This window comes from Sceloporus occidentalis, unplaced genomic scaffold, assembly GCF_023333645.1.
Source record: "Sceloporus occidentalis isolate IW3139 unplaced genomic scaffold, rSceOcc1.0.p SCAF_1, whole genome shotgun sequence".
In the NCBI taxonomy this organism is placed as follows: domain Eukaryota; kingdom Metazoa; phylum Chordata; class Lepidosauria; order Squamata; family Phrynosomatidae; genus Sceloporus; species Sceloporus occidentalis.
The window spans coordinates 250,300,069-250,421,964 of record NW_028316981.1 but is presented as its reverse complement, the minus strand read 5'-3'; the positions used below and the strand labels follow the sequence as shown (position 1 = coordinate 250,421,964).

Sequence of the window (121,896 nt, the reverse complement as noted above, 5' to 3'; positions counted from 1 at the left end):
TTTCGATCCAGGTTCGGCCACAGAAACTGGAGCAAGGCACACTCTCTCAGCCCTTCTGGAGGACCTTGCCAAGAAAACCTCCCCCTAAGCGCTGGGTCCCTTCCCAGCTTTTGTGTCTTAGAGGACCCAGAAACCCCCCTCAGGAGAGCTAAGAGAGCCTCTTCGTCCAGGGAGCAGAGAAGGAAGGGAGGCAGGCAGGGCAGCCTTCCCCTCCCGCAGCCTCTCCGTCTGAGCTTCGCCTCTGGACAGGGATCGGGGAGGGAGGGAGGGAGGGGGCCCAAAGAGGCGGGGGTCCAGCCATCCCAGAGGCGCCCCTTCTCCTCCTCCTCCTCCCTCCCTCCCTCCTCTTCTGCTCGGCTTCCTTGCTGCTGTCGTAAAACCCACGTGTCTCGCCCAAAGGCTGCCAGGACGCCGACCGCGGCGGAGCCCAGCCGCTCTCCTGCCTCCCTCCCTCCCTCCCTCCGGCCGCCTTGCCCCGGCCGCCCTCTCCCCTGCCCGGAGCCCCTCTTTCCCTTCCAGAGCCGGAGAAGCCCGTCCTTCTCCCCCTCCTCCGCCCCCCGGGGCCCCGCAGAGACCCAGGTAAAGACTCGGGGGGGGCTGCAGGCCAGATTGAGGAGGGGAGCGGAGGGGAGCGGGGGGCGTCCGGGGAGAGGGAGCCCTCCGCCGAAGCTCAGCCCGCGCGCCAACTTCTCCCGCTGTTTCTTGGCAGGCTGAAGGGAGCAAGGGGCGCCCTTTTCCAGGGGAGGAAGGAACTGGGAAGGCGGGAGAGTCCCGGCTGAGCGGGGCGTCCTCCTCCATCCGCACCTTCCCTCCAGAGGAATCCCAAGGGCCTTAGAAAGAGCCTGGCCATCTCCGCCCGGGGCCTTGGGCGCTTTCCTTCTTCCCCTCCGCTGCCCCTTCTCCCCCTTGGCCTCCTTCTTTGGGGCCTGGAGCGGAGGCAGGCAGGCAAGGAGGAGAGGGGCCCTGGGGTGATCTTGGGGCGAGGCAAGAGGGCCACCCTTGAAGGCCCCTTCCTCCCTTCTCCTCCTCCGGGGACCGGAGCCATGCTGAAGCCCGGGGAGCCCGGGGGCTCGGCCTTCCTGAAGGTGGACCCGGCTTACCTGCAGCACTGGCAGCAGCTCTTCCCGCACAGCAGCAGCAGCGGCCAGCAGCAGCTGAAGGGCGCCGCGGGGCTCCTGGGCCACCACCCCCTCCAGGCCCCCGACAGAGCCCCCCTCGAGGCCCCGGCAGACCCCCTCCGCCACCTCCCGGCCCCCCTCTCCTCTTCCTCCTCCTCTTCCTCCTCCTCCTCCTCCTCCTCCTCGTCCTCCACTCCGTCCTCCTGCGCCGCAGCCGTCGCCGCCGCCGCCGCCGCCGCTTCCTTGGCCACTTTGACCTCGCTGCCGGTGGCGGCTCAGATCCCGGTCTTTGGAGCCCTCCAGAGCTCCGACTCCCCGCCGGGAGCCCCGGCCTCCTTGCTGCCCACCAAGGAGCCCGGAGGAGTCGGAGGCGGGGGCTCCGTCGGGGCGGCCAAAGGCACCGAGCGGGGAGCCTCCCGCTTCCGCTGCACCGCCGAGGAGCTGGACTACTACCTCTACGGGCAGCAGCGCATGGAGATCATCCCCCTCAACCAGCACACCGGGGACCCCAACAACCGTATGTACACCCGCTCTCTTTGCTACGGGGCCCCTAGTCCAGTCCGGGAGGCGTTTTGAGCAGGATGGCCGCACGTCGGGGGCGCCTGGGTCTGTGGTGCTTCCAGGGCGCAGGGCTGGACGGAGAGGGGACTCGGAGCCCTATAGAGCCGCGTCGCTCTGGCTCTTCTAGAACCTGTCAGACTAACTGAAGGAAAGAAGAAGTTGGCAGCGGGAGCTTTCCTAGTAGACCTAAGACAACATGCCTCTGAGACTCACTTGGGAGGGAAAAGAAAGACAGAAGTTGGCAGCAGGAGCAGTCAGGCTTAAGTCTGCTTCCTCAGATGCATTAAGTGGAGTGGAAAGTAAATGCACCTGAGGAACTTGACTGAAGTCTAGGAAAGCTCCTGCTGCCAACTTCTTTCTTTCAAAGATACAGCCCTGTTAGTCTGGAAAATCAGTCTGCAGAGAGATCTTGTAGCAAACACCTTTGAGACGAACCCAAAGGGGCTACAAGATCTCTCTACAAACTGATTCTTTTGTTTTCCCCAGTTAGTGCTGCAACATCCCTTTGCGGACTTAATGGAGAAAGTGAGCCTGATGGAGATTGCGAGCCGCCTCTTCAGGAGAGGAAACACTGCTCTGTGGAGGAGCCCAGGAGTAGGTTATTCTTAAGCAACGGCGCCTAGGACTGTACCTTAGCCGCACCTACATCCTCACATTCCCACTCTCCTCTTCAAACAGAGTAGATGGGATGGATGATCCCCCATGCTAGAAAGTGAGACTCTCTTAGAGCTTGCTTTTGTCTAGGAGACCCTTAGGTTTCAGCCCTTCATTTAGTAGCAGGCCCCGTTGAATGCGGCTGAACTCGTTCCCCGGAAGTTTCAAGAACACACGCATAGGAAGCAGGTTTAACCCAAGTCCGAAAAAGTGATCAGCAAGAGCTGGAATGTCCCAAAGGTTCTTCTCCGGGAAAGTGTTTGGTATGAAACTTGTTACTGTTCAGTCTTCCTATACTGTGGCATAGTAAGACTGAACAGTGACAAGTTTCATACCAAACAAGGCGTAGTTTTCAAGAACTTTATGTTAAAACTGGGGGGGGGGGGGGAATCAGTCTGTAGAGAGATTTTGTAGCAGCTTTGAGACTAACTGAAAGAAAGAAGTTGGCAGCACAAGCTTTCCATAGACGACAGTCTGCTTCCTCAGATGCATTTAGTGGAGTGGAAAGCATCTAAATGCATCTGAGGAAGTTGACTGAAGTCTGCGAAAGCTCATGCTGCCAACTTCTTTTCTTCCCTCTTTCCTAGCTAGCTGCTTTCGTGGAAAGACCGAGTGTGGAGGCTGTAACTTCATGTTGGGAATACACTTGGGAGTAAACACACACAAAGACACCCTTGGAAATACCATTCACCTTTCAGCCCTTGTTCCCATCAATAAGGCAATGCCACTGGGTTTGGCCTTTCTAGAGTCAAAGCGAGGCATGGCCATTCCTTGGGAAGTTTGTTTTCCAAAGTCTGAATGTCAGAAGCCTAATTGCGTGTCAAAACTAATCTACCACGGGACTATTCCTTCCAAAGAACCACAATGGCGATTATTGTTTTTAATGGCCCTCTTTTCAAAGTCCCTTTTAGAAATGGATGATAGGTTTTGACAGAATCGCCTCTTTTTCATATGTATTTGTTCCGTATGTATTACAACCAGTTTGCATTTCGTTTTTCATTGCCGTTGTCGTCTTCCAAACGTCTCAGATATCAAAGTAATACAAGTCTGACTTACTACTTACTGCTGACAACATTGCAAAAGTTTTGGCATTGCTACGCTTTCTAAGAACACGGCTCGCCCCTGAACCCAAAGAAACACTGATATTTGCCATGGACATTTTTACTTGAAACTGATCTGGGCAGTGTATTTATTTGAAGAGGGAAATATAGTTTGGATTCAGGTGGGCGACAGCATAGTCCTGTGGGAGGGATAACTGGTTTAAATACTTATTTAAAAGCACAGCCACTTGGTAGGAAAAACAGCAACAGTCCAGATAGAGACCTGAAAAGACTGTTTTCCTCTCAGGCGAAAGAGTTTCGGAAACTTCTCCGTTGTAAAAGTGATGCCAATGGCTTGCTATTAATGGCGCTTCCGTGCCTTATTAGAGATAAGCTCCATAGGTTGCATCTTATCTGCAGAAATAACCCGTCTTGACACCGCTTTAACCGCCATGGCCCGATGCTGTGGAATTCTGGGAGGTGTCGTTTGTTGCGGCGCCAGAAGGAACCCAGAATTCCATAGCACTGAGCCATGGCAGTTAAAGTGGTGTCAAGGCGGATTATTTCCCCAGTGCGGATGCAGTTTATGGGACTTAACGTCGCCTCCGACCTGAGGCCACTTGCGTTTCTGCCTCTGTGTTTAGGATCGCAGCCTCCGCCTTGGAGACTTTTTGATCGTCCTCTGAGTCGGCCTTGGCTTCTCCAGGGGACTTTCCATCTCTCAGAAAGTGCACACTGCCCCCGATTCGGATCCTGGCTTCGCAGCGTTTGACCTGACACTGAGAGCACCGTTTTTATTTCATTGTATTACTTCCAGAGGCAAAGCAGTTCTTGGGCCGACCGGGGACGGGGGGGGGAAGAGGGGGCATGAAGCTGATCCCATAAATGATTGCCTCCTACATTCATGGCCCCGAGACGCCTCCTAGCCCTGCCTGGCTGACTTCTGTAAATCGAGCAGATAAGGCTTCCAGGGAAGGGGGAAATGCAGAATTTGGGGGGCACCGTCCAGCAGGTTTCTGCCTCTCGCTTCCCTGCGCTGGACTTGAGCTTTCTTTACTTCTGCAATTCCTCTCTCTCTCTCTCTCTCTCTCTCTCTCTCTCTCTCACACACACACACACACACACACAAGGTTTGTGCGACGCAGTCCAAAACCCCCAAGAAGGACCCATATCCACGAAAAAGAATAAAGATCGCGACTGAATCTGTCCGGCAGGAATAGCCCCAGTCTATGGGTTTCAATGTATTCCATGTGGGACAAGCCCACAACCCGTAGTACTCTACCTTGACTTCAGAACTAGTTACAGTGCAATCCTCTACCTGCATAGTGGCCTTCAGTGACACACCTCTGTGTGTGTGTGTGTGTGTGTGTGTGTGTGTGAATTCAAGTCTTCTGTCGACTTATCGGAGCGCCATTAATTTTTTCATAAGGTTTTCTTAGGCAAGGAACACGCTTTGTCAGTTCCTTCCTCTGAAATAGAGCCGACAGCACTTGGCATGTGTTGGTGGTGGTGGTCTCCCATCCGAGTACTAACCACGGACGAGCCTGCTTAGTTTCCAAGCTCAGACGTGTGGGGGGGGGGGGGATCGAGTGTCTTTGGGACAGTTAGGTCTTCCTCCAGGGTCAAATGAGTAATAGGGTAGCAGTCTTAATCCCTTTCGAATCCCGCTCCTGTTTTCTCCAAAGGAAAGAAGGAAGGTCGATTTTAATTGGAGTTTCTCCTCCGAAATTGGAGGGCTGAGTGTGGATCGAGCCGATTGTCAAGGGAGAGCTTTTGAGAATCCGGTTTGAGGCCGCTCCATGCTCTGGAATTCTGGGAACGACCATTCCCAGAATTCCAAAGCATGGAGCCATGGCAGTCAAAGCAGCCTCAGACTGGATTATTTCCCCAGTGCGGATGCAGCCTTGGTCTTTTCCTTGGTCGGATGCTGGCGTCTCCACAGTGAAGTCTTAGGAGCACTTCGCATCATTCCCTTTTCCTCGAGCGGCGCGTGGCGCTTCAGTGTCCGTTCTGGCTCCCCATGCTTGTTCAGTTGTGTTTGTTTCCCCTTGCGATGTTGTGTGACCCTTCTTTGACTGCGCCCTAAGGATGGCTGTCCGCGAGACTTTGCCCAAATGAACAACTTGCACACTGAACCGAGTTCACTTACTTTTTCATGTCACCTCGAAGGGACCTTTTTGATTATCTTCTGAACAAACAAACAAAAAAAGAAACACACACCACAACACGTGTGGAAATTCTGGGACTGCCGATGTTGGCAGTGGCTAGTTTGCCTGCCTTCTCACCATTTATCTCACCTTGTTAATCCTAAAATATTTTTTAAAAATGGATCGGAACCACCCCAGGTTATTTATTTATTTTTAAATCGACGACTTTCCCTTGCAATCCAGTAAAGATGACTTTGCTTTCGATTCTCACAAAGAGTATTTCCATCCTGATTTCCCCATCTCTGGGTCCGAGTGAGAGCAGAGTCTCAGCCCTTTCCAGCCCAGTTGTTTCGAGCTGAAAGGACACAATTCAAAATGCCTGAAAACATGGTCAGCCCGGGTCGGCTGCAGTCAAGATGTGTGCCATAAACTGTTGGGTTTAATTGGGTTTCTGGCATAGATATACACTTTGGTGTAGCTAATCCTTGATAAGAACATTCGGTCATCCTTTTCTCATCATCTCCATCATCATCATCATCATCATCATCATCATCATCATCATCATCATCATGGTTTTATTTTCATGTTCATGTGTTTCTTTTCTTTAAGGACTAGAAACTCCGGGCGATGCCACTGTAAGGAAAACTAGAGGCATCTTAATTCGTGACATAGTGGTTTTTGCAAATATTTATTATGCATTTTAATTATTTTTAAAACAAAACAGGGAATACTGCACACTGTGTACTCTCTTGCATTTGTATATGTGGGGTTTACAGAGCAATTCTAGAAGTACCTGAATAGTAATTCCTATTCAGTTCAACTGGGTTTACTTCCATGTCAATGGGCAGAGCATTGTAGCATCCAGTCATCTGGGAAAGCCCCCCCCCCCCCAAAAAAAAGGGTCGATTTTTCATAGGGATTGTGCACATCTTTCTCTTTTAACCCCTCAAAGTGATATAAGCTGTTCCCTCGATTGGTAGAGAGGAAAAAAATACATGACTATTATATGACTCATTAGTATTGGAATTCCAATCGAAAGAAATGGTAACTGTGCAGGGTCCTCCTCAACTGGTCCAGGCCTAAGATGTTGGCCCCGTAGCCAGGCTTTCAGAGGACAGGTTTGTACCCGCTTTTAAAGCAAGTGTCGAAATTGCAACTGGACCATCACCAACCTTCGTTCAGGTTTGGTGTAAATTGCTCAAAAGAGAATCTTTAGAGGATCATGTGTGAAAGAGAGTGCTTCTGATCCTAAGGGGATTTGGGGAGAGTGACCGGGAATGAAATGTCAGGTCCAGATGAAGTCCTTTTAAAGCCTTGAATTTCTTTTTCGTGAGTCGAACCAAGCCCTTTAACGACCCGGCTTTAAGGTGGCAAGGGGACCTATTTTTTAACTCGTAAACCTCGGGCAAAAGAATGGTTTTGGTGACACTTGGAGAAGAAGCGGCTTGTGGTCTTCCTTGAGCAAGAAGGCGCAAGAAGTCGCAGATCTGAAATGGCAGCCTAGGTCCTTCTGGTCCATTTTCCTGAGAGGAGGCGAAACAACTCTCTTTCTTTTCTCATTCCCAAGGCGTTTAAAACCTCTTTAAAGCGGTGTAAAAGCTAAACCTGGGTGCAAGAGAGAGAAGGAAAGGTGTGTGTGTAATGGCAAGGACTTTTCCTCTTAGAGAAAACGTGGGAGGCGGCGCGATCCTTTCCCTTTCGGTTTTAAACCTGTGTCCTCCTCCTCCCACCAAACAATATCTGGGATCTGAGCCATCCCTGGCCCCTTCTTTCCTTCCTTTCCCTGGGACCCGTCTCCGCTGCCGCTGCGTCCGCCTTCCAGAGAGCCAAGCCATATATTAGATGGAGGTTAGCAAAGGTGGTGACTGTTTATTTAAGGTGATAAAATGGTCCATCAGCAGTAATCTCCATCGATATGTGCCACCGGGAGATGAAGGATGAGGGGACAAGGCGCAATTAATGGCCCTCGGGTTTTGTGGCAGCCGGCGGAGGAGGCCGGGCGGCCGGGGCTTCGATCTCCCTTCTTCTCCCCGAGCCCATTCATCATCGCCGGCGTTGTGGGTGTGTGGCTATGGGCCTCCCCGGGGGGCAAGGTTTATCGCCACACAATATTCCCCTCACCTTCTGGATACCTGACACCGAAAGTTAATTCATTCATACGCGCCATCGAAGGGGACGAAATTTCCCACCTCCAAGCCCTGGGTCTCTCTCCCTCGCCGGCAGCAGGGCTTCCAGCAAACGCCGGAGGAGAGCTAAGGCTGAAGGGTCAGAGCCCCTTCCCATGGAAAAAGAGGGGGGAAACTTCACTGTGGAAAGAACAGTGCTGTTATTTGGTCCAATAAAGTGGTCAGAGGAGGGCTCTTCTTCTTCTTCTTCTTCTTCTTCTTCTTCTTCTTCTTCTTCTTCTTCTAACACTCTCTGGAAAGTGGGGGGGGGGGCAGGGGAGCGGAAGGAAAGAAGGAAGGAAGGAAGAGTGCCACTGAAACCCCTCCCTTTGGGGTAGAAGAGGAGGCTAATCCTAATCTCATCCTAAACTTCTCTCTCTGTGTTGTGCGCCTTCACGTCGTTTCCGATGTATGGCGACCCTAAGGCCCCCACCCTACATCCTGGGGTTTTTTTGGCCAGAGGGGGGTCGGCCTTGGCTTTCTGCCCTGAGGCCGAGAGAGTGTGACTCGCCCAAGGCCGCCCGGAGGGTTCCGTGCCCGGGTTTGATGGACCCTGCAGCCCAGTCTGCAGCCCGACTTTAGCGTTTGGGATTCTTCAGACCTATTCTGAGGGAGTTCTTGCAAGAAGGCCAGAGAGAAGAGCCCCCCCCCCCCCAAAGGCCCCTCATCTCTGCATCCAGGTCCCCCCTTCCTCCTTCCCGGGGAGTTTGGCACTTCAGCTCTCCCCTGGATCCAGGGCTGGGAGGCGGCACGGAGGGCGACGGTGCTCCCCACATTTCGGGGAGGCGCTGGGATTCAAGAGCTTCCATAGACTGCTTCAGAAACAATCAGGTTTGACACCGCTTTAACCATTGGCGTGGTAACCCAGAATTCCACAGCAGGGAGCCGTGCTGCCCGTTAAAGCGGTACCCAACCGGCTTGTTTCTGCTGTGCGGACCATGCAGCCACAGACAGCGACACGTGTTTGCACCATTGCCCTTCACCTGGGGTTGAGGCTGGATGCGGGGTTTGGCTTCGAGATCCGCGCCTCCCTTCCTTAACTGAGCTCCAAAACACACTGCGCAAATAATCCAGTTTGAGAGCGCTTTAACTGCCCTGGCTCAGTGCTAGGGAAGCCTGGGAAGTGTCGTCTCTGTGAGATACTGAGCCTTCTGTGGTGTGTCACAATAAAGTACAATTCCCAGGATCCCCTAGCACTGAGCCGGGGCAGTTAAGGCTGGATTATTGTTTCTGCAGCGTGTGTTTTGGACCAGAGTCTTCCAGCGCAGACCGACCGAGTCCCTTTGATCAAGACTCAGGAGGAGGAGAGGGGTTCTTCCCTTCTCTGAGGATGGGGCTGGCACTCAAAGGCACTGCTTTGTCCGGAGAAAGGCGGGATACAACTACATACAACAGATACAGTCGGAGAGAACTCGTCTGGGAAAGGGATTTTGCAGCCCCTTTCAGACTGACTTGCCCCACTGCCATCCCCTTTCTTTAGATTAATGCACCTGAGGAAGTAGACTGAAGTCTGTGAAAGCTCAATGCTGCCAACTTCTTTCTTTCAGTCAGTCCCAAAGGTGCTACAAGGTCTCTCTGCTACTCATTCTACAGACTAACACAGGGAAGTGGCTAACCACTCAGCTGTAAACCTCTTCTGGGAGCATTTCTGAAGAGCAGGGAATAAAGGCAATAAGTAAACAAGTAACAGTTAATTGGCTACAAGATCCTTTTGCGTTTTCCTTATGTTAATTTCCGCCTTTCTTTACGGAGGGAGTTCCTGGGGAAAGAAGGGAAGGGAAGGGAAGGACCAGAGTCCCTTGGTTGGCAGATAAGGCCTCCCTCCATTTCCCTCGTTTTTCTGGAGGGGAGGGAACTGAGGGCTCAAGAAGAGGCTGAGACTTGAACCCAGGGATGGTTTATGTCCTTCCTTTACTGTACTGTTGTGGAGTGGGTTTCTCCTTCCCAAGTTCCTCTGTGGAAATTGAACCATGGGCCAGACTGGGCACCTTGAGGGTCTGGTTGATTTGTAGAAGGGTTTTAAGAGACTAGTGAGGCACACCTTTTTTTTTAAAGCATAGTAGTGTGTGTGGATGCTGTCCCTTGACTTATGGCGACCCCATGGGTTTCATAGGGTTTCCTTAGGCAAGAAAGAGTCAGAGGTATCTCTCTCTAAAGATGCCAGCCACAGATGCTGGCAAAACGTCAGGAAGAAACTCTTCTAGAACATGGCCACAGAGACCCCCAAAACCCCACAAAGGACTATTCAGAGGTACTTTTGCCAGTTCCTTCCTCTGAAATAGAGCCCGATGGTAATTTTTCCCCCCATTTAATTTCTTCTAGTATCTTTGGTATCTTATCTCCTGGTTATAAAACATGCTTCATATTGCAAAATTAGAGCTAGTTGGGTTCATGGGAGTATTAGTTTATTTGCCAGTCAGAGCTTGGAAAAGTTACTTTTAGAATTGCAACTCCCTTCACCCAGAGCTTGGAAAAGTTACTTTTTGAATTGCAACTCCCTTCACCCAGAGCTTGGAAAAGTTACTTTTAGAATTGCAACTCCCTTCACCCAGAGCTTGGAAAAGTTACTTTTTGAATTGCAACTCCCTGCATCCTGCTTCTGCTGGCTAGGAAATTTTGAGAAATAATAATAATAATAATAATAATAATAATAATAATCATCATCATCATCATCATCATCAGCATCATCTTCCAACCGTAGTTTCTAGCATGTATTATATTGTAGCCCTGATCATATCCAAGTACTCAGAGTGATTTATCACTGATAAAAAGAATACTGACCGTTACTTTATTACCACACAGAAGTAATATATGGTAAACTCTCATGCTGTACCACACGCTTCTTCAGTTTGAGAGCTAGGTTGTCAATATGTAGAGTTCAGAAATAATTAGGAAGATTTAACTAGATACCACTTTCCCCGTCACAAGGCTTAATGAGTTAATCTGTCCATTAATGATACTTGTGACCAGAGGTTGCAAACAATTAGTTTAATTTACTAGTTGAAACTAGTTGGATTCAATTGTGTGTTAATGTGATCCTCTCTTCCCCCAAGAATACTTAGTTTAACCAAGAACACTTTATCAGACAAGGGAAATTGGAAGTATAATCCAATGGCAATCTGAACGCAATCATGGGGTTTAACGTTATTGCGTGATAGACTACCACACACAATTTCGGGCAATGGCATGCTATTTTTGGGCAATGGGAAGTCAGTTCGAATGCAGTTCACATTCACTAGCCCCACTTTCTTTTTATTTGCATTTAAGAGAAATTCCTCACGTGTGATTAAGTCCTAACTATTCCTACGTTGCAAGGAATAAGAGATTTCCCCCTATAAATGGTAGGGGAATGGTCCCAAAACGTGTTTTAGTGCTGGTTTGTTGTGTATATAAAAAAGAAAGCTGTGCTTTCTAGTTTGCCTCCTGGGAAGAAGAGCACAAACAGTAAATAAATAAATACAGTAAATAAACAGCTGGAGACAGAAACTCCTGAGGACTGGAGTGTATTTATGAGAGACTGAAGAAGAGACAAGCTTCTTCAAATTTGCCTGCCTGCACTTGCCCTGATTCTTCTCATCTACATGGGCCTTTCCTTTTTCATACCTAAAGTTACTTAATTTATACATTTGAGAGACCTGCAACTCCTGCTCCTTGCAGTTACTTTTACACTGGGGAGAAAAACTGAAACATTGATTTTAAAACTATTCATTAAGGATTGATGGGACAAACCAAAATGTAAAAATAAACTACAGATATTCCAAGGATGTGAATAGACATATTATTTCCATATAATTGTCTCACCTGTTTGAGTAAACTGCAAATATATTCCTGGAAATCTTATGGAAATAAAGAAATGAGCACACAGCATGGATAATTTGCTAGCAAGGCAAAAAGTGGACTTCATTCAGCGTATGCGTCTTACAGATGTTTTTCAAAGTAGAGAAGGGAGTTTGGTTTAAGTTTTGGAAAGTTGTGGGGAGCTATTGCTAAACTAGTTGTTGCACATATGAAAGAGAGAGCATGAGTGGATGCCTTGCATTAAAGCTTGTGTAACATATATGATACCTCTTGACATTACACAGTTTCATAAGATGTCTGCTTTTTAAAATGTTTTGATCTCACCTTCATGCGCAAATACATCTCTTTTATAAAGAGGTAATCTATTAAAAGAATGGACATCTTATCATTTTATCAGTAAAGGAAATTTGGCAAAATAGATGTAAGCAAGTAGGTAGGTGGAAGGCTTGTGATATCTAGAACCAAAGTGACCTTCTGAATTTTTTCCCCCTTAAAATGTCATCACCCACTACATACATACATACATACCTACATAGATTTTATTCAGTCAATGACCAGCAAGATTTAAAAAGTACAAAGCATAATACATAAGTGCAACAAGAAATCTGAAGTGACACACAATAGAATAATATATATATATATATATATATAGATAGATAGATAGATAGATAGATAGATAGATATATCACTCTCCTGTGCTTTTGTAAATTTCATGATTACATGAAAATAAAATATACTAACATCCTTTGTACAATTAGCAGTGAAGCAACGACAGTATTTTAGGGATGCCAGCTTTGCTATGTCCATTCTAAAGTGTCATCTCCACATCCCTTGTGATGTCTTTTACAGTGATTTACACGCTGACTAAGGGGCAGTCATCACCCACTCAGGTTTTATCAGATCCTTCTGAATAACAGAACACATGAAATAATGGAGTGGAAATAATAGCTATGGAGTATTACAATTAGCAGTTCGAAGGAGTGCACCCCCTTTCTCCCTATACTAAATACTGTACTCTGAAGGTACCAGATCCTGTTTGATCCTGGAAGCTAAGCAGGGTCAGCCCTATCTAGTACCTGGATGGGAGACTTCCAATGAATGCTGGGTACTGTAGGCTATATTTCAGAGGAAGGAACTGGCAAAACTACCTCTGAGTGTTCCTTGCCTAAGCAAATCCTATGAAATTCATGGAGTTGCTGTAGGTCAACAGGTGACTGGAAGGTACACATATTGACACAGTCCTGACGAATATTCCCCACCCTCCCAGACAGTGCTGCTGTTTGCCACTGGCGATTGCTGTTATGCTAAGAATTAAAATTGTTCTGCTGATGAGCTGCTAAGCTGTATTTGTCTGGTGCTGCTCAAGGTACAGATAGTAGACCTTTCTAAGACAGTCCTGTATCTGAACCCAGGCCTCTTTAAATTTTGGCATCCTTTCTCATGGCCTCATTTGCCTTTGTAGTTCTGCTTGCACTGCTTGGACTTCTTCATGTGTTTACAGTTTAGAATGCAATCCATTTTACAGACCAAATAGGTTCCATAATTCTTGGTAGGAAAGGATAGGTAGGTCACGCGTCAAAACAAATAGCTAATCTAAAATGTACATTTTATTTAAAATGTTCTCTTATGTGGACGTTCATTTATTCAAAACTGAACATTGGCACATAGCTCTGATAGCTCCAAAGAACTTTAAAGATTTTTTTCTATCTGGAAATGGTCTGTGCTATTTATCACTACAGAATTTGTGGACAATATAAATTCAGACACCAGACTCTTTCAGGTTTGAATTTTAGGCATTTGCTTTAGCAATATTTGAGGCACTTTTCCTTACATAATTTTGTTGGATGGTGGTTGTTATGTAATTGTTAAAAGATGTTAATTATTACCAAATATTGACTGGTAGATTGAGCGTATTACATTTGCTTTCCACTTTTAAACTTTCTCCAGCAATCAGCTGTCTTTGAGTGTGAGTATGGCTGAACAGTTAAATGATGGCGAACGCAGGGCCACCGTTGCTTGAATGATGACATATAACTATGTATTTTTGGATCAGATGGATTAAACTATTAATAGCAAATGTAATATGTTGTGTGTGATACAACACACGCCTGGCCTCTGACTGTTCATTCTTATTGCATGCTCTTACTGATGTGGGGCCCATTCCACCTGTAACTCTTTCATCTGGGAAAGTACTTTGGGAGCATTAACCTATAAATTATACGCACAAAACTGTGCAAGTTTCCTGAGAGTAATTTCCACTGATTTTGATGAGACAGCCAGATGAATGTGCACAGGTTTTCCTTCCTAAACTAAATCTGAAGTTAGTAGGATTTTCTTCTGGCTAAGATATTTAGGATGACTGTAAACATCAAGAAAAACCTATTGCTGTTGCTGTTAACTGCAATCATTTTATTGAGACTGCATCTAGTTAATTAATTGATTTAATTGGTAAAGACACAAACTTAATCAGCTAAAAATCTCTAATTCATTCACAAGTCTAACATATTTTGGGGAGGTTTTTTTAAAACAACAACAACAACAACAACAACAACAACAAAGTCTTCCTAAGTAGATCATGCAAGAAACCCTTGTTAACATTCCTCTGGGAAATACCATTTCTACTTTTTTCATTCTCAGATTCACGGAATGTGGAAATTTAAGAAAGAGTAATATGAATTCCTTTTTAAAATTTGATGTCCCCAAACCCGTCTTAAACCTAAACCAACATTTATTTATAAGAGAATACTAATTCCCACTAGTAAGATTCCCCTTCAATTAAATATATGGCTGTTCAAGGCTTTGATTCTTAAATATTCTGAATAGTTGCCTGTGCTACAGTCGGTACTCCAATGCATTTGCTGTCTTTTATTTCTTTCTTTGCAGCATTTACCAAAATAGAAATGTCATTATTTTGTTAACATATCTGATAGGCAGTGACAATTTCCCCTCCAAGTTTTCTCTTGCTGATTAGAGGCCTGATCAAAAAGTCCTTCTGAAGTAAACAGATTGACTCCCTCTCATTTTAGAATTAATCCTGTGGTCAGGATGTCAGGAGAAAACCGTGTCGTATGTCACTGATTATTTTGTTGCCTTTCTGAAAAGATTTGCTCTATGTATTTATATAAAAATCACAGTACTTCCAAATGTACCATAAGGAACTTCAACACAAGTAATTTGTTTTCAAGATTGAAGTCTGCATCGAACTGCAAATGAGGACAGCTTTGGGATTGGGGAAGAGAAGTGTGATTATGTGCATTATGGCCTTTGATACAATTTTTTCCTACTGCGCTATCCTTCATTCTAGATAACTCATTTGTATCACTGCTTTACTATTGTTAATATGACTGATTATTTGATGCTTTTAAAAACTTCTTTATTAATAGATTACTTGTACTATGTTTTAATCTAGATTGCAAACTGCCTTGGTTCCTCCACCAGAAGAAAGGTGGGGTATAAATTAAACTAACAGACTAATTAATTAATTAATTAATTAAAACTCTCTGCTCTAAAATTTGATTCCATCTTTTTTATGCACAGACTACCATGCATTTTGTAATGTGTATAGTTTCAGATAAATGGACCAGGAACTTGATACCTGTCACAATTTCCTGATCTGTGTATCTGTAGAGGAGAAAACAAAGTGAACAAAACAAAAAATCTGCACTCATCCACACACTGCCAAATGTTTTTCTTGATATCTTACAGTCCCCCATATCTATGGGAACATGTTCCTGGACTTACTATGGAAATACGAAACTACAGATAATAGCAAGATCTATAGAAATGAATGATTTCTGGAGAAAGCTGACTGTAGAGGTGTGCTGGAGGACCTAGTGATTCCTAGAGAGAACATCTCTCTGGGCAATTCTAGGTCTTCCCATGTGACTCTGTGGAGTTTATCACAGGAAGTTGGAAAAACCCACATTTTTGGGATGTTTTTCAGATGGCGTTTGCATGAAATCCGGGTGTGGTTCATCAGATGCGTTGGGGTAAAAAGAAATAACGCAAAAATAACCGGAATGCAAAGTCCTCAAAACCGGCTTCTTTTTACTTTCACTAAATTCTGAAAGTACAAAGCGGCTTTCCATTTGGATTATTTTCGCATTATTTCTTTTTCACACCAACGCATCTGACAAACCATATCCGGATTTTACCAATTCGCCTCCGTGTGATAAACTCCTATTTTTTTTTCTTGATACAGTATAACCTTCCATATCTGCAGGGGATATGTTTCCAGACTTACTGGGGACATGTAAAACTCTATGGTCAACTTCTTCCAGAAACATACCATAGAATTGTGCTGGAGGATCTAGAAAATGCCTAGAGATGACATTTTATTCAGACCTGGGTAAGTGAAACTGCCGGTCCCAGTCCCATGGCTATGGGGTTCATACTGTATAGAGATACATATATGGAAAAGGGAAACTGTAATGTTCTATATTACAACCAGGGACCAAACCATAGATAATAGCAAACCTTATTGAAATGAATGACTTCTGAAGGAAGTCTTCTGGTTTACTTTTTACTTTTCTTATTTTATCTGGTTTCTCCCAGAGCTTGGAATATGGCAAAATCCAAAAAAAAAAAAAAAAAAAAAAAAAGACTTGGTAGAGACACCGACGGAAAGGCATAAAATACCTTATGCAAATTAACAAAGCTCACAAACTTCTTCATTAGGCATGGATGTTAAAAGTAATTTTAAGCTTATATAAGGTATTTTTATGCCATTTGGATGGTGTCACTGCAGAGTCCTTTTTGGATTTTGCTATATTCCAAGCTCTGAGAGAAACCAGAAAGTGAGGAAGGGTTTTACTTCCTAGGACTAAATATCTGATGTGGAAGTTTGTTCCACTGAAACATTAGTCATTATATGGATGAGTGCATATTTTTTGTCTTGATCGTTTTGTTTTCTCCTCTACAGAGGCACAGATCAGGAAACTGTGACAGGTATCAAGTTCCTGATCCTTTTACTAGAAACTATATACATTACAAAATGCATGCTGTTCTATGTATAAAAAAGAGGGAGTCAGATTTTAAGGCAGAGCGTTTATTTTTTCTCCATTGTTAGAAAAAAGGCTATCTCTTTGCAAACAGTGTCTTGTAGGCTAGGAATTTTTTTTAGATCTCAGAATGTTACTATAAAAGAGGAGCTAGTTACTTTACTGATTACTTTGATCACACAACATGTTATTTTTACTGAAATTTAAAATGATATTTTACTGAGTTACTTGTCATTACTATTACAGTGGGCCCTAGGCATCCACTGGGGTTTGGTTCCAGGACCTGCATGGATACCAAAATAAGTGGATGCTCAAGTCCAGTTATATATAATGATGTAGTAAATTGGCATCACTTATATAAAATGACAAAATTAAGGTTTTGAAATCTAGTCTTTAAAAATATTTTCAAGCCATGGATGGTTGAATCAGTGGGAAAAGAACAGGGGGATACGCAGGACCAACTGTACTGGCAAATGCTGTCTGGTTCTCTCAAGATTAGATACTTCACCTTGGAAATTCTCAGCAAAATGCAAAGGCCATCACAGTAACTCCTTCCCAGCTGCAGCACCAGGCAGTCTCCCTACACTACTTGCTCTGTTTGGCTCAGTATATAGACCAGTAATGAAAAACTGGCAGACAACCAGTTTCTTTTCTACTGAAAAGTAATGTATTGCAGCCATGGCCTTTACAAGCAAGAAAGTAAACCTATTCCAGCTTGTTATTAAAAAAAAGTAACTAGTTAACAAAATAACTCATTGGAAAAACAAAAAAACCTCCTAGTTATGGTCTTGGTTTAACTGATAGTATAGGATGCTATTTGTGGTATTTAACATGGAGTTTGGCTTTTTCAAAAATTTCATGCTGCCCTGTTTTTAGGTATGGGGAGGGGCTAACAAAATAACACACATATCCACACGCTGTTCCTAAACATTTTTATTTATTTATTTGTTGTATTTACACCTTGCCCTTCAGCCACAAAGGCTCGCAGAGTGGCTTACAGTCAGATATATGACGCAAAAGGAGAAGGGAATGATGGTGGGAAAGGGCAATAAGTCCAGCAATTCCTCTGTTCCTGTGAGGCCTGGACCATGGCAGATGAACTGGATCGAGGGGCCAGGCCCTTCTTCTATTTGGATTTATTGTTCCAAAACAAAAGGTGTCTGTTCACAAACAGACTTCACTAAACTGGCAGATTTGCATCCACACATTGAATTATATGTCCCGGATTCAAGTAACTCCAAAGGAACTGATTTCTTGAAACTGAATGAGACTAGGTCTTTTCATTTTAAGGTAAAATTGGCTTGAGTGCAAGGCATGTGTTGATTTGTAAATGCTTTGGTGGAATCGTGGTACCCTTAATTAAGCAGATTTTACTTCTAAATAAGGAAGTTGCCAGACTTAATCATAGGTAGTTCGACCCATTGAAGTCAAAGGATTTCTTATTAACTTCATTACTATTGGATTCAATAGGTCTCCCCAATATATGTGCAAAGCTGGCTCTAAACAAATTAATTGGACTGGAATACAGATTAAAAATATCAACTAATTTGTGTATCATAATTATTATACCTTAAACACAAGGTATGCTATTATTATTATTATTATTATTATTATTATTATTTCTGTATGATTTTCAAAAATTAGTGCAAAAATATATTCAAAAGATATATATTAATAATCTTGGAAAGCTTCATGGACTCTTGTAGAAATATTAAACAAATTATAAATTAAATTTTTATGTAGATGGGTATTAAATTATATAAATTAGATATAATGCTTCTAATAAAGTTTTAATAATAATGCTTGTAAATTGCCAAGGCATTTATGCAGTGAGTAGTCTTGGCCATAGAAATAAAGTGTTGGTCCTCCTTTACATATTCTTACTATAACTAAGGAGAAATGCATGAAGGAAATATATCTTTTTTTAAGATTAATCACAAACAGATTGTGGATACTACTCTTTCCTATTAGTAATATAAAAAGTGTGTCAACACAGTTTCCCAAGTGTTCAGGTGGCATTTATTTCTAGGCAATATTCATTTACATGTATGCTGTAATTTATGATTAACAATGATCTTTATTTGCTGGGCAGGAGAGGAGGAAAGAATTCCAAAAAGTAAGTTCAGCGCTAGTATGTATAACCATCTCCAATCTGCATGGTTATCAGGTGTTCCAAAAACCATGGCCATTTGTTGAAATGAATGTTGTTGATGTTGCATATCTAGTGGTAGAATACAGGAGTTTGATCCTAAAGCTGCTTGGCTGGAGTAAAAAAGATGCTTTGGCTTCATTTAATTGAAGCTGTTCAGTAGACTTGGTGTCTCCAAGGGAGCCATTAATAATCAGGATGTTGGGAGGAGGTTACACATCTAAAAGATTGTCAGCAGGGAACAAATTATTCTAGAATCAAGGGTATGCCCAGAGAAGTAACTAATTCTTGATCAGTCATTTCCTAAATCTTGAGACTTTCATAAAAATTTTTGCTTAGTTTTATAAACTAGAATATGAGAAATCTGATGTTAAAAAGAGAATGTATACTTAGGGTGAACGATTTTTGCTTTTGAGGTTATTTGTAGCCTAGGGACTACAATTTTACCTCGTGGGACTAGCCAGTATGACTTTATGATATATAAGAAAGAAAAGGATTGGGCCTGTTACAGATCTGACTTAAGAAGATTGGTATAAATCAAATGAGAGTGCTAGGTCATATGGGACATATGGTGGTATTTTATTGTGCTATGGCAAACATTTATTTCTTTAAAAACAAATCTTTTCCAGGGATATCCTGCTTCCCCATCAGAGTTCTTGGGAGAAAGTAGTAGCAAATAGTTTGTTGAGATATTTTCTTATCTAAACTGTCTTTCTGTCCAGGCTGCGTCTTTCACACCTCTCTGCAATTACACACAAGTCAGTCCACAAACCACTTAAAATCTTGCATGTGCAACTGAGCCTTACACATATTCACTTAAAAGCAACTCTCTCTGAGTTCAAGGTAGGATTACATCCTTTACATCCTTAAACTTTTAATATCCCAGAAGAAGCTAACAGAACTAAAACAGACTGAGTTCAAGGGACTTGGTTTAACTGTGTTATGGATTGGGGCCTGGCACCTACTAAAGATGTTGGAAGCTTTGAAGCAATTCACCAAACATTTCCTGCATGTTTGGGATTTTAAAAGCTACCTCCACAAACTAGCTTTCTTTCCTCCCCCTCCCTGTCACATTTATATGAGCAGTCGCAACATTTTAAAGATCACATCTCTTGTAATATGGTTCCAAAATAAAGAAATGATTCGTGTTTGAATATTTAGGCACATGTGGATAAGGAGGAGTGAGAATTTTCCATTTCTCTATAATCTGTAAAATCATAACACTATGATTGGAAAGAGAGTAGTCATGGAGAGTAGAAGAATAAACTGTGGACAACTGTCTTATTCCTGCTAGAAAACATATTGATGAAATATTTTCACTCTAATGCTACTTTGGGTAGTATTAGCTTCAGTGGTTTCCTTACTGCATTAAGGAAGATATCTGCTTATTTTTACAGGAATTTCAAGCTTAGTCCAAAATACTGTCTAGATAAAGATACCTACTAAGGATCTAGTCAGCCTAGATCCCACTGAAATCAACAGATTTAAATCAAGCACGTGTTTCACTTTGTAGATAGGACTGTATGCAGGATTGTGCACTGGTTTTATGATCTTTGGTCTAAATCCAGTTACTAGTCCCTACTGGAGTAGACCTATTGAACCAATTGCAGAATGGTAAGCCATCCGTTGATCACAATTGTGTTTGTGTCAAAGGAGGTTGGGTCTCATGTTTTTCAAATACTATCCTCTAGTTTTCCATGGCAAACTAGTTTTGAAACCAGAGGGACTTTAAAAAGCAATTTGTTGTTATGCCTTGGAAACCTGTTCTTCAAATAAAACAACAAACATTTAGTTACACTGCAAGTGGGGGATGGGATGGGATGGGATGGGACCAAGCCAACATATTTAGGAACTGGACATAAACTGCTGTTCTATCCCAGTACAGTGGACCCTTGTTATATGCTGGGGTTTGGTTCCAAGATCCCCCGTGTATGCTCAAGTCCCATTAAATATAATGACATAGCAAAATGGTGTCCCTTATAAAAAATGAAAAATCAAGGTAAATGTATACTTTTTTGGGACATTTTCAAACCATGTATGCTTGAATCCGTGTATAAAAAATCCGTGTATAAGAAGGGCCGACTGTACTTAGTAATTTATATCTACATAAAAGCTTGAAAGAAGTTTGAAAGAAATCTTCCAATTAATTTTATAATTTAAAATATCTAACACTTGAAAAGTGTTCAGAAGCTGCAGCTACTACAAAATGTAGTTGTGAGACTATAAGGTGTATATTTTAGATGTTACATGTTATACCATATAACATTGGATCTGCCAGAACTGCACTGGCTTCCAATTTGCTTCCAAGCTCAACTCAGTTTGACCTACAAATCCCTAAATGGTTTGGCACCAAGATAATTAAAAAAACTGCCTCTTCCCACATGGTCTGCAAGAAATTTGAGATCTTCAGAGAGAGAGCCTTGTTGCACATCCCAGCACCTTGTTAAGTTAGGTTGGTGGGTATACGTAAGAGGGCTTTCTTTGTGACAGTGTCTCACCACTGGAACTCCCTACCCAAGGAAGTTAGACTCGGCTCATCTCTTTAAGCTTCGTATGGGAAGCCAAAACAATGTGGTTCTATGAAGTCGAAGGCTTTCATGGCCGGCATCCATAGACTTTTGTGGGGTTTTCGGGCTATGTGGCCATGTTCTAGAAGAGTTTATTCCTGATGTTTCGCCAGCATCTGTGGCTGGCATCTTCAGAGAAATGTGGTTCTGCATGGCATTTGGTGTTTGAAATTGGTGTTTTATCACTTTCAAAACTGTTCTAGGATTTTAAAAATGCTTTAGGAGTTTTAAAACAGTATTTTAATGTGTCTTAAATTTGTTGTCTTTGGCCTGTTACAGACAGCCAAAATAAAGCTGCTTCGAGTCACAGTGGAGGTATGGTGTTTCAATGATGCATGCGTCCTAAGAGTCCAGAAGTTGCACCAAAGCCACGCTCCAGCCCTAAAGACTGGAGCGTGGCTTTGGTGTGGCTTCTGGACTCTTAGGGCGCATGCATCATTGAAACACCATACCTCCACTGTGACTCGAAGCAGCTTTATTTTGGCTGTCTGTAACAGGCCTTAGTATTTTAATAGTCTTTTCTTTGTTCAACACCTTGAGAGCCGTTATGGGTTGGGAGGTGATACAGTAATAACCTACACAAAACAATATATGTACATGTAGATAACTGTAATAAAAAGGGCATGTAATATATTTTAGCAGTGAGAGATAAATGTACAATAAATAATCAGTAGCTGCATGCCATGCGTATGCATAATTTTTGAATGGCAGAAATAGAGGACACATTTTAGTTATGAGAGTAATAATCTTATTAAACAGGTAGAACCTTTTTTATCACTTTGAAATATTAAATTATATTGAACTGACATTAGAGGCAAAAAACCTCTTGGGTTTATAACCAGTGGTTCCAGGCTGCTTACTTATTCCAGATTTGTGGTTTGGACCATCAAATCCCCAGCCAACTGGTGAATATTTTTGTTTTATTTTTAGCTGCTAGATGTATATGATGCAAATTTACAGGGGCAAAAGGAATTGCTGTGTAAATAATGAAGAACAAGTACTACATTTTGAATATATTCCTGGAACGGACTTGTTTGAAACCTTTAGTTATTCTATAATATGCAAAATGTGCCAGTGCCTATGATGGATTCAAAGAGGTTCATTATTATTTGCAAAATATATGCCTGAGAATTAACTGTGTTCTTGGAAGTCTGGAACTTACAGCATGTAATGAATGTGGAAACCATTAACATGAAGTGGAATAAAATGAAACTTCTGAAGTTCTCTTTATCCATGTAAAGTTTTATTAATTTTTTTTTCTTAAGGATTATACATTTGTTATGGCCTGTATACATTTTCTTTTTAAAATAAATGTTAAATAGGTGTTGCAATATGTATTGTAATTGAAATAACAGTTGAGGAAAATGTACTTTTACTGTACTATGGAAATAGGAGTAAATATTTCAAGTGTGCATTTCTGTTTTGATGTCAGCATTTAAAAAGTGGTGGCTGCAATCATATAATTCTTTTTTGGGCTAAAATGGCAGTCATTTAGCTACGACTAGCTAATTTTAACTTATATTGTTCTTTTCTCCACAGGCTGTGATATGTGTGCAGATAATCGTAATGGAGAGTGTCCCATGCATGGCCCTCTGCACTCTTTGCGCCGCCTGGTAGGTACTAGTAGTGCCGCCGCGGCAGCACCGCCACCTGAGATTCCTGAGTGGCTCCGGGATCTGCCTCGAGAAGTGTGTCTATGCACCAGCACAGTGCCTGGTTTGGCCTATGGCATCTGTGCAGCTCAGAGGATTCAGCAAGGCACCTGGATTGGACCTTTCCAGGGAGTTCTTCTTCTGCCAGAAAAGGTGCAAACAGGAGCAACCAGAAACACGCAGCACCTCTGGGAAGTAAGTTACATTTCAAAGGAATCTGGCTTTTAAAATATGACAAAGTTTGAAATTTTGTGAGATGCTTTGTTTAATCTCATTTATTTATTTAATTTTAACTATGATTAAAACAAATGATCAAAAGCACCAGTAATTGATTAAAAAATTACAAAGTTTAAAAGTGGACTTGTAAAATCTGCTCATATTTTTTCTGTCTGAAGATGACAGTAGAAGCAGGATAAAGCAACTTCAAGTAAATTTCTGCTAAGAAAACAGATTTTGCATGTTCTTACAAGTTGACATAAAGCTGTACAATTGTATGATTGAACCATTGTCCACAGAGAAACTAGTGATAATAACCTGATGAAATAATAGGATTCCATTTTAGTGTTATTCTCTATTTTACCACTTAAAACAGAGATGTTTTATTGAGGTTTGGTCATATTTTCATTGGTGCACCACAAGAGGGGCAACTGTGGTAAAGCTGGCAATAGCTGGATAATACAAATGCTTGATGGCTGCACTTTTTTGATTTTATTGTTGTTTTTTAAATATTGTTATTGTTATTATTATTGTTATTTAAACTCCCTTTAATGACAGGTGAATATAATCAATTTTAAATCGGAGTTACAGATTTTTGCTAGTTGGATAAATCAATAAATTAGAGCAGTAAATTGTCTAGTTCAGTACTCTTTCTTTCTAATTCATATTAGGTTGTTAGAAGAAAAGTCAGCTTGGTTTAGTCATTTTCTAAGCCTTTTTCAGTGTAATATTTCCAGCTAAATAATAATTTAGGTTGCTGGGGAGGAGAGTCAGGGACATTTGTTCTTCCTTTATTTCTTCCCCCTCTCTTCATGCTTTACCAGAACTTTGTTGCAGTTCCTGCTTATAATTGAAACAGGAAACTGTGGTTTAATATTACTTTTACTAATGACAATCTAGTACTAATACTAATGATGTATAAGAATTCTACAGATACTATGGACTGGAAAAAGACAAATAAATGGGTTTTACAGCAAATCAAGCCTGAACGCCCCCTAGAAACCAAGGTGACTAAACTGAGATGGCCATACTTTGGGCATATCATGAGAAGACATCACTTATTAAAAAAGACAATAATGTAACGTAATGTAAAGTAATAAAGTAAAATAATGTAAAGTAATGTAAAGTAATAAAGTAAAGTAGAGGACAGTAGGAAAAGAGAAAAAACACATTACAGATGGATAGACTCAGGGGTTTTTCAGATGGTGAAAATAATCCAGGATGAATGCAGTTTGAATCTCCATTGTTCACATGCATCCCAAATGTACCCAATTAAGATTTTTTTGATGAGGGGCTACAACCCCCCCCCCTTAACCTAGGCTAATTGGTATCATTTTTTTCCTGAGTTTAAAAAAAGGATTAGCATCAACAGCAGTGTAAATAACTGATGCGAATAGACCCAGGATTAAACTCTGCACGCCTTGAATAATTTTCGAATGCATTCGCACCATCAACTCCATGTTTGAGTGCTTGTATGTGTGAGCAACCAGACTCCCAGAGATGCAGACAAATGCAGTTAATGGTTTGAATAACAAACCCAGAATGCGTGAGTGAGGTTATTCGCAATGTTCCGCTCAAAAACCCAGTGTCTGAAAGACGCCTCAATCAAGGAAGCCATGGCTGTGAGTCTGTGGGCTCTGAGTCTGCAGGGTAACTTGGGAGTCTCTTATTCATTCTGTCACCACAAGTCAAAGTTGACTTGATGACAGTTAACAACAACAACAAAATGACACTATGCTTCTATCCTGGTTATTCCCAGGATATCCCCATTTCAGATGTTCATTCAGTTCTATCCCCATTTCAGATGTTAAGGGGAGGAGAAAATATGCAGCCTCAACTGTTCACCTGAACTAATTCATATTTTATTTTAGAGTATGATTCAGTCATGCTCTAAAATAAAATATGAATTTTATTTTTAATCAATTATTGTTGATCTATGAGAGTACCCTGAAGATCCCAGAATTTTTAAATATTGTTTTCTATATTTATAATCCAGCTGCACAGACTGAGTTACATTCAGCATGTGCTTATCACAACCAAGTACTATTTAAAACAAAGGAATAGGAATTAGTTGTAATTTACTCCTGTGGCAGATCATAAAGCTATTCTAGAATCTCAGGTGGAGATGTTTAAGCAACAGCTCTGTCAATGCTCACCAGGTCGCATAAAGAGGAATGTGGACTATATGTGGGACACTTGGGACCTGAACAGACAGGCCAAAATAAACCTGCTTTGGGTCACTTTGGAGGTATGCTGTTTAAATGGCACACACATCTTAAGAGGCCAGGAAGCTGTGCCAAAGCTACACTGCAGTTCTTAGGACTGGAGTGTGCCTTTGGCATTGCTTCCAACCTCCAAGTGAGCAAGTGAACTCAAAGGCTGCTCACCAATGGCGCCTCTACATTCTGGAGAAAAGTGACCATTGTGGTACCACAGGGTTACTCAACATCTTTATAAATGACTTGGATGATGGAATAGAGGGTATGTCTTATCAAATTGGCAGATGACACTAAATTAGGAGGGGAAGCTAATACCCTAAAGGACAGGATCAAAATTCAAAATGACCTTAATAGATTAGAAAGCTGGGCCAAAACTAATAAAATGAATTTCAACAGGGAGAAATGTAAGCTACTACACTTAGGGTGAAAAAAAAAAATGAAATGCACAGATATAGGATGGGGGATACCTAGTTGGAGAACAGTACATCTGAAAGGGATCTAGTAGTTCACAAGTTAAACATGAGTCAACAATGTGATGTGGAAGCTAAAAAACCCAATGTGATTCTATGCTACATAGAATAGGAGTATAGTGTCCAGATTGAGGAAAGTAATAGTACCACTCTGCTCTGCTTTGGTCAAGGCTCAGCTGGAATACTATGACCAGGTTTGGGCACCACAATTCAAAACAGATGTTGACAAGCTGGAGCATGTCTAAAGGAGGGCCACCAAAATGGTGAAAGCCTGGAAACCATGCCTTATGAGGAGAGAGAGAGAGCTGAATATGTTTTGTCTGGAGAAGAGACAGTTAAGAGGTGATATGAAAGCCTGTTTAAATATTTGAAAGGATGTCATACTGAAGATGGAGCAAGTTTGTTTTCTGCAGCTCCAGAAAATAGGACCCAGTGCAACAGATTTAAACTTCAGGAAAAGAGATTCCACCACAGCATGAGGAAAAACTTCCCAATAGTAAGCTGTTAAGACAGTGGAATATGTTGCCTCAGAGTGTGGTGGAATCTTCTTCTTTGGAAGTTTAAAACAGAGCCTGTATGACCATCTGTTGGGGGTGCTTTCATTGTTGGCATAGCAGGGGGTTGAATTTGATGGCTCTGGAGGTCTCTTTCAACTGTGATTCTATGAGTCATAATGATAGATAGCAAAATGTTGCATTAAAGTCATATTGCATCCCATTTGGGATTCATAATGGTCTTGTAGTAATTTCTAGAATGAGCGAGGCTGACCCAAGATATTGCTTAAAGCAAAGAACTAGATAGTGCCTTCGCCTATTCTTGAAATTGACTGCACTGTCAGTTGAATCAGTCCATTAGAAGGGGAGCATCTTCTCCTGTATCACAGGGCAATGGAGTAGCTATGAGAGGGGGTCTGTCTGCCAACATTTTGTTGTTTCTCTCCAGTATCTTAACAGCCTGGACCAGCTGTTGCTTCTAGTGGTAGGGTTGGCTCTACACATGAGTCAAAAACATGGAAGAACAATAAAACACTAGACCAAATGTGGTACTCCTTTATTTACTTTATTTTGGCAAACACTGGGCTATTGCATTTGATGTATAGCTGTACACGGCGGATACATTTTTTTTGGCTTCTCTGTGCAAGAGTTCCTGCCACACATCAGTGTTTGCTTTGTCTCTAATCCATACAGTTCAATGTACAGCAGTCTGAAGTAAATTAAACACCATTCCATTACCTCACGACATGGCCTGACACCTATGGGTGTTCATTGGCAAATTATATAGTTCTTTATCAATCAGCCAAGTCATTTTTTATGTCTTACAGAAAAGATCATCTCTTTAGGAGGCCAAAAATATGAATCATTTTGTACGCATTTCCTTTAATTTTCTTTTAGCCCATTTTAAGCTGTTAAAACACAATAAACTGATTTCACACACACATATACTCTGTGTGCACCCACATACGGTTTCATGGTTTAGCGAGTAAACACTGCTTTTCCCCCCCAACACAAGCATTGATTCCATCAGAATTCAGTAATATCTCTAGTTTCTAGTTTTAAAGAAAACAATTCTTTCCTAATGCAAAGAAAACAAACTTTTTCAGAAATTGGGACTTATTGAGGAGAATGAGATAATTTTATCTTAATGTGTTTTCTAATAAAGAAGTGAAATTGCACTTGTTCCCAACATATATGAAAACATTATCTCAGTTATTAATGTGTTTCTTCCCCCAAGAGATAAATTAATCTAGTTGCACAAGGTTCCCTCTTTCTGTTTAACATCAAATTGTAATAAGGCTAGACTTAAGGAATGCATAGAGGACTCACTTTAAATTCCACAGGAAAAAATACAGACATTTAAATGGTTTGTATGTTCTTGTTGTTGAAGTTTTTCAGACTTTAAGGCTTTAGGTCTGGAAAGCTGTGAATGGCAAATTATGTCCCTCTTTTTCTCTTTCCCCCACAACATGGGTGTGTGTGGACCCCATTGTAACTGTTTGGGACACAGAGATGAAAATGCTGCTGGAACTCTATTGACAGATCTATGGAGACACTGAATCTTATTTTTATACCCATAAATTGATTGCCATAAATCTTAATGTGCCCAAAATTAGTTAATGTTTTCTTCCCTCTCAAGATGTTTAAGCCTGAATTACCCTCCCCCCCTTTGAGATGTTTAAAGCTGTGTTATGTGTGGCAGTCGATTAGAATGTAAGCCTGTGGCCATAACTCCTGTTGCTCTTGAATATTTGTATAATATCAGGTTAACTTTTGGAATCATGATAAGAATGTTAACATCTCAGAATGCAGGAAGACATGAAAAATAAAATTTAATTTACAAGTATATTCTTATAAAGTAGATAAAATAGATTTTGAAATTATGCTCTAGTACTACAAAAGGCAGCAGATTCTGTCTGATCATGGTAGCAAAGCAGAGTGAGCCCTGGTTAGTAGTTAGATGGGAGACACCAATGAATATCTGTAGGATACATTCAGAGGAAGGAACTGGCAAACACACCTCTGAGTTTTCCTTGCCTAAGAAAATGCTGTGAAATTCATGGGGTTGACAGGAAACATGGAAGCACATTATAGAGACACTAGAACAAATAAAAGCAAGAGTTTTTCATAGTTTTAGTGGAAATTAAATTAGTGTTTAAAATCACCACTGTGAAAGGGAGTTATTTTTTAAAAAAATGTTAATTGTGTTTAAGCCCTGTTGAAATCAATGGTGCTAGTTTGTCACAGCTTCAGTTCCTGAGATACCCATGGAACTTAAATTCAATTATGCATAAGATAAAGAAAGCAGTGTGTGTTGGAAAGTCATTATCTGAATTTATGCAGTATTTGTTTGACTACAGATGTGTGTTTGCTTCATTTCCACAGCACTTAAGCTATAATTACATATGTACTTAATACACTGTAAAAACTGTATAATACTAAGAAACTTCACATATGATAATATCTCACAGTGTTGGAAGATTAGAAATAATTTGGTTAAATAAAAATAATATTTTATGTAAGAATTAATGAAGACAGTTGTTTAAATGGAAATTAAATCCAAAGAAGTACAGTGAGTCCGTGCCATATGCGGGCTTCACGTCTGCTGCTTTCAACATATGTGGAATCCACAGGAGAATCTAATGAATGGCACATGTGCTCGTGGCGCATGCACCGCATGGTGCCGCATGCACGCACCCCATTATTTTCAATGGGGTGTGAGCATACACGATTTTCCCCTTACGCGGGGGTGGGGTGGTGGTGGTGGTGGTGGTTTCCGGAACGGATCCCCTGTGTAAGGGAAGGGAGCACTGTATGTTTAAGATTAAAAGGAAGTTCTCATTTTATAGAAAGTTAATTGATCTTGAATTCTGTTGAAATACATGTTCCTAGCTTGTCATTTGACAGTGTATCCCAGTCTATTCAAAAAGCTTTATTTTTGCATACAAATTCATAGAAATGTACTGTTAGAAATTTACATTTTCTTTATTCATTCTCTGGAATCAACCTTGTGTTTAGGGTGATGCATTTTCCCCTCCATATCCTAAACATGTACAATGTTAGAGAGAGAGAGATAATTTAAAGAGAATATAAATTCACAGCCTGTTTTCATAAAGGTGTAGTCCTCATTGCAGGATTGCAGTAGAAATAAGATGGGTCAAGAGGATCTTATCAAGAGATCTTTACATCTGATGGCTCTAACATATTTCACTTAATTAAAATTGCTGTAGGGATAATTTACAACAGTGGTTCTCAAATGGTGGGTCAGGACCTCCAGGGAGGGCATGAGTTGTTGTGGGGGGGGGGGGTTAGTACTTGGAGGCCACGATTCCCCCCCCCCCCCCCATCTCTTTCTAAATATTTTATGTATAAAATTTACACATACATTTAGTTAAATATTGAATGCATTTAAATAAACCTTTTCTAATTTGAACAATGTTGTTTACTTATAAAATGTTAAAATATAAATATACATGAATATGCAAATAAAAATACACACACTAAACAAAATATTTTTGTTTACATACTACATTGAGTGGGGGTGGGGCATGAAGTCCGCATGTAGATGTACAAGGGTAAAAATTTTGAGCACCACTGATTTACATGATATGTTCTGAATCTGCTCATGGGAAATTTAACTGTAAGCTTCTAGTTAAGCTGTGGAGACAATCAAATTCTATAGATTATTTTTCAAAAACCGTGGGAACAGAAAAGAGACAGAGCCATTACCTTTCTCCCAAATAAGGAACAACGTACACTTGCAGTGATAGATGTGCCTCAGTATTCTCTAAGCTGTATTTTAGTCTAGGTTTTTGATGTGGGAAAGCGCAAGAGGATAAAATTATGTGCAAACCATATCTATATTAAGGTGAAAATTATGTTTCTCAGCAATCCATCATCTAGTATTCTAGACTGCTTGTCAGCTTGGTTTCAAATATGTCATGTTCATGAAATTCAAATAATTTTGTCTTGAAAATAAACCTCGTAATGTTATCATTATAACTTGCAATACAGGAGTAAAAGAGCTATACTTTATGTCTGCTATGAGAAAATATACTTTTACACTAGACTTCTTTTTATTACATTTTTAAATGTCTGAGTATTTTGGAGCTTTATGTTGACTATAAAAATTATTCTGCTAGAAGCATTTTAGTTCTCTAATTTCCTTTTGGAAGATTAATATACTGAAATAAATTTCCTTAGAACTGTTGGCACTCAACCCTTTTGTGGATTAATTAAATATAATATAAACCTCTGTTTTTAATATTTTAGTTACTGAAGGTATCTGAAACATTACTGATCATATCTGATTAATATTGTAATTTTATGTATATTTATTAAGGAAGAAATTCCATTGGCTTAGATCCTAAAATGGCTCTTTGTTCATAAAAAATGAGGTGATGATTTGTTCCAGTTCCCCGTAGACCTACAGGCTTCCATCCTAGAATATTCCTTAGGCTCTGCAATATCAAAGAATGAATTTTCAAGGACCATAGTAAGCTGCAAAGAGAGCAGAGGAAGAAAACCTCTGTTCTGATCTCCTTCCCATTTATAGAATCCAAGCTGTTCAGTCCAATGGGACTTGCTTCCAAGTAGCCATGCACTGCAGCCATTGTTTCTGTGTGTGCATGCATGCAAGCATGCATGGGTGCTGTGAGACACACAAATGTTGTTAGAATGCACGTAGAAAGGTCCACACAATATACAGGTTCCACTAATATACAGGTTTCCTTGAACCACACACACTTATGTTAATATATCTGTTAGTATGTTTGCTGGTGTGGCATAGTGGTTTGAGTATTGGATGACAACTCTGGAGAACACACATGAAATCCACTGGGTCACCTTGAGCAAGTCACATGAGCTTGATCCTGGGAGTCTGAATGAAGGTTTTCCCCTCCCCAACTTGATTAGCTGTCATAAATCTGATGGTGCCAGTCTTATGTTTAGCAGTTACCGTGCCAGCTTGCTTTTATGCAGGGTTATAGCTAAAAGAAGACAGTGCTTCTTCAAATAAGAATGCTGAATCCCAATGAATTTTCCCTCAAATTTCTATCACTGTAATAACTTTAAATTAAAATTGACCAATTAGAAATACAGTTTAGAGTCATCCAAAGCATTGTCTGCACTGGGCAGGATACTCTGGGGGTAGCCCAGATACTCTGGTAGCAGGATACTCTGCAGCTTCCCCAACCTGCTCCCGTTACCTGTGACAATCACAAGGCTGGGTGCCTCATTCTGACCACATGTGATACAGGAACAGAGGACTCTGGATCTTCTTGGAAGATCCAAAGTAACAGGTAAGTTTAAAAAAATGTTGTAAGGCTGTTACACCCTGGTTTTGATGTGGAAAATGCCATTTGTCATCCAGACTGCTCACTCTAGAACCAAGGGACAATGCCAGAATAGCAACGGAGGGGGATTGGCTTTTTGGCCCATGCAGACAAGGCTCAAGTTAACAAGGGAATGTGAACAAGGAAACTATTAATTCTATATGTGAATAATTTCCATTGTCTTGCTCTCTTCAATGCTAGAAATTTGGGGACTGAAGGAAGATTTCATGTAGTGGGTTAGAATTCTTGAAGGGAATGCCCTCGTTTCTCTCTCTCTCCACACACGCAGCTAACACTCCACCTTCTATATATACTTTGGGTAAATTATGTTTTCTTAAATGAGTTATATTAAGTTTAGTTTTTTAGCCGTGAACGTAGACTTTTATATACAGTCCAGGAACTTTATTCTAACCCAATGTAAGTATTTTAAACCATGTTTTGAATATAAAATTTATAATGGTAGTATAAGGAGAAAATACTGCTTTTATTTTTATTTGCACATTTCATCTGGAACAAACATCTAAGCATATTTTGGGAATGGAAATGTATACCACAATACTGGGCCTGTTTCAATTTTAATTCATGTAATTGGGGCTACGATCTTGGATCATGCAGATGAATGAAATAGGGCTTGAGATCCCAGGAGTACTATTCCTTAAATAAATAAGCCATTTAGGCTGCAGTCCCATACTTACTTGCCTCGAAGTACAGTTTAGATTAATAGGACTTACTTCTGAGAAGATATTTGTAGGATAGAACTGTAAAACCCCATTTTGCTTATGTAGGTCTTACAGTATTAAAAAAACTATTAATATACGATTTTGTGATTTGTAGAAGATAACATCACAAAATAATAAAATATTTTTTAAACCATGGAGAAAATTTCAACAGGTCATGGGTCATCTTCATTTCTTCTTTTCCACTTGCTAGATATTTATAACTCCTAAGCATTATTGTTCTTTAATCTGGATTTGTATTAATATTGAAGAAAATCTGACTTTATTTCCTGCACAAAATACCACATTGACTTATTTCTACCATCTTTCAATTTTAAGTGAATGAATAACAGCAACATTTTAATAAAATGTATTGATACTCAGAACATACTCTGATTCCAATATGGTATTGATGGTACAGACCAATTAAAAACACAAATTATTGTGCTGAAACAACATAGAAAAGCTCTCAAGCTGAAAATATTTTGTAGACTTGCCTTGCTCAACTGTTGCCAGTTTTTACAGTGTGGAATGTCATAGCCTGAAGATAATTTCTTATGTGCATGTTATACAGTTGGTCTTGAATGTCTGCTCCTCTCCCCCAGTAAAACCAGAGAAAGAAGATGCAAGGAAATGTAGTCTAACATTTGTTCTGCTTCTAAGCGATTGCCACCTCCCCTCTCCTTCTGAGATAAGTTACAGAATTCCATTATCCAAATTGTTACACATGTGTGACAGAGGTTGACCTTTAGTCATGTCAATCCTTTTTGTGTAGGCCTCAGGCTCCAGCTTAATAGCTCAAAGCCTGATTTACTCACTGTAATAAGGGCAGAAGGTCGACCAATTGTCAGCCTGCCTGCTCATACCCTTCTCAGAGCTCTGGTTGAAGGCTGTTAACACAAAGCTTTTCAAAGTGAATTTACAACCAACACCACTGACAGAGGCCAATCAGTACACCATAAATGTCAGGTTAGTGAGATTGAGCAGTAAGTAAAGTACTGACAGCCTACCATTGGCTGAAATCAATTGCTTAAGATTTAACTCTGAATGGCAATCTATGCATAACCGCTTCTAAATATGGAGGGAAATCTCCATAGCAGAATGGGCATATCTATTGATTGGTAATAGAAAGAGGTTTTAGTTGTAATAAGAATTTCTTTCATTTCAAGGGAAACCATTACATTTTATGGTGTTGTACCTTTCTAGAATATAAATATTGGCCCTCAGCCTCAGAATATGTCAGCCACCCCCCCCCCCCCAGCAAATGTCACAGTGGCTCCAAAGTGTCTTTCTTGATATTTTGAGCCAGAAGCTATATTTGTAACACTGACCTTATATTTGTGTGTCAATGAAAACAATGTTGCCTGTTAGGTTAATGATGGGAAGAGTTGTTGTTTCTGCTGCTGTTGTTGTTGCTCTTCATTTTCAGGATGGGGTTGGAAAATAAAATACAGTGCTGCCAGAAAAGATGATCGTTTTTATTTCACTTCAGAGTTAATGGTGTTCAAGGATTAGCAATATGGTCGGAGCATATAATTTGATTGACTGATTTGACCAAAGTTTTGTTTAAAAGGAAACTGGTTCTTCATTCATTTATAATGGAAGACTACCTCAGAAGTCACTAATGAGTGATTGTATTTGAATATCCATGGGATGCAGCTAACTTCAATGTTTTTATCATTTTATGCAGTGACAGCTTGGACAACAATTCATTCAGCTTTGAAGGCATCAGCATTAAAATGTAGGAATCCATTAAAATGCTGTATGCAAGGATTTATAAATTAGGCAATTTCCTTGATTATTGCAACCATTTACAAAATTGATTGTCCCAGTGTGGCATAGGCAGATTCCAACAATGGTCATTGACAAGAGGCATGTACTGAGTATCTGTATTCTTTGTTCAGTAAAACAGGATGCCTCTCTACTGTGGCTCTTCTCTCCATTTCAAGGTCAGTCATGCACTGAAATAAGTCTCTTAATGTAAGAGATCACATATCTTTAAAGGAGGCTCGCATGCTATTTATAGACCATTCATGATAGCTAGAAAGCTCTTCCTTTTCTTTCATCCTTAATTTGTTTGCTGATGGTCTTAGACATTCATTAGTGTCTGTACTGCATATTTGCTTTGTGATCTGTTATTGAGAGGTGAATAATTTTTGTAAATTGCAGTAGTAAATATTTATTTGATTGAAGATATAAAAGTCAATAACATGTTTTATTTGTTTCTTCCTCAAGTACTAATTAACCAATAGATATACCGTATAGTAACTTGAGCTCAGTCAATTTTTTTCCTTGAAGACATAATAAAGATGTTATGTCACAAAGCGATGTACTCTAGAGTTAAGTTTCCTATCCCAGAACCAGTAAAATAAATCCTCTAACTATATACGGATTAACCATTGAACCACATTTTTGCCTCCATTTTGCCTTTTCAAAATATCAGACATAGTGATAATCTTTCCCTTAAAGTTATTTTCAGACAAGAGTGGCAGGCAGCTCATAGATATGAGCCAAGCCATTATATGAACCATTATATGGCCATTATATGAACTTGTTCTAAAGTGATATACAGTTGCAAAATTCTTGTGCAGGCCAATCCTATGTTCTGGTACTCTCATTCTGCTGTGATTATGATTAAGCCCAGTGGTGTTACTAGGGTTGGAGTCATCTGGTGTGGTAACTCATGGTGTCACTCCACTCCATTGACCTCCTCCCATACTATACCATATAGAATCCTTAGTAATGTTTTTGTACTAATGTTACTCATAGATTCGGTATCAATGAATGTCTTGACAATAGTTGTGACATAAAAAAAATAACAAAATTGAAATTATACATTTAAATTACAACATCACACGCACAGCCTAAATGTATTTGCATGTACATAGTTTCATGTGGTTAAAGTGAAAGTTTGGTAAGATGTGATGTTTTAAAATAAAAATTTAAAAGAATTTTAAAAGTTATTTTCTCCGCCCACTGAGCCAGGCCCCACTCACATCATCACTGCAGTGTTTTAAAGAGACCAGGCAAATGCTGCAGCTCATTCTGTCAAAAGGCAGATGTTTGGAGAGCAGTGGTGCCAGCCCACACTCCCTACACACCCATAGTTGACGCCCCTGATTGAATCATAGACATCTGTGCCAGAACCGAAACTGCAAAATGTTGTTCACATGATCAACGGTGGCTAGTAATACTGTAGGCTGCAGAGACAGCCAAGTACAATTTTTTTATACTTACGTATAGTTAAACGTATTCTATATCTTGAGCTTCCTAGACAGAAGACATACTTTTTCCTCTGCAAATGTACATAAAGTTTTCTGTGTAAGAGGGTTCTAACATGGTTTTCACACAAGGCTGGCTAATATGCCTCTCATTTAGAAATTAAAACATAGGATATATTTGTGAATACTTTTTTTAATGGAGTCCTCCATAATTCTTGTAAAAAAACTAAACAGTTGTTAACATATTAACATAAATCTACCAATAGGTTTGAAATGTAAAGGACACGAGTTTCTGCTTGGATATAGTTTTTCGCCCAATCACCAGCCCACCTTATAGCCCATTCAACTTTTCATTAACAGTTTCTCTAAAATGTGAGAACAATGAATAGACAAAAATTACAATTTCATTTTTACCCAGAAACATAGAAGCATTGAAAGTGCCTGTGTGCATGGTTCAGTTCTGAAATTGTGACAAAGGACTTTATCAAATGGGAGGCAAGCATCTTCCTCCCGTCATTAAATCGCCATAAATCCTGTTAATAGCATGATCAGGAAATTAATGGAAACTCCCATTAATACCAAATGACACCTCCATTACTGTTTACAGATGGGACAAGAACAGGAGAAGCACGCAGGGGTGTGATAATCTTCCCTCGATCATGCTATTAACAGGATTTAATGGTGATTTAATGATGGGAGGAGGACCCTTGCCTCCTCCATGTGATAATCTACTAAATCACCTCTAATGTTTCATTGGAACAGTCAGACTACTAAATAATCCTAACCAGCATCTATATGATTGGGTTTATGTACAGTATTTTCTGGATTCAAGAAACGATGGAGGGTCAGTCTCTATGCCTTGAGGCCAGTTTGGCTCAAAATATTTTAATTTTGGAACTTCACTCACAAAGAAATCTACTCCCCACTCCCAGCTGCCAACTTGATGAGGCAATGGGCTTTTGGGAGAATGTCTTCTTTCAGGCCCATGATGCAGCAGTCATGTTTGGGGGTGGGGGTTGGCGGAGAAGGGGAGACAGAGTTATGTGCAGCTAGGATCCTAGCTGGGCACTATTTGACATGTATTCTGTTTGTAAGACACCTGATATTTTTACAATTTTTTAAACAATTTTTAAAACACAAACACAAATGATTGTAGTTTGTATATTATACACTTTTTGGTCCTATTTATTTTGCAGTGGCAAACAGTTATTAAGAAATTATAGAAATAAAAATAGCTATAAAACAACATCTAACATGTATGGGTAGTTGTTACTTTCTGTCTAGTCAGCTTCACATTATGGCAACCCCACATGTGAGAGACAGGGTTTTCATGCCTAGGTCTGTGACTTCCTTGTTTGTATCAATCCATCTGTAATGTGGTCTTCTTCTTTTTCTTCTTTTTCTACTGTTTTCTGCTTTGATGATACTAATAATCATAATAATAATGTTTATTTTTAGCCTGCCTCTCTCCCTATGGATCAAGGCGGGTTATAGTAAAAGGAAATAAAATACATACACAACAAATCATCAACTACATAATCCCCAACCCACTACCAACATGAAAGACCAACCCCCCCCCCCAAAAAAAAACCCAACCCAAATATAATTTACACAGTTAAAATAGTTATAATAACTATGAAATAATTAAAAACAGGCAATGGAGTAGAACAACCAGGGGTGGACAGGCTTATCTTTGGGAGGTCAGTCCGGGAAGGCCTGCTGGAAGAGATCCATCTTGACAACTTTTTTGAAGGCATCAAGGGTAGTAATATGATGGATCTCCTCTGGCAAGTCATTCCACACTTTCGGAGCAGCCGATGAAATTTACTGATGATGTCATGTTGTCTTATGATTTGTCTGAACTGTAACAACCGCCATTAAATTATTTTGGTCTAGTTAGAGTTCAGGCTTCATTTGCAATCAGACCCTTTTATTTGTTTGTTTGGCAGTCTGTGGTATTCACACAACCCTCCTTCAACACCACATTCAAATGACTTTATTTTCTTTCTCTCAACTTTCTTCACCTGCCTGCTTTCACAACAATGCACAGAAATATATCTTATTAGTTCCTTCTTAGATGCCCTTCCAAGTGCTAATATTTATCTGATTTCTTAACTACTGTCTTCATTAGCATTTATGATTGGGACAATGTATACAAGATCTTAAGCTATTTCAGTGTTTCTCTTTTATGTAATTCTTACATATATTGCTTGCATTATCTTTTTATATCATCTTGATCATATAATGTGCCCTCTTATTGGTCAAATAGGATCCTTGTTGTGGTGTGTCTTCAAGTTGTTTCCAACCTATGCCCTGGTGGCACAGTGGTTAAATGCCTGTACTGCAGCTATTCACTCGAAACCACAAGGTTGTGAGTTCAAGACCAGCAAAAGGGCCCAAGCTCGACTCAGGCTTGCATCCTTCCGAGGTCGCTAAAATGAGTACCCAGACTGTTAGGGGCAAATTAGCTTACTTGCTAATTAGCTTACTTGCTGTTCACCGCTATGATCTTTGGAACAGCGGTATATAAATAAAACAAATTATTAATTATTATTTATGGTGAACCTATCATGTGGTTTTCTTGGCAAGATTTGTTCAGAGGAGGTTTACCATTGCTTCTCCTGAGGCTGAGAGCATGTGACTTGCCCAAGATCATCTGTGGGTTTCATGGCCAAAGTGAGAATCGAATTCTGGTCTCCAGAGTCATAGTTCAGATATCAAACCACTAGGATCCTTACTCTTGGTTCAAATCTAATCTCTTTGATTTGTTGGATCTTTGTTGTTGTTGTCTTCTTCTGTTTTTCTGCTTTATTATAATAGTTCTCTTTGTCCTTACAGGCAAGTCACTGAAGAGTTGCATATAGGATGCTGACCCAGTTTTGCCATCTTTTATTTTTGCTTCTTGCTTGCCCTTAACTATTTGAATAGAACAGATAGTCCTAAATTAGCACTGAAAAATGTTAAGTGATAGTTTCATGTTTGTTATTAAATCTGTAGATTTTTTAAATGTCATACACAAGGAATGCACTGATAGAAAATGATCAACTTGCAGAGATGGATATAATGACAGTATATGGGAAATGATTTTATAAAGGTCAGACTGCTGTTAATCTGGTCCTGTATTGTCTAATCTGATTGGCCAAGGATCTACTGCCTACAATTGGCCCTTTAATTGTAAAAGATACAAGGTACTCATTGGGGCTGAGCCTGGATCTCTCTGTATGCAAAGCAAATTCTCAATACCAGAGTGTGAACTATGGTGGTGGTGGGGAATTATTATGAGCATGGGTGTCATAGATATTTGGCAGTTTTTATGCCCAAACGTGAAGGAAACCTCACTGAATATCATAAGTTATTTTTCCAGTTATCCTGTTGCAAAAATAGCATGCAGATTTGCAGCTGGAGCACTAGTTTTAACTATGCACTCCTGGCCACTGCTGAAACCTGGGCAACCTGGCTCAGAATTTAATCCCGGAGCACACCGAAGCTGCAAGCCTGAGGTTTCAGGGGGAATGTAATTCCATCCAGCACAGGCAAAGTCCCTATTCCCTAATCTGCCTTACCACTGACCAGGAGCATCTATGTCTTGTCTGGAATAAGTTTCAGTTTGTTTGCCCTCATCAAGTCCATTACTGACAGCAGACACAGGATTACCACAGAGACAGATTCTTTGGAAGCAGATGGAAAGGAGAGACAGAACTGAGTGTCATCTGCATACTGGTGACACTGCACCCCCCAAACTCCAGATGACCACTCCCAGCAGTTTCATGTAAATGTTAAATAATATGGGGGACAGAACAGAACCCCGAGGAACCCCACAGGCCAATGGCCAGGGGGTTGAACAGGAATTTCCCAACACCACCTTCTGAGTCTGCCCCGCCAGGATAGTCAAGAACGACTGCAATAACAATGCCCCCAAGTCCCATCGTAGAAAGGCGGCTCAGAAGGTTACCATGGTTGATGGTATCGAAAGCCACTGAGAGGTCTAGCAGGATGACACTCCCTCTGTCCAGTTTACTGCATAGGTCATCCACCAAGGTATCCAAAGCTGTCTCTGTCCCATAAGCAGGTATGAAGCAAGATTGATATGTAACTAGATATTCTGTCTCACCCAGAAATCCCTATTGATTCCCATCAACAAATGCTGTTCCGTGTAAGCTTTCCAAATACAATACTAGCACTGTAAGAATCTTTGGTTAGTCCTCTGAGCACTGTTTGAGCTGAACCAGTTACTGTCAAGATAAGTCCCTGAGCCTTTTTCAAAAGTTGATGCACAGTCGAACATTATGAGTCTCCCCAATTTTGCTGGGATTCTTTCCTCTGCAACTTTCCCTCCAGAGTGTTAAAACAGGAATAACAATTGTGAAGTGGAACAGTAGAGTTCCTGACTGGATGGAGGAGGAATCCTTTTTCCATATATCCATGCACACGAGGCCTTTCTATATATGTCCTAATGAACACCCGAAAATTTGAGGGCAGAGTCTTTCCTTCCATCCATACATATTCATTATTAAAACTGTCCAGATTTGAGGGGCACTTTGCAGGCTTACCTGAAATTGATAGGGGAAGGATTATTTCATTTGCCCAGTACACAGAATCAAGCTATACTGGATGATTACAGAAAAATAGAATAGTACAATACCGCAGTACTTAGATCTTGCATCCCATCAATACCCAGACCATTACATTTGTTGTTGCTATTGTATGCCTTCAAGTTGTTTCCAACTTATGGCAATCCTAAGGGCACTACAATGGTGCCAACAGGGGGTGGGTGGGGGAGGCAGAATATGGGGTGAACAAGACAAGCAGTAGCAGTGGACCTCACAAGAGTGTTAAGGCTCTAGCAGCTTCTAAAAATTCCAAGTACTGATGCCAGGCCTATCCATTAAAATGGCTTATATCTGTAGATCCTTTGTGTTGTATTCCACCACCACTACCCCCACCCCCCACCACCTCCCCCAATATACACAACACTGAGCTATTACAATCTCTATTTTAACTAGAGCTTGGAAAAGTTATGCTTTTGGGCTACAACTCTCCGAATCCCCCAGACAGCATGACCATTGGGAATGCTGGTAGCGACTGCTGTCCAACAGATAAGTTTTGCACGCTGTAGCTGGCTTGAATTGTTTGAGATACTTAAATTTCAAATTGTGAGGCTTGCTGGTGGCACTGGAGAGCTTTAAGCTTTAATATCCCTTTGTTTCATTTTGTTTTTAAAATTTTACATTACGTAATATGAAAACATTGCTATAACTAAAGGAGTTAAATATGTAGATTGTAAATGTTCATGTGATGCTTGTGTGTGCAAATAGTGAAATATAAATGAAAACATTTTATTTTATTCAGATCTTCTGAAATGCCCCCCTTCTTCCTTTGATGGTGATGAAATCTCTAACAAATGTAGTGACAGCATAAAACATAAGGCCTCAATTTTTAAAATGTTCATCATTTTAGCAGTTAATTCAATTTAAATTATGTCACCTCCAGACAAATGACTCATGTGCCTATTATTATCAGATTTGTATTTTAGAGCATAGTGGATGAGAGCTAATTCTGTGGACATGGTTTTTATAGTGTTGAAGAGTTTTCATAACAGGAAGGTTGTTTTATATCTTGGCCACATCTTGTGTTCATCTGTGGCATGCTCAGTCCTGAAGTGCAGATATTTAACTATTTAATGGAGGCAGAAGAATTGGATTTACAGAATTGGGATGATCTTTCACAAAGGGCTGTCTCTCAGTTCTGATCTGTTTAGAGCTTGTAGGGCTTCATCCTAACTCTGCATTTTTCAGTGAGTGGCTTCTTTCTGTAAGTTTGAACCAAGACATTTGGTGCTTGCAGTGAGGAGAGAATAGCTTCTTCCCTGACCCTGTATGACTATGTACAGAAGCTGACTGGATTGGTAGTTGAATCTTGATTCAGTACTACTATGTGTAGTTTCAAGCCTCCCTAAAAACTCCTTCAGTGCTGAACACTGACATACATTACTGCTATAAGATAGCTTTATTGGTAGTAAACGATGCATCAGATGATACACAGCAGAGAGGTATTACAGCCCTTTCATTTATGAGGTCCACATCCTCCCACAGCTGGACCTCTAAATAAATTCTATCTAGATTGCTGTCAACTCAGTTTGCCATCAGGCTATATGAAGCCACTCCAGGGCGAGGACAATGAAAGATGGACTCCCAAAGTATAGTACAGAAGCAAACATATCAAATCAAAACATGCAAACAGGATCCATTTCCTGTCCCTCATAGTTATGAGAAATGAGCAAGAAGGTTATCAACAAGAAAATCCACTCCTCCTACGATCTTTTCCTAACCTTCAATATCTTTTCTGAGCCTCAACCTGCCAGAAAATATCAAACAAGGTCAGAAATACAAATGGACCCTACTCTACATTGAACAGCTATTGGCCATTATGCTAACAATAAAACTCATCTGCAGAGGTCCAATTCACTATAATTATCTATGGGATAGCATCCACCACACCTGCAGGTCACATTTAAGATGTGCAGGACAGACTGTATGGCTCACAGAGGAACAACTATTGGAGCAGGGCAGAAAAGTTTTTAAAAACCCAGCTGTGGACATACCACCATGACTGCAAGCATTAAATCAATTAGCCTTAAAACTTTATTTTTCTAGCCTTTTTCATTGCAAGATCATGAGATCCTTTCCACAGCCAATTTTTCTGTTAAGTTCACACCCAATAGACAATATAGCTGGGTGGCTTAACTGTTCTTGCCCAATTGTAGAATATGTGCAGGGTTTTTTTTAAATGATTGTTAGTTTGTTTTCAGCTTCTGCAAGAGTCACTGGCAGGTTGTCTGCTAGTTACTGCCAGTATGCAAACATATGTAGAGCAATATATACTTAATTGAAAATAAATTGCAGTTGTGTCTTATTAGGTATATCTTATTAGATATACAGTATGTTGAAAACGTTAACCTGTGGTATCAGTTTGAATCCAGACCAGTGCTGTCACTAAGATGGGTGTCATCCAGAGTGTTAACTCATATCCCCCCTGTCATTGACCTCCCTCCCCATACCACACCATATAGAATCCTTAATAACGTTTTTTGTACTAATGTTACTCATAAATTGTATTCCTGTATGCAATGGCATCAGTTGTGACATAAACTAGCAAAATTAAAATTATATCTTTAAATTACAATATCATAAGCACAGCCTAAATGCATTTTGTTTCACCTGGTTAAAGTAATACTACTAATAAAATTTATTTATATTTCCCTGTGGATCGACATTGTTTCATATAGTTAAAGTCAAAATTTGGTAAGATATGATGTTTTTAAATAAATTTTTAAAATATATATTTTAAACTATAATGTATTTTATAAATTAAAATGTATTTTATAAATTAATTTTTTAAAAAGCGATCTCTCCTTTCTCCTCCTACTGAGCCTCATCCCATTCTTCAGTGTTTAAAAGGGGCACAGGCAAATGTCACAGCCCATTAGAGTGTCATTTGGTGCAGCCTGCATGCCCCCACCTCCTAGTAACAACCATGCAGAAGACCATTGCTTGTTATTATTTCTGCTGTTGTTGTTGTTGTTGTTTGGTTCCAAGTCATTTTTGACATATGGCAACACTAGCCAGATGATAAAGTGTTTTGCTGAGCATATGGCTCTGCTGTGTATATGAATATGTTTTCTTCTAGGCCAGTGATGGTGATCCTTTTAGTGGCCGAGTGCCCAAACTGCTACCCCAAACCCACTTATTTATTGCAAAGTGCTATGTCCCTCCGGCTTTCTAGTAACAAACTCTGGCAAACTCTGTGCTGGGGTGATGGCACATGTGCCCACATAGAGGGCTCTGAGTGCCACCTCTGGCACGCATGCCATAGGTTCTAGGCTATTAGATTTAAGAACAGCTGTGTGTAAAAATTTATTTGCTGGACTGAATGACTAAACCTTTGTGAACAGAAGTATTATTTTGAGCCAGTCTTACTGATTTAAGTATTTTTGATTATAGGTTGTATTCCCTCAGTTAAACTGTACTGTACATTTTTCCTGTAATATTAAGAGATGTGACCCTTATTGACAGAAACTAGTTGGGACAGTGAATACACTTTATTTTGATCACTGTGCGAGTGAATCTTTTCATGCCTGCATATTTTTTCTAATGTTTCTTTTTTAGATTTTTCTATTCTGTATTATTTCATCATTCTGTCATGACAGAGAACAACACTTCCTTGGAAACAGTTCATTAGATACTAAATGAGAGTTGCTTCAAATTTACTAAAGAGATTATGCTCATCTCTTTTAGAGTTCCATTTCCTTTTGATTTTCTATCTACTATTTTGTTTCTTTTAATAAAACCTGATGTTTTTAAAGCAAGCTATAGGTGTATTGTTGTTTTAATCCAACTGATGTAATTTTATAGTGGTTTATCATTTTTAGTCTTCAAGAAATTTGAGCATATATTATCAGAGAAGTGTCTACTGTTTCTTGGGCCAAGATACTATGGCTATAAGACTGTATAAGATGTCAGGACAAGAATAATTATATCAATGTCAGTGGGAGTATTTGTATACACTTTGTTGTTGGTTTACTTAATAAACATGAGAAAGTTCATGATTATTCAACACATTATACAGTTTTGCATTCTCTTCAGTAGAAAAAGTGATACATGTCCAGAGACACATCGGTTGAAACATACCCACCTTTCATATGCTCAAGTTTCCATTTAAATTTGATAAATCCGTATGATTAATGAATATTGGAAACTAGCTACTGTATCAAGTAATTGATTTCAAAAGTCCTGGTAACTACACTATTTTAAAACAATCAATGGCAATACTGGCTTATGATCAATAGGATGCTCTTCCTCCACAGTGCATGAAAGATATAAATAGTGCAAGGATATTGCCTGATCTTATAGAGAACTGATGCTCCTTTCATTGTGCTGAACCTATAGGCCATAGCTATTTTCATTGACATTCTAGGTGCTCAGTAGTATCTTACATAAATGATAAAGTGACTTGAGACACCAGGTTATCAGATATCTTTATATTATTATTCAAAAACAAATGTATATTGCATTTTGCAGAGCATATAATCATAAGCAATAATGAAACAATATGTGATGTTTATTTAGGTTACATTCTTATATGCATCATACTTGGGAATAATGCAATGAGACTGACTTCTGAGTATGCACAGTACTGCACTCTTTACTAAGTGGTCATAATTATACAATTAACAACATACCTGTCCACATATATACATCTAATGCTACAGTTTCTACTAGAAATGTATATGTCTCATTGAGAAAAAAATATATTTTTCTTAGTTCCTGTGAAACAGAGGCATCATATTTTGTGACATTAACAATGCATTGTTAATAAATATGCTGAAGTTGAATACTGTCTCACTTATGGTTCCGTTAGCAGTGCTTTCAAAAAGGAAGACAACACTTGGAATCCTTTCTTGGTTTTACTTTTGCTTTGATTTAATATGTCAATTTTCCAATATCCTAATTATATTTTGCACAAAAGAGCATCTATCTTTATGAAGAGCTTTACTGAAGCTTTGTATCATTATTATTCTATAGTTAAAATGATTATTCTATGGTTAAAATTAGCTCTAGTTAACTATATCTTCCTGGTTTGTTCTGTCCTATGTGTGAAGAAAAGATTGACATGATGAGAGACTGCAGGAGTATGCAAAATTTCATGTGCACAGAAAAGGGCGGAATCTTGCCTTTGCCTGTAGACTCAAGCAAAAGCAAATTACTGCAGCCTCTCCTAGTTTGTGTGTTAATTAATACCAATTAATTAAATAATTAATAACACATTAATACCTTTTGCATTCTTGACCATACTCCAATGTTGCTTGGCTACACATGTCCCAGTTTTCAACTTTGCAAAGTTAGAGGGCATGGAAATTTAAAAGAATAACATAACAGACAGGTTCCTCCTGCCATTTGCCCACACTCTTGTCTGGCAAAAGACATTTAGTGGCTTGAGGCATTCTTTAGTAATGGTTTCCTTAGCAATTGTTTGTACATTTTTTTCCTTGTGTCTCAGAGAAAGCTTCACACTACAACATGTAGATTCTGAATGCACAAGTTGTGACATAGGGCTTGCTGGCTTTGGGGGAGAAGATATACTGCTGCGGGAAGGAAAAAAAATATGGTGGGGAAGGGTGTGTTTTTTGACACAGCTGTCATGGTAAACAAAATGTAATTTGAACTCTTTCTCACAGTATTTTAAGGAATTCTCAGTGCAATAAAAGATACCACTCTCCAAGATATATGTTTTCCATTCTGTATAAATAACACTCTAATCTCTCAAGAGTTTTAAGTTCTATCTGTCTATTTATTTTAGATGTTTAATGTTTACAACATGGAATAGTACATAAATACTGATAGAGCTGTAAATGTAAACCATGTTTAAGAGTGTGCGTAACCTCTTCAATGGCCTAAAGAAGTGATAAGAGAGGCCTGTTACTATCAGTGAAAGGGATTACTTCTGAGGTTAAATTATAAAGGTTCTTGATTTTGGGATCAGTCCCTGAAGATAATACAAGTGGAGATTATTAGATTAATGGACTCTTCTTTTAAATACACAGTGTGTGGGGTATTTTTTTTAATAAAAAGAAGAGTCCTGGGCTCCATCAGTTAAGGCAGTAGAAGACAGCAGAATTATTATACTAAACCTCAATTGTGCCATATTTCACTGCCTTGTTGTTGCTAATAAAATTGTAAAGGTAGTTCTCCAAGTTCTGTGCCAATGCAATCTATACAGTTTTGAATACATTTGTGGGGTGTGGTTAGTATCATGATAATGTTGGGTGTTTTTCTGGACTTACAGATATGTTAAGCAGCTACCACCTTTGGAATGGGTCATGGAAATGGGGAAAGATACTAATTTATTAAAGGTTTCTATTTAGAATGTTAGAGGATTTAAAATATATATATATTGTATTGCATATGTATACCTTTTTGCAATGTTTGACCTTTGGATGCAAAATCAGATTTTAAAAAATGATACTTAAAAGCAACAGTAAATTATTCTTTCATTCTATAATTCCATTGAAATAAGTGTGAGAATGAACTATACAGCTATTATTCAGCAGCTGCCACAGCTGTCACTTTGGTGAACCATTTGATAAATTGGATCCTGATATTTACAAAATCTATTAAAATATGACCCATCATGTGTTTGTTTATATGTTGACAAGATGATATACACACTGTAGGTCAAGGGTGAGGTGAATTGTTATGGCATACTTGTCAAGGCAGCTTTTAAAATGAAGAACATTTAAATAATTTTTGAAGAATAGCTGCTCAGAAAACAGTGGAGTGGCAACCTACTGAATAATTATTTAGAAAACAAAACACCTCCGTGGTTCTGACACAAAAACATTTGTGATTGTTATCAATCAAAAGACTTCTATAATGTTTGACAATAGGCAGTTCAGATAGAGAAAGCAAACAGCAAAATTAAACAGAAGGCAATTGATTTAACGACTTGGGTGGTTTGCAGCACCAGAGAGAACTTTCCATTCTCTCTTGTCACTTACATACCTTCTCTTTATCAACCGAGTTTAGCACAACACAAAGATTAAGATTAGTCTGAAAAACAAAAACAAAGCCTAATCCAAAGTCTCTTTATCTGCTTAGAAAATGTATTTATATTGTTACCATCTACAACCCCTCTCCCAATTCACATAAAACTGTGGTTCTTACTAAGGCAGTGATACAGAGAATCTTAAATTAGAGAACCACTGGGGGGGTTATGCCCGTCGATTCATTCTAGTTAATCTGTTTATTTGGAACAGGAATTGGACAGTATTAACAAGATCAAAGCTATACTTTAGAAAATCTGTGGGGGGCCTGGACAGGATAATAAATTGACAAGTGTTGCAAATTAGTGTGTTGGATTGTTGCAGTTCTGGGCTTGTGTGGATCTGTTCATCAAACACCACATTTGAATCAGTGATTCATAAGTGAATTTGCACTGAATTGTTTAAAATGTATGGAGCCAGAACATTCAAAGTACTGTTTAAGAATGAAGCATAAGAAGAGAAGCAAGCCCTATTAGTTTATTTAAATGGAAAATATTGTTCCAGTTCGACAGTGCCACTAAACTGAGTTCACATACCAAATTTCACTCCTTCCTTAACAATCCTGTGTACCCATCTCGGTTTCTCAGATTTTGACTGTTTCTTGGACTTTGTGTCTTGTGGTTTAGTTATAAATAATGATAACATGACACCATGAACAAGGCTTTACATGTATTCTTTGGCATGTCCAATGCATTGTACATAACTTCAGAACTTGGAAAGAATAAAAATACATGAATTTAATAAGTTGTTTAAAAAGTAACTTGAATGAAAAATCTCAAGTTTCATCCTATACAAAATGGTTGGCTGTAAAAATACCTTACACTACCAGAATGGCATTTATACTCAAGCAAGGTGCCTGTGAAATTCAAAGTGTCTGCTCTCACTATTGTCCTTTATGCATCATAGCCATCTTTCACAGAAACCCCTCAAAAGCAGATTTAAACATCAAATTCAAACGAGAGGGAAACTTTTTGGGGGAAGGGTTGAGAACTCTGGTTCCCTCTAATACTCAAAAGTCCACTTCTATTGAGAGTGCAGACTGCAAAAATTTCTGAGAACGGAATAGGCCCCAAGGAAATTTAATCAATGATGAGACTGAAATGCTTTGGGCTTTGTAAGAAATAAAGGTTTTTGACCACATTATAGCTTATAGGACTAGGGTCCAAAACACACTGCCTTGGCTCAATGCTTGGGAATTTGGGGACCTATATATCCTTTCATGAGAAGATCACCATAGTTCTGTGGTAGAATACATGCTTTGTAAAGTCCTAAGTTCAGCTCTGTTAGATGGCAGAATTCAGACAATACCTCTTCCAGAAACCCAGCCTAAACATAATATAATATATTATATTAATATAATATATTAATTATATAATATGGAATGGGCAGATGAGAGCTATGTGGAGAACAGGTAAGGTGGATAAGTAGTTACAAGAACACTACTGTTCTAGGCACTAACAACTTTATTTCAATAGTATTTTGTTACTCAAGCAATAAAAATTTCAGTTAATTGTTTTGAAATCAGTTTTTCTGTTCCATCAGAATCATTGTTGAATATGACACAATAATATCTTCAGTGTTTCTTTTCATCAACATTTCTGAGGTAGATTGCTCTATGCTTTTCCAGACAAAGAGTAAGATTACAAATCACATTTTATAACATGCTGCAGTCCTTCACATTCTGCTGTCAATTTGTACTGGTGTAAATCCAGAGAAATACTATAAAGCAAAAGTTAATGTTGATTTTATAATAGAATATGCAGGAGTAAAATGTGGTCTGATATCTACCTTTGATGATGCATGCAAAATGTTCACTCGAATAAATTTGTATAATTTAAACAGTCTCTGTTTTGCAAATCTGAAGTTACAAATATTTTCCTACAAAACATTTGTTCTTAATTTTAGCCTTTTTTTATTCAACAAGGTCAAAAAAAGTTCAACATGACATGATGGAATCTATCTGTTTAAAAGTGATCTAACCAGAACCTGTGGCAAAGACTTACCAAACTGCTTCATATCCAGCATTTTTATGTCATTAGCCTTCTCAAGGCAGGCACAAAATCTTGGAGCTGTGATTTGTACTTGCAGAATTTTTGCGATGAGAGTTTTTCACATTTGTACACCCTCAACATTTTAGTTTGATTTTAAAACCTAGAGTGAAATTTAATTAATATATTTTATTCTACATTACTTAGTTTTATTCTACATTTCAGGGTAGAATATTGATTCACAACATAATCCATTATAAGCAGAAGTACACAATTCAATATTTTTGAAACAATAGTAAAGAAACTACCGCGCAGCTTCATTAGAACTGGCAGTACCAGAACACCCTAAAATTACCCAAATATGGACTACAGCAATAAAGTTTTCATGGCTCCCCTAAATGCCAGTAAAGAACAATATGCATTTCTCTCATGAAGTATTTCAGAGATGTGGGACCACAGCAGAAAAGACTATGGCCCAGGTATTTGCCAATAAAAGTGCTCACAAGATTGCTAGGACCTTAATCAATTATCTCAGAGCCTGGGCAGAGTGCAGGAGTCATGTGGGTGAAGGGTTTATGCTCTTAAATCAAGGTTTTAAGGGTTAACACCAGCAAATAGGCAACTAGAATAAATAACACTGAATAGGCTAAATATCAGGCTTAATATCATCTTACAAACAAAGATCTAGACAATTCTGGAGACCAATTTGCCCCATGTTCTGGCAGAGAGTTTTTCCTTGGCACACTAGTCAAGATAAAGAAGATTGTGGCAAGGAAAAGCCAAAGGGAATCACAATCTTTTCCTTGGCAATGTCTTCCCAAAGATCTGCATGCCAGTTCATGGGCCTCTTATGCTAGCCAACGAGGAAGCCAGCTTGAGTATTGGGTGGTCTTCCTGGGCAGACATGGAGCCAGCAGTTTCCAGTAAAGTCTATCTGGGAAGCTTTAAAACATTCTCTTACTCCACTTTCTGTCCTTCCCCCAGTCTAGGGCTTGCATGGCTTATGCTATGACTAGGGTTGCCATAACCCGGCTGCAACCGGGTTTTTCCCGGTTTTGGCGGCACCTGCCCAGTCCCGGCACAGGTGCAGCCAAAAACCGGGAAAAGCCCGGTTGCAGCGGGGTTGCTAGGCAACCCTGGGGCCTCGCTGCCCTCCTCCTCCTCCTCCACCGCGCATGGCCGCACGGAGGAAAAGGAGGGCAGCGAGGCCTGGGGCGGAGGAGGCTGCAGGGAGGCGGCGCCTCTTGGGCGCAGCTGCGCCAACCTCCCCGCCTCCCTGCAGCCTCCTCACCTCCTTCCTGGTCTCCGCGGGGGCCAGGAACGAGACGAGGCCCCAGCAATGGCCGGCGCTCTCCTCGCCTCCTTCCTGGTCCCTGCGGGGGCCAAGAAGGAGGCGAGGCCCCGATCCTGGCCTCCGATCGCGGCGAGGCCCGGGGCCCAGGCGGGGAGGGAAAGCCTCCTTAAGTGGAGGCTTTCCCTCGCTGCTTGGCTTCCGCTCCCCGCCGCGATCGCGAGGGGAAATGTAGGACAAAATTTTCAAATGTAGGACACATTTTTGTGTGTCCTACATTTGAAAATTTTGTCCTACTTTTTTCCCGGTTTGGAGGTCCGGCACTATGGCAACCCTAGCTATGACATACAGATTATTCCATGTTTTACTGGTTGTTCTTGTTCCAGGCTAGCAGGGTCAGCTCAAAGGCTATAGAACTGAGCTTAGTACCATTTAGGCTACAACCCATATGGGACCTCCTTGGGGGCATGAGGGGCTTGGAGCCATCAGATGATAGGTTGTTTGTCTGATGTCTGGATATGGTATACCATGCTATACTGAGCCTATGCAGCTATAATCAATAAAGTACATGTATATACTCTTCTGCACCCACACTCACTACTTAGTGTTATGGCTGTAAGCCATTCTTGTGCTGTGTTCCACTCAAATGGAAGTGTCCAGGTTATCAATAAAGGCAGCTGAAGGTAGAGTACATTGTAATAATCTAACCTGGATCTAATTTGGATCTGTGGCATCACTAGTGGGAAATTTTTATTCCTTGACTCGCTGTAGTCCCTAGATTCCGAAGTTGTAGTAGTAGTGAAAATGTTTTTGTACTTCTCTTTTAGAATGTATCATTTATGACCTTTCCTGAATTGACCTAACTGGGCTAAAGTCATTCATGGCTTTTAGTTACATTGTGTTTTGACTACTTCAATGCACTCTATATGCATTGAAGAATATTTGGGAGCTTCAGTTGGTACAATTTATATCCACTAAACTGCTGACTCATGATATCCACAGTATATTACCCTTATAGCAAAAGACCTAAACTGGTGCTGCCCGATCATTATGAAACTTCAGATGTTAAGATCTACAGGAGATGGCCTCTTGTTAGTACTATCACCTGTGAATTATCATGAAAGGCAGTGCTTTCACCTGCCTTGTTCCTGCACTGTAGAGTTGTGATAAGCCCTCTTTCTTGCTGCTTTTAGGAAGGCTGTGAATACACACTGAATCAAATTGGCCTTTTAAGCCGTTTTTATATGTATTGATTATTGTAATGATTATAATGGTTTTGGTTATTTTAATGGTTTTTTAGGTTTTGTTTTGTTAGTTGCTTTACTCTTAGTTTTTTAGAATGGAAAGCAGGATAATAAAATAATATAAAATAATATTAATTAATACTGTAGAATTGTAAAATATGCAGCACATGGTAATGCCAGGAATGACTCAGCTTCCTGGACCATGGTGTGTGGTTTCATGGAGGTGGATTTTTGGCAAGGAATGAGTTGCATCTCACAGCAGTTGGCAGCAGTGATTTTGCTAAGAGTCTGAATATCTAATCAGGAGGGCTATAAGCTATGTTGGAGGGCGGGGACAGACAGTATTATTGAGGGCAGGAGTTTATCTAGTGCTGGAGATAATAGCCCAAACTTTATACAGAGAACTAGGCAAATAGCGCAAGAACCTAACTGTGGGAGGGGAAAAAACCCTTTAAAATCAGCTAGGGAGAATGGCCCATGGTCTTAAATGTGCATACACTAAACAGAGCATGGAAAATAAACAGGATGAACTTGAAGTTTTAGCACAACAAAGCAAATAGTCATCACTGAAACCTGGTGGGATGAGTATCATGATTGAAATGTAGTAATAGAATATAACTTTCTTCAGAGAAATAGTCCAAAAGAAGAAGGGAGGTGGAATAGCATTCTACTTTAAGGATGTGTTCACCTGTGAAAAGATCCATGACATAAATCCTGGAAGCCATGTTGAGAGCATCTGGGTAAAAATTTAAGGGGTATTGGTGGATGGAGAAGCAGGGATGTGATGGTGTGGGGCTCCTACAGAGCTCCAAGCCAGAGGACTTGGATGATGCCTTCCTGGAACAGATGGCCACACATTCAGAAAGGAGAGATGTAGTAGTAATGGAGGATTTCAACTATCCTGATATTTGTTGGAAGTCTGCCAGAAATTTAAGGTGCAACATTCCTCATTTGCCTTGCAGACAATTTCATTTTCCAGAGGTGGGATATGCAACTAGGGGATCAGCTGTTTTAGATCCAATCCTAACCAACAGGGATGATCTGGTTAATGGGGTGGAAAAGGCAGGATACTTGGGTGAGAGTGACCATGTTATTCAGTGGAAAGGGGAAGCCGAAAACTAATAGAGAAGGGGATACATCAGGGATGGGAGTTTCTTAAAGTGAGATATTGAAGGCACAATTTCAAACAGTTCCAATGAGGAAGAAAAATGGGAGGTGTCTAAAGAAACCAGGATGGATATCTAAAGAACCCTGAACAGAGTTAAGACTCAAAAGGGATATGTACAAAAAATGGAAAACATTGGGAAATTACCAAGGAATTTGGACAAATAGCCAGCTTATGTAGAGAGAAAGTCAAAAAAGCTAAATCAGAAAATGAGTTCAGGCTTTCTAGAGAGGTTAAAAACAGCAAAAAGAGCTTTTTTGATTATGTCTGTAGCAAAAGGAAAAACAAGGAAATTATCTCGGGCGGGGTACAGACCACCCAGAAGAGGCACCTCCTTGGCATCTCTCTCTGCTGCACAGCTGCGCCACAGCATACAAATGGCACGACACAGCTGCGCAGCAGAAAAGGAGCTCAAAAAAGCAGCTCCTTTTTGCTGCACCACAAAGCACCAAAGACGGTGCATATACATCACAGCTGTGCAGCTCCAACATAACAGTTACGCGTGCCGTGTGTAAGGCGCTGCCTAATAGCGTTGCGTGCACGATGTGCTAGGGTTGCGGGGTGTGTGCACACGCCGCCCCGAGGCAACCCTATCATGTGGACGTGCTGCAAAAGGCCCATCTGGAGTGGGCCATAGAATAATAGAATCATAGAGGTGGAAGAGACTACAAGGGCCATCAAATCCAACCCCTGCCATGCAGGAACTCACAATTAAAGCATCCCCAACAGATGATCATCCAGTCTCTGTTTAAAGATCTATAAAAAAGGAGACTGCACCACTCTCTGAGTTAGTATGTTTCACTGTCAAACAGCTCTTACTGTCTTCCTGTAGTTTGAATCCATTGCTCTGGGTCTTATTCTCTGGAGCAGCAAAAAACAAGCTTGCTCCATCCTCCACATGACACTCCTTCAGATATTTAAAAAGAGTTATCATATCACCTCTTAACTATCTCTTCTCCAAGCTAAACATATCCAGCTGCCTAAGTCTCTCCTCATAAGGCATGGTTTCCAGACCCTTCACCATTTTGGTGGCCCTCCTTTGGACATGCTCCAGCTTGTCAACATCTGTTTTGAATTGTGATGCCCAGACCTGGACACAGTATTCCAGGTGAGGCTTGACCAAAGCAGAATAGAGTGGCACTATTACTTCCCTTGATCTAGACACAATACTTCTATTGATGCAGCCTAGAATTACATTGACCTTTTTAGCTGCCGCATCACACTGTTGACTCATGTTCAACTTATGGTCTACTAGGGCTCCTAGATCCCTTCCATGTGCACTGTTGTCAAGGCAAACGCCCCCCATCCTATATCTACACATTTCATTTTTTTCTGCCTAACTGCAGTACCTTACATTTCTTCCTGTTCAAATTCATTTTGTTAGTTTTGGCTCAGGTTTCTAACCTATTCAGGTTATTCTGAATTTTGATCCTGTCCCCTGGGTTTTTCTGAACTCTATCATTCTATCCCTTCCCCCACAAATAGTGGTTGAAGGAGCAACTCTCCTTTGAGGAAAGGTTACACATTTAGGCTTGTTTAGGGAAGAAGGCAAATAATGGAAAACAAGATAGACTTTATGGATTAGTCTCCATCCGTGCTAATAGCAGTACTTGAGGTAATTCATTATAGCCAAATGGTAGAAGATTCAGGACACTCCTACACAATACATTAATTCAGTAAACTAAGGGCCCATACAGACAGGCCAAAATAAAGCTGCTTCAGGTCACTTTGAAGGTATGCTATTTAAATGACACACACATCTTAAGAGGCCAGAAGCTGCGCTCCTGTCCTTAGGACTTAAGCATGGCTATGGTGTGGCTTCCAGCCGCTCAAGATGTATGTGTCATTTAAACAGCATATCTCCAAAGTGACCCAAAGCAGCTTTATTTTGGCCTGTCCGTACAGGCTCTATAGCTGTGGAATTCACAGTCTCAGACTGTCATGAAGACCACAAGATTAGAGGGCTTTGAAAACGAATTAGAGAAATTCATGGCAGAGAAAACTTGCAGCCTAAATTAAATTGTTGATTCCAGATAGACTAGACCCTTGAGTTAATGGAACCTTGATTTCACTTGAATAAATGAAACTTATTTCTGGTATTTGGCTCATTTACTATTTCCATATTCAATTCACAGGAGGGTTTCTAATGAAAAAAGAAACAGGGTTCCTATCTCTATAATGGCTGTGTAGAAGAGAAAATTTCAGCAGATGTTGTTTGCATGACAAGTAACACCTGCTGAAATTCCCTCTCCTACATAACCATTAAAGAGTCAGGAGCCCTGCCACTTTTTTCACTTGGCAACTTTAGTTCACAAAAGATCTGTCAGAGAGCAATGTCCATACTACTTTGTAGGGGGACTATGAGTAAAAAAAAAAAAAAAAAAGATTTGTCAAACACAACTGTTTGTTGTCTTTGAACCTATAACAAACTCAGGTATATTTAAACCCATGACATACTGGAACATGTCTTAGGGCCCACACAGACAGGCCAAAATAAAGCTGTTTCGGGTCACTTTGGAGGTATGCTGTTGAAATGATGCATGTGTCTTAAGAAGCCAGAAGCTGCACCAAAGCCACCCTCCACTCCTAAGGAGTGGAGTGCAGCTTTGACGCAGCTTCTGGCCTCTTAAGATGCATGTAACATTTAAACAGCATACCTCCAAAGTGACTGGAAGCAGCTTTATTTTGACCTGTCTGTACAGGCCCTTAGTCACTTGATTAAATTGACTTTCAGCAAGAGCCATTTCTCATGTGGCTGTTGAAGATTTGCATCATTCATCATATACCTTGCCATTGGAAATGCTTTACACCTTTAAGGAACAGTAGAAGTGCTATTACTACAACTGGTTTCATTTTGATTTCTGCACATTCATATGTTGAAGTATATGTGGTGCTGAAATCTGGGGCCCATTTACACTACACAATTTTGGAACTGTATTCACTGTAATTGCCATTGCAACATCCTATGGAATCCTGATGTTTGAGGTTTGTTGAAACACTTGAGCTCTCTGAGAATTCTGAATGCCCTTCCTAAACTATAAATCCCAGGATTCCATAGGATGTTGCTACAGAAGTTAAAGTAGAATATTGCACTGTAATTGTTTTTTGTAAAAAGACCCCCATGTTCATCAGACGTACATAAGATTTATCATAAGATGCTTCCTCCTCCCCTAAATCTTCATTTGGATAAATGTAACTGAGATACAAAGAATGCATTTCAGAAACAGACTCCATATGCACACATATCTTTAACATGGTAATTGTCCTGTGTTGCATAATTTCAAGGGAAACAAGAATTTACAATGGTAATATAATGGTAATAATATTTATTATGATATTTTATATTAAGTATATTAACTATAATACTGTTAATGTCTATGGCATCATTAGCTTTAACTAGGGTTGCCATATCCCGGCTGCAACCGGGATTTTCCCAGTTTTGGCGGCACTGGGCCCCTCCCGTCCTGGGTGCCGCCAAAAACCAGGACAACCCCGGTTGCAGCCGCGTTGGCCATGGCCCGCAGGGCCTCGCTGCCCTCCTCCTCCTCCACTGTGCATGGCCGCGCGGAAGAGGCGAGCAGCGAGGCCTGGGGTGGAGGAGGCGAGGTGGAGGCGGTGCCTCCTGCGCGCGGCCGCGCCACCCTCCCTGCCTCCCTGCGGCCTCCTCCCTCCTTCTCGGCCTCCACAGAGGCCGGGAAGGAGTTAGGAGACCGCCTGCTATTGCCGCGATCGTGGGAGGCCCCGAAGGCTCCTCCCCGGCCTCTGAGGGGGCCTTGGTCCCCTCAGAGGCCGGGAAGGAGGAGGAGGGTGCCCACGCGGGAGGCCCCGCGGGCTCCTTCCCGGCCTCTGAGGGGGCCTTGGCCTCCACAGAGGCTGGGAAGGAGCGGGGGGGGGGTTCCTCCATGTAAAAAAAAGTGTCCTACATTTGAAAATGTTGTCCTACGTTTGTCCCGGTTTGGACGTCCTGACTTATGGCAACCCTAGCTTTAACAGAATAGTCAGAACTAAATGTGCCATCACAGAAATAGTACAGATCTCTTGATGCATTCATTTCATGCATTATTCAAGCAATAATAAATCTTTCAAGAAAAGGAACAAATTGTGTTTCATCTTACTGCTGCTGTGAAATGAAGCCATTTCTAGTCCATGCAGGGAAAAGCCATTGCATGCTGATCTCTTCCTGTTTTTCCATTAGCAACCAAACAGTTTTGACTGACATTAAACAAACCTGAGTTTTCAAAATAATAATGGTGATGATGATTTTAAAAAATATCTTGGGGCAGCTGTTTCTGTGGGCTGTATCTCAACAGTATCTTATCAAAATAAGACATCTTATCATTGACTCTTGTAATAATCAGGGCCTCCCGGTGGCTGGGGCTTCATGCCTTCTCTTGTCATCCTGACAGTTGTCTTTAGGTTTTGTTTATTTTGGTGAGTGGAATAACTTGACTAGACTATGGCAATCCCTAAAACAAAGTTTACATGTGTTTCCAGAATAATGCTCAAATGTAAAATTTATGTTATTCATAACATATTGGAGGTCAGTTTGCCCTAGAAACAACCAAATGTCCTTCGTAGGGGGTTAGAAAGAGAATGTAGTAGACTTAGAAAAACATCATAATTTAAGACGTGACATATTTCAACAAGGAAATAAAACTGTAGACAGTTCGGAAGAGAAGTGAAACCCTTGGAAACCATTACTTCATTAGGGTTGATACTTAATGTGTTTTTTAAAACTTCTTATTGAAAAAGATTAGTTCTAGGACATTTCTCTGGGTTATTTCCCATTTTTGAAGCTGTAAAAATGTTACTTAGGAACCAGAGGTGGAACCTTATTTATAACCACAACGATTTGCTTTGTTGATCTTGGGGACGGGACTGAAACTTTTTTAAAGAACCCACGAGTTTAGCCCTTCTTCAAAATGTGATTGTGAATGTCATTTTGAAGGCACATATTTAGAGACACAAACAGAGGGAATATCCCACAGTTTGACATGATCTAAACTGCTTTTTGTTTGGAGAACAGCAATTATGGAACATAACATGATGGAAACTTCATGGAACTATTAAAGACTAACAGTTTTGGCAAGCTTATTTCTCAAGACAGTTTTTTAAAAATCAAATTCACATTTCTACATAGACATGCAATTTTATTTTTAATTTTTTAAATCTTTTTTAAAAACGTTAACACACAAATCAGGTACTCAAACACCTCATAAGTGATATGTTCAGCATGACAAAAATATATCCTGCTTCTAAAGCTAAATTTCATAAAGTACAGAACTATAGTTTCATAACACTGGTTGCTTTCAACAAGCTTCCTTTTGCTTCTGTTCTGTATCTTTTATAGAAGATAGATCATGCAAGCACAAGATTATTGTGAACTGTTTAATTAATACACCGATTTATTATTTTGTTTTATTGTTTATTTTATTTTTGGTCTGCATCTTTAAATAAAAAAGTGGGATGGCACTAATAAATAATAATAAATGGAGGCCTGGTGGTGCAGTGGTTAAATGCCAGGACTTACAGATTGAAAAGCACATAGGGAGTGCTAGTTCACTGATAAGTGGTATAGAAATGTACTTGCTATATTGCTATTGCTATAAATAATAATCATTGTGAAATAATAGCTATAGGAACAAGAGGTTGCTTTTTATTCAACAGTTGTAATCACTACCACCACCACCACCAGCAGCAGTTACTTCTTTCCATTAACTCAGCACTTTGTTTCCAGCAGTGGCTAGCCAAAATCTTACAAGCAGAGATGTCTGGTACTTCTCAAAATAAAAGTGCTTCAACTTTCACCCATCCTATCAAGATACTTTTGCCATACCTTCCCTTAGTCCCTGGTGCTGAAAACTGCTAGACTTTTGGCCCATTCATACTACAGATTTACAGTACTATGATTCCACATTAACTGCCATTGTCCTATCCTATGAAGTCCTAGGATTTTTGGTTTGGGGAAGGCTATTTAGAATTTTAGTGCCTCATTAAATAAGAGACCCCAGGAGTCCATAGGATATTGCCATGGCAATTGAAGTGGAATATGGTATTATAATCATATAGGGTGAATGGGCTCCTGGTTCCACTGAAGCTCTTCTCAGGGATATATTAACCAGATCCATGATGGAAAAATGGAACATTTTTTCACAAGATACCTGTGGTGTGTGTATATGTATGTGTATGTTGCGTTGTGCATGTGTGTGCAAGGGGGACAGTAGGTGCTACTTGTAAGATTTTGACTAGCCACTGTTGGAAACAAAGTGCTGAGCTAATGGAAAGAAGTAGCGCAATATTAAAAAAGACCATCTTGAGTAGGAGATATGATTGGGACATACGCTCTAAATGCCACATAAGTGCCTTGGTCTCATTATTTGCAAATGAATACAGCATTATTTCACAAGAGAATTAGTGATTTGTGCAGTGTTACACTAACAACAAGCCAAGGTGGTAGTGATGGATGGCTTTTGGGGGTCCAGACACCAAATCCCAGAAACTATTTTAACCTTCCAAAAGTTATAATTTCTGAGCCCATATTTGGTGCAAGGTGATGATATTTTGTGTTTAGTCTGATACTTTTTTGTGTGCTGGCTGCAGAGAAAGAAAAATAAGCAACTTCAAGAAGATCCAAAAATTACATGATGCGTAATTACATTAATGTAATTTACTGTCACAGCATGAGAGGGTAGTAATTGAAATTAAAAAGATAGGCATACTAGTTGATATTAAAAAAATCCATACCAAAATCTGCAGTTGGACAATGGCTTTATTGTTGTTATTGGGTGCCTTCAAGTCATTTCTTACTTATGGCAATCTTATCAAAGGGTTTTCTTGGCAACGTTTGTTCCAAGGGATTTGCCTTTACCTTCCTCTGAGGCTGAGAGAATGTTAACTGCCTAATTCACCCGGTGGGTTTCCATGATCAAGCAGGGATTTGAACCCTACTTTCCAGAGTCCAGTGCTCAAACCACTACACCATGCATAGTTTTACTAAGGTCATTAAAAATGCCACAGAGGGATGCAAGCTTTTGATTTTTCCAGAACTCTTATATCAGGTAAGGTGAAATAGAAACTCCTATAATTAAGCCATATGTTTTGGTCACAAGATATGCTGTTGCATGTGCATGTGTGTGCAAGATGGTGGTGGAGATTGCAAGACAAAATGAATCACTCTGTGGATGTATCTGGTTATACCTAGCAATGCACATTGGGACCAGTCTCCATTTCTGAAACATAAAGTGTGACTGAAACTCAGAGATATTTTGTGTTGATGAGTCTGCTTGCTACTGTGCTTATTTCTACTGCCTCAACAGGGAACAAACAGCATTCCTTCTGCTGAAACACACATTCCATTTGTGCAGATAGTCATAGAGCGAACCATACAAATGTCATTTTCTTACCAGCAGCAGTGCACTAGAGCCATAATTATTGCTTTTAAGATGACAGTTCAGGATCAAACTAGATATTACTGGAATAGTATTAGAAATATGAGGTCCAATAGTCTCTGAAACCTAAAATTTGTCCACCACTGACATATATGTTTAGTGTGTAACACATATATGTGTCATGCAGTCTTAGGGGCAAAATAAATAGGCAAGAAGGAGTGGCCAGAAGCCACTTACAGCCCAATCTGTCTGGGGCCATGGTGAAGTCACACCACAGCCACGAGGGGGGCATGCTCAAAAGTGGGGCTGGTTTCTGCCTTAGGTGGCTCCAGCACAGCCCTGGGGCGGGGTAATTAATATAAAATGAAAATCCCTTCTTTACCTGGGGCAGCTCTAATTTAATATTTTATTATCGCATTGTATCAATCTGAAGCATCCAAGAGCATATATTCCAATTTGTTTTCCTTACTGTAAGAGAAGTAACAGCATGGAAGTTTTAGCCATGATGAACATGCCAGAGTTTACTTCACTGTGGGTGAAAGGGAAGAGAGCAGCTAGCTCTGAAAGAGAAATGGGAACCTATTGTGTCTCATCCACCTCCAATAGTTGGGAAAACACTGTAATGATGTGGCCTATCCTTAATTTACTGTGTACACAACTTGTGACAGAAGTTTTTATAACTCTAAAAATTGCACTTAATAAATATGAGAAGATACAGGTTTTCTTGATTACTTAAACCCAAATGTTTATTCAAGCTTTCATGAGAAGTTTGTCTTAATTTAAACAGAACTAGGTCCTGCTGAACTGGAGCCATTTTTTTGATGTGGACTCAAGTGCACATGAAACAGTCTTAATAATATCCAAACGCGTTTCATTTGTAAACTAAGCCTTCATGGTCTTCACTTCATGCTTTGGTTTCTGTAATCAGAATTAAAGTGAAATTCATTTTTCTTAGGTAAAAGATATTTTGAAAAACTTGATAGTTCATTTCATGTTTCATGAAGCATTCAAAACATTTTCTGGTTACGTTTTTTTAATATTATTTTAAAAAGTACATTCACACAAGAGGAACATGTGTAAATATTTGTAGTACACTCCATAGATACAACGTATTACTTGTATTTTCCTTTTTGGTGTTGATGTTATATAGTGATGTTGGACACATTGTGAGTATCATTGCTGAGACGAGGGGAAAAAGATAGGTTTGAAACACAGCCTGAAAGGTGGCACTTAGCCAGGACACTGAAAAATGGCAAACATGTCACATTTTAACAGCAGGATACAGAAATATTTCTCTTTAATTTGGAAGGATAAATTTTTTTTCACAGCAGGGCGCTCTCAAAAGACTACAAGATCAAAGAGGGTGGGTCTCTCCAGTCAAACATCATCTGGCTCCAGGATGGAGCAAAATGAATTAACTGTCAAGCTCCCCCCCACCCCCCCACCCCAATATAGATGCTGTTGCCAAGAAATAAATAAGAGGTTCAGTGGCTTGTTCTGATCACAGACCAAATCCTGATAATGGAAAGCTAATTCCCTCAAGTTTTCCTCTGATCAGCTGACAAGGGGATGTCTCCAGAAGACCCTCGATTGATTGATTGCCCACTTTGTATTGATGCCCTCTGCCACTCTTAAAGAGATAAGTAAGAAATGTTGAATAACTCTGGAGAGCTCCTGTGACTTGTCCATGTTCTGATCTAACATTCTAATCTTCACTCAAACAAAAGCACCAGCCTTAACAAACTTTACATGATGTCAGCTGATACACATTGACACATGGTGCGAAGATATCTCTCTGCAGAAGACCTGCAGATACCAGAAAGGGAATGTGGACTTTACACTAATTTTTAAAATAGCAACATTATTCCTAAAACACTAAAAGCTTATGCATATTTAAGGTTAGTTGTAAATGGAGACATCATGCTGATTTTCTAGTCCTAAATTTAATGAATGTGAAAAATTGCAACACTTTGGACATTTATCAGTATAAAAATATGGCTCCGGCTTTTACAACCATTACTCATTTGTTTTATGTGGAATCTCAGGGATAGTTTATCATAGACTTTATTACTTGAACTTTTAATCATCATCTTGGGAACTTGGCATTCCATTCCATTTTAAAATAGTCAAAATGCTTTTTATAAAAAACAGTGCTAAATTTTGGAACACTCATAGAGAACGTAAGTACATTTGAAGAAATATAGTTCTTCAGTATCTTTGTAACAACTAGCAACATGAACACTGCCTTTTAAATTATTGGCATAAAAACCACGAAATGCTAATTTTTACAGTGATAAAAAAGTAATCCAAGATTCAATAGGCTGCTGAACTAAATTATTCTGCAGCAAAATTAACAGGCCAAATACTATAACTCAGGTTTTCCTATTACATTAGTTAAACCTCCAGTACCTACCACTGAAATTAACCTCCATCTGAATGCTCAGGTATTGTGTGGGTCACTTCCAGACCTAACTTTTAAGTTAAGTTAAAATGTGGAGGGACCATTTGTGTGCCTTGCCTGAGCCACTGTAATATTTATGGTCATAACAGCTTTTATAATGTAAATGCTGCCACCCTTGTATAGTCCCAGATGAAGGTGCCAGTATACCCCAATGCAGCCTCCATATTGTGATGGTGAGCATGTGATACAAGATGGAAAGTCCTGTCCAGGAGTGTCTAGACAGCTACAAAATCTCTGGAAACTCACAGGCAGGCCATCATCCCCCACTGTGACCCACCTTCCTTCCATACTGCAAACCTTTGAAGAATTCACAGATGAAAATTGGGACATGTGTGTTTAAGCAAACTTAGGCCCATTACAAACAGGCACCCTAGTACATGACGAGCGCACTAGGGTTAGAAAGGGGCATCCTTTCTGGGCACCCCTAACCCTAATATGCGCTCTGCGCGTAGAAAATGGCGGTGGCCGTTCCACACGGCTGCCGCCATGACTACATCACGACCGCGCCGCCTACCAACGAGGCGGCGCGGTTGTGACGTAGTGGGGCCGCACGAGGGCGCTTGTGCGCCCTTTCCACGGCCCCGGAAGGAGCTCCGTTTTGGAGCTCCTTCCAGCTTTGCGTCGCTGGGCGCAGCCTTTAGATGGCTGCACCAGCAATGCAGAGGAGAAAGGGGCCAAGCGGCCCCTTTCTCCTCCTTGCTGCCGCGGGGTGTCCTTGGGGCTTGAAGCCCCAAGGGCACTCCTTTCCAGGCCATGGGGAAGCGGCCTGGAAAGCGGTGGATCGGGGCCTCAGCGGCTGCCGCTCTGACCACTGAGGCCCCGATCCGGTGGGGAAAGGGGCGGGTGCAGGCCGCCGCTTTTCGGCGGTCTGTAACGCGCCTATGTGTGTGGTCAAGATGGTGAAAGTCATTTATAAGGAAAAACAAATAAGCTAAGAGATGGTGCAGCAGTTTGCTTTTGCCTGAACCTACCAGGAACAGCAAGGTTTTGCCCTGCCCTGTCCTGTCCCCCAGTGAGTTGAGTGCAGGCTCCTTTTCACTTGGAACTCAGTTTACAGCAGTTGATGTAAGCTGAAGTCATAGAGGAAAACTAAGGCCCCATACAAACAGGCCAAAATAAAGCTGCTTTGGGTTACTTTGAGGAATGCTGTTTAAATGATGCATGCATCCTAAGAGTCCAGAAGCTGCGCCAAAGCCACGCTCCAGTCCTAAAGATGCATCATTTAAACAGTATACCTCCAAAGTGACCCAAAGCAGCTTTATTTTGGCCTGTCTGTATGGGCCCTAGGACATTTTAAAATTATTTAATAAATGGTATAACAGAGAATTAACCAGGGCAGTTAGAGGGTATGATACCATGGTGATAATGTACTGTTAACCTTTAGAGGGCTGTTGCGAACATAACTGAATCATTTCATTTTCATTTTGAACAGGGAAACCCCATGCAAATACTAAATATTCCAATAGATCCAGTGCAAGTAATACTTTATCCCAAGACTCTCAAGCCTTCCTCTACAGACACAACAAGGATATCAAGTGCTTCCAGAAGAGATGCACCATGGGCAGAAATTTGCTTTGATGTCCCATAGAACTGCTGGTTGCTAACAGGGTCAAAGATGGCTCAGTGTGTTCATTCTCAGTCCCAAACCACTTATTTGGGATTCTGCTAGTCCAAGGCGAAGTAAGTTGCAGGATTCTCCAACTTTCTGTTCTTGCTGGCAAAACAGTAAGGAACATTATAGGTTGGGGGATTAACCACTTATAGTTTCCAATTATGAAAACATGACTGCATTATATTATGATTGTAATTTAACAATAGATAACACCAAACAATAACTTTTATGTTACTTTTATGGTTGGTATTGTGACCTCATAAATAGTGGAGGAGCATTCCTGAATCATTTCATTTTCATTTTGGAGAGGAAAACATCATGCAAATACTAAATATTATTCCAATAGGTCCTGTGCAAGTATGCATTGAACCCAAGACTCTCCAGCCTTTCCCTGGTGTTTTGTCCTATCCCCCAATTTGCCACAAGTTTGCAGATTTAGGTGAGGAAAAATGAACAGGCTTTCTCCCCACTACAAAGACAACAGTTATTTCTTAGTCTATTAGCTTTCTAGTTTGCATGTCCACATGGAGCCCAGGGAGGTTCTGCTGGAGAGACCAACATGATGAGGGGAAGTTTTGGTTTTTTTAAAAAATTACATTGATGTATATTTTAGACAATGTTCTTTGGTGTGTGTTTTCATATAAACCAAATAATTGGGAGTGCTTGTTCAGAAGGGTATCCAACATGTGCCCAAATACCACAAGGAAAATTCAGCTGATGATGGCTAAAAGCTTAGGAGCACTCGGGATTCCAGAAGCTTAGGAGCGCTCAAGATTTCACAGATATATTGAACTGTACATAGTTATGAGATTATGAACTTTCTAGCTGTTGTCATTGGCAGAAATACTAGTAAGAGTATTTGTAACATTAAAAACTCCATCTAGTTGGAGGGTGTTTTTTTTAAGCAACATCATTGGTGAAAGAGGGATAGAGAAATAGACTTTTGGTGTCAGGTTGCAGCAGTGTGTCTGCAGTAAACAGTGCCGTAAAGCAAGATCTCAGAAAGAGTGGGATTCTTCTGTAGCTGATCCTGCTTGCAGTGGTCAAGGGAAACAGCTGCTGCTTTTAGGATCCCTTACTGATTAACAGTAAACAGTATTAATACTAAACAGAGAGAAAATAGTAAGTCTGACACCTACTATACCCTGGCATGTTTTTAAAAAACACTATAAATATGGTGTTTGGCCACCAAAATTAAAATCATAAAAGTGGAGTACTGTATATAGAAAGAAAATGTCTTCCCTGGATGGACTTTAAAAGCCTTTAAGAGGGTTCTAGAATGTTCAAAATGGTTTTGTTTGCCTATGCAAGGTTCACTTCTTCTTTTTCCCCCCATTTCCCACTTGCTTGTTGAAGTATTCTTTTTGTGGTGAAGGAAACTATCCCTATTCTTTCCATGCTATTCCTGCTTTTCTAGTACCAATTTTTCTGTAAATAAAGACATAATGTCCAGGAACCTATCTGCTTTGTTAACTGAGGGCTACTTGTAAACGGTGGTGGTGGTGGTATTTTAAAAGTAAAGCAGTGGAATTTGCCAATTTTTGCCTTTTCTCCCCTTGGTTCTCAACTTTCTTTAGAACTTGTACCCCATCTGACTTTTTGCTTTTCCTGTACTTCCCAGCTGTTCAGTCCCAATAATTTGTTGGATTTGTGGAGAAGAAGGGAATGTGGTTGTGTCTGTCTATGGAGTTTATCAAGCGGGACGGGAGGCTTTCAATTTCGAAAGAGAAGATAGCAAGGTCAATTTGAAAATTCACGCAATTATGTGATTACTTATCACACCTTAAATTCGCTGTAATGGCCTCCCCAAACACGACCCAGATTCTGTGCAAAGTAAGCCATCACATCAATGGGTTCTTAATTGCAAATTGGCACCCTTGTGCATGCTCAGTGAGACTCCAGATGACTGGAGCATAGCATATTTAGGTGAGTGGGAGAGAGGAACCAAGGAACCCCACAATTTACAAAAGAGGTTGGAGGGGGGCAGGAAAAATGATTGAAAGAACACGCTCTATTCATGTTAAAATGAGCACTTGTCACGTTAAAATGTGAATATAATGGTTATCCAATAGCTCCCGGCCCATGCCTCTTAATTAGCAGGCAGCAGCCCCCCTCAGCAGTGCTGAAGGACAAGCGGAAGCAAAACTGAAGCAGAATTGCAGCAAGGCTTCATGGGAACCGCCCCCCTTTCCGGATTGGGGGAGGGAACCAGGACCAAAGGAGACATGTACATCTCACCAAACAACAGCACATCGAGTGCGAAATTGCCTAGGAACAGGGTTTGTGACTTCGCTAGTTCACCAAATTTACTTAACTGTGGATTGACGCGTCATTGCGTTCGGAGTGCGTTCGGACTGCCAGCGATCGCGTGTGGTAAACTTTCACACAATAACGTGAATACACATGATTCCATTCAGGATGACACTGGATTATACTTCCAATTTCAGTCGTGTGATATTGTCCTACCATGTTTCAACCTCCGCTTACTCAATAGATGGTGTAAACAGAATCCGTACACATACATAGGAGCTTTTCTAGCATTTAGCAGTTGAGCTAGCTCCTGTACACACCCACATGCTTCTCCACTTAATGCATGCATGTCAGAAGAAGGCTCTCATACCATGATCCTAAAATGCATAGCTATCGTGTGAGCATAGCTTCTTCAATTAGAAAAAAAATGATTTCAGAATATTAAGCTTTTCGTACTATAGCTACTAGATATTCTGGATCCTTTCTTCCTTTTTTCAATATATTCCATTTCTCTAGACAATAAACTGCCTCTTATATTTTTTTCATGCCGTGTCCCATTAACCTCTGGAACTCATTTCAACAGAAATGGTAATTGCCAATAGCTTAACACAGTTTGAAAAAGTACTGGGAAATTACAGCTGGAAGACAGAAATAATATCAATAGCTATTGCCCGAGAAGCTAAGGACATCCATCCTAATATTTAAAGTGCTCATAATACCATAATATTTTAAACAAAGTGACTTGTAACAGACTATAGGGACTCTATTAACAGCCTGTGCTGTTGAAACTTCCTGAAACATCTCTGGCAAGTCGTTAATGGAGACAGAATACTGGGGCAGATGGTCATTAGTTTGATCCAAGTTGGCTGTATTTATATTGTCTTTTAGTGTAGTCTAACATTTGCAGTGTGTTGTAGTTTGGATAAATGAAAGTGGGAAATCACTTTCCACAGCTATTCCACCAGGTCTTAGTTATATATTTACTGGAATAATATTCCAATTTTTGGCTCAAAATGGTACTCAACCAGCTCACAAGATCCAGCAAAAACATCAGTTAAAACACCAACAAATCCATATATTAAAACATAATTAGATTAAACAGTTTAAAATAGTTTAAAACACTTTAAAACACAGAACCTACATAATGTGCCAGCTCATCAGCATCAATATCATAAGTGATATGTGCAATCATAAAATACCAAAACGTCTATCACTGTTTAAATACTGGAAGAACTACATTGATCTGTCGAACAAATGATAACAAGTAAAGCAAGCACAGAAAGGACTGAGTGAAGTATAACATACCAGTTCTGGAATAACAGTAATTCAATGGTTGCAGGGGAATCCTGTGCAGATCTGCACAGAGGTTCAGTTGAATTCAGTGGGACTGTTATCTACTGTAAATGTGTATAGGTTTGTAGACTTAGTCTTTAATTTTAAGAGTTCAAACAGACATGATATGGGATGCCCATAGCTCTATCCTCTTCTGCTCTTTCTCTTGTCAGAATCTCCTTGAAGAAAGCTGCTATTTTTAGCCCCATTAGAGGAAAGAAAATCAGCAGGTACTTACATAGTTTAGACAGAGGAATTCATATGGGGAGCAGAATTAAACTCTCAATTTCCAGTGATGTTTTCTTCAGACCAGCTCTGAAGTTAAGAAAAGGGTGTTGTGAGATGCAGTTCCAGCTGTTTTTGGTTTTCATACTGGTAATAAAAAATTGTATGCATTTCAGTTGCACAGTAAATGGAAAACAAGTCATTTAAGTAAAATAAAGCATTGCTATGGAGGGAATTAGAGTGGGAAGATAGGTTCATGTGTCCACGCATAACTCCTGCAAGAGCTGCCCCACTTCAAGTGACATAAAAACCTCACACTCCTGTGTATTGTTTAAGTGATACTGAATGTGCTGATTCACATATGTTGTATCAGACAATGAGGGGACTTTGGATACAGGTACATAGTTTTTATGGTTTGTTTTTGAGATGGTTGCATATTGATTAGGAAATATCTATTTTCTAATTTAAAAAACAAAACAAAATGAGAGTAATAAGGCACGCATGCCCTTGGTATCTACTGGGGCTTGGTTCCAGGGCCCCCTATGGATGACAAAATCTGTGACTGTTCAAGTCCCATTAAATACAGTGGAATAGTGAAATGATGTCCCTTATATAAAAGGGCAAAATCAAGGCTTGTTTTTTGAACTTTATATTTAAAATACTTTCAAGTATGATGCTTGAATCCATGGATAAAAAAATCTGTGAATATGGAGGGCTGACTGTATTCAGAAGTAAGTTTTACTGTTTTGAGCACGGTTTGGTCTGCTCCTGGGTAAGTGGGCACAGGACTGCCGTTTAAGTGGACTATAGTTTTTTAACTCTAATTTGGCTGAGACGAGTCTTAGATATAAGGATATACAGAAATGAAAAGAAAACATGAAAAGATTTTTTCTGTATGTTAATATTTATTTACATCAAAAAAACAACAACAGAGTACTACCCTCTGTATAAGGTTTAGCTATTTAAATGGGTCACCATGGCCAAGCAAAGATTTGAATCTTGATCTTCAGAGTCATAGTCCAGTCATATTCCAGTAGAAAATAGCCTTGCAACTTTTATTAAAGTTGTTTTAAAATTTATTTTCTTCGAGAGCTGTCTTGGGTTGCACTCTGGGAAAAAGGTGGCATAGAAAGTAAATAGGTAAATAAATAAAATTATTCATAGAATGTGTGTGGGGAGAGAAACCTGTTCTTTATTTAAAATCTGCTTATTTAATTTTTTTATATGCTTCTTACTGTATCTGAAATAATTTTTGTAATTATAGCATGCTATCTGCAGATATATATTTTTAACTTAATAGATCTTGTCTATTGTCAGATCCAAATCTCACAGAAACGCAAAATCCAAATATGAAAGATGAAAAGTCCCGTGCAATTTTTCTTTCTAGATTCATTTCCTCTTTTAGTGACAATAATTACACCCATAATATAAATCTAGCACATACAATATAATATAGAAAACATATCTGCAGTAAGTTTCCACTGCTGGGTGGGGATTCGAACCCTGGTCTTCACAGTCCTAGGCCCTTATCACACAGAGCCTTACCGTTGGCAAAATGATCCTCAAGCGTTCCAGAAGCCAAAGCAGTGGTAGCCCCTCACACTTCTAAAACATCATTGAGGTGTCCTGCTTCTTTCCCGTTGTCAAAGTGTTTGTGGAGCAGCCAGGTTTTTAATAAAGGGAATTTCCGTTATTCAAAAACTGGCTGCTCCATGAACACTTTGACAACAGGAGAGAAGCAGAATGCCTCAATAACGTTTTAGAAGTGCGACGGGCTACCACACCTTCACGCTTTTGGAACGCTTCAGGAACATTTTGCCAACGTTTTACCCATGGTAAGCACCTCCATGTGATAAGGGCTCTAGTCAACACTTAAATCACTATACCACAATGGCTCCCAAATTTTGAAGGGGATGCAAAAATGGCCTTGGGATTGCATGCAGCTTCCCCACTCCTGTATCAAGCCTACATTGATAACTTGATTGACAGAAATTTGACTCTTAATAACTGGAAGGAGTGGAGGGACACTGTAATTCTTACCCGTTTGGAGGCAAAAAAACATATCTCCTAAGTGTTTAGGTTGGTGTATGGCTCTTGAGAATTGCAAAAAAATGGCTGTGGGGGGGGGGCGCTTCATGTACACATAGGCCACATTTTGCCCACCTCTGTCATTTATACTTATACTATGAATTTTGGCATTACATTTAACAGGTAATATAATGGTGCTACAAAAAATATTGCTGACAAGGGGCGTTCATGCCTTTTTCCTCTTCTGAAATCAAACAGTCTGACTGGGTAACATTTAGTGAGAAGAGCTCATTTAGAGGAATAGTTTTTTTCTTATTCAATCAACAAGATTATTGATGAAGTTGAAATAATGTAGGTATTGATATGACTATTCCCATTCTACCCTGCCAAATGTCTTTCAGCATCAAGAAAAAGAAAGTCTAACAGAATTTTATAGGATTTAACATATTCAATCATGTTTAGCTCTTTCTGAATATTGCATCTAAGGCTTTATCTGCATTGCAGAAATAAAGCCGTTTGACACTGCTTTAACTACCATGGCTCAGTGCTATGGAATTCTGGGATTTGTTGTCTTGTGAGATATGTAGTCTTCTCTGTCAGAGAGCTCTGGTGCCACAACAAACTACAAATTGCAGAATTCATAGCACTGAGCCATATCAGTTAAAGCAGTGTCTGACTGTATTAACTCTCCAGTGCAGGTGCAGCCTATAAGTTATATTTTTGAATGTGTTCTAATATTTTTTTTTTTAAAAAAACTTCCTTGCATACTTTTTGATTTGTATTAATTTGACAATGTTTTAATGTGTTTCTTTTTTACATTTTTTAATGTTTAGTCATGATGTAGTCAAAGTCTTTGAAGTCTTTTTGAATTTGTTTGGATAGCTAAGCGAATACTTCAAAGTTTTTAACTGAAATAAATTTTTATGAATACACTTTTTTACTTTATGCTTTTATATGTGTGTTAAGGATGAGGGACACATGTTACAGAAAAATAAAATGCATTTCATTGCCTTTGTGTTGAGTCACAACACTAATGATAATGAGAGTAAATATTGATTACAAACTATTGGCTCTTCTTCATTCCTACAAGCTTCAGTGTTTCAGTCATTTGATACTTTTCATGTTCACATTGAAAAGTGGACCCAAAATGTAAATACGTTTTAAGTGTATTTTAAAAGGGAAATATTAGCAGCTCGTGTGCAACAATGAATTGGACCCTGACTTACTAATGCTCAGTGTTAACCCATCATATCAATGACATTTATGTTAGTTGTCATTAGCCTATCTCCCACTGATTGCAGATGGTTCTATTCTAACTATTACTAAGCCTCACTGAAATCTAAAAATTAGCACCCAAGGATAAAAATTATTTGTAAAAAATTCATCTCACTGATTATAATTAGCAACATGGTAAGAAATTTAAGTTCACAGTTGTTTTTTTAAAAAAAATACTACTTATAACAACACATTGTATCAATACCTTAAAATAATAGTAAAATATAATGGTTAATACCAGCATGAGTTCAGCCTAGAGCACATCAGTTAAAATGAATGGGACAAGTTAGTGATAACTAGGGTGTAATTTATTTTAATGGGTCTACTCCACATGTGACTAATGTTGGACTTGCGCAACATTTAAATATTACAATACTGAAACATGCAAGAGAACAAGTACATGTTTGAAATATCCAAGATTAGAAATAATGTGTACAACTACAGCATGAATATTTAGAAAGAAAGAAAGAAAGAAAGAAAGAAAGAAAATCAGTAGTGTTTTTCACCTCTTAGGTTGCTTCCCCATGGAACTCATTTTTAGTTTATGTATGGCAATTAGGAGTTTGTTCCTTTTTTTATATGACTGTGACTATTTTAAGTTTATTTACTAATGTGTTCATATTGGGTTATCATATATCAGCAAAGAATCTCTAAGGGCTATGTGTTTTCTTTTTATTTGCTACTATAGTTTTTCAAGTACACTGTCATGGAACTTAATTTCATCTTCGGTAATAAGATGTACTATCTTTAAAGATGACAGACATTATCACATCAGCTTGTTTTCTTGCAAATATCAAGTTAGTGAAACAAATGGCAACATACATTGTGCAAGTGTGCTGCTTTGGTCATCCATGGTCCCTTCTGCACTGACTTTGTAACCATACATTCCTACCTATATATGCCCTTTTCAGCACATGGATGCCTTTCATTGTTTTCTTTTTCTTTTTCCTGCTATTCCATAATTATGGTGAGATGATAAAAATTATTTTATCATTTTTCCATGTTTACATGATCTCAGCAAAAACTTGAATAAAAACCCTGACAGGATGAAGTAAAAACAACCTGAGCCTGTTTGGCAATAGTGAGGGAGAAGGGGGAGTGGGAGAGAACAGGAGAATCATGTCGCCTAATTCCACATCACTGATGTCATATCATTACTGCCATAGAAGGGACCTGTTGTACCAGCATGTATAATGGCATAGCAGAGATATTAGGAACCATTGACAGGTTTTCCCTCTCAACGGAAAGGTGCACTACCGAAACAAATGAAATGCAAAGCAGAAACAGGATAGAGATGATGTCATGTGAGACGTAATTCCGATTTACTGCTATGTGTGATAAAGTCCTAGGTGGCAGTAGAGAGACAGCAGTAACCTCCCCCAATCAGCTAAGAGGAAGTTGCAGCCAAGTCTGAGGGATGAGCAGAGTGTGTTGTATGAGATGCTATTGGACTGCATCAACTCTAACCTGAATAGACTGGGAGCAGACAGTGGGGAAGCACCAGCTTATTCATAGAGTTTCCTGATTTGTGGGGAGAACCCATTGACCACACTGCCAGGTCCCACAACAGCCTGACAGCTGATGTGCATCTGCACTGCCACCCTCCTACTGCTAAGAAGGACCTGCCATAATGAAGCTTGCACAGCTACAAGTTGTGCTGCACCACTACTTTTTGTCTGTTCCATTGCAAATGCATGCACATGATCATACAGATGGTCCTACAGCAGTTGCCCTCCCATCCCAGCCAGACCATTGGATGCCCCATGCAACTTGCTGCATGACTGATTGCACAATCTATTGACTGCCCACATGGCACATTGGTGTGCCCAGTAATACATTGGCACAGCGTGATTATGCAGCCTCCACGGTACATATTCCCTTCTCCCCTATCTCCCCCTGTTTGACCAGCCAGTTTGTTAATGTTATTAAATCCATTGTTGTCATTTTGCTCGATATGGTGTTAAATGGACTGATGGTGCAGCTGCTACCTATTCATGGATTTGTGCAATCGATTGGTGGGTGGTGACAAAAAAAGTATGGCCAGCAACGGTACTGGTTGCTTGCACAGCCCAGGGGGTTTGCTCCTGACCACTTCTATGCTGGTGCACAGCTTGCATACTTGTACAATAGTCTACACTTTCCAGCTTAAACTGGAGCAAGCCGAAATATTTTTTTGCCCTGGTGTAAAACTCCAGAATGCATCTTGCATCTATTTTCCTCCCATTTTGGCCAGAGGTGTCTTCTAAACAGGTAGGTTTTGAAATAGGGCAGCTTGTGTCGACAATCCTTCAGTCAATGTCAAGGAATGCTAGGAATTGTAATCCAACATCTGGAGAGCTACACTTTCCCCACCCCTGCTCTAGATGAGCTCTGGACTGCTTCTAGCCATGCTTTCCTCCATTGGGCCCCTCCACTGCTCAGACTATTAACATACAAGGAGAAAATCCTGCTGCCTGGAAAGGTGAGGGGAAGAGAGTTCACAGAAAGTTGAAACAAGTACCAGGATAGTGGGAATCAAAGCCAGCAGGAAAGAAAGGTGGGGTGAGAAAGCAGAAAGAAAGAAAAAGCACTGGGGCAGGGAAAATCTTGTCAAGTTGGTAATGCTAATTTGCTCCATTTAACAAGTTATTTTAGGTTAGTGGTGACCCAATCAAGAACACCATGAGTAGTTTTTTCTGCGTTTGTTTAAACTGTATGGTGTTTGGTCTTCTGCTCATTCTATTTTCTCTATGTATTTGTTCTCTTTTATTCCTTCCTTTATGTCCCAGAAGCTCAATCCTCTATATTTCTCTTGCTTTCCCCGCAATTTTTACCCAGAACCTAGGTTCTGTCTAAGTTTACCAAGTAAAGGGCACCACTCCTGACTCCTTCTTTTCTTCTCCCTTATTCTGCCTCTATCTTCTCCTCTTTATCTCATCTTCTCCCTTGGAGTCCTTTGCGAGTCTTCTTTGTCCCCCCTCCCCTGGAGAGAACTTTGACCGGCTGTTCTGATCTTACTCTTCTCAGCCAGTACACCCTTTACTGGTCTACAACCTGAGGGTTGTTATCCCTTCCCTAGGTTGTACTGCGGACCCAGCCACTTTTCCTTCTTTTCCTCTTTTCCCTTATTTGTCCTTATTTTCCATAGGTTGTCTTACTTAAGTAAGACAGGGTAGGTGACTTTTTGAAGAGGAAACTTTGCCTTATTTGAGGGATAAATGCATTTTCAGTTCCTTCCAGTCCCAAAGAATACTTTTGCTTAGTTCTTTTTTGTTTGTTCATGTCTTATGTTCCTAATTCCCAAGGGAGACAAAAGCATATGAAATAATTATGAGTCACAAAAAGACAGTATTAAACATTCACAACCCTCATAAAGATTTGATTCTTTAACCTTGGTAAAAGAGCAAAGCTCAAAAGAAAAGGTGTTCGATAAAAATATAATACCCTTTAAACTTCGGTTTTCTGATCCCCATAAAGAATGTGATTTTTTTTTAAAGGACACTTTCTTCCTAAAGGGTCATTCATTGTTCATTGATGGACCCCCCCCCCCCACCCTTTTGAAGGATTTAAAAATAGCTGTTTCACATCCGTTATCATTTATATTAAAATAAATAGGTATGTTGTTTTTCCCAATTGAGGACCCTGCCATCACCAAGTAGGCTACCTAGAGCTACTATAAACATGACATAGTCAGTGTGACATTTTGCAGATGATTTGCCACTAACCATGCTGACTTAAGGATTGCAAAGAATAACTTTTCCAAGCTCTGGAATTCACACACAAATTTTATTTTTAGAATATAACTGAAAAAGAGCCCCAACAGCTGCAAAATGGCATAAAACTAGAACTGTTTGCTTTGATTCCACCCCCCAACCACCAAATTAGAAAATAATAATAATCTGGAAACAGTGGCCATTTCTTGGTTGAATATGAAATCGGAAATGACATCACGTCAGTTCTGGGCTGCCAGGAATATAACAACAGTTGGCCTGTGCCTTCTCACAATTGTTCACTCCTGCCATAAAGAGATAGTAGAATTACTTCTATAATTATCTGATGTTCCGGTGGTGGTGGTGTCTTAAACTCCTTTCTAACTTATGGTGACCCTTCCATGGGATTTTCTTGGCAAGATTTGTGCAGAAGATCTTTTTGCCATTGGCTTCCTCTGAGGTTGAGAAAGTGTGCCTTGCCCAAGGCTACCCAGTGGGGTTTCCTAGGCAGGGAGGGGATTCAAACTTTGGTCTCCAGTTATCTAGTCCAATACCCAAACCACTACACCATACCATAGCAGGACATACTGTTACCCTCCCAGATTAGTTCTGAATTTTCAGCGTTTAAGTGGTCCATTACTTTGACAGATGTTCCATTAGGTGTATGGTGCTGTAGGAGCAATACATATTTCTCCCACCATGACTGTTCCTCACATTCCTTCCCAATCTGGCACTCTGGGAAACACTGGAAGTCAGGGATAGGTTTTGGTGGAATAAGAACAAGGCAAAGAATTCCTTTTTTAAAAAGAACCAAATACTTCCTCAAAGAATGCTGACTCTTATCCAGTCTTTCCCGTGCAGTTCTTGTATCTAGATGTGTGTGTATATGTGTTTGTTTATAAAACAGTTCATTATTTAAGCTGGGCCTGTCAAAATAGGTTAAATAATCTTTGGGAAATATGGTTACATCTTTGATACATCCAAAATATGCTATATGTAGGAAAGATTGGCCTGATAAGAGAAGCATGACAAAATTTCCTCACTAAAAATATTTTGTCATTTATTCTATTTGGGTTTCTAGCGTCATTAATAAACTATGAAATCCCATACCAATAAATTTCTGGAACTGCCACACAGAAACACCTGCAACGCAGTGAAATGATTGCTGATGATTCATTCTAACTACTTGACCTTCTGACCCTTTTTACAGATATATGACCAGGATGGGACACTACAGCACTTTATTGATGGTGGGGAGCCCAGTAAGTCAAGTTGGATGAGGTATATTCGATGTGCAAGGCACTGTGGGGAGCAGAACTTAACTGTAGTCCAGTACAGGTAAAGTATTTTTCAGTGTGTTCTCTCACTATCTGAGATATTTGCTGTGATAAATTTTTTGTAAATGAAATGGGTGTAAGAAATCAATATAACAGGAAGTATTTTGTGAATGGCGTATTTTATTGTTGCATGCCCATGCCTTTATAAATATAAAGATGACTGGAGTTCCTTTACTTTTGATTCCTAGGCACTGGGCACAAACCAGAAGTGTCTTTCCACAAATGAAATTAGGTGCTGCTGTTGTTGTTTTGTGGAAAACGACAATTGAAACCTAGTGGTGCATGTGCTAGCCCTTTAGTTAAAAAAAATATAAACAACAGATAATACACAAACAGGTAAGTTAAACATATAAGGAGCTAAACCAAATAAAATTCAGATTGAGAACCAGGAAATCAGCATATCAATCAATCCTCAGCACAAAGCAGGAAAAGAACTGAGTGAAATGTATTGCTCTGTTCAGTATTATTTTAAAAGGACTCTTCCAATATCTCATGCATAGAGTGGGATGACTATAAGGTGAAGATTCTTTAAAAGCAAAGACAATACAGTAAATGGATTTGAAACACTGAGAAATTTGTTTCCATTTGATACAGCTTGTCCATCAGTTTTGAAGTCCAAGCTTTGTTAAGCCCTGTGGCATAGGTATCCAGTGTTTAGCAGTTTTCAGTCTAGCATTGGCTAGCTGGTGGCAGCAATCTGCTAAATCTTGTGCTACCACTTGTGGAATAGTATCTGTGCAAAGATTTCTTTTGCTGGAATTCATAATATAAGACAAGCCATGGCAGAACAAACTAATAGTTTATGAATAGTTCAGATTATGCATATCTACTGTGATAAGACTCGTTGAGTTCAGTTGCACTCATTACCAGGCAAATGCATACTGGGTTGTAACATATGAGATATTGCACATCTTTATTCAGACATATGCCCTACTGACTTCACTTGCAATTACTCTTTGGTTTAAGGATATAAGATTACATTCTTCGCCTCTTAATTTAGGTTTCTGTTTTACTCAATGGGCAAGTAGATGTTTATATGAAGCCCACAAACTTCCTAAAAACATTTACTTGGCATGAAGGTAGGAATCCCTGCCTGTGGAATCCCCTTTAAGCACTGCCTCTATACCTAGTGCTTCCATTTGGCAATCATAGCTAGTCTTCACTAATAGACATATACTTCATAAATTAATTCCCTCTTAAAGCAGTCGAGAAAAGTGCTTCTTAAACTTCCCTGGTATGGGGGAACCATCACTTTTCCTAATGCGCCAGGGAATGGTGCCATCTTTATGCCTATTGGTTACATTTGTTTCTTTCATTCCTGGGAACTTCCCATGGATGGGCAGTCAATAGCTTGCAGATCAACACCAGTTGGTCACCAATTTGAGTAGCACCAATCTAGACCAGTTCCTTGCCAAATGCTAACTAAAAAGCCTACTTCACACATAAATGTTTTCTGCTTGTATTCCCAGAATGACTAGAGGGAGCTGTCTAGAAAATTACATGTGAGATATATGCCAGAAATAGATATGTGACTGAGCTCTCTCAAATGGAAACTACACCATTCTGATGGTACAAAGAAGAATGTCTTTTGCAGTTTCCCACCATCTTCACTGCACACATTACAAGAACATAAGTAAGGGAGAGTAATATGGGAAGAAGTCCCGGAAGACATTTTTAAAAGGTTTGTTTGTTTGTTTGGCAGACATAGCTTTTCCCTTGACAGTGCTGTGGGCTTGGGAGAAGTCACACCTGCTAGACATGTCCCTTTGGTGCAGCTATTATAGGAGCATAGAACTATTGAAGACAAAAATATGGCAGCCAGATCCCAGGACATTGAGTTCCATAACACACTATCCTCTGGTATCCATCTTTCAAATGTTAGTGGCACTTTGCTGGAGTGTAGTTTTCTTCACCGACAATAGTACATATCCATTAGTTTTGGAAAGACCAGTTGCATCACAAAGATTAAATTCTGATGGCATCTGCATGTGAAGAAGAGAATAATCTCTAATGATTTAAGGCAGTGGTTCTCAGACGGTGGGGTGTGACCCCCAGGAGGTGTGCAAGAGTTGCTCAAGGGATGTGTGTGACTTGGAGGCCCCAATTCACCTCTTCCTCCTCTTCCTAATTTTTTTCTATCATGGAGGGAAAGAGAAAGATGAGGAGAATATTTGGAGTAGCTGCTTCTGCCCATAGTAGGATTAGGAGAACATGAAAGCTTGCTGGATTGTGGCCTTTTGGGGAGGGAGGGCATCCCATACTACCATTTATTCTTCCTCCACCTATCCTGTCATTGCATATTTGGCTTCACAACAGCCTGGTAAAAGTGCTGTACAAATATATGGGCTGTCAGTAATAAACAAATATTTCCCTTTTAAAATAAAAAAAAAACAACTGTTTGCCATTACTGGAGATTATTGCAATATGAAAGAAAGGTCTGCAACTGCTATATTAGCTAGGAGTTTTTGAATTATAACATCAAGCTTTAATCTTGTTTATTTTAATTAGAATAGTTTTCACAGATGAAAAAGAGAGGGGAAATGTAGTTTTGTATGAGGCACAGTTTCATAAAAAGGCAGTGGTCAACCTGTATATTTTTTTACAAGCTAAACATTAAACCAGATAATAGCTATCCAAAGCTTGTCAATTTGTACGAAAAAAAATATAGTAATATCTTTTTTTTCTTAAAGTCAGTTACAACAGTGCTCCATGTCAGTAGAACAATGTGCTATGTGCCCCACCACCAGGAGTGGAATATTAGGTTGTAAGCAATGTTGGACAGAGTATTTATAGTGAGGAATTCCTTCCCTAGGGAATGTGTGACTGGTCTCCTCTCTACTCAGTTTTAGGTGATCAGTCAAGATACTTTGTTTGTTTTCACTTTCAGTGGTTTTTAATATAGGGTTGATGATGATTTCTGAATTTTCAATTATAGCTTTCTGCTGTTAATTTATTTTGTAGTTTTGAATTTTCTTTCTTCTTTTTATTTTCTGCACTACTTTTTGGACCCTGAGCCAGGTTATAAAGATTTTAATAACTCATAAAAAGGGATCAAATAAATAATTGTTTGAAGAAGATCACTTAGGAGTCTGGGTATTTCCTGAGAGTGTTCAATCCATCATATATGTAGACTTTGTGTATTGAATTGATGTCTTCACATGAAATCCTGTGTGCACCATAGTCTTTCCTATGTCAAATATAATATGTTCATATGTAAAATAAATGGATGTTCTAATTCTGCTTAAAGAAAGGAATGTATGTGAAGAGCTGCCCTTTCCACTGAGGGACTGTAGGACAGGAATTATATGTGTTCATAGCAACACTGGGCCACAACAAGTCACTAGTTCGAGGTGTGCATATTTGTGTACATATATATGAAAATCTCAAGCAACATGTAGCCATGAGAAAGTCATTAAGCATCTGACAATATTAAGTGGATGTTGCAACTTTCCTTTCATTCTGTTGCTGTTTTTTAGAGTTCCCTGTGTTGATCTGTTTTCTATTACTTGAGATCTTTTTAAAATGAACTACAAAAACACACTTTGGGAGAAAAAAACCCTGGCATCTATCACCAGGAAAGACATCCAAGTGTAAGAAAATAGAATAGTTGGACACTGAAAAACCATCTAGTTTTTATTGTATATGGACATCCTCCTCACTAAAAGTCAGCTGGTTTAAATTCATTCTGTTATGATTTGTAATATCTAAATGGAATTTTCTTCAAAGTACTCTTGATTGATTGACCCTTAGCTGAACGTTTTGTTTTTATTTTGAAGCTGACAATAATGTTTGTTGGCATGTGTTCTGCTTCAACTGCGTTGGGACGCCATGAAGCTATCTTTATGAGTCATCCAACCACAATACTAAATACATGTCAGCAAAGGAAATATTATCCGAAAGAGGAAAAATCCCTTTGATGTACTTCAGCATGCAGAGATTTCTGCAAGTTTTGGAAGCTCTGTAGGCTTGTAAGGAATGGTGTATGCTTACACTTCCCCCTACTTTTTTTGGCCTGCTCCAAGCCTCAGAGACCACCCATTGCTCGAAAACAGTTCAACTCTTTCAGCAGCAAAGTGTGTCACTGGGTTTTAACACATTCATTTGCTGGGCTGCTGTGTTTATGTTAGGTGAAGCCAAACAGAGAGATGAAAAGTTACAAGGGTGAAGTACAAAGTAGACTCTTTTTTCCCTCCTAAGTCAGGAGATGCGGGTGATTTATAGCACTGCCCTGATTTTGATTTTTATGTAATGGTGGAAAGAATTAATAAAATGTACAGCTTGGGTGGAAATAGAGGGAGGAGTGGCAAGAAGGGGTAAGAAAGAGAGAAAGGCAGGAGTTTTTGTCAGATATTCATAGAATGTTGGGAAAAAGCATTCTGCTTAGCCAGCAGTGCCCTCCTGAGACAAGGTGGCAGTAAGCGAGGAAAATAACAAGATAAATGAAATTTTTGCAGCTGCTCGTAAAATATTGGGAATCTGCACTTTTTTATTGATCTTTATGATCCTGTTGCCAAGAGCCACTTTGCGGTGACAGAATATGTTGACAAGTGCATATCTCACTGCCATGAAAAATGTGGTTAAGGATTCTCCTTATGTCGGCAGTGTTATACAAGAAACAAATTGCACCACTACAGCCGATTCTTTACAAAGAGGCTAAATTTAAAGCCTACAGACTCTCCACACTTTTATCTCAAACTTCAGGCTAATATTGGTTGCAATTCTTCACTGCAGAAACCAGTTGAGATTGGAGTTTTTTAAAAAGTCCATTTATGTCTATACTTTACACAAAGTGTTGTAAAAAATGGTCATTTCTCCCTACTGTGGCGGTATCATTCTGGTGAGTAATATTTCAGCCAGAATGGAATGCTCCTCTTGTATTTATTGAATTGCTGTCCATCTCATATAAGGATGTTTTACTTTTCTGTAACAGGCTTAAGCAACAAGCCACTTTGCAATGATTACATTTTTTTTATTTCATCTCCTAAATCCCTGGTTTCACATTGGTTTCACTTGTGTGTGTAGTTACATTTGATTCATATTGATTTATATCTTCTGTCTAAGCAAATTTTGAATTTCAGTGTCATTATGAGATGCTAGATAAACAGAAATATAAATAAATAGGTGTGCAGATGGCTACCTGCATCCTGAGTTTAGTGGCAAGCCCTGGTACTGTCTATTTAGGTACACATGTTAAGCTACAAGGCACAGATAACATCCTGACTCCAGTCAGTGGGACTACCTTCTAAAAGAATGCAGATAAGATTGTGGTACACAAGAGAACATGGAGACTATATTTTTAATGAAGGTGTAACAAACTGACAGTCCCATATTTTTGTCTGTTGAAACTTTTTTTGGTGTTGTCCGTAGGGTTTCTTTCCTAGTATTAGTAACTTTTACAAACCTGTAATATTTATAGCAATGCTTGTCTCCATGTTCTCTTCGTAGGGTAAGCATTTATTAACGTTTATACTGTACTAATTTTCAGTCAATGAAGATATATAAAGTAGTTTAGCAACAACAAAAACCTTGCCATTTTTTCACTAATGATGAAAGTAATACAGATGCAGACTTATTGATGCTTATGGAGAAGAATGTCTGATTGAACTTAGAGAGACATAAAAAAATACAGTAACACATATACAGTTTTCTGTATATAATACAGAATATAATTTTCTGTATATAATACAGTTTTCTTAGCAAGATTTATTTGGAGGAGGTTAGCCATTGCCTTCCTCTAAGGCTGAGAACGTGTGACTTGCCCAGGTTCCAGTGGATTTCCATGGTTTCCCAGAGTTCTAGTTCAGCACTCAAATCACTGCATCAGCAGATGGATGGATGGATGGATGGATGGATGGATAACAGCATACACAAGGGGATAGTTATGCCAACTGCTAACTGATGTTGGGGAAACAGGAATACCTCTGGATCAATTGGATCCAAAGTTAGTTCTTTCTCAAACTGGGAACACCCAAAAGGGGGAAAGCTTTCCAAGTACTGAGCACTGAGTGGGCTGGCTTGCAGTGAATCATCTCTTTTCCAGCTGAGTGGTGGCTATGCCATATCAGGACCCCTGCCCTGCAAATCAGGCAACATCAGAGGATTAAGATTACACTGTTTTAGTATGTTTTGCATGAGCCAGCATGATGTAGTGGTTTAAGTGTTGGCCGCTGGCAAACCAAGATTCAAATCCCTGCTTTGTTCTGGAAACCCACTAAGGGCTGGAACAGATCAGCATAAAAAGCCGACTTCTAGCCTGCTTGGGGGCATGGTGTGCAGATGATGCATGTCCCCAAGCCACCCAGAATCTGATTTCAAGTTGTCTGGCTGTTTACATGGGGTGTGGCTTCCAGGTGCTCTGGCGGTGTGGTGTTTATATGCTGCACTCCGCTGGAGCACCTAAAAGCTGTTTTCCCGCCACAGTGGGGTGGAAAAGCCTGCTTTTTGCTGTCACAAAAAGGAGTGGCTATTTGCTGCTCCTTTTTTGGCTGGCAAAAAGGCAGATTAGGGCCATGGTGTGTGGTTGCTGTGGCCCCAATCCAGTATTGTGAGGTGCTGTCAGTTTCACCCATAGGTTTCCTTGAGTGAGTCACACTTTCTTATCCTTAGATGGGAGGCTATGACAAGGCTCTTCTGAATAAATCTCTATGGAGTCAAACAGACAGGCGGCTTGGAGTGGCTAGAAACCGCTCCAGCCCAGGTCAACCCCTGATTGGTGTGGGACCACAGCGACCAGATGCTTCAGTCCCAAGGCCAGCTGCTGCAGCAGTCCTTTTGGAGCCAGCTTTGAGTCACATTAGTCGGCCTTGCCACGGCTTCCAGCCAATCTGTGGGCAGGTGTCATCTGCACACCACATCCCCAGATCAGCCTGAATGGGGCTTTTTGCCCATTTGTTTTGGGCCCATGATGCCCTTATTGTTTTGTGCTGTGTTGTTTTCAAGTCATTTTAGATTTATAGTGACCCTAAGGCAATCCTATCATGGAGTTTTATTTATTCAGAGGAAATTTGCCTTTCCACTATCATGTTTTTTCCTTCTTCACTCAGACTGTCTGAAGATAGATAGTCTTGCATTTCATTTCCCTCCCCTTGGGCAAACTGGTTCTGATGTATGTAATTCTGATTTTATATTTCTGGCACTGGCTAAGCTGGGGCAGCTCAGCTAGCACAACTAGATCTCAGTGGAAGGCAGTTTTCACTAAACTGTACTGCCTTATCTGTTTTGTGTGGATGAGACAGATGCTTCTTAAGAACTATATTCGAATCATTAATTCACTGTTTCTTTCTCTCTTTGTTCTGACTAGGTCAAACATATTCTACCGAGCTTGCATGGATATTCCCAGGGGCACAGAGTTATTGGTGTGGTATAATGACAGCTACACATCTTTCTTTGGAATTCCTTTACAGTGTATTGCACAGGATGAGAACTGTAAGTGTCTAATTTTGTCTACAAAAGTACTATATGTCCCTTACATTTTTCTTTCATATTTATTAAAAACATAAATGAATTAAAATATGTGAATGTTCAGTTTGTATTAAAGTAATGTGAATTTTCCTATTTAGAAATCCATTTTAAGACAGTAGATAAATCTATTGTACAGACAGTGGAATTTAGTCTGCTAAGGAAATAGCAAATTTAATCTTACCAGGAAATAGCAGTGCTTTGAAAATTTCAAAATGGAAGTGTATTGTATATATTGAAATAATACAAATACAAAGTGGCTACAAAATAAATTTTATAAAAAGGCAAGGCATTCAGTCATTTTTCCTGTCAGAGTGATGGGATTTTGGAGCCATGTTATGATGACGAATTCAGATGAAGGTGAGTTTTAGAGGGACAATAACCAAAGGATCACAGATGACATGGGAGTATGAGATACTATGTCTAGGTCCAAGGTCATTGTGAAGGCCTCTACACTGTTTACAGAATCACATAGAATATATTGATCTTGGAAAAGTTATTTATAACTTTGCAATCATCCGAATCATCCAGCTAGAATGGCCACTAGCCATGCTGACTGTGGAATTCTGGGGCATCTGGTCCAAAAAAAAAGTAACCTTTCCATACTCTGAAAATAAAGCATTAAATATATATGACCTTTCTATACTTATTCTAGACATAACATTTATCTAGAATTGTCACTGAGAATTTCCCTAAATACTAACACTTGGAGAAATTTAATTTAATATATATATTTAGACAGAGTAAGGACTATTTTTGTGACATATAGTGTTTAAACAAATAGGATCCTGAGGTGAATACATGTTTTTGCAGTAGCTAGGGCTGTGCCGCAATTGTACCAAAATTGTGGACAGTTGAGCTGCAGGATCAGACTTCTGCAGATGTATAACTCTTGTGTTGGGACAACTGAATGGAGGAACACATACATCTTTCTGCTCACATTTTTGGACATGCTTTTCACATAATTTCCTTTTATTCAGGCCTACTGTAATTCAACCTGGAAATAATCCCTAAGCACAAACAGAAGGACCCATATTGTTTTCCTGATCATACCAGTGAAGTCTCTTCCTTTCCTTTCCCTTGTTGAATGTTAAATGGTGAGCTCACTTATTCTTGGTGTCACACTCAAGTTTTTCCCACTTCACAAACATCTTAAGACACAACACAGATAATGGAACACCAGCCTATTCATGCAGCGTAATGTGAAGGTGCTCTCCAAAGGTGGCCAAGTGGACTGTCCTATATGATTGCATGTCAAGATGTAAAGAATATTCATATTGTCAGCGAGCAATACCATCAGAAGTGTATCAACTGCAGTGAGATTTTCTATCCTTAATTAAGAGTGTAAAGATGAGTGGTTTCCTCTTTCCTTGCTGCGAGAATGGAGAAGATCTCAATTCCCACACAGTCAGGGAAGAGAATTGTTTTTATTGTTGTTGGAGTGGTGTGTGTGTGTGTGTGTGTGTGTGTGTGTGTGTGTGTGTGTTTGTAGCTCCCAAACCCCTGAGCCAGCATCCCATATGGCTCCCAGGTTCAAAAAGGTTAGGGATCCCTCATTGACATTAACATCAAACTCTTGTTCCTCTCAGTAAATAGAAAATAGACTTTGAGTTTGTGGATGTGTTTATATTAATATTAATAATAATAATTTATTTATATTTTCCCGCCTCTCCCAGGTGGATCGAGGCGGGATTACAACCCAACAATAACAATAAGATACAAGAATAAAACATATACTGTAATTTTCAAGCATTAAAACAGTTAAAAACAGTACAGTCAAACAATTATAAGATATAATATTCTGATCCTGAATAGAAGAGTGAATGATGTTGTTACAGAAGATTGGGTGGATAGGCTTTCCGGAAGAGATCCGTCTTAACTGCCCTCTTGAAACCCTCCAAGGAGGTAATAAGATGGATCTCTTCTGGGAGGTTGTCCCATAGTTTAGGAGCCACTGAAGTAAAGGTTCTTTGAGAAGTTGAAACCAGTCTGGTTGGGTGTACTTCCAACAGATTTTCCTCAGAAGTTCTGAGACTGTGGGGCAGATTATACAGGGAGAGGCGTGCCTTTAAGTAACTCAGGTCCAAGCCATGTAGGGCTTTATAGGTGATAACCAACACCTTGCATTGCGCCCGGAAGCTAATAGGTAGCCAATGAAGATACTTCAAAATAGGTGTAATATGGTCAAATTTCGAAGAACCAGTGACCAATCTGGCTGCTGCATTTTGTACTAATTGAAGCTTCCAAACTTGGTACAAGGGTAGCCCCATGTAGAGTGCATTACAGAAATCAAGGCGAGAGATTACCAGTGCATATTGTTTCATATATCTGAAATATCTTTCTTATTGTGTTAAGAAAAACATTTTTCTTTCTTTTCTTAGTGAATGTTCCTTCAACTGTAATGGAAGCCATGTCAAGACAAGACAACCTCCAGTCATTTAACAAAAGTAACAAACTACCCTCTGCCACTCCACAGCGGTCCATTGTATTTCCCCAGACTCCATGTAACAGAAATTTCTCTCTTCTGGATAAGACAGGCTCTGTTGAATCAGGATTTAACCAGATCAGTGTAAAAAACCAGCGAGTCCTTGCAAGTCCTACATCAACAAGCCAATTAAATTCTGAGTTCAGTGACTGGCACCTTTGGAAATGTGGGCAGTGCTTTAAGACTTTCACGCAACGGATCCTCTTACAGATGCATGTTTGTACACAGAACCCTGACAGGTAAAACATGGGAACTCTTTATTTCTGTATTTCATAATAGTAAGTGCCACTGTATTCTGCTTTTATCAGGCTGTTACCCTTTTCACTGGCAGATCCTTATTAGGAGGAACCTGCACAGTGCAATTCATCTGCTGCTGTATGAAACATATAGATAATGGCCATAGGTTCGGGTTAGTATTTGTACAAACATTGGGTACCTAAAGACACAAATAAAAGAAAATGACTAAGAATATAATCTTGGTCTGGAACATCCATTGGAAGGGGAATGAAATAGAAGGAAAATGTATGGATATCACAGATGAGAAAAAAGAGGTCAAGATAATTAAAAGTCACTCTGTCTCTGAAAGATAATATAACTTGCTGCTCAGCAGCTGTCATAGTCATTTCAGGGTTCACCTATAGTGTGCAATGTGTATGAACTTAATTAAGTACTAAGAGGTAATGAATTGGAATTTTTTGCTTAGTACTATTTTTCTTCAGAGCATGCAAAGCCATAAATTGTGCAAAGCTGTCAGAAGGAAATACCTACTCCACCAGTGATGTGGAGGAAAACAGATGCCACTTATTCAATAAACTAATATCCACACAGAAGAAAAATGTTGACTAGATACCTCAGAGTCAAAGTTGGTTTGAAAGTTTGTCAATACAGAATTTTATGGCCATGAACTGAGGATGAATTTTAGCTGAACAAGTGAATTAAAATTTCAGGTACTCTGACCGGTGCCCCAGTAGAGATAATGGAACTATTATTTATGAATCAAATCTAGTTTATTTGACAACCTTGATAGCTGGCAGCACAAAAGACAAAAATCAAATTAATTCAATAAAAAGACTGCTCTTTCTTTCTTTCTTTTTTTCTTGAGCAGCAAAGAGAAGTGTACTCAAATCAACTGGCTTCTGGAATAATCACTTAGGGTGCAATCCCCTAAATACTGCTACTATACTACCTCAGAGGTGAAGCTGCAGATTGATGGACTGAAATGGAGTTGGGGAAACATTAGAGAAAACACTTCCATCACTCCAATCCCTCTTTTGGTTACTTGCCTTGTGCATTACACAAAGAATTGCTTCAACACATAGTTGATTTAACACATAGTTGGCCCCCAAACTCTTTTTTGCTCCTAAACTCCCCCATTTTTTAAAGAGAAGAAGGCTGAAATATCCCCAAATACTGCCTATTTCGGGAGCTGAACATAACACCCAGAGGGGAACATTTGGAGCAGACACCCAGACACTTCTGGAACTGATTTCTGGATGACTTTCATCCAATAATCAAGAGGTGCATCAATTCCATGGAGTTGTTTGGACACAAATTGGCCTCTGCCCCACCACAGATGTCCACTTCTGATTTAAAGAAATGTATTTGGAAAGCATCAGTGATTAGTTGTTTGTAATCTCTACATGAGAGCCAATGTCCTATAGTGGTTTGCATGTAGGTCTAGGACTAGGAGACCAGGTTTGAATCCCTACTGTGCCATGGAAACCAACTGGCTGCTTTGGGGCATGTTGCACTATCTCAGACTCACAGGAAAGCAATGGCAAACCCTTTCTGAACAAATCTTGCCAAGAAAATCTTGTGATAGGTTTGCCTGAAAGCCGCTATGACCTGAAGGTACACGACAGCAATATCTAACTGCAAGGTTTTAGGAAAAGTTTAATCTTACCAAAATATTTTCAAAGTATTGAAGGTGATCACTGTGTTTGTTAAAAAGAAATAGGGATAAGAACACTAGACATTTCAGATACCCTATGCATTTAAATAGATATATGCACCTGTTGCATACATCCCCTATTCATTTCCATGACAATATGACCTGTGGGCACAAAAGGATATGTATGCAGGTTGTTTTCACTGAAGCAAATGAGATGCCCTTTTAAGGGCATTTACAGTTCCATTTGAACATCAGATCTCACTCTCCAGCCCCAGGATTGTACGCAACCAAACTACAATGGGTTTGTAGTATAGTTTCACACTTTGACTCCAGAGTATGAAAATGTTTTTGGAGTTTGGAGTATGGTGAAGCATTTAGACTGCTCTGCTAGAAAGCACCATATCACATTTCTGATTCAGGTACTCTGAGTGCAGTATAGCATTATGCTAATCTAATTCTAGTTCATCTCTTAGGAAGATTATAGTTTAGGGGAGTGGACTAGAGTTTTCTAGAAGAGAATTCTACTTTCCTCATAAAATACAAATCCCATGATACATCAGAATAGAGTACTGTAGTATGAAACTGATGTATGTGCACAGTGAACACACATTCTTGATTGGGAAAAACACAGAAAGCCTTCATTAAAAAGCAAAAATCATGGAACCCACAATAAACATTTCAAAGATAAATAATGTTCACAGATGAAAGAATATTTTACAACTTACATATGCTTTTAAGGTTAAAGTTGACATAGATTGGCTATTTTGATTAGGAAATTCTGGGAATTGTAGTCCAAAAGATAATTGTTCCAATCTCAGTATTTGCTTGTATTTTAATCCCAGTTTTAATCCCAGTTAACCAAGCCACCCAGCCTTTATGCAGGACTGACTGATTAGGATATTGAGAATGATCCACAGTTTTGTGGGTACCTGACAACTTCACATGTATTAGGGAAAAGAAAGTGGAAACTCTTGTATCTCTGCATTAAATGCAATACAGCCCATTTTTGATACCTTATTTCTAAATCCAACTCCATTTTTAGAGGCTTTGCTAGCAGGTGGAAACTCCAGTGAAAGCCCAGTGTCCTTCTCCTCTGCAATCAAATATGCTCCAACCATAAAATGAACTGTAGATGAGGAAATGGGCATCTGAGAATTCCAAACTATTATAAGTTAGAAGAAAGCAGTACTCTCATTAGTAACTGGTAATTACGTTAATACAGAGAACTCTACTATTTTGTATACTCCAAACAGGAAGAAAAATATGCCCATCCACATTTCTTAACGTAATAGAAGACTGTGTCCTATGTGTAGGCAAATGTGCCTACAACTGAACTCACTTCCAATGTCTCCTTCCCCCAGTAGATCAAGCTTTGTACTTTGGCAATACCTGCAGTGCTACCCTCTCTCAGTATGAAACGTGATACCTGTCAGTGCTAACATTGAAATTCCCATCAATCTTCTTCGCTAATAATCAAGATTCTGATAATCCTGACCAAAGTAACTTCATCAGTGAGCATTTGTTTAGGAGAAGAGCCATTGCTTTATGATAGAGCACATTTTACAAGATCCCATGTTCAACACTGATCTCTTCAAGTAGGTCTGAGAAAGACTACATTCTTTGGCCTGGAATCTATTGTTAGTCCCAACTAGAGTAACCCATTGAATCAGTTACTGAGTAGTAAGTCAGCACTTCTATAAATGGACTCAATGGAGCTGTACTAGTCAGGACTAACAATAAGGTTTAGATTTTGAAAAAACTGTTTCCAGTTCTAAGCAGGATGATCTAATTGTCTGGTTTAATTTATAAGACAATTTTTAATGTTTGCTGAATTGAGTTGAAGAGCACCTGGACACAAAAAACTCTCTTCCTTTCTTCTTCTCCTGAGTTCTGCAATGTCACTGTGTACATGGAATTATCACAGTGCTGCTTCTTTGGGAAGAGGAGCAGTGACAGTCTGACTGGATGAGATTTAAGACCCATCAATTTTCCTTATAGAAAGGAGGAGCATAAAAGGTGCTTTTCTACTCTGTTGCTTTTGAACCAAAATCTTAGCCAAATTCCTTGTCATTGTTTGATATTGAATAAGTGTTTAGAAGCTAGGGACATACTTCTTCACTAAGGGGGGGATACAGACGGGAGGCTCCATGCTGCCTGTTTTTGCCACTCGTCAGTGCCACACCAGCCACACGGTGCAGCACCAACGGACTCCCTAAAAAGGAGCCACCTGGAGCGGCTTCTTTTTAGAAGCGTCATAAACGAAGGCAGCAATGAGTAATTCCAGGAATTTTCTTCCACTGTGAGAAAGTATTTGAAAGCTGTGGTTTTTGAAGACTATTTGCAATTTGGGACTTACTCTCCGCAAAATTTTCATGTGGTTGTTTTGTGCATGAAACATATTTTTTGCACAGGAAATGTTTTCTGTGTGGAAAATTATATTCCAATGCAAAAATATTAATTCATCGAAAAAAATGCTGTACAAATCTACCATGTGTTAATTTTATGCAGATCAAATCCCCAATTACAGATTTTCTTTCTGAACAGAAAACAATATTTTATATTCAGGAATTAGTATTTCTCTATTGAAATAATATTTTCTGTGAAGAAAATGTTGTTTTCTTCACAAAACAGCCACATGTGAATTTTGTGCAAAATAAGTCCCAAACTGTGAAGATCCCATTCATCCAGGACTCTTCTTGGCAGTGTTTCTCAACACCCCCCAAAAATATTTTTCAATTGTTTTCAAATATTCATTATCCCTTTTACTGTACTGTGATTATTTTTTAACTGATTTAAAGGAAAATAGATAAATGAAGTGCTACTTTCCCGACTTTCAAGAAAAATAATTTTAATTTTAAATGTGTGTGGAATCGCTTTCAATTTAGGACATGTTGAACCTTTTTACTAGGTTTGGAACTAGTGCCAGTTTGGAGAATCTGGCATTTTACCTACTATGCTTGTCTACAGAGCTTCAGTCAACATCTCAGTACTTGCAGGATGATCCACATTGATACAGGAATCATGTTGGCTGGCAATGTTACCAACTGTACATTGGCACTATTGCCAAAGCATAGAGAAGAGAACCATCATTACCAATATTATAGAGGAGGATTGAAATGTGACCCTTAGATAACATCTGTAAACTTAAGTTAGCCAAAAAAGGAGAGCATCCAAACTTGAGAGATCCTAAATAGAGAGTCAAACACCAACACAGTTCCATTAGTAATAGTAGCTTTCATCCACCTATGCCTGGTGCCTCTGTTGCTAAGGAAGCCATGGGTCAGTGGTGGGCTTGCATGTGCAAAGGTACCTATTCCCTTTAAATACAAAACTTAGATGCTTCTGCACTGTGAAATTCAAATGTTTGCATGGGTTTATGGGTGCTATAGGAGACTGCTGAATCTAGATTTTGTGTGATTTGTGTCTGCATGCAGGTTTCCAGGACCTGTAGCAATATTAGACACCTATAAAATATCAGTGCCTTTGTGCATGAAGCTTTTCTTGTTCAAAGTTAAGTTTAAAATTTCTGATGACTGGGATTATTATACACATATCTGCCATCCATTAAAGGAGCAGGAGTATGCTCTTCCATTTTGCCTGCTTTCTGTAATTGAGAAAACATAGATACTGCTTTATGTAACTTTTCTCTTTGGATTTTCTGTTCCCATTTCATTTACTTATAGTTTTTATTAATTTATAATCAATTAATTTCTCCTTTGTTGAGGTCTTTTCAGTAATAATCTGATATCATTTACTTTGGCCACTTATTTCAAGACCAAGGAGAGAATTTTAGAGTTTAGCAAAGTTACCTTTATGCATAGGTATAATAATAATAATAATAATAATAATAATAATAATAATAATAGGATTTATTTATATGCCGCCCAATCACTGGGAATCCGGGTGTCTTACATAAAACTCCCTCAGCCACCAAGACTAGTTGTCATTCTGGCTGCAGGATTCTGGGACTCATAGTTCAAAAGAATGATTTTTCTAAGGTACAGTTTTACATGATCTTGGATACACTCCACTATGCAGAGATAAAACATAATCTTTTTACCTGTGCTGTAAGGGTCTCTTCACAAACTGTTGATTAAATGATGGATATAAAATAGCAGAGCAGCTTTAGGAATATTTATGTGTTCTGTTGAGAGTTTTGTGGGCAATAAGCATTTTTTTATGAATAAGAACATTTCCTTATTTTCAGTAAAGGCATGAAATTAATATTTAATATAATATGCAAGAGGCAGCTACCTAAATTCATGCTAGATATTCATTGAATTGGGACAATAATTAAATATATCCAGGTTTGTATGTACTTTTTATGTGAATTTGACATTATTTAGGGTTTTTTAAAATAGTTTTGACCATTTTGGTTATGTTTCCTCTTACTCTACAATGCATTGTTAAATAATTTTGTGCTTCGTCTGGAAAGAATAAAATAGAAAAAAATGTCAAATCCATCCAGAATTAATTGGCTGAGGGCAGTTCCAATGTGTTTTTTTTTCTTGATTGATTTTTATCCAGCCATCAGCAAATTGACCCACTATTCCTTGAACTAGGAGTCAGAAATTCCTTTTCTCTTCTGTTTTTCTGCTGCAGAAATTCCCAACAATCCCATTTGGGGGGCTCCAGAAAGGGGTAAGCAGAAGCCTTCAGTCACAGTGAATCATTGAAAAAAATCTATTTTGTAATTTATTTTTAAACTCAAAACCAGTTCTTATAATGAGCTATTAATCTGCATCTTTAAAAAAAATTAATTGTCATGGTGTTGGGCTACTGTGTGTTTTGAATCACCTGGATATTTTCCCCAATAGTTTTGTATGTGGTTCTTTTACATTGATAGCACAATTTAATTCTATAGATAGTCACATGTAGCATATTTGATGGGTCTTTAGGTAGGATGCATGCAGTCATATCTCAGGACATATTTTCTGATAAATGTTTCATCTTTAATTTTCCATAAATTAATGGCTGTATTTTTAATTAGTTTTTCACATTGTTGGTCCTTTTTTTTAACAGTTAAAGAAATTTGTTTAAATTGTTAGTTATCTTAAAATACTTCTATGCCATGTATAACATAAAAACATCCAGTGGTAGGTGTGTTGGGCATACAGGAACATCCTAAAGCCACATAACAGCAATACCTTTATTGGGCAACCAGAGGCAAAAGAAAGGAAAATGATGATGTTGGAGTAATGGGCCTACATTTTGTTAAGATGTTGTTATGGTTATTCTATAGTTATTGGCATGGAGGGATATCCACATAGACAGAGGCCATTCCTCTTTCTTGCCCATGTGGGTTCTGGGAGACTTTTTGGCCCAGTCCAGGTGGCCCAGAAGGAGCAGCCAGAGGCGGCTGTGACTGGAGGCTGGGACCACAGTGACTTCACGGCCCCCTTCCAAAGAGGGCCACCGCCTTGGTCTCAAGCTGGCCACTGCCAGGAGCTGGACTTAATCAGCTCCAATTTGCGGAAGTTTCAGGCTGGGTTTGGCATCCTCAGAGCAGCATGTGGCTGCTTTGGGGCGGGGGGGAGTGTCATGTAAACCCCATGCCCCCAGAGTGGCAGAAAGCCACTTCTTAGTCATAAAGGCCAGGAAACGAAATTTAAAGTCCATAAGCAACATGAAAAAACCCTCCCTTAAGATCCAAGTTGTCTCTGTAATGTGCAAGACCACCCACCCCCTTCTTTGGCAGAAAATGTTGAATTTCTCAAGATTCTTCTCTGCTGTTGTATGGTAAACTTTTTGGTGCTGTTTAGGTAAAACACACCAAATGCAATTCCATTTATTATTATTATTATTATTATTATTATTATTGCATTTCGGTTGGCCAATAAAGGATTGCTGTTTTGTGCATTTTGAATGAAAACATTTGAAGCTAATTTTGCACCCAATGCACCCAACAACCCATGGAATTTTATTTTTTTAAAAAAACAAATCCACCCAGGTGGTGGGTGTGGAAGCAAGTTTACTGTATATTTTGGCACCCTCTAGACTTAGATCAGGAGAGACCTTTATTTATACAGGAAGTGAACTGGAATTCAATGTCCAGTTTACTGCCTTCTAAATTAAAGGCCTTTTCTGTACATAACAACAGGGAAGATGGAACATTGAAATTGCATGGGGGTGTTTTGAAAATAAAATCTGAGAGAACTGTGGAGCTGCATGCAGGCCAAGGCTTGCATTTCTCCACCACAATTGTTGCAGGATGCATGTTAAATAGAACAATAGAACATGAGGAAGAGTTAGTGTAACTGTGAACCTTTCAAATTTGGGTCTACCATGATGTTGTTAAGTGATCTTAGATATGCTCTAACTTCCCATCTGACATAAAGATTAATAAAGCAGATAATTTACATGGTGTCATATGCTATGAGCAAACAAAAGTGTTATATAAATTCTAAATGATGTCACTATTATTATTAAAACAAACACTCCAGAGAGAAAGGGTAATCCTAACAACCTGCTGTTCTGGTAAACAGCTCTAGTTCTGAATGTTACTCTCTATTACCTTAATTTTTGCTATCTGTTTTATAGGCATTCCTTTGCTAAATGAACTGACTTCAACATATGTGAGCACTTGCAAGAGAAAGTAGGACCAGTTTAATATAGTTAAGTCATATTCGATCTGTAATCCATTGGACCATTCCCCTATCTTACTAGAGATAGGCCTATCTGAGAAAGCAGAAAGGCACTAAAAGGAAAAAGAAAAGAGGAGAAGCTCCATGTGGAGGGGATATATATATATATATATGTCAATGCAGTCCATATGATGCTCTTTGAGAAAACAGTTATAGAACTTGGAAGCATCGCACACCCTCCAGCTGTCCTAATTAATCCTCTGTTGTCCTACTTTTTCAACTGCTTTTAAAATGTCCCAGTTTCCACTCCCACTTTCCCCCTTCATCCTTGGTTTACTTTAGTTGGTGCAAACTGTGTTCAAAATGCAAATGTAATTTGTATTCAATTAACAGATCAGGCCCGGTACAGATGGGCACAAAGTGCTGGCCTGTGGGCAGAGTCATGGTGGAGCGTCTGCATGCTCGACGCCATGGCTGTGCCCCCTTGCGCCATGACACATGCACTGTCCGATTGGGCCAGTAAAGGGGCGGCTCCATGCCACCCCTTAGGGGCTGTTTGTACAGCCCCTAACTCAACAGAAGGGAGAGGAAGGAGGGAGAAAAATCTAGCCCTTCCCTGTAGACTCAGCCAAAGCTAGTTTGCTACAGCCTCTCTTAGATTTTACCCCCTTACTAATAATTTCTGCCATATAAACCACATTCAGAAATTGTTTGTCCATTTATGTTGCAGTTTCCATCTGTGAAATGTTGGAGAGTCTGGCATTTCATTACAGATAATATTGTAATATACTTTTAAAGTACTATCAAGGCAGAAGCACTGCTCATTCCTCTTCATGTAACATCTTCAGAAATTCCTGCTCTCTGCAACATCTATGGGCAGCTCCCCTATTATTTACCACAACCTCTCCTTGAAATTTGATTTTGCATTGTTCTTTGAATTCTTTCTTTCTTAAGACAAAATACAAGCTGTCCAAGCAAGTCTAACAGTGCTCTCTGGGAAGCTTTCCAGGAGTGTTGATGGCATTGTTTTCACATCAGTGCCTAAATAAAAAATGGAAGAGTGTTTTAACACTATAATGGAAATGTTCAGATGGGGGGAAATGCTGGGACTAAAAGGAATACTCCTGGCATAATCGCTTGATCGCGCTGAAGATTTTCAGATGACATCGTTCTCATCCAGGACTTATTGGGTGAAGATCCAGGAATGCTGCAGCAACAAACCATTCCTGGGTCTTCCCTGTAAATTATTTGTTAGGGAGCATTCCTGGATCTTATCGGGATAAGTTCTGGATGAGCACCATGTGTCTGAAAATGTTCAGCTCGATTGCATGTTTATGCCAGGAGTAAGCCTTTTACTCCTGGCTTTTTTCCCCTCTGAAAATCTCGAATGTTAGAGCACTTTTATGCTGTACCTCTAGGCCCACTCAGGGAAATAACACAATTTGTGGTTCCAGGAGCTTCCCAGAAAGCACTGTTAGACCTACAAAGAAGCCTCAACTTGGATTTTGTGTTAAGAAGGGGGGGGGGATTGTAAAAAATGGTAACAGGAAGTCAGTTTGAGGGGGCTTGGTGGGTGACAGGATAAAATTCATTTGTGCTTTGTGGGTGGAGAGAGCTTAGATTTGGTGAGGGGAATGCAGAGGTAAATCTTGGTTTTCATTTGAAATTCAATTTTCTATATTTTATTTATCATAGTATGTATCTCCCCCCCCCCACCAGTATTTTCTGATTTTAGTGCAGTAAAACTCAAATGATTGTTGACACTTCCAACCTTTGTTTTCCTTTGCAAATCTTAGACATTTTTGAAGGTGTTAGATACCATCTTTGTTCCATTTAAATATAATTTTCTTTTAGATCTTAGCATCACATAAATAGATGCATCTTTCTCCTTGTCTATATCCAGCTTTTGAGATTGATCTCCACTCCTATATCCTCAGCCCATTTCAACATTGTTTCTTGGATGTAGTCTTGTTCTAACACTCTTTTTAATAGTTGCCTATATACTTTGGCTCTCTCCCTTCTTTGCTTGTCAGAATTTTATCTAACTTATTTTTCTCTTCCTCAAATCGTTTTTTTTTTGCTCTCACCCCATTAGATTCTGTTGTCTTGTGTAATATCTATCAATAGGTTCCCAAGTGCCAAAATAAACAGTAGAGATGACAGAGGGCACCCTTCTGTGGTCCCCTTTTGAATTTCAATCAATCTCATTGTAATGGTATATGCAGTACGCCCTTTCTTTACTCAGGGGATCCATTCTGGACTCTCCCACATAAAGCGAATTCCGCCTATGCTCGAGCCCCATTGTTCCCTATGTGACGCGCCACCTCTTCTTCCCGCGTGGCTTTCAGCATATGCTGAAAGCCATCTAAAGCATGTCCGCATATGACATGGGCTCACTGTACTAAGATCTGGACCTTTGGGACTGAGAAGGTTGTCTTTCTTTCCTGAATAATATTTTCATCAAAGTCCATTCTCTCTTGAAATAAATGGTTTCAAAAAATATTATCAAATGCTTTCTATGCATCTAACAGAATCAAAATGGCCTTTTTTGTCATTATGATGTTCCAAAAATAGTAATATTGAGAACAGTTCTTATGTTATTCCTTAATTAATTTTTTGGAGCAAAACCCACATTCTGATCCTCATAGATATTCCGAGAAATGTGTCTTCTCATTCTGCTTGCCAGAATGGTAGTAAATAGCTTATAGTCATTATTTAGTAACTAAATAAGTCTAAAATTCTTAGTTAATGTCATATCTGAATTTTCTTTATGGATCACTGTAAAATAGGCATTTCTCTAAGAATCTGGTATCCACCCTTTTTCTAATAATATCACACACAGTTTTGAATGGTTAAAGTAGCTCTTCAAATTTCTTACAACATGTTGATGGTAATCCATTGGGGCCTGGTGCTTTTTTAGATTTAATCTTTTTAATAGTTTCAATATGTTTCATGGTTGTCATAAGCCCATTCAGGCTTGCTATTGTTCCCATCATAATTGATCCAGTTGGTGTTTATTTAAATAGTCATCCATATCAGAATTATTTTCATTGCCCAATATAAATCTCTGTTGTATTCCTCAAAGGCTGTTAATATTTCCAAATTATCCATTACAAACGGATCTTTATCTTTTCCTGTCTCAAATGATAGGAAATCCACTTCTCACATTTATTTGAGAATTTAAAGTTCTTTTGCTTAAGATATAAGAGCTTCACATTCTTTTTTTGGACTGTAATTAAAGAAAGAAAGCTTTTGTTGTAATAACTTAATGCTTTGTTGAGTTTAAATCCATTATCACCATTCTGTCTTGTGCCTTTTCCAAATCCTGTCATAAAATGTCCTTTCCCTTTGAATTATCAGAGATCGCCTGTTTGTGTTTGTGTGTAATCATTGTGATATTCTGAAATGATACCATGATCTGTTTGAATTATTTACTTGTCCTGTAATATCTAATCCTAACAATTCCAGTTTTTTCCCTGAATTCCCATTACTTTCTGTTACATGTTTATTCAGATCTAAAATTTGGACAAACATCTCAGATATTAAGGCTTGAATTTTAATGAGCACAGGATCGGTTTTGTCTATCCCAGCTATCGACAGTGGTAGAATCTCCTTCTTTGAAGGTCTTTAAACAGAGGCTGGATGGCCATCTGTGGAGGGTGCTTTAATTGTGAGTTCTTGCATGGCAGGGGGTTGGACTGGATGGCCCTTGTGGTTTCTGCCAGCTCTACAATTCTGTGATTCTATGATTCTGTGACATTTTTCTGGTGGTCATATTTATGATGTATACATCATTTTTTGTTTAAATTCCAGCATCAGAGGCCATATTCCCCTTTTCTAAAATATAGATATTTTAATTGTTTAAAGGCCAGAGCAGATAGACCCAAAAGAGAGGCATGAGCCCGCTCTGGCAAAAAGCAGGTCAGAACCCCTCTGTCTGCATGGGCTACTCCCAAGATGACCATGGACACAGGGGTAGACCAGCACTGTCAGGAGTTGAATTATCCTGTCTCCTTTTTGCTTTGGTCTTAAGGACCAAAGAGTGTTTTTTGTGTGGGTTTTTTGGGCTATGTGGCCATGTTCTAGAAGATTTTCTTCCTGACGTTTTGCCAGCAAACATCAGGAAGAAAATCTTCTAAAACATGGCCACATAGCCTGAAAAACCCACAAAAAACTATGGATACCGGCCATGAAAGCCTTCGACTTCACACCAAAGAGTGGCTTTGGCACAGCTTCCAGCCGCTTTGGAGGCATGCGTTATTTAATTAGCACACCTCCAAAATGGTCAGAAGCTGTCTCATTCAGCTTGTCTGCTTCATCCTTAAGTCTTGGAGACTTGTTTTATTCCAAATTCCAAACTGCCGTTTAGTTTAATCTTCAATTTTTGTGCACTTTGCTATCTGTCTATCTCAATTGTTAGCTTCACATAGTTTCACTTTCCAATAACTTCTCAATAGAGACTGTACATCGAATCTTTAAGATGCAATTTGTTTATACTCATTCCATTGTAACAAATCATCAGCTGAGTGGAGGGGTTTCTCTATCCCTGTTCAGAATGATCTTTTGATAATATTTTAATATTGTAAATATTTGGAGAAGCTTCTGACTAGTTAACCTTAATGAATCCTTATTATTCCCCAGCTTCAGATTCACAGTGGAGAATGTTATAATTTCCAGGGTGCACATCTGTTCCAGACAGATCCTCATCCAACTCCTGACTGATGAGGTTATCTGGGAGACTCTTTTTCTGCCCTTGTGGAATCCTTCTGTATCTTTATACATTTAAATATAATAATGCATCCTACAAAGCTAGGAACAGCATGTAAATCATGCCATTAATAGTTAGCCATCCTAGTCAGAGTCTCTAAGGTCTTCATTTTGACATGAAATATGGAAATCAAGCTATTCACTGAAAGAGTAAATGTTGTATTTGTTTAATGTGATGAAATTTGGCTCACGAGTATTCCATACCAGTGGGATGTGCACCAGCTCCAGGACTTAATTCAAACTGTATATAAGCAATCCAAATGTTCTCAGTCTGTTTTCAGGTTAGAGTTAAGCGACTTGGGTAGCTTATTTGAAGTTCAGCTAAACTCCACTGTTCCACTAAAATGAATGCCACACAGCCACTAGTCATTAGTGCTAGAAAGTGTGTGCCTCAGGGGTGCCCATGCTATAGCATTCTGCATTCCAAAACTACAAAAGATGAGCTCATTTCCCCCATTTGCAACACACTAGAGTTTTAATGATAGGAAAATGTGACCTCATACAGCAGAAGAAGTGCTGCAAGAATCTGTGTAACACACTGAGTGACAATTGGGCCCCTCTTTTGTGGAAATATTATCATCTGGGAAGACTTGCATTTTCCATTTTCATGGTAGATTGTTCACAGTTTTTATATTTGATACCACTACTTTGTTTGGTAGGTGAATAATGCTTTGATTTTACAGAATAACAATTAATCATGTTGATTTGTCTTTTAAAAAAAGATTAATTGGTTTTATTTAGTGACTTATTTGTTTATTGTGGTAGCAGTTAAAAATAGATAACCAGGGGCTAATAAATGTTAATGATCCCACTCACTCTGAGAAAATCAATTGCTCATGATTGCAGCACATCTCAGTGTATTGTTTTTTGCTAAAAGAATTTAATATTAAGAATATGTTGAAAAGAAATTTCCATAGTCATCTTTGTTTTACCATTGCCAGAATTTTCATGTTGGTTTGATAAATTCTTTCTTTAGCTGAATTCCTATGAACAAAGAATTAATGCTGAATAACACATTCCTCTTGTGTGTTTTTTTTTTTTTTTTTTTTTGGTAATGATAATAGTTACAGAGCCTTGAAATAAAGGATTTCACTTGTTCTTGCATTGTATAGGCTGTTTATGGTCCCAATCTTAGCATGATTGGAACTCTATGACTCTGGATTTGACCCAGTCCATTAGTCGTGGAGAACACGATCTATTTGTGCAATGAAGAGTCCCCACTGAGTGTTGAACAAAGATTCTCAGTTCATAAAACAGAGCAAGGTACTGGTGCAGTCAGCTAATTTTAGATCAGACATGGGACAGTGCAATCCTTTAACTCCATTTCTGTGGGACTGAAAGACGTGTGCCAAGTCTCCAAACCCCCTGAATTCATCCCCTTCTTTCTCAAACTAGTTTCCATGTTTTTAAGGTTACTTTCTGTCTGAAAACAGCCCAGGATACATCAGAATTCCATACAGCTGTGGCACTTTGGTTCCCGCAACAGCCAATCCTATTCGTGCAGCTGAAAACCAGCAAAAAGTGGCAGCTGGATGCTAGGGTTGCCATAATTGTCCACTAAAACCTGAGACAAAATGTAGGACAAAATCTAGACCAAACTGTAGGACACCTGCAGGACAAAACTCAGCCCAAAATGAAGGCCATTTAAGAAAAATGGAGGGCCTTAAATGTCCTACATTTTGGGCTGAGTCTTGTTCTGCAGTTGTCCTACAGTTTGGTCTAGATTTTGTCCTACATTTTGTCCCAGGTTTTAGTGGACAGTTATGACAACCCTAGATGTGACATAACATCACTTTTGGATAATATGTTAGGATGGCCCACAGCACAAAAATGGCCCCTGTCACTTATGCAGCTACCCACTCCTTTTTTTAGAGCTTCAATGTCTTATGCCCCCCCCCCCGCTAGACATCTGCATTACTTCAGTTGTTATACACACAAAATGAACAGTTCTCAAGATTCTATTAGAACATAAACTGATAGATTCGAATTACAAGAGAAAAGATCCTATCTAAATATTAGGAAGACTTTTTAATTGTAAGAAGTAAGAAGTATTTGACAGTAGAATAGATTGTCTTAGAGGGTGGTGGATTCCCCTATCCCCAATATGTTTCTGCAACAACATTTTCTTAAAGTACTTTTTTAAATGAGCATTTGTAACTATGTGACTGTACAGCTGCCTAACCTGTATAAGCGGCTTTAGAAACTAAAATTATAAGAAAAGAAACCTCTGTGACCAGGGTCAATCCCAGTGGGTCCCAGTACATCTATGCCAGTCCTGATGGGTACTGCTGCCCTGTTTGCAGTTGTCACCATCACTTTCAATTCTTTGTTTGGGTGGTCGTTTGGCATGCCCTGGATTCAGGGACCCTGGCCTTTGGCCCAGAGGTCTAGCCCTACTTGCTTTATTGTGTATAATTATATATCTCATCTTCCTCCCCCCCCCCCTCTTTGGCTCTATTTTGGATGTAGGGCAGAGAGATGATGGAGAAAACAGCTCTTATTTATTACCAGTTTAAAATTTAAAAACAGTACATCTTATATCCTACATATAAGGGTCCATTTTACATCCTAGATATAAGAATGCTTAAATTTGTTGACTTTACAGTCCTGCAGTAACTTTCCCTGCTCCTTTTCCTAGATGCAGGGAAAATAGAGGAGGAACCAGCATTATAGGGAGAGAAGTGTCCTACAGTTCATTCGTACAGTGTTTCATTCTAAAATACATAAGGCAGCCCTTCAAATACTCAAATCAGTTAACTATCAATACTAAAACAATCTGATGTAAGAATTTTAATAAAATCTTTACAACACACTATTAAAACTTGACACAATGAAAACCGACAGTATATTCTTTTATCTTATTATCCTGAATAATTGCATTTTACATTTCTTCCAGAAGACAAGGAGAACAGGAAGCAGATGCTTGCCTCTAGTTTATTTTATTTATTTTTATATATTTTATTTATTGATATCCTGCCTCAAGGGACTCAAGGTGGCTAACAAAATTTGAAACAGTCCAGGTTAAAACAATGCAAAGCATTAAAATACAAAATTTTAAAAACAAACAATTTTTAAAAAGTTAAAAGTTAATCATTATAGACTCCTGAATCAACTATACTAAAGGCTCTAATTCTTGCCCCAGCCATTCTCTTGCTTATCAGGAATATTTACATAGCAATAGGATAAGTAGGATCCCACTATAAGATTTCAAACTATAAGTAGGTTAAACAGTAAAGTAATGGAAATCCTTATTTTCCCCTTGCTTTGTATTACAAATATCCAGAGAAGGCTAAACTGGATAGCAGGAGAAGCATAATGCTCCAAACTCCTGCTCCAGTCATTGTCACCACAATCTTCTGAGCAAGATTATTGTAAACCCCCATTTTAAATAAAGGCAATTCTAGTTCAAAATGAGACTCTTACTGTAGAAATGAGGAAGAGAGAGGGGGAAAAAGAAACGTATCACACCTTTAAGACTAACTGGTTTTTATTTTAGCATGACTATTCATGTATATAAGCCCACTTATTTGAATGCAGTATAGAGTGATATTACAGTCTCAGGTATAAATCATATTTATACAGTTGTGGGAGAGGGAGAGAATGTAATAGAAATGTAAATTTTCAAATCATGAAATTACAAAGATGATTTGGTACATCATATTTTCCTTGCATCTTTTTGTATCCTATTATATTCTGTCCCACTCCCACGACTGTATAAAACATATTTACATCTGACCTCTTAATATGTCAGTCTTAAAGCTGCTGCCACATTTCTTTTTTCTCCCCCTCCCTCGCTCCTTTTTATGTTGCAAGAGACTAGCATGGCTACTGATGTGAAAATGTTCACTATAAAATCTTAGTCCCTAACATCCAGAGTTAAACTTAGGTCCTAAAAGTTCAACTGGCATATTACAGTGTTATAAGTTTTTCTTTGAAAATTGTTAGGGAACACTCTTCAAAGATTTTATAATGTGAGTAATTAAAATATAGTATTAAATTATTGACTAGTGCTAGGTCATTAATCAAGTGAAAAAATTCTATGATCCATGCTTTGAAGCATTGTAAAATAATAGTATTGGTGATCAGTGATGCATTTAGTCACAATTAAGCAGTTCAGTTGACAAATGAGGGAATGTGCTTTATTTTACACTTAATTGAATTGCACTGTGCTTGGTCACCATTGTCTCCTTCCCTATAGTTTTAAATTCTAGCTATTCAGAGAAACAGATTTCTTAAGGGCAGAGAGCAATTAAACCTATATTGTCCATTAGCTCTAAAATGCAAATGTTAAGGAATATGTTTAGAGTTGTTCTTCAGAACTAAAATCATTAATATGCCTAAAGATACTTTCTTAATTTTCTTATGATACTTACAGAAACCAAAACTGTATTCCACTAAATCAGAAATGTTCAGATATGTAAGAATGCGAAAAAATATTAGCGTATTTTGCCAACTGCTTTATTGTTTCCATTGGAGGAACTGAATGTCAACACATCCTGTAGTGACTTAGCTGCAGGTCCATTTCAATCCAGGTCAGCAAAACATTTTACTAGTTGTGGAAAGGAACAGAAAGTACAGTAACACTGAAACATGGTTGTGAGGTGCGGAGTAACTGGGGTACACATGCTTGAGTTTGGCTGCAGTCATAAAGTACTTTGTATTTCTCATACCCTGGAAACCTGCACAATGGTTGCCTGAATCTGAACTGGGCAAATCAGAGACTTTGATTTTAAGATTTAATATAGCAGTTGTATATATGTATAGAATTACTTGATTCAGTCGTGTTGCTCCACTAATGGAAACAGTGGAACAGGGAGGAGATCAATTCCCTTCATTTCTTGTAGCTGCCCATCCCTTCCTGTGTACCTGGAAATTAGTGCTGAAACATGGATAGTATCAAGGGCTGTAGGAAAGATGATAGAATGAGTAAGCCATGCTGATTTAGTGGAGATACACTAGCATAATGCTGCATTTGATCCACTGAGTTGGAGAGGACTTTCTATTGCAACCCCATGCTTGATATGCTAAAGCATGCACAACAGTCAAGCCTCTACATGAGGACTTCCAAAGAGGGATAGCCCACCTACAGAAAATGATTCTGTTGTCAAACTGCTTTCATCAACAAGATGTTTTCCCTAACATTCAGCTGCAATCTATTGCTTTTGTAGTCTTAAACAGCAATAAATTTAGGAGCTGTACACAGACCCTAAGGCAGTGATGGTGAACCTTTTAGAGGCCGAGTGCCCAAAGTGCAACTCAAAACCCACTTATTTATTGCAAAGTGCCATGTTGCTCTGGCTTTCTACCAACAAACTCTGGCAAACTCTGTGCTGGGGCAATGGCACATGTGCCCACAGAGAGGGCTCTGAGTGTCACCTCTGGCACTCGTGCCATAGGTTCGCCATCACTGCCCTAAGGGATGGTGCAATGCCGGATCAGGGCCATGGTAACTGCACACCACAGCCCCGATCCAGCCTTTCCAGGGCGCAAAAAGGAACCACAAAAAGTGGCTCCTTTTGTGCCCTCAAAAGGGTGCAATAGCTGTGGTGCCATGGCTATACGGCGCTCCTTCTGCATTGGTTGTGGCAACGCAGTGCTGGAGGAGCACCGTATAGCCGTACACCATGTGGAGTGGTGTGCAGTGTCACAGCACCTTGGGAGGTGGAGTTGGGATGTACGTCATGTAGACACGATGCCCCAACTCCGCCTCTAGGTCAGCCTTCATGGCTGGCCTGAAGAGCCCCTGCAGACAACAAGTCTTTACCTTCTTCTACATGATAGGCCTTTAGATATGTTAGGAGTGATTTCTTGCTCAGTTGAACCTTTTTTTAATGTAGTTAGATTTAGCATAGGATGGGCAACATGTAGCCTGAGGCTGCATATGCTCCCAAGACACCTCTCAAAAGAACTGAAATTCAGTGGTAACTCAGGAAATCCCAGTTTTACAGTGGTTTGCAACCAAATATGCTTGCCTTAAGTTCAGAGCTTCCAGCTGAGACACACAGCAGGTTCATGGATGGGGATGGAAATTTGTGTCAAGACCTAGGAAAATTTCAGTTTCCTTATTTAGCATATCATGGGCATGGGACAGACCGTCCAAAAAGGACGGTCTCCCAGCGCCCAGCTTTGGTCCGGGGGAAGCTGCAGCCTCCAGACCGCAGGACATCCCCGCGGACCAAAAAGAACCCACAGAAAGCAGGTTCTTTTTATGGCGTCATTATGATGCCTCAGTGCGCCAATGGCGCACTCACAATGGCACAATGGCACCGTGACGTGCGGACACTAGGCGTCCACCACGTAATTATGGCGGCACCCATATGTACAGGGCGCCACCATTTTGATGCCCTCGTCATGTATGAGGGGCGTCTATAAGCTCCGCCCCTCACATGTGACAAGGGCGCCCTATCGCGCCTGTCTGTACCAAGCCATGTTGTCGTAAAAGAGGTGTAAAATGCATCAGGATGTTATACATTCCAGGACAAACATTGTTTTTCCCCCTGTGTGTCTTATAAATTTTTCACTGCATCATTATTTTGTGCCATCATTCCTTTGTCTCACCACCAAGTGGTGATGGAGGAACTGATAATAGATACAGGGCAGGGATTCAGATAATGACTGCAACTGGTATATAGCTTATATAGGTACATGCATCAGAGGTCTTGCCACTAAGATATCTGGAGTATTGTATGTGGTAGTTGTTTACACATTTATGTCTAAGGCTCAGAACAGATGGGCCAAATGAAGTGGCTTACAGCCGTTTTAGAGGTGTGATGTTCAAATGATGCACACCTTCAAAGTGTCCAGACGCCATGCCAAAACTGTGCTTTGGTCTTTAGAAGCAAAAAGGAGCCAGGATAATCTGGCTCTTGGTGGTGCAGGTTGGGCTTTGCATCCACAGCCTTCTTTGGAAGCAGTCCATGTGGTCAACAGGGTCCCAACCCGCTTGTGCCTGTCTGCTATGGTGCAAAGAGCTTAAATAACAAATAAATGAATCGGGGGTGGGGGGGTGGTCCCATACTTTTATGTATTCACTTCTATCACTTTTTGAGAATTTTTGTAGCATTTCAAGCACATATTGCCTTTATAAATTCACTTCTTTTTATTGCTCACATATTTAGATAGAATTGTGTTTGTTAGTCTCAACTAAAGTGGACCAGTTGAATCCTTTACTGTATGGTGTGTCAACACATTGGGAAATCCCATTGATTCAGCAGGTCTACCCTGGTCAAGGATAAAAGTAGGATTTTGGTCTTCTCAGCTTGTAATGTTATCAATTATTTATTACAAGAGACTGATGTCATGTAAAAAGGGGGAAATAATTTGGAATAAAGCTAACTTGAGAAAAAATGTAATACTGAAGTAGGAATAGTATCATTGTGGGAAAGAAAACAAAAGCACAAAGGAAAACTTTTTATTTCATATCTTTCTCCCCCCTTCTCACAGAAAATAAATAAATACATAATTGTAGTGTGTAATACTTTTGTTCTCAATTTGCTGAGTGCCTGGAACAGTCCAATTTGTTTTCATTTTAATTTAAAAGGTTACTTATAAATGGAACTCATTGCTCAGCATTTTAAACCGACTGGGATGCGGGATGGAGGTGGGGATTATCACACACTAAATCACCGCCAAACCACTGCCCGCCATCAGCCCAGGTCCTAAGTCAGAAAGCTTTCCAAACTTCTAAAGTGCTAGCAGAGCCTGGCTGGGACCTGGCTGGGACCCAGGCTGATGGTGGCTGGTGGTTCAGCAGTTTGGATTTTTTTCTCCCTCTGATATCTCTCCTGAGGAGATCTTCCCCCTCCCTGTTCACACTGAACGCCTCTTCTGTGTCTCAGGAGACTGGATATCTGTACATAGTCTAAAGCTTGATGAGTATACAGCATATATAGCCTAGTTGAAATTGTCACTTGATAGATATTGCCTAGAATATCTATCAGGCCTATAGATACTGGATTTTAGATACATATTTATCCTCTGTTTAAATACTACAACTATGTATGGAAATTCAGTCAGTGGATCAGAAAGCATAACCTTGCTGCTCCACCAGGATAAGAGAGATATCCTGGCAAGATATTAGAGGTGACTGTAATCCTAACTGATCTGGGAGGGAATAAAATCTTAATTCTGTTGTATATGTTGCATTTGACTGACAGGCAGCTTTGAAGAGAAAAACAGAGCTTTTGTAATGCATTATATTTTATATCCATAGAAAAGGTCATCCAAATTGTACATAGGATTCTTCCCTGTAACTAGTGGTGGAAGGCAATGCACTCTGAAAGAGGAACACAGACAGTAGTGCACAAGCAATATGGATGTAGCTGTGGACAATGCCCCCCATAAGAATTCTTCCCAACTAAATTTTCCCTCAGTATTGCTAGTATTGCAGCAATTGAAAACACCAGTTGAACATTTTAATATAAAGTTTGGAAGCCAAAAAAAAAAAAAAGACGCACTAAACTAACCTAGTAACTCTCACAACAAATATAAGAATTCTAAGTGTGAACATTTTTCACTGTCTCGCTTTCTGTGATATCAGAATTGGGGAGGAAAAGGTAATTTTATTGCAGGGACATGCCCTCATTCCCCCCATAGCTATACCCCAATCCACCAATATATTAAAAGGAAACAAAACAAAACCTATCCTATTTTCTAACATGTTAAGTCAGTGCTCTAATCTATCCTACATGGACTCTGGAATGTTTAAATAACAGAATGTTCAGAGTTCTATTAATTGAAGTCTGAGTTCCAAAAGCAGGGTGGAAAGGATACTATGTTAAAGTATTTCACTAAAAGACTGGAGTCAGACTGGGGCCAGTTCCCAAATCTTTGATATATTAGGAATGAGCTGCCATAACAACTCAAAGAGGAAGCAAAAAGAATACCATCATGGATTACTTTAAGCTTATGTAACATATCCTCAGAAGTGGGTATACACACACACACACACACACACACACACACGCATATGCATACATATATACACATACACACACACTTAAAACACTACAAAAATGTGTGTGTGTGTGTGTGTGTCCATTTATTTATTTGTGGATGCTTCCCCCCCAAACCGGTCCTAATGAGTGATAATAGTGAGACAGGATTTTCAGGATGTGTGGAGATGGTTGCCACCTGAATCTTTTGTGGTTCATCTTAATAAACTCTTAGCATGTAAGGGAGGGAGGGGATTGACAATTTTTCATAAGATCCCTGTGTTTAATCAAATATTAGACTTGAAAATATATAGAAGTATTTCTACAAAATTATAATTTTTGCTACTTCAAAAAGAGAACACAAAGCCCGCTATTATATTCCCTTTTGGAAATTAGCATTCAATAACTTGCTGGTGCTTTCCAAATTCTTTTCCATATGCTTCAGTTCAAAAAGGAAAAGTAGTGATCACATCGGGTGTTTCTATTTTCTGCAGGCCCTATCAGTGTGGACACTGCTCCCAATCCTTCTCCCAACCTTCAGAGCTACGGAACCATGTAGTCACCCATTCCAGTGACAGACCTTTCAAGTGTGGCTATTGCGGTCGTGCCTTTGCTGGTGCTACTACACTCAACAATCATATCCGGACACATACAGGGGAGAAGCCCTTTAAGTAAGTAATCCAAGGATCAGAAGAGCAGGAAGGGCATTAGGCCACTAGGCTAAGTCGATAGATACAGCCACTGGAATAGGTCCTTTTTGCAGTTTTAGGTTGTGAATACCTAACAGACCTTGCAATTCATTAGGCATTGCTCCTGACCAAGTTATTTTTCATTTCATTTGTGTAGGAGCAAAATTCATGCCTTGTAACAAAATAATTAAACGCATCTAAAATTCACATACAAAATACAGTGCTTGGAAATGTTATTGATTCAAAAATGTAACTCCCGGAACAATCTAAAAAGGTTACATTTCTAAACTCTGAATATAATACACACATCTATATATATATATATTAATCAAAAAGAGGCCACTTGTTTTTAATTGAAAAGCAGATAGCAATAGCATTTTTTTCCTAGTATCTATATTTCCAGGAAAGTGGTTTTGGACATCTTTCTTTCAAAAAGACAGAAATATTTCATACAGAGAAAACCTTGGGCCCCTTCAAACCACTCAATTTTAGTTCCATGATTCTACTTTAACTTTCATGACAACGTCCTATGGAATCCTGAGATTTGTAGTCCAGGGAGGGGCATTTCAAATTTTCAGCCAGGGGAGCTCTAGTGCCTTGCCAAACTACACATCCAGGATTCTGTATAATGTGACCATGGCATTTAAAGTGAAATCACAGTGCTATACTTGTGCAGTGTGAAAGGGCCCCTTGCATAGGCAAAGGACAACTTGAAAAGGATGTCGGTGGTCACATGGTTTTGTGGAGGAGTTAAGTCCAGCAGCAATATGAAAAATTAAATCCCATTCCCATCCTCCACAACATGGTCACAATGGGTAGTGTAGAATTCTAAACTGAAATATATTTTCTCTGGCTCAGCTCCCTTGCAGACTTTGGGTGAGGAGATGATGTTTTGGTTCATTTTTCAGGCTATTATGTAAAGGAAACAGTTGTATTTCCTCTGTTGTAACTAGTTCAGGGAAATCTTTCAAAAAATTACTTCCAAACTGATCCTGCTCCTTATTTGGATTCCAGTGTGAATGAGACATTAAAATATATTTTTTTCTGGAATTAACAATAAGTGATCACTTAAGAAATCACATTGTTTAATAGAAGTTTAATAGAAGTCAGGCTAGGGATTTGGCTTCAAATTCTATGTCTAGAACGGGTTAGTTGTCAGGTTTAGGGCAAGATGTGTTCATGGCCAGCTCCTTATTTGTATAGTACTAGTGATGTGATCCATCCAGATTTTCCAAAGTGCAACAGAATCCAAATAGGAGACTAACTAAGGACTACCATCATGATGTAGTATTGCAGCATCAACAAATGGTGCCCACAGAGCCATTATGTTGGATTAATAGAACCAATGGAAAGCAAAGCCAAAACCAGTGCCAGCAATCAGATTGATTTTATGTAGCTGCTGTGTAAATAGATTTTAGTAATTAATTGTAGAGGCTTTTGGGTCAAAATGGAAAATAGATTTCTTTTAATGTTAAGGTGTTACTTATGTGTAACCTTGTTGACTCCACTTACTCTCCCTGCTTAACATCCTGTTTTTGTCATGTTTCCAATAAAGCTTCAATTTGTCCCATTTAGAGCCATTACTACATTCATTCCTTTTAGTTTGGATTGTCTTTTTCTTTCTTCCACTTCCAATCATATCATAAAAGGTTTCCCTACACAGAATGGCAGCCAAATTATGTCATTATACGCATGTTGATTTTCACATGATGTGCACATATTAGTTCAACACAAGATTTATTCCCTATAGATGCAGCCAATATCTACTCTCTGTACTATAGTCAATGGCCAGGATTTACTTGGGCAGTTGCAAATGTGTAACATCATAGTTACATAACTACCCCCTCCTCAATCCCTAGTTACAGGGCAGCAACCACTGTGACTGACAGAGGTCTGTTCCCCTGTCAGTTGGGATGCAGCTACCCCCTCCAATCAGCAATCTCCAGTGTAACTGGCAAAAGCAGGGCTCCTGTCATAGCCTCCCCCCAGCAGTGTGGATCATTCTTTCAAGGGGTGTGAGCATCAGTTAGTTGCTTCCTGATCAACAGGGGAACAGACCCCTATTGATCACAGCAGCTGCTGCCTAGTAAGTGGGAATTGGGAAACTTCCATGATCCCTGTGTATCCCCTAAATTAGAGAATATGTAGGGATTGTGAATATGAATATGATTATGAAAAATACACATTACACAAATATGTAACAGAGGCTCAAAATACACGGGCAAGATAGAGCGACTTCCAGCTGCTTCAGGGACAGATCATGCACATGCACACCTCTGGAGTGGCCAGAAGCCAGATTGAGGAGCACCAATAATAATAATAATAATAATAATAATAATAATAATAATAATAATGCTCCTTGCAAGTGATCCATTCAGGACTGCGATGGCAGCCAGCTGGGGACCACAGCATCTGGTCACCATGGTCCTGCTCTGATTGGGGGATGATTGAGGCTGGAGCATCCTCTGGCCATTCCAAGCTGGCAGCCTGCTTCACTCTGGAGTTATGCATTTAGAAATGACTAAGTGGGTTCCAAGCTATATTAGGCATCTAATATAGTGAAAGACCAGGAGCAAGGATATGAATATTAATTTTTGTTATCTGGTGAATGAAGGTTAGTGTTGCATGTGACACCAGAATCTTTACTCAAAAAGTGGACTCTGAATTTGTTTCATGACAAATTAGGGATTTTTTCTTTTTTAAAAAAATAAAGATTAGATACAAACAGCACATACACAGACACATTTGCATAGAATCATATGCTAAGTTAATATATTTATAATAGGCTATTCCAGTAGCACACTACATTACATTTCAAATGTGATAGCATCTGATATGTTGCATATATATACAGCAGCATTTGTATTTCCTTACTCAATAAAGAAAAACTGAATTTATTTCTTGCTACAAGACTGGATGGTAGATACATTGGGGACAATGGTCAGCATGAATGGTGTTCTATATATGGAGGATAATTGTGTAAATTATCCTCCATATTTGTTTATCTTTGTACCTCATTGCCATAGGGCCACTTCAGCACAGCGCTCTCAGTGTCAAGCTAGTCATGAGGAAAGTTCTTGTATGGTCATGTCCTTGTGATCTATATTTTATGTGTATTTTATTACTATTGCATGGAAGTGACTTGACACAGTTCTGGTTTGGCAGTTACTCCATAAGCAGCTATAAACTGTAGACAACCTCTAATTCATTTCCTTTGCATAAAGACTATATGGCCCAGATATCTCCAATATGTATAAATTAATGTGTCTTCTCTGTTAAGACAGTTATAGATAGATAGCTCTTGGATTTGAAAAATATATTAAACATATACAGATTTAATGCATTTGAGCCTGTATATAGATATTACTAAGGTAAAAGATAATTTCAAGTCAAAGTAGAGGAAAGTGGTTTATATTGTGTAAGCTAATCCTAAAACTGGATTGATTTTAAGGCCTTTGTGATAAAAAAATCATAATTTGCAAGTTTGTCAAGCAATGAAAGGTAGTATATTTTGACACACTAATCCAGTAACTAATCAGTTTTCTAATAAACAATCAGCAATACACTAATGTGTCATCAGCATTTCAGGAACTCTGGAGAGAGGGAGATCTGCACATAGACGTTAATGAATACACAAAAAATCATTAAGTGATCAATACTTCTGAGTTATTTTCATTGAGCTGATAGGTCTGATACATTAGAGCTGACATTTTACATTTGTCAAGATCACAGTGCAGTTTTTAACAGTAGAGCAAGCTGCTAAAATATTCCAAGAGAGACAATCAAAGAAACACAACTTAAAGATGTTGACACCCTAGACTGGAACTAGAGATGAGATGAACGCACATTAACATTCAGGTCATAGGTTCCTCAAACCATAATTTTCCTTAAAAATTAATTATCAGGTAGTTTATAACATTCTGTAACGATATGTGTGGGTAAATGCCTCCCCGATATGTTTGGAAATATCTACTTTCTCTTTTATATAATGTTTACAGGGGAATAAAATCAGATAAAAAGGGGCAGAGCCTCTTCATTTTTTGTAGAGATATTTTTTCATCAAAAGATTCTTCTTGGATGCAAATAGGCTACAGAAGCACTGACACACAACTTATTTTTAAGGAACATTACATTAAACCTCTGGAGTGCAATCCATGCTTTTTCTTTGCAAGTGTCATTGAAAATAATGGTAGCTGTGCAAGATGGATCCTTTCTAAGACAAATTTTCTGCCAGTTTCTTTATTTTCACAGTGTAGATTCTTCAGGAATTTGAAATTACTGTGATGAAATAATAGTATGTCAAAGCAGTAAGATTTGGTATCCTCATCTGGAATAAGCATAGTTGTCTCCCTGTGTCCCTTCAGAAACCTTCTGTCTTGATGCATTTATTATCTGAGTTTGTCATTTAAATCAGTGGGGTTAAGGTAAGATAGAGGTTTGAAAGTTTGGGTCTTCCCTTTGACTATATCAAAACTTATGGAACCCTGAGTAACATTTTTAAAAAATAGCTGAAAAATCACCGAGATTACCAAAGGCCTCTTTAATATGCACTCAGCCGTATTGTAATTTCAGATACAGTGGTTTTCTGTTCCTGCAAAACAAAGTGATTATTGCTTCAGGGCTTCACAATTGTTCCAATAGGTAAGACTCCTGATTTTTAAATTAGCAGGAGGTGAAATTCTATTTGTCATCAATTTCTCCGAGGGATTACAGAGCAGAAAACTGCAGACAAGCTGCTTCTTTGATGGCTCATTCCTAAAAATCTCTTTTTGTTCTTTATCTATTTGAACTGACAGTGATCAGAGCTGTAACAGGACAGGCCTCTCTGGAGAAATCACCTTCCCCCTGTCTATTGACAGATTCCTCTGTTCTGAATCAGACAGGCCTTGTCCCATCATAGGCATCAAGGCCTTGGAAGTAGCCACCAATTAAACCTCTTGAGCCGGTAAAATCTGAAGCCACTTTTGAGTGTCTGTTCCGATTAGGCAGGATAAGACGAAGCCCATTGCCTCCTCCCACCAGAGCGACTCCCCAGTCTCAATTTTCTCTCTTGCCTTCTCCAGGTGCGAGAGGTGTGAGAGGAGCTTCACACAAGCCACCCAGCTGAGTCGACACCAGAGGATGCCCAATGAGTGCAAGCCAATAACAGAGAGCACAGAATCAATTGAAGTGGATTAACTGATTGACTGGTTGGAATTAAACTGCAAGGAAAGTCATGATTAAATGTCACGGACACTTAAGCAAAACCAAAGATTTCCTCTGAGCAACTTTCAATCAGTCCCAGAAAACCAAGAGCAGTAATAAAATAAGTAAGATGTTAAGAGATATTGATCCTGGCGTGGAAGTGAAACCAGGGAAGAGATTATTTATTTATGACTAAGAATGAAACTGATTTCAATGGACAAGAAACCCAGGCCTGCTGCCATTTCTAGCCCTCTCACCATGTATTGCTTTATTTCTAAAAGCTTTTATAATTGTTATTTAAATACCAAAGCAACAAAGGTCAAGGGTTCTTTTGCCCATAGATATGACTGTGAATGCACATGGACTTGTTTATTGTGGCACCTTTTTCTTCAGCATGACTCAGTGGACCCAGGTATATTCTTTCCTGGCTGGGTTCTGTTGGGTTGCATTTCTCTTGACTTGGCTGTAATTTTTTTGAAACAAATTTCCAGATGATGAAAGAGAAGGTGATTGAGGACCATCTTTGTCGTACGTCAGCTGGAAGACATTTTGTCCCCATGAATTCAGAACTCACATTTTGTGCACTTTTTTTTGTATAAATGTTTTCACTAACCAGTGTTGCATTGATGCAGGAGATTCCAGAAAAATTAAATAAACTTTGTCTCAATATATGAGACAAAGTTTATTTAACTTTTCTGGAATGGATTCTCTCTCTCATATATATATATATATATATATATATATATATATATATATGACAAACTGTAGATGTTCATGCTGTAAAAATATCAGTAAGAGAAGCAGTTGAAGTAATGTAGAATTTTCAAATACAGTTCTCTTTAATGAATGACACATATTATTCATAGATGATGAATAATAGTATCGGAGAAATGGTGACACTTTTATCTAACAGTATCATGCTTGAAAACATAAATGTTAAAATGGAACATCAAGATGTAGTCTTTCCTTTGATGGTAACATTATCTCTTTAAAAAAGACAAAATCAACAGACATTATCTAGGCTTGCAATTTTCACAGGCATTCAATACAACAAAGAAGCAACACTGCAAAATCTGGTCATCATATGGGATACTTTACCCTTTTGTTCTTCTTGTACTACATCAAAAATATGGGCCAAACAGTGATGACTGGATGTCTGTGATGAGATTCATTCCTGATGTTACTTAAATTACCTGAATGATTTCTTCTTAATTATCTTCTGACAAAAAAATGTGCCTGGGTTCATCTAAAGTTAACTGGTCTAATACATATACGATGCTCTCTAGTGCTTGCTGAGCACAGCTAAGTACAGAAGAGTGATTATTTAAAAGGCACACTACTGTGTTTGGTGGGAGTTACTCCCAGGTAATTATGCACAGGACTGCGGTGGAAAAGTATGCCAGATTGTAACAGATGTTAAAAAAAGGGGGGGCATAAGACAGCACCATATTATTTGTACTAATCAATATTTAAAATACAAGCAGCAGAATTTGAAACTAAAGCTTGAGTTAATATTCTACCAACTAGTTCTCCTGCTCCAAGGTAATGTCTTTCCATTTCCATGAATTTTGTGATCCTATGCAGATGACCAGATGGGGGATGGGATGTCCTTTTCCCTCTTTTTCCCATTCTTCCCATGTGATTGTGAGAAGGACTTTCAGATGACCTTGTGCTGATCCAGACATTGTCCTATCCGGAAAGTGCAAATGACAGTCAAATTGTATGAAATACTTTCATATGACGTTGCGCTGATCCTGTCATTGTCCCGTCAATGAGGTGTAATTGTCCTGTCCTTGACCTTCATTTTGTATTAATGGAAGAACCCATTAATGCAATTCCACTTCACTGACAGGTTATTGACGGGATCAGCACAACATGTGAGAATGTATTTTGTGCGATCGCTGTCACAGACAGGATAAGGACAGGCTTCACTCCCAACCCCCGTCTGATAATCTCCATTGTACTAGCAAGAGTTTGGGAAGTTCCCTCACCCCCCAAGAGATTCATGGATATCCTCCAACATTTTACAGATGTAATGTGGGATACATCTGGCCAAACAACACCAGAGTTCAGTCAAGATGGCAGAGGTTATTAATGAAGAAGGACATACAAGCTGTAGCAGTTTGTTTTAGCCTGAGCTCACTGAGAAGGGCAAGATTCCATTCCTCCTTCTCTCCTTCCTTGTGAGCTAACTGAATGCAAACTGCTTTTGCACTTTGAACTCAGTTTGCAACAACTGAAGTAAGCTGAAGTAGGAGGAACCAAAAGAAACTGGGAGACTTTAAAAGCTGCTGGAAAAGTGGGACAACAGAGGATTATTCAGTACTGTCCTTTACAAATGGGAAGAGTTGGAGGATAACTTGTAAAACTACTCTCTTACCCCCAACTCACTGCCATTACAGTTCTGTTACATGTAACATTTTGGTGATTAAAGAAAAATATTTAGAAGTGTGAAAATGACCCAAAGCATTTTAAAATCCCAAAAATAATTTTAAAAGTAATAGGCAAACAGAATTTGTTACATGAGGAAAAGCAACAATGCTACCAATTATGTTATTGTTGCAAAAGATATACTGTGATATACATACCGCCAACTTCTGCAACATTACTTCTGACTTCTGGGATTAGTGAGATAGCAGTGCTGGGTTCTGATAACAAAAACTAATATTGACAGATTACCTTGCACATTTAAAAGCCTGCTACTTTTAAAAAGAACCATTAAGTTATCATCAAGAGTCAGCATGGTATAATGGTCTGAGCATTGAACAGTGACTCTGGAGACCTGGGCTTGAATCCCAGCTCAGCCATGGAAACCACTTGGGCAAGTCACAGAAGAAGGAAAGGCAACCCCCCTCTGAACAAATCTTGCCAAGAAAATCCCATGATAGATTTGCCATAGGGTCATCATAACTCAGAAATAACTTGAAGGAACACAACAACAACAGCAGCAACAACAACAACCATCCATTCCATGAACCAGTGAAACTGAATGCTAAAATTTAAGCTCATACAATCCTGGTGCAATTAAAAAAAAGGTTGAAACCAGGCAATCGGGCTATAACTGGTGTGTGGATAACAACTTCCTTTACCTGACTTAAGTTCTTAAGCAAAATATCATTCACTTCCACTCAAAGACACATACTTTCAGGAACAAGGAACTTGACATTTTCCCTAAAATATTTGTATCTTGTACAAACTACTACAGAACTCTTTGGATCCATATAGGCTTAAATCCTACTAAATGGCATAACTAGTTTGTGCACTGGGCAGGCTGTACCATTTTTGCCTTTGAAAAACTTACCTCATTATCTCGCTATGAAAATGAAATTAAATATAGATTTCATAAAACCACAACTGAATGCATTTTCCCCTTAAATAATGAGGTTCTGTGTCCTATCAAACAATGAGGTATGAAGCAGCTGACTTTTCTTTCTATAATGTCCTTTCTATCACTTCTCTCTCTAAAAAAAAACATTGAATGCAGTGTATGGAACATAAATATTAAAATAAGAATATATTTTAAACAGCCACTAAAATAATAAAATGACAACAGTGAAAATCACTGTATATACTCGACAATAAGTTGACTTCATGTATAAGCTGAGGGTAGGTTTTGGAGCCAAAATTATGAATTTTTATATGATCTGTGGATAAGTCGAGGGTAAAACTTAAAGACATGTGTAACAAGGGATATAAAGGATAAAGCAAAGAAAAAAAGATGCTAAAGAACACCACCATTTTCCCACCCAGGCTTTAAAAAAGGCCAGAAGCACAGCAGTAATGGAGAAAGCAGAGGGGGCTGGTGCTGGTGCTTCTTTTAGGTTCTCCCAGTATGGACTAACCTCTTGCCATTCACTACACAGAGAAGGGGATAGTTTCTATTTTGATAAGAGTTTAAGTACAGTACATACACTGACCAATGGAAAAGTCGACCCAGGGTTTTGGGGGGTTGATTTTTATTATTATTATTACATTTTTAGACTTATACATGAGTATATACAGTAAGCATAAAAAGCAGCTAAAGCTGTGAAAATTGTTGTATGGTTAGGCTTCAGAGAATGGAATAACTGTGATTTACAGATATCAGTGAAAACTGTTACTGTGATTTTAAAATACCTGGGATTCAAAACTATGATTTTCTGTGATTTCTGTGATTTTCTGTGATTTCTGTGATTTTCTGTGATTTCTGTGATCTGTACACTATGTTGGAGCTCAGTACCAGAATGAATCACAGTCACAGAAAAAGTAGCAGTTCACAGTTTGGAGCTCAGTAGCAGAATGAATCACAGTCACTGAAAAAGTAGCAGTTCACAGTTTGGAGGCTCAGTAGCAGAATGAATCACAGTCACAGAAAAAGTAGCAGTTCACAGTTTGGAGGCTCAGTAGCAGAATGAATCACAGTCACAGAAAAAGTAGCAGTTCACAGTTTGGAGCTCAGTAGCAGAATGAATCACAGTCACAGAAAAAGTAGCAGTTCTGTGAAAATCACAGTTTGGAGCTCAGTAACAGAATGAATCACAGTCGCTGAAAATCACAGTTTGGCCTTCAAGCCAGTCACAGTAGTGAATATCTGTGAAAAAGTAACAGTTCTGTGATTCTATTCCATTCTCTAGATGCAGCCACAGTCACTGAAAAAGTAGCAGTTCTGTGAAAATCACAGTTTGGAGCTCAGTAGCAGAATGAATCACAGTCACTGAAAAAGTAGCAGTTCACAGTTTGGAGGCTCAGTAGCAGAATGAATCACAGTCACTGAAAAAGTAGCAGTTCACAGTTTGGAGGCTCAGTAGCAGAATGAATCACAGTCACTGAAAAAGTAGCAGTTCACAGTTTGGAGGCTCAGTAGCAGAATGAATCACAGTCACTGAAAAAGTAGCAGTTCACAGTTTGGAGCTCAGTAGCAGAATGAATCACAGTCACTGAAAAAGTAGCAGTTCTGTGAAAATCACAGTTTGGAGCTCAGTAACAGAATGAATCACAGTCACAGAAAAAGTAGCACTTCACAGTTTGGAGGCTCAGTAACAGAATGAATCACAGTCACAGAAAAAGTAACAGTTCACAGTTTGCAGGCTCAGTAGCAGAATGAATCACAGTCACAGAAAAAGTAGCAGTTCTGTGAAAATCACAGTTTGGAGCTCAGTAACAGAATGAATCACAGTCACTGAAAATCACAGTTTGGCCTTCAAGCCAGTCACAGTTCCAAACTGTGACTAGTGAATATTTGTGAAAAAGTAACAGTTCTGTGATTCTATTCCATTCTCTATTAGGCTTTGCTTATATGACAGACGTAAGGTACACTCTGACAGCTCTGTTCTGACACTTCTCAACCTAAAGTACCTTGAAGAAACGCTAACCCTACCTTCCTCTAGAATAGAGGTCTGCAACTATGGGGGCAAGAGTGGATTTTTGTCCTGTGACCCCTGTACATTCAAATGCAGAGGTAATGTGGCATCACTTTCAATTACCATTTTTGACTGATTTCAGCCTTTTAAAAATTATTAGGGGAGTTCTGGGAGAAAGTGAGTTAAATTGCTGTATTTGTGGACATTTTGGTACACTTTGGATTATTTTCAGGTGAAAAAACAAATACCTTACAATTGACCAAATCTTTTCTATAAACAGTTGTGGGGAGGGTCAGCACCTTGGGAAGGAGTTAAAGGTCTTCAGGGGCTGCTCTTTTTCCACCCCTGCTGTAGTACACACCTCAACCTAGTATCCTCCAGATGTGTTGGATTACAACTCCCAGTATGCCCATTGGCAAGGTTGGCTAAGAATTCTAGAAGTTATAGTTTAATACATCTGGAAAGGAAAACATTGAAGAAGAACATAAGGGACCATGCTTGTACCTGATTTTGGCAGCACAGGACCAGCAGCACATCTCTCTGGGCTAGCCAGGGCATAGGAACCATGACTCTAGTGCCAGACACTTAGTGTTGCTCTTCCCACAATGTCAAAGCTTCAGTGCTTGATCTGTGTTGTTCAGCCTCAGTGCAAATGCCATGAAACACTCTGTGTACAATCTTGTGCACAGACTAAGGGATTATGGGAGTTGGTTGCAAATATTTGGAGGGTCAAATTTTCCCACCTCTGCATTATTAGAAGGTTCCCTTTGGATGCAAGCCAAAGTGATTTGCATTTAATGTCCAAATTTAATGGGGAAAACAAGTTGTATATTTTATGCCTTTTATTCTAAACACCTTCTCGGAAGTATAGTCCATTGATTTCAGTGAAACCCATCAAATCCAGGCTTTCTGAGATTTTCCATCAGTATGATTCCAACATTTGGAAAGCGACAGTTTGGAAAGCAACATACCCTCCTCTAAGAGCAAACAGGAAAAAGTCAACCATTTCCTTATGGCAGTACTGATGCCACATAGTAAAACACCATGAATATGCCCTGCATGTTGCTTAGAAACAAGAAATCTAGGCTTTACTTTCCAATAAAGGGAGCCACTTAGATTGCATGTACTGTTCATTTTCCAACCTGATTTTAAAGTTATAATTGCTTATTTTTGTCACAAGAAGGAAGAATGACAACAGTAGGGACCTTGGTAACCATTCTACCATATGCATTTAAAAAAAAATACATTAAGAGAGACTGCTAGTCACTTGTAGCCATGTGTTTCATATTTTATCACATAATTGGACAATACATAGCACAGTCAATGAAGAAATAAGTTTGTTTACTGTAGCAACAGGGTTAGTTGAGCTTGTAGAGAAAGGGCCAGAACAGACAGGCCAAATTAAAGCTGCTTCGGGTCAATTTGAAGGTATGCTATTTGAATGATGCATGTGTCCTAAGAGGCTGGAAGCTGCGCCAAAGCCACGCTCCCATCCTAAGGACTGAAGCACAGCTTCTGGCCTCTTAAGATGTGTGTGTCATCTAAACAGCATACCTCCAAAGTGCCCCGAAGCAGCTTTATTTTGGCCTGTCTGTTCAGGCCCAAAGGTTATTAAAGACTGGCAACTGTGTATAATAGAACTCATTTCAAAGCATCAGCAATTTTCTGCAGGAAGGGATATCCAGTTGCATCTCATTAACTTTTCTTTTTCAGTAGATGAGGCTGACAAAAGGGGTGACATTACTGTCATTGTCTTTCCATTCCATTTTAAGATGCAGGGCCACAGCTTCCACCACAGGTGATGTAAAGTGTAGTTCTTCTTCATGGTGTTCTCTACCCATACATATCAGATTTGTACCAGTGAATATTCCTTGCCTAAGAAAACCTCATGACATTCATGGGGTCACCATAAATTGAGAGACAATTTTAAGGCATGTACACTCTCTAGTAGGATAATACATATAAAATACATAGCAATACAGGAATACAGCAATACAGCAATACATACAAAATACTGACATTGTCCATTATGCCAAAGCTCTCCCTTCATTTCTCTTTCATCTCCTGCAGGACCAGCTCTTCTCAGACTGTTCACTACCTTTGTGATCAGTCTTGGTGAGTTAGTTCTCTCTTTCCTAATTATCTGTGCCTTTTTTCTATTT

At 39.4% G+C, this 121,896-nt stretch overlaps 1 protein-coding gene across 2 annotated transcripts; it reads left to right on the top strand.

Annotated features, from left to right (window-relative positions):
* Positions 1 to 657: 657 nt before the first annotated feature.
* On the top strand, positions 658 to 115,069 carry PRDM6 (PR/SET domain 6). 2 transcript variants are annotated; one of them, XM_089512244.1, is made up of 8 exons: positions 658 to 1,635; positions 22,739 to 23,046; positions 76,278 to 76,405; positions 83,705 to 83,829; positions 86,244 to 86,586; positions 92,841 to 92,879; positions 109,017 to 109,193; positions 114,275 to 115,069. In XM_089512244.1, the coding sequence occupies exons 1-8, from the start codon at positions 1,044 to 1,046 to the stop codon at positions 114,387 to 114,389; spliced, it is 1,827 nt and encodes a 608-aa protein (XP_089368370.1). In that variant the 5' UTR covers positions 658 to 1,043; the 3' UTR covers positions 114,390 to 115,069. The 2 variants fall into 2 exon arrangements, with proteins under 2 accessions (XP_089368370.1, XP_089368378.1); XM_089512252.1 differs by lacking the exon at positions 92,841 to 92,879.
* Positions 115,070 to 121,896: the final 6,827 nt, after the last annotated feature.

Excerpts from the sequence above, each read along its gene's own strand:
- PRDM6 (XM_089512244.1), top strand. The coding sequence starts at position 1,044 with ATGCTGAAGCCCGGGGAGCCCGGGGGCTCGGCCTTCCTGAAGGTGGAC. Across the intron at positions 83,830-86,243 it reads TATTGCACAGGATGAGAACT|TGAATGTTCCTTCAACTGTA; the intron begins GTAAGTGTCTAA and ends TTCTTTTCTTAG. Across the intron at positions 92,880-109,016 it reads TTGGGGGGCTCCAGAAAGGG|GCCCTATCAGTGTGGACACT; the intron begins GTAAGCAGAAGC and ends TATTTTCTGCAG.